This window comes from Cyrtonyx montezumae, unplaced genomic scaffold, assembly GCF_038088225.1.
Source record: "Cyrtonyx montezumae isolate F1298 unplaced genomic scaffold, pur_monq_1.0 scaffold_3, whole genome shotgun sequence".
Classification (NCBI taxonomy): domain Eukaryota; kingdom Metazoa; phylum Chordata; class Aves; order Galliformes; family Odontophoridae; genus Cyrtonyx; species Cyrtonyx montezumae.
In genome coordinates this window covers 3,529,621-3,673,111 of record NW_027072034.1, presented here as the reverse complement: position 1 = coordinate 3,673,111, position 143,491 = coordinate 3,529,621, and the positions used below count along the sequence as shown (strand labels likewise).

The 143,491-nt window shown below is 41.6% G+C and overlaps 4 protein-coding genes across 7 annotated transcripts; 3 read left to right on the top strand and 1 right to left on the bottom strand.

Annotated features, from left to right (window-relative positions):
- Positions 1-19,397: 19,397 nt before the first annotated feature.
- On the top strand, positions 19,398-34,904 carry WBP4 (WW domain binding protein 4). 2 transcript variants are annotated; one of them, XM_065743993.1, is made up of 10 exons: positions 19,398-19,491; positions 23,041-23,113; positions 24,236-24,298; positions 24,386-24,509; positions 25,363-25,566; positions 26,422-26,477; positions 28,531-28,597; positions 30,327-30,484; positions 31,437-31,669; positions 34,233-34,904. In XM_065743993.1, coding segments are annotated over exons 1-10 (1,188 nt in total). In that variant the 5' UTR covers positions 19,398-19,489; the 3' UTR covers positions 34,441-34,904. The 2 variants fall into 2 exon arrangements, with proteins under 2 accessions (XP_065600065.1, XP_065600064.1); XM_065743992.1 differs by having other exon boundaries at positions 19,399-19,491; positions 31,434-31,669.
- Positions 34,905-40,452: 5,548 nt separating this feature from the next.
- On the bottom strand, positions 40,453-50,994 carry MTRF1 (mitochondrial translation release factor 1). The gene is made up of 9 exons (XM_065743991.1): positions 50,511-50,994; positions 47,100-47,191; positions 46,151-46,232; positions 45,798-45,905; positions 45,533-45,705; positions 43,994-44,111; positions 42,321-42,457; positions 41,220-41,318; positions 40,453-40,638 (listed from the first exon to the last, which is right to left on the bottom strand). Exons 1-9 carry the CDS (start codon positions 50,992-50,994, stop codon positions 40,516-40,518), a joined length of 1,416 nt encoding a protein of 471 aa, XP_065600063.1. The 3' UTR covers positions 40,453-40,515.
- Positions 50,995-58,341: 7,347 nt separating this feature from the next.
- On the top strand, positions 58,342-121,088 carry NAA16 (N-alpha-acetyltransferase 16, NatA auxiliary subunit). 3 transcript variants are annotated; one of them, XM_065743984.1, is made up of 21 exons: positions 58,342-58,579; positions 69,483-69,567; positions 71,939-72,043; positions 75,498-75,655; positions 76,988-77,122; positions 84,148-84,301; positions 86,199-86,318; positions 88,399-88,494; positions 90,358-90,396; positions 91,887-91,993; positions 110,609-110,681; positions 110,909-111,078; positions 111,458-111,610; positions 113,445-113,573; positions 114,105-114,318; positions 116,277-116,470; positions 117,188-117,296; positions 117,758-117,856; positions 118,894-119,037; positions 119,714-119,811; positions 120,061-121,088. In XM_065743984.1, exons 1-21 carry the CDS (start codon positions 58,526-58,528, stop codon positions 120,259-120,261), a joined length of 2,637 nt encoding a protein of 878 aa, XP_065600056.1. In that variant the 5' UTR covers positions 58,342-58,525; the 3' UTR covers positions 120,262-121,088. The 3 variants fall into 3 exon arrangements, with proteins under 3 accessions (XP_065600056.1, XP_065600057.1, XP_065600059.1); XM_065743985.1 differs by lacking the exon at positions 90,358-90,396; XM_065743987.1 differs by lacking the exons at positions 88,399-88,494; positions 90,358-90,396.
- An 11,052-nt stretch (positions 121,089-132,140) lies between these two features.
- RGCC (regulator of cell cycle) lies at positions 132,141-143,272 on the top strand. Its single transcript, XM_065742076.1, has 5 exons — positions 132,141-132,215; positions 132,297-132,488; positions 140,586-140,693; positions 141,755-141,817; positions 142,915-143,272. The coding sequence occupies exons 1-5, from the start codon at positions 132,179-132,181 to the stop codon at positions 142,920-142,922; spliced, it is 408 nt and encodes a 135-aa protein (XP_065598148.1). The 5' UTR covers positions 132,141-132,178; the 3' UTR covers positions 142,923-143,272.
- Positions 143,273-143,491: the final 219 nt, after the last annotated feature.

Sequence of the window (143,491 nt, the reverse complement as noted above, 5' to 3'; positions counted from 1 at the left end):
GAGCAAAGACCACTAGAGCCTGAGCTTGCAGCAACACTGAAACATCAGGCTCTACCAGGCCAACAGCATTCTTAAAATCTGTACGTTCAATATTTCTTTTTTCTTGTTTGAATGCCAAGCAATTCCATTGGTCAATAGGTGAAAACAAGAACGCAGCATTTCTACAAATGCACGGGTCTGGAACTAGAGTCCAAAATAATCAGCATCCAATGACACCATTTCCATGGCTCTTCTCTCAACAACCCCAAACTCATTCCAAAGAGGAATAACATTGCCTTAAGGGAGGAGGAAAGAAAGAAAGGAGATTTTTGAAGATCGAAGCTTCAGCTTTTTTTTCTAAACCAACTTATCAGCCTCCTACAAAACCCACAAGCCAGTATCTGTCAGGCTCAGAGGAATTTCAGATCACCTTTCCTACAGCAGCTCCCCAGGCACCTCTGTAGCCCCGGCGTCACCCTCTCACAGCAGGAAAGCAGCACAGCCACAGCAGTTTTGCCTTCAAAGAGGAACTGCTCCTCCACCAAGCCCTGCTCAAGAGAAAGCAGCAGCAGCACTTACCCTTCACTGTTCTGCCCAAGAGAAGGCGGGGTGGCTTGGGAGCTAAGGACAGGAAAACTCGGAATTTCAAGGCTGGATGTCTTGATAGGGTTGGGTACGCGAAAAAGAAGTGAAGAGGTGAGGAAAAGTAGGCTTGCAGCGTTGGCTGCCAGCACGACAGGCAACTGTTAGCTCAGCCCAAAGATCCGAAAATAAAACACAGGACAAAAACGGAAGATGCAAATCCGTTAAAGAGCCCTTCAGAAAGAAACTTCTACCACCTACTCAAAGCAGTTCCTTTCCAAGTGGTTCCTCTGTCGCTTTATTAATTCCTCCGTGGATTGTTCAGGGTGAAACAACATGCCAAGCAAACTCCCACAGCCCATGCAAAAAATGTTGATTTAAAATAGGAAAAAAAGGTAAAACGTAAAATCAAAGACGGGAAAAACACACCGTACCATAAAGTGCAGAAGGAGGACACGAGTGAACGCAGCAAATGCAAGAGGCAGCCTCACCCAAAACATGACCATGTACTTAATGGTTGCCTCCCTCCTTCCTTCCCTCCCTCCCCTGTAACCGATCGCAGCATTAAGCAAGACTCCATTACACTGTCAGACATCGGCTCCAAACAGCAAATGAAACCGCAGAGCAGTCCCCTGTGTGCCATAGCTGGAGTTCCCTGTCACTCTGCTTCCAAGAAGACATTCAGCTCTAGTGAGAGCCTGAAGCACGGCCTCCAAAGATACTTCTTGGGACCACAGCTATGCTCACCTGCCAACAAGGCGCACACACTCCTTTGTTTTTCCTAATGCTGCGCTGGAGTTCCAAGTATACACTTAGGGACATGGAGGTACTCGTATTGAAAGCCGGTTAAGTGATTTGACAGAGCACCATCTGAACGATTTTCCCTCTCCAGCCACCGCTAACCTCACTTTTACCATCGTTTTGACCCCTCGCCACCATCGTTTCTTTCCTCAGGAAAGGAGAGCGCCCATTTCCACGTCCCGACCACTTTAACCTCCTCTCTCAGAAAACCACACGGCGGCAGTTGCAGCCGCTGGGGCAGCAAGCGGAGAGCGGCGGGGCGAGGTGCGAGGCGAGCCCTTCGGCAGCAGGTCCTTCCCCCCATCCCACCCCCCTCCGTCGGAGGAGCCGCCACGCTCCCTCCGCCCGCCGCCCCAGGACAGCACGTACCGCCCCGCACGCCGCTCCCGGGCCGCCCCGCAGCTTCATGCACTTAAAATGGCTCCTGACGAGGGGGAAGTGGTGCCCGGGCCCCGGCCGGTGACTCACCACGGGGCCGGGCGGTGCGCCGGGGCTCGGCTCGGCACGCCCCGGGCGGCGGCACGGCACGGCCCCGCTCCCCGCCTCAGCCCCCACCTGAGGCTTTTTCTCCCCCCGCTTTCGGGGGCTATTTATTCCCTTTTCGCCCCTCTGTTGGCACGGTGTAGCCTTGGCGCCCCGCTTCCTCCGCTCGCGTCCAAACCCGCACCCGTGAGCGGAGGACCCACCTGGTGTACCCTCCCTCGTGCCCGGCCGTGTCAGTGCCCAACGTCCCACCCCAGCCACGTTTGTGACTAATAAACGTACTTCTGCACAACGTCTGCTATCTGCTGCCACTGCCGTATTGCTCGCGCTGCACCGCTCCACTGCCAAAAACAAAACCCAGGAAGGCCCACGTCGTCCAAGGAAACTGAATGCCTTCAATTTTTAGTGAAGTCAGGGAAGGGAGTGGCATGTCACTGAAAAGCACAGCTTTCAAGTTCACCACTGCGTTCCCAATATGTGCCTCACCTTTAAACTCTCAAACGTGGTGCCAAACATGCACCAGACCAATGTGCCCATACTCCAAGCCACCCAACCCACAGAGGAACCCTATCCGCAGGACTTGGATGGACAGACAACAGCAAAAGGCCTGGCAGAAATTCAGCCTCAGAAGTACCATGGGTGGTACCACAGAGGACGGGCACAGACTTCCTTCCCTTGTGTTTCAGTGGGAAGGATATGTGCGCTCCATTTTCTACTGAAGCTAATTTCCAGAAGGACAGAGTGCATCGTAGTGCTGTGGAAAGCACGCTGGCTACGGGCACAGCAAAAGGACCCAAGCCCTGCACACAGGAGCATAACCAACGGAGCGAGAGGCAGGGCAAAACTCACTGTCCTATGGACAACTGCAGATTATTTTCACTAACTGCGAAGAAAATTCTCTTTATACTCAGTCCTCATGACAGCTGCATGGTGCTCCAAAGCCAAATTTGCTCTTGGTTTCTTGTTTAAAGAACAGTTACACAGGTATTACCTTATTGGATGTACTTTATCATGCTATTTTGCGGCCTACTTTAGAGGAAGACCTAAAGAAAACAGCGGCAAGCAGAGCAGCATCAGTTTTTTATTATTTGCTGAGCAGTTATCAGTTAAGTCACTGCTTCAATAGCTTCACTACAGCTTTTACCAAAATACATCTCCATTTGTGTTTCTCAGTTGAGAAAAAAAAGAGACCAGGTGGAGGAAATACATTAATACATTAAAATAACGTGGCATTTTCCACCTCTTGCAACAGATGTCCTTTTGCCCCTCTCCAGCAACTTCATTTTAATACAATCTTACATCTGAAAACATTCGTTTCTTCCATTGTAAAACCCACTGGAGCACTTTGGGGAGAAATCTGACCCAGTAGCCCAGTAGTTTCAAGGAAACTGCAACACAGACATAGGGAGAGCACCATTTTCATTATTAAAGGAAGTCTAATAGTTACGTTTTACAGGAAAAAATAAAGCAGCGGTCTCAGCCAGGCAATCAACCAAATTGAAGTCATTCCGTAGTGACGTATGGTCACAAGCTATGCAAACATTTTGCCACTTCTAGGCTGAATCTGGATGGAACACATTTTTTTAAGCACATATAAAATGTAAAAATATTTAGGGAGAGATAATGCAGATTAACATCTGACCTCGGAACTGGGCCAGGTTTTTTTCTAAGAATTTTGGCTTCAGGAAGTGACTTTGCCCATTGCTCGGATGAGTGTCTCTATGAAATTCAGATCATCGTTTGCTCAAAAGACATAGCTAGACACTGACCAACAGCACGGCTGGAGCCAATTCAAACAACCTTCACTCTCCATCCATCCTGGCTGCATATTCCTTTCACCAAGCAACTCCCCCCACTGTTTTCCCAGTGCAAATATTTGTGCAGCCACACAGCAAAGCAGGCGGTGGAACCGACCAGCAGAAAAAGTTAATGCTGCACAAATAAATAAATAACGTGCAATAAAATGTTCAAGCTTTCATTGGCCCTGGCTCCCGCAGCCATACACACTGAAGGGGAGTGGCACAGCTGAGCAGGCAGCACACTACACAGGCCTGGACACAGCTTCCTCTGCTTCCCCAGGGAAGCCTGGGCTCTCCTCATGCTCCAGCTGGGTGGGGGAGTGCTCCCTTCCTTGTCCATCTTGGAAAGCTGTAGGTCTGCAAGAGGGAGACAGGGTTGTAAAACCTCCACTCTGGCAGCCCCAGTGCTGGGGAAGGCCCACGAGGTGCTCCGGAGGTACGCTGACCCACCTGACATGGAAGACATCTTAGGCTCTTAAGAATGGACCTAATGAGAGGTCTGTGACTGCTCTCAGCCTTCATTTTTAGATGGAGACTGGGTGAGGTGAAAATATTACTTAAGTGAAAAAAGGGACTGAGACTTTAGATTTAAGAATTGCTTTCCATTTTGCTGCTGTTTCACATGCCAGCCCAGGAAGTCCCCAGTGACGCGGGATCCTGCCTTGAGATGCTGCAACTCCACACCAGCACTGTGAGGGGACAGACCACTTCCTTGCCCTCAGCACTGGCCCAGGGCTTCTTTAGGCTGAAGGCAAAACTCTGGCTCAATACTGACTGAAACTGCCATTTGTCCTTCAGTTCTGTAGGACCTGAGTATCTCAAGCTTTGCAGCAGATTTAATCCCAAATGCCCCTGGAGGAAGGAAGTGCCAACAATCCCATTTACACACCTGGCAGGAAAACCTAAGCCATATACCCAAGACCAACTCCATGTGCGTATGCTCAAGGGTGACACTCTAACAAACCTTCACCCAAACCTGAAGCTAACACCGTATCTCCTGCACACTCCCTGCTCCTTGTACACAACACAAAGAACCTGTATTGGTATTCCTACAACGTGGTACATTGGTATTCCTACACCACAACATCCCCGTCCCATAGCTGGAACTCAAGGACTGGCACTTCCCTTTGTGGTAGGTGCCACACAAAACACAGAAACCCCCAACAATTTCACCACATACAGCTTCAACCTCATCCATTTTGTTCCACGTTTGCCTCCAGCATTTCCCAGTGAACACAAATTTGGCAGACCTCTTCCAGCAGCTCAGCAGCGTCCCACACAGCTAGAAACCTCTGACCTCGCACAGCCTTGCAGAGCCTTCTTGGATCACCTCTGAGGTATTCCAAGGTCATGTCCCAGAGACGACAAGCCTCTAGGAAAATCTACTTCTATAGTTACTTTTCCTTACTCTCTTAAGTCCCTTCCTTCCTCCTTTTGTTACGGGCCCGCCTCTGCTGAAAAGCATTACTTATCAGTATTTCTGAGAACGGTTTAAAATGTGGTTATACCCTCCTTTCTACTGATAAACATTTAGGAGGGAAAGAATTGCAAAAATCCAGGCAGTAAATACAACTCTGACAGAAGATAATGTCTGATCCAATCTCAGCCAGAAGTTGCATGCTCCAGCTTCTCTCCACCAACCCCCAACTGCACTTTTCTCTCACCATCCTCTCCCCACTCTGGTTCTGCTCCGAGTGGTACCCATTAACCTTCCACCAACCCAATTTAACTCATTAACGCAGCAGGAAGCTGTCTGGGGTGGGTGGGGAGCATCAGCAGCTCTCTGCGGTTGGTGAGCTGAATCAGCTCAGAAAAGGCTGATGAGCACGGCCAGCAAAAGACAGAGGGCCTCCCTTCTGTGGGTGGTAGCAAAGCACCCAAAAGGTTATTTTCCACCATAAGAATCACACGATTTACGCTAGCTGAAAGAATTAAGTGGGGGCATTTTATCCAGAGGATGATGTGGGCAGAGAGGTTAGTTCCCACTAACCCCAATCAGACAAATAAGACTGCTCTTTTTTGAAACACAACTCACTTGCAGTTCACTACTTCCCAGTCCTTCATTCTGTAACACTAAAAAACATCCCTTTCATCTTTAAACACAATCTCTAGTCTCTGTCCCATGACGAGCCATACAACAAATAAGCCAACCAATGGGAAGACTGAGAACTAGGAGGGTAGAGAAATTATTTTACTCAAACAGGAAATTCTACCTGGGTCATTTATTCATTTATTTTAAATCTAGAAAGGTGAGCTTCTGATCCCCATGACTGCACTCCTTCAGAGAGCTTGCTTGCATGGGATGGTAACGTAAGGAGTCCTTGCAACGATAATTTGCAAGAATACAAACATGATCTACAACTGTTAGAGATGTACCAAACCGTGCTGCAAATGCACACATAGGGAACACAAAAGCGAGGACTGGATGACCTTGGTACCACCAAACAGTGGCCTCTAAACTGCAACGCTCTGTAGTCCGCTGAGGAATCCCCGTATAAAAAGTGATAGCTCTATTTTTCCTCTTCTTGCTGTGAGTCACTTATTACATGTCTGGATGTTGCAACACATTCACGAATAATAAACACATAAGAGGAAAAAAAAAAACAGCATGAGCACTGGATTTTTTTCATGCTTATATTTATCAGGATAAAAATCGAATCAAGAATGAAGCCTGGAGTTGAAAAAAGTTTCCACACTAGGAACGTTGTTATTCACGGACAAAGTATTTGGTGTAGCCTGAGACAAGCACACAGGCACAGAAGTGAGGAGCATGACAGTGTTAGTACTACTATTATTGTTTGGCCTTTATACAGAGAGAGTGAGCACAGGGGGAGGGTTCATGATGTTCCCCATCCAGCTCACTCCTAAGGGAGAGCAGCCAGGCACCGCCCTTAGTCAGACAGTTCTGGACCCAATGCTGTGCTTTTGCAGCTGCCTTTTTCATTCCTATTTTTTTTTTTTTAAGGCTGGAGAGCTAGGCAGTAGAGACCACACAGCCCTACAGAGTCAGCCGTGCTACAGGAAATTACTGTTGATATCTCAAATAAGTACCATGGAACTATTTACCCACATTCGTGGGTCAGACAGTAACAAACAGCATCCAGCATACGCACACAGGAGTGGTTGGGATGTTTTCTGCAGTACCTACAGCTTTAAACTGGAAGAGGGTAGATTTAGACTAGATAACAGGAAGAAATCCTTTACTGTGAGACACAGGAACAGGCTGCCCAGTGAGGCTGTGAATGCCCCCTCCCTGGAAGCATTCAAAGCCAGGCTGGATGGGGCTGTGAGCAACCAGGGAGCTGGAAATTGATGATCTTAAAGCTCCCCTCCAACCCAAACCATTGTGAGGCTCTATGATTTAAAAAGAAATCTGCGTAAGTACTACTTCTTAGAAAAACGCTGATCTCCACAAATACGTTCAGGTGCTTATGAGGATAGAACAGAACATTTCAGCAATGCTCAGGATGTGAACACAAAAAAAAGTAAAGTGAGTTTGTTACCATTCTTCCAGCTACTCTAAATAGTGAATAAAGATAATGCTAACTTGGAGAGGCTGGAGAAAAAAAAAAAACCATGGCGTACAAACAAGTAAGCTCAGTGAAATAAATACGTTTCCCATTGCAACCCGTTCAGATTGAGAACTGGCTATTAAAGAGAAACATGAGCTGACTACTTAGTTGTTCAGGAAATAATCAATACTTCTAGTATTGAGCTCACCTATCCAAATACACGCTACGTTAGTCAATTGACGTATACATAAATCATGGAGAGGAGAGGTAAAGAAATAAAACAGATTACAGGAAAGCAAAAGGAGAGGTGCCAGGGAGCTTGGTGCCCCAGATAAGGGGAACTGACAGCTGGAAGGCCAACGCTGTGATCTCTCAGCTGCATTTGGAGCTGTTTGCACAAACAGAAGCCTTGCATCTATGCTGATCTTTGTCCTGGTGAGCGGTCCTAAAGGAAATCACAGATTAAAGCAAACCTTCATCCCTGTTACCATCATCACAAAGGTGAGGAGCAGGGGCAGACACCTCCTGGAAGATGGTGTTGCATACATGCATACAGGCTCCATTCCAGAGAAAACTGCTGCTACCAGGAAGTCTCTTCCAAAAGCCTCACAGGAATCCTCTGCCTTTACACTGCGGTTTCAGCCATGGAAACATCAAGAACCAGAGGCTAAGAGAATGAGAGGATATTACATCAGGCATTATCTCATACATGTGATTTTTTTCTGCCACTAACAGAGGTCACTTACTTAATGGAGGGAGCTCAGGAGTTTCCTTGAGTAACCCGACATTTCCCCAGGACTTATAGCACTACATAATCACCATGTACACACTAGTGGCTATTATTTTAACTCAATACTATGAATTTAGCATCTCATTACAAACATTCAACCTTAGAATCCATTTTGTCCTTCATTTACTGAGGGGTCATCAACTTTCAAGTGGCAAAAGGGTTAGGGTTGCAAAACTAACTGCCCTAAACAAACTTAGTCCCTTAGTTCCTTTATTACTGATCTTTATAATTGCTTGCAGCAGACCAATGATCCTCGCAGACCCCAAGCAACCTACCTGAGTTATGGGTTGGACTCAGTGATCTCCAGAGGTCCCTCCCAACCCCTACAATTCTGTGATTCCGTGAGTTTGATCTCAGGGTTTGACTCTGCTTTCTGAAAATATTATTTCCGTCCATCTCATTCAAGAGTCATTATCCAGTGAGCGTTTTTAAAGCTACACATGTATGTCATATGTGCACATTTTGGCAGAAGTCACATCTGGAGGAAAAGGAGTTACGAAACAATTTATATAACACACTGGAAAATTCACTTGTACTATTTAATGTCTCAGCTAGCAGCCTGGGCTGCTAACAGGAACCACCAGCCCCTGCACACCCAACAGCAGAGCCACCAGCACCATAGGAGCCACACAGTTCTGTTTCTGCCTGTAAAACAGCAGCTGGATACCTGTGGGTGCTGCGATGGGATACCACTGGGCACAGAGGGGCTGGGGCCCCTACAGCATAGCCCTGTGTGGGGGGAAGCAGGGACGAGACAGACCACACCATGTGCTGGACACAAAGCCAAAGGACACCTGCCTCTTTGCTTCTAATGCCCACAGAGCTTTTGTACAAGGCAGATGGGCAGGCTGAAAGACCTGCAGGCCAAAGATAATACAACAAAGGGCTTTTAATCTAAACAGAAGACACAGAATAGTAGAGTAGGGGCATCAGCATATAATCATGGAGTAGTTATCCTGACTTGGGGACTGTTCCCTTCCACACTTTCATATGCGCGGAAGAAAATGCACGTGTATGTGGCCAAGGTGAGTGAGGAAACAATGTGTGTTAATACATTGCCTTCTCCTCGTTAGTTCCACTGAAGAAAATTATAACCAGGCTCTCACTGTTTCACACATCAGCCTTCCACCTTGTTCAGTATCGTATGATGCTAGCTCATCGACCAGACAAGCCTTAAATAAGGCAATGACATTTACTAATCCAAGGCCATTCTCCTTACCCTTATATCCAAAATAGCACAGTCAGAAAACACAGCCAAGGCAGTTCACACCATGGGGTTTTGGGTGCCAGAATTTGTACATTTGAGTTCACCTCACCTAACATAAACATTCTCATGCACAAATGTGTGTGGGAGGAGAATATAACAGCGTTCTGCTCACCACTACCTCAGATACTGCATTCAAAATACTCCCAAAGTCCAGTCACTGAGTTCCTGTATATTTTATAGGAAAAGTCAAAATACAAGGTGAAATCCTTTCTCTTCTCTCCCAAGTTGAACAAGGAAAAGTAAACTAAGAATTCAAGAGGGATTTGAAAGGATGAAGCCAAAACAAGACCAGTACTGAAGAATAACACATTTAAAAGAATGCAGATGTGCTATTACAAAGCAAACAGAGAAACAAGCAGAACATAGCTATGCTAAAACTAAATATGCCATTGCAAATTGTTTTTAATACACTGTAGGGTGAATACCCCAAAAGAATAGTACCCACACAAAATAATGAAGGTGGACAGTATATTTTTGTATAGCTCATCCAGATGGTATAAAGGCAACCAGTAAATTAGGAAAGGCTCACCTGTCACTGACAGTCAAGGCTCACCTGGAACTGCACAGGAGAAGGATGTCCAACAAGAGATCCTTCCCCAGTGCTGGTCAGCCCTTAAATGGGGTCTGGGAGAGGTGGAGCCAGACTCCACCCCTTTCGGTCACACAGGTGCATTGCCTTCACCTGTGCTCCTGTGGCTGACTCAGTGCTCACCTCAGGTGATCAGTCAGTGCTTCAGGCTGTGATTCAGCAGTTCCCATACACACACTGACCTTCGAGCATAAACTGTTTTCTCAAGATTATTATACAGATCGTCCACGTATACGTAGTGTATATGTACATACAGTATATGGCTATATACATGAGATATTTATGGTGTGCACCAAATCTGGAGTACACACTACCAAACCTGAAAATGAAGGGGCCAGTACAGTAACAGCCCCCTGTATGATTGCACCTTACAGCACTTAGTCACACAGTCACAAAAGCAATAGACTGCAAACGTCCATTTGTGACACTGCTCCTATTCCTGAGGGACGAAACACAGCACCTACAAAAGTCAATGCTTTCTCACAGAAAAAAATATAGGTCGACCTCTTAGGCAAACAACTCCCTGCAAACATGCCATGACAATTCAGCTCTCTGATCCTGTTTTCAGAATGCCCGAAAAGCTCCTGGCAAAAAAGAGCAGCCAGATCAGGCTTTTGATAACACATCTGCAATAACTCACCTAGGATGTGGTACATAATGATGCAATCACACCCTTTCTGAAGAAGTATAATAATGATAGAAGAATATTAGCAAATCTGATCTCAAGGGAATGAAAAACATTTAACATCAATAGATGTCTGCTGGATAATTCTCACAAATGGCCATTTGCCAAGAAAGAAGCAGTACATTTCTGGCTCTCACTATCCTGACTGCAGTGTATTTATGGTCAGGAGCCAGCTCATTCACTCCCTCATTCGAGCTCTACACCTGTAACAGCAGGAAAGTACCTGTTACCCTGCAGCATTAACATGTGAAAGCTGAATCTGATAAAGCCTTAGTCAAAGTTTTATAAATCCTAAAGACTAAATCTGTTCACACACAATTTTCTTGACTACAAAATCCATTCCTAAAGGTTTGTTTTGGTTGGATGCTCAAGGCCTCCAGAGAAAGACAACTGCATGCAGGTGAGCAGGTGCTGGGGACCCTAATTTTTGTATCTTGCACACAATCATACATACATATAATTTCCCTCTCCCAGAATGAAGCAAGAAAGTCAGAAAAAAAAAAAAGGCACAAGTCTGTGAGTTTAAAGCTGGAGGAAGATGTATGGCTGCGTAGGCTGGTGAACACACCTCATCTCCACTACTTACACTAATACACCACTAATTTCCTCCCCCCATCGCGCATCAGCTTCTCAGTGGGTTTACCAGAGCCCACCGCAGCTGCTTTGCCCCTGCAGGAGAATAGCAAGCAGAAGAACTGGCTGACTCTGCACTGGTATTTTTCTGATGTACTGCGTCTGTTTGGAGAAGTCGCTGCTGGAAGTATCCAGGCACTAGACGTGCTTCTGGAGCACAGAAGCTGCTTTATTTCTGTGGCACTCATCTACCAGCCAGGAAACAGAACAGGAGAGAGGGCATAGGCTCAGGATCCAGGCTGAGGAGATGCTGCAGCCCTGTCTCTCACTGCCACTTCACTCAGTCCAGCTGATAAGGAACAGTCTTCCTCAGACTTGATTATTATCACACTATGTCAGCTCAGTGCTCCTACAGTGGTATATAAATGCTAAGTACTGTCTCCATCCATTTTGTGACTAGTTTTGCTGTCCTTTTACACACAGTACCGCTTCCTCTGGCATATATCTTAAAGAACAGCAAATCCTACGCCACAGGGTTGCATAACCTTACCTCACCTCTTCAGTAATTCAAACTGGTGGCAAAGTGGTCTCCTTCAGCTTCCTGCAAAACTGATGCATCTGATGACATTATCTTGATCAACGCTGAGAAACCTGGTCATTTCTCATTGAACTTCCCCATATACACAGCATCTTTTAACAAAAACTGGAAAAAAAAATTACCAAACAGATGCCAGGGTGCTATTCAACCCAGCTTTAACAACCTCTGAAGGTCTGCAGCAAGGTGTGCAATCCTACCACTTTCCCACCATCAGTTCCAACTCTCAAGGCAGAAAACCAAGCACGTGTCCATCTACAAAGATCCCAAGCAAGCCACAAAAGTATGTGATATGTACTTAATGCATGAGCTCCTTAAAATGATAGAGTGGCAGCTTCTCTTCAAGCAGCAACAGATGTTGGAAGAGAAACTGCAGCAGCAGCTGCCGCGTGAGAAACCTTCTACCAGGACTCAGCATACTCAGTTTTCCTATTTGAATACATTAGGCATAAGTGAGTTACAGAACAAGGTCAAGCAGATTGAAACACCTCATTAAATTTCATCAGTGCCAGTATGACCAGGTACATGCGACACCAACATCACTATTATATTGATGGAGAAAAGAGGCAGGGACCTCACACTGCCCAGAGTACACAGGTGAATCCCAAAGACGTCAATAACAAAAATTGCTGTAAATGTACATTAATAAAGAAAGGAAATCAATTCTAGGGAGCAGGCAGAATTAGGTCTTTGCTGCCACGGCTGTGCCACATGACAGACTGAGAGGGCAGTCCTCACATCTGTGACACGGAGTAACACATTTAATTCAAGCACCCAACTCTTGACTACCCTCCTTACTTCAGGACTGGCAAAGGGAGAAAACCTTGCAAAGAACTCAGTCCTACCACTATTTCTCTCCTTTAATTTGATTATCAGGGTGCATCACTACCCCACACAGCAACAGTTTGCTCTGCTAGGTGTACCAGCTGAGCTGTCAGTTAGGCAGCTCAGCTATTTAAACCTTATGTTCAGTTTTGATATGTCCTCCAGACAGACATAAGTCACTTAACAATTCTGTAAAGTTGAGTCTCTGACTAAAATACTTTTTTTTTCATTATTATTTTAGACTAGCACAGGAATAAAACTCACTAAATATTACAAGACACAGTAAGACTAGTTCCAGTTCTGGGCCCCCTGGTACAAAAAAGACAGGGATCTCCTGGAAAGTGTCCAGCGGAGGGCTACAGAGATGATAAAGGGCGTGGAACACCTCTCTTATGAGGAAAGGCTGAGACCTGAGGCTGTTCAGCCTTGAAAAAAGAAGACTCAGAGGGGATCTGATCCATGTTTACAAATACCTAAGGTGCAGGAGGCAAAGGGACGAGGCTGGACCCTGCACAGCAGCGTGTGGTGATAGGACGAGGGGAAATGGCCACAAACTGAGGCATAGGAAGTTGTGCACAAATGTGTGTGGGAACTTCTTCCCAGTGCAGTGACGGAGCAGTGGCACAGCTGCACAGAGAGGTGGTGGAGTCTCCTTCTCTGGAGACGTTCCAGACCCGCCTGGACGCCTACCTGTGCAACCTGGGCTAGGGAGCTGCTGTGGCAGGGGGTTGGACTCCGTGATCTCTGGAGGCCCCTTCCACCCCCTTCAGCTCTGTGATTCTGTAAGACATCAGAAGATGACAAGCTCCAGCCCATGGCTGCACTCTGAGAACAGACATCACGTGGTGAGACTCGTCATCCTAACCATAATGGCACAATTCATATCAAACTACTAGAACATTATAGTAGGATTCAAAATCTACTTTGGATTCTTTGTTTTTCCTTTTTATTTCCAAAAGAAATTTATTAAATAGTGACCAAATTAGAACTCCTAAAAACCAAACACATCCAACGTGGTTTGTACTTTTGTAGTGAGTTAGGTTCTGTGCCTACTGGAGGTCAGCAGGGCATCAGCCTAACCTTCAGTGAACGTAGCAGTAAGCACAGGGGCCAAACCACAGACAAATGGATTTCAGTTCTTTCTGCAAAAACACATCTCAGTCCAGCAGCTGAGGGTGGTGTTTTCTGAAATCACCTTGAGATGACTGCCTTAGAACTCAAGTATTTCCAAGTGGAAATACTTGCATGCACGTTTTTCAGTAGAGATACTGATTTACAAGAACTTAGGCTTCTCGACTTTCAGTTCTTGTCAGTAGGAAACGGTCCAGCAATGACATTCTGTACAGAAAGTTTTGTTACCTAAACATATTCAGAGAAAAAAGTGTAAAGTGTGAGTGAAAATGCCCAAATCAAGACTACTGCGTGAAACACTGAACATCAGAACCTGACATGCTTTTAGGTACCACTTACTCTATAGTAGATCCAACAGTTTTTCTAAGTAAAGAAATACTTCAAGTATGAAAGTATATTTATTCTAGTTGAGATGCCAGAGGAAAAAAAAACAAAAAACCAGCATGTGTCTGTTTGTTATATTAAAAAGAATGAACTACGGAATTATAAAACATCATCTCATAACTATCTAGGCTCAGGTGCAACTCCCAGGCCAAACTGAGCTTGCAGCTTTATCAAAGAATGAGTTGTATTGTGAAGCCATCTGAAACACAGCGGGCAATGCTTTACCTGGTTTGAGCCGTCCATCACAAAATGAATGCAGCACTGTAACTGGCACTGTTTTAGGGACTGCTGGTCCTGCTGCACTGCCTGGCCATACACACGTGCAGCCACGTCCTCACCTCTGCTCTGTCCATCCTTGCAGCAGGAGGGGATGAGCTTGAGGGTGCTGCAGGCCCTCAGCAGGCAGATTGTAAATGGTGCCTTCTCCACGGCAGAGGGAATTTCCCCATCCCCAAACACAGCTATCAGTACTGCCTCCTGAGCAAATAAAGGAGCTTGGCCAACCTGCCGACACAAAGGACTCTCCATGCTGACAGGAAGCAGTGAGGGAGGAAGGCGGTACCCAACTCCTATCTCCAGCTGCAACCAGATGTTAATGCTCAGGAGGGAAGTGAAGAACACAGGTGAACAAAGCACAGTCCTTGCCCCTCTGCGCCCTCCGAATAAGCTCTCCACAAAACCAGGTGAAGCACATCTTCAAGAGGGAAATATTACCTCATTCTGAGCACTCCAGCAAATCCTGAACTCGTTTTGATGCTGAGCTGCCCTCATCGCTATCTGTTCCACATACAGCATGCCCAGCTCCCAGACATCGGATGTCTCAGCAGGCTCAAGGAGCATGGTGTATTTTCCTTACACTAGAGATACACGCAGGCCTCATTTCACCTCCCAGCTTCCTCTGATGAACTGCATTACAAAGCCTCTTTTCTAAAGCCTGGATCACTTTTTGTCGACGTGTTCTTACTAATATTTCACATTCTTCCTCATGTGGACAGCAGCACCGGACACACGCTCAGCATTCCAGCCATCTTACTAAGGCCACATACTCTAACTCTACATGCTATTTTTATTGCTGTTTAGCCAAAGATCACACTTCGCTCACGGCATTGCAACGAAAACTCCTGTTGAGATGATTCTCCAAACGAATTCTTAAACCTCCTTCCAAACTGCCAGCTTGAGGACAGCCTTCTGTCCTGCTGGTGTAACTGCATTCCTGCACCCTTTGCATCTGGCTGCACATCCTGCTGGATGAGAACCACTGAACAACGTGATTTGAACTGTATGGCACCAGTACCTTGTTCCACACACACACAAACCTGCATATAATCATCGGTAACGATGAGATATCATTGCAAAACAGTGAATATAATGATATTAAACAGCACTGCACCAAGATCCAGCCCCTGGAGGACCCCACAAGGAACAGCTGCGCTCAGAAAGACACGCCTAAGTCCCTCTCTAAACGAAGAAAGATTTAAGAAGAAACTTTGCCAATGTTTGTAGTATTTATTCCACAGCGACTCCATGGCACAACTGTTTTAAACTCACACTTCACTGCAGAGTTAATAGATATATCGGGGACACAATACAGGGTGAGTCTGCTGCAACAGAACGGCTGATGAACAGCTTAGGAATTTGGGAGATGTGGGTTTTTTTACAGTTCAAAACTCTGGGAAGCAATTTGCTCTGTTTCTACTGTAATTTGGCCTTTAACAATGTTAAGATTCAGAACGAGGAAACCACAACTTGTTATTTATTTCAGGCACTCCATTTTAAAGCTTGCCATTTTTCAGCCAGGAAAACAGTAATTAATAAGGTTAGTACGTAGCATTCCTAAAACGAACGGCGAAAGTTTTAGGTTTATTTCCCATTAAAAACAATCTTCAGAACCAACTGATGTCAATGAGAAAGTCGGGGAACCCATTAGTATTTCTGTTTTAGTGTTTCAATGTACGTAAGCACGCACGAGTACCAATGGAGCCTGATGCTGAACGCTCCCCAGTGCAGGATGCTGCCTTCAGCCACTTGTAGCTCAGCCAGACTTTATTTGGGTTGAAATTTTCCAAGCTGAACGTCTGCATCAGGCTGAATTTTATTCCATGTGCGTAGAGGTTGCTTCTGAGGGAGGGGTGCAGAAGGAGGTAGACTGAGACTAGAGAACCTCAGCCAAAATAGCTCAGCTGCTTTCAGAACAAGGCCAGGGAAAACGAAATGCTAACACGAAATGCTGGTAAACTTGTTGGAAGGTTAGAACGCCCTTTCAGCTTTGGATAACAGACGTGAAATGTGACACAGGGCTGGAGCTGTTAGGGTTAGTGTAGCACACACACCTTCTGCTGCCCCAATGAAAAATCCACCTCGATTTGGTCCAACTGATTAAAATTAATCGTGCACGGCACATTCTCAGTGGCTATTCCACTAGGCCACTTTTCACAGCTTCTTATGCCAACCAGACTACATAGGTCATCCCCACAGTGAGACAACTTTGCTCCTGGTTCCTGTTCAGAACAGGCCTGCAGCTTGGAAAATTGTCTCCAAAGCAGACCATGGGCTCCAGGCTTTCCGTGTAGCAGCCAGCTGAGGCACTGCAGGGTGCAGGACACAGACCAGGGTTACTGAGTGACTCCATCCCTGCCTGCAAATAGCTGTGGGACAAACTGAGAGCACAGCAGGCCATCTCTGCTGGCCTACTCACAGCCAAGACCTGCCCAGATGGGTGGTGCCCAGTGGAGACCTCAGATGACAGGCCCGTGTGTTGCACCAGCTGAGGAAGGACAGCAATACACACACATTGCCCTGGACTGCCTATCTGCTTATCTTTTCCTAACCGAAAGAAAGCCTAGGAAATGACACACAAAAAGCAGCATGAAAAACTAAAAAAAACCCTATGTGACTAAACATAGAAGAATGTAGGACTTATCAGGACCAAGTAACCTGTGGTAATTAAAGCCATCTCCTAGTGCTCGTATGCATGGAGGTCAATTTACAATTGTCACTGACCTGGTCATGTTTTTTCCCTGGCAGAAGCTCTGTCACAATTAACGCACACATTTTCTTTTTAACCTTGTTCTTTAGAGCACTACTGTTCTATCAGACTAGAGGGTGATTTACTCTCCCTCAGGGTTCTTTTACTGTTCTCGTCACTGCATTAAACAGTAAGATAAAGACACTATTATCCGTGATCCATCTAAGATGGGAGACTAATACAAGAAAAAATGAAAGCAAACAGATGTGGACATCAATGGAGCAATCCCAAAGACCAAGACCTGTATTTCTAACATGCTTATGCCTGCAAAAGATCTTCTGCATGTCGAGAACAAGCAGCTATTGACTTCTGTTCCAGATGAGTGAGCTCAGCCCAACTGCAAGGCTCAGGTTAGGCACTACAAAAGCAGATGAGCGTGCAAACATGAAAACATGGAAAACCTGCAGGAAGGACAGGGGCTGCAGAACCCAATTCTCCTGGTATCTTACTAGCCCAGGTTGCACAGGTAGGCGTCCAGGCGGGTCTGGAACGTCTCCAGAGAAGGAGACTCCACCACCTCTCTGTGCAGCTGTGCCACTGCTCCGTCATTGCACTGGGAAGAAGTTCCCACACACATTTGTGCACAACTTTCTATGCCTCAGTTTGTGGCCATTTCCCCTCGTCCTATCACCACACACTGCTGAGAAGAGTCCAGCCTTGTCCCTTTGCCCCCCACTCCTTAGATATTTATAGACGTGGATCAGATCCCCTCTGAGTTTTCTTTTTTCAAGGCTGAACAGCCCCAGGTCTCTCAGCCTTTCCTCATAAGGGAGGTGTTCCACACCCTTTATCATCTCTGTAGCCCTCTGCTGGGCTCTTTCCAAGAGATCCCTGTCTTTTTTGTACTGGGGAGCCCAGAACTGGACACAGTACTCCAGGTGAGGCCTCACCAGGGCAGAGTAGAGAGGGAGGATCACTTCCCTTGTCCTGCTGGCCACGTTCTTTTTAATACACCCCAGGCTCCCACTGGCCTTCTTGGCCACCAGGGCACACTGCTGGCTCATGGCCAGCCTGTCATCCACCAGGACAGCCAGGTCCCTTTGCTCAGAGCTTCTGTCCAGCAGCTCATGCTTGAGAGTGGTGGTGATGTATAGTGCACAGAGCATACACAGATCCGCTGCATCCACTGGGTGGCAGGCACGTTTCACACGGTCGAAACGTATACGTACAGAGGTATACAAACGAAACCTCTTCAATACTGCGCTTGTGCTCCGTCTCAGAAGCGGCAAGCACAAACACACTCAAAAAAATAATAGTAGTAGTAATATAGGAACAGCAGCTCCAGTGCCTGCAGGGGGCAAGCCTTCAAACCCTTCTCTCATTTAAGGAGCTTAGCAGGGAAAAAAAAAAAAAACTTATGGATTAAGAGCCATAGACACATCCGTGCGCGCGAGGAGTGAAGTTGAGAAGCTCAGTGCGCACACAACGCCAGCACGTCCTTTGCTCAGAACCGCTTCAAAATGTGCCTCAAAAGACGTTTCCGGAGAAGAGGACGCCGACCGAGCGGTATGACCGAGCTGTAAACTACATCAAAACGACGCTGGGAATGGAAATGCTGACAAACGCATAAGTTCCGCAGGCGCTGTGCCAGCCCGGCCGCGTCCCCGCTGCTCACACCGCTGCACTGCAGCCCGGGCCTGGGCTCAGCACCTCGGCGATGAGTTCAGCCTGTCTTGAATTTGGGAGCCCCTCTTATGGAAAACCACCCCCTTCTCGCAGCCGCCAGGCACGGGGTGTCTTCCACCCGTGACTCACCGCACACGCCTCTCCCCACCCTCGGCGTGATGTTCGCAGAGGAGTTCGCGGCTGCAGCCCGCGAATTCACGTCCTTACGTGCATTATTATTATTTTGCAGCTTGTAGCGGCGTTGGGAAACGAATTAGGCGGTATCGGGCTTTAGGACGCGACACCGGTACGACTTTTACTGAAGTCAGCCCGCCCGAAGCGGGCACCCGCCGCACAACAAGTGGGCGCCGAGGAGCCGCGAGCGGGACTCGAACCCGGGTCCCTCCGCCCGGGGGTGCCGCTCCGTCACTCGGAGGCGTCCAGCCGCCCCGTTGTCTCCTCCGCTCCGGCGGCATCCCGGAGCCGGCGGGACGGTGGCGGCAGGAGGGGCGGGCGGCCTTCAGCCCTCAACTCCGAGGGAAGTTGGTAGGGACAGCCGCCGCCGCCTCCCCGCGTCCCGTCTTCCTCAGCCCGGCGCGCTGCGGCTCGAACCCGTCCCCCCCCCCCCCCGAGCGCGGGGCGCGGCGGCACTCACCGGCAGCGGCGGTTCCGTCGGCGCGCCGCTCCCCGCTGAGCGCTCGGCGCTCCCGGGGCGGGGAAGGAGGAGGGGACGGGCGGGGGGAGGAGAGCGCGGACTGAGCCCCGCCGGCCGCCGTCGCCGCGCTGTCCCCACGCCCCGCTCCGTTCCGCTCCGCCCCGCTCCAGCGGCGCCGGTGGCGAGTGGAGGCCGGCGGTGCTGCGGCGATGTGAGTGCCGGGGGTAGCGGGCCGGGCAGAGGGGAGGGGGGGGGATCGCGGGCAGGCGGTAACGGGCCGGGCCGCAGCTCGGCCGGAGATCCCCGGTCGAACGGAGAGGGTCGTTTCGGTCGCTGCTCCCCGCCCGCTCGTTCACCGCCGGCTGTTGATCCGCGCTGCTCATCCCGAGCCTTATCTCGGCCGGACACGCCGGGCGGGTCGGTGTGCTGCTGCTGCTGCTGCTGTTGCTGCTGCTGCTGCTGCTGCTGCTGGGGGGGGGTACGGGCTGCCCCGCTGCCGGCGCTCTGCGAGGGGCACACGTGGAGAGCCGCTTCGCTGCTGCCGATGTTTTGTTTCGAGCCTTTGAAAGAACTGAGGAAGCCGCGTGTGGCCCATCCCTGCAGCCGCTCGAGGCCGCGTTGGGTGGGACGTGGGCAGCCTGAGCTGGGGCCGCACTGCCCGCGGCACCGGGCTGGAGCTGCACGGGCATGGAGGTCCCTTCCGACCCGCTCTGTGACGCTGTGATGAACACCCAGCTGCTGCTGGGAGCGAAGGGCGGGCTCCAGGCTTGACCCAGTCCGACTATCATGTGGATTGCATTTGCTCACCCCTGTTACTTTTCATAATGTCCCAACTTCTCTACTTAAAAGTGTCTGGAGCAGGTGACAAAGTTGAAGTCTTTTCGTGGGCAAGTGTTTGATGGTTAGGCTGTGTGAGCCCGTCTTGCAGACTCATTGCAGTGCTCTTGATTTTGGTGTTGCTAAAATTATACCTCAGCAGCTTCTTGACCCAATTTGTGTTGATGTTGGGTTTTTTTTCCTCTCATTCTTATCATATTCTCCCTGACACAGCCCCTGTCCGTCTCCATCCACAGCAGCAGACTTCTGCTCTCAGTAGATATCCCTGACCTCGGATATTTACCTTCTGAAGGTTTATTTAGGCTGTTTGCTTTAGGCTGTCTGTATTTTCAGGTTGGATATTAGGAAAAATAAGAGCAGTGATGCACAGGCTGCCCAGGGAGGTGGTGGAGTCACCGTTCCTGGAGGTGCTCAGTGTACGTGTGGCACTGAGGGACACGGTCCGTGGGGATGGGCTGATGGTTGGACTTGATGATCTTGGTGTTTTTTCCCAGCCTTAATGATTCCATGATAAAGAAGAAACACACACCCGTGCCATTCACTTTGCATCTGAGGTACCGATTTTGGAATGGGAACGGTGGCCCTTTGGGTGGTGCCCGTCTCCTTCTGTTGGCATGAGAGAACTTGTCTAAAACGTGAGGTACTGAGGTACCCAGCTGCTGTTAGACGAGCTGATTTCCATGGATGCTCTGAGCACGCCGAGGTCTTGCTGCTCTGATACTCCCCTGCATCCTTGTATATTGTTACAGCTGTTCACGGTGTTGCCTTTCAAGTAAGCATAGAAAACAACCTGGAAAAGCACACACGTGCAAATGATCTTCAGCACCAGTACACAGTTGGATCGAGCAGCTCGTGCAGATTCTGCCTAGGCTGCCTTGCAGGCTCGTGAGCTGTGTGTTGTTCAGTAGCAGCTATTACAGCAGTAAAATGAAGCAGCCAGTTGGGTTGTAAATGGGAATTTACTGAGGGATTGCCAGAAGGAGGTTGACTTGAAGGCCAGAAGAGCTGTAGCCTTCTCAGAGCCACCCTGTGTCATGCAGATGAAACTCCCACCCGTTGCCATGTATATGAGTGTATTCTGTAGCGTAGCAGAAGAAAAATGCATCAGAGATCCTTGTTTTTAAATAGATTTTTAAAAACATACACTTTTAATCGAAGGTAAGGATACGTACGTATCAAGGGAATGCTTTAGGGGTAGGATTTGTGCCCCGTGAACAAACAGAATTGCTGTGGGAGTTCCTTAGGGGTACAGGGCTGCACAGGGCCTAGTTCACAGTATAAGAGGGCACTTTGCAGTTTTGGCGTGGTACTGTGATGGTTTTAACGTTGCATTTTTAGAGCTGGCCAATACAGAAACATTGGCTGGGGTGTTTGGATCAGACCTAGCTCTTCTGGGATGGCTTCCCCTGCAGGATGCCTGCTGTGAAATACGTAGCCATTTTTCATTTGTTTTCACTTGGTTCCATTATGCAGTTATTACTTTGCCTTAGAGGTATTCCCTGCTATTTAGAAGTATTCCTCGCCAGTCTTTAGCAGTAACAGCAGGAGATGAAAGACAAAATCCTGCTATTGCCAAGGCCTCAAGTTTTGTATTTAAGCTCCAGGTGTGCCTTCACATTTGGCAGTGTGATTACTGTATGTGTAGCTGCAGTGTTTTGTGACAGGTGTGATGACTGGAGGTGTTCAGGAAAGAAAACAGAGGAAAAATGAGCAATGAAAATGCATCCTGTCAAAACCTCACAGCTTGAGTTTCGGTGAATGCAGCTGCACAGTCAGCATTACTTACACCGGGTTCTTCTGAACACAAAACACGAGTCCCATTACTTTAAAGATGGAAATCCACACATGTTCTTGCACCTCTGAAGCACATGGTGAGGCTGCTTAACTGCCTGTGGGCTTTGGGCCTTAGTACCTTTTGGGATATGAATCTCAAAAGCCTTCTAATGAATTGTGGGGCTAAGTAATCACCGAGCTGTAACACACACCGAGTAGGGATGTGCACATTTCCATTTAAATCAGAGGAAGCCCAGCTGCTTTCAAGCTCTTCAGCAAATCGCTTGAAGAGCTGCATCTTGTGTTGCTTACAGGTTGGTATGTGTTCCTAGTGTGCCTTCACCATGCTTGTAATTTCAAATAAAGAAGCAGCCTTTACCTAATCGTTGGAGGAGCTGTTTGTTTTGCTCTTAAATACTTTTCCATTGTAGCTTTGGAGCTCTGAAGAGTTTTCTGTGTGTTTTCTCACACATGGGTGACTCCTTATCTAACTTGCACGTTCAGAAATACTCAGGCTGTTACACTGGAACACCCACAGCACTTGCTGTTTTGACTGTGGCCGCACAGCTCAGGATCTGTTCTTGGATTCCTCACGTTAGCTCACGTGGTGCAGTACTACATTTCTGTTACTAAGCTCTCTGCTGGCTGTATCCAGAATGCAATTTGACATTAATCCAAGTTTTATCCTTAGAAAGTTTTTATTTTTATATGCCTTTGTAATGAGAAATAACGTGAGCCATACGTTTCTGGCAGTTGTATGTTTAGTAAAGGCACATGGTGCTTGATTTATTTTCGGCCTGTGTTGTCTTGCATTTCTGCTGCTTACTGTTGTGAAAAATAATAATAATGCAGGATCTGTTGGGCACATGTCAACACTGAGCCATGCTTCATGAGGCACCACAGTCATTACAGCAATCCTCGCTTGCCATTTGCAGAACCACAGAGCTGTAGGGGTTGGGAGGGACCTCCAGAGATCATGGAGTCCAACCCCCTGCCAAAGCAGCTCCCTAGCCCAGGTTGCACAGGTAGGCGTCCAGGCGGGTCTGGAACGTCTCCAGAGAAGGAGACTCCACCACCTCTCTGTGCAGCTGTGCCATTGATTACTGTTGCAGGTGATGTGTCATTTCTTTGTTTTTCTCCTCCTCCCCAGGGCGGATTACTGGAAGTCTCAGCCAAAGAAGTTCTGCGACTACTGCAAGTGCTGGATAGCAGACAACAGGCCTGTACGACCACCTGCTGCATATATCGATTCTGAAATGCCAGGGATTTCTACTGCAGGCTGCTGAAATAGCTTTTTATACTCATTTATTGAGGCATGAAAAGAGTTGTCTGAAAACGCCTTTCTAATGCTTGATTGGGATACTCGAGTCATGATATGTGAGGAGCGCATACATGAACACAACTGATGTATCTGATCCTTGTTTTTCTTCAGGTTATGTGATTTAACATCTGGTCTGACTTGAAGCTTTGTCCGTGCCCGTTCTCTAGTACTCACATAGAGGGCAAAACCTGGCATATGTGCTGTTTATATATGTCAGGCCTGGTTCAGCCAGTGCTCAGAGTGCTGAAAGGAAGTTCCTTTCATTTCACACAGCCCACAGAAATGTTACTTGGTTACAGAAAGGTGTTGCTGACTTGCAGACACCTTTTGCACACTATGAGACCAATTGCTTTCTCACTTCAGAAATAAGTTTTGCACTCCTGATTCAATGCCAGAGGTAGTTCTGGAGCTGAGCTTTGTCTGGTTTACAGTTACATACCTGTAATTCAGAAGCACAAATGTGAGCTAATTGGATTCGCTGTCAGCAAAGAGTCATGCATGAAGTGGGGGATTTGGGTATCCTATGAACCCATCTTTAAATGACATTAATTATCACCTGCATGTGCATCCTCCACACATCTTTTTGTGCAGAGAACTGAGGTTCCTAGGTCAGATTTAGGCACCTAACTTTTGAACAATTAAGTATTCAAACCACATGTGAGCTTCAGCTGTCTCACCTTGAAACTCCTTCCAGTTCCTGATGGCTGTTTTTTTGCTGGCAGCTTTGTGGCTTGCAGACTGTCCAGTTGTCCTTAGTTACTCTCCCATGTTGGCTTTTTTTGTTAGCTCTCAGATTTGTGGACTGGGAGACCACAGGATCTTTGTGTGATTCTTAGTAGCTAATATTTGTAATGCAAAATAGACCACACTGTTTTGGAAAGATTGCAGGAAAGCCAACTGAGTGAGTTAAAAAAAAACCCAAGGGATGCTACTCAGAAGGACAGCACAGGGAGGGAACCCAGATTGTCTCTAATGTCTCTAATTATGATGTTTGTTTTTTTTCCCTTGTTCTTGTTTTCTTAAGAGCATAGACTTCCATGAAAGAGGAAAGAATCATAAGGAGAATGTGGCCAAAAGAATTAGCGAGGTAATTCAAACACCTTGTTTTCACAAATGCATGTGTTTCATCAGTTGATTATCCGACCTGTTAAAATTCATTCTCGTTGTGTTTTAGATCAGAAAGAAAAGCATAGAAAAAGCAAAGGAAGAAGAAAACATGTCAAAGGAATTTGCAGCAATGGAGGAGGCTGCAATGAAAGCATATCAAGAGGATTTGAAAAGGCTTGGAATCAAGCCAGGTAGCTCATATAGTTGCCAAAGGATTAAAGACAGAATTGAAAGAATATTGAATAGGAATGCTTTTTTTTTTTCTTAGATTAGGATTTAGCGATATGAAGCTAGGCCTCCAGAACTGGGTTTGTTTATTAAAAAATAAATTAAAAAAAAAAAAGGAAGAAAAGAAAGAAGGCTGCAAATTGCCAGCAGTAGAAGTTGCTGTACAGAATGTTTTTAGCTACGGTGTCCTTGGGTGCACGGAACAGTCTTGGTTTGGGGTAGAACACGTACACAGTGTGATAGAAAAACACAGAGATATTGTGGTTGGCAGTTTGAGCAGAGCTTCCCTTAGTTCATTTCATCTTTCACTTGTGCCAGTTGGAGACAAGTTTGTCTCAAATAGGAACTAGATGATCTTCTGAGGTCCCCTCCAATCCCTGACACTGTGGTTCTGTGAGAGCTTGGACTCCCAGTGCTGTCAGGTAGGGATGAGAATCGCTTTCTCATCTCACAGGTCAGCAAGTAACTTTGTTCAGTCAATGTGAGAGTGTAATAACTTCTTAAAGTCGTACTGTAAAGCTTCTGTAGGAGCTATCTTTTCACAACTCCTTCAGTTTATTTTGCTTTAGTCAGAGCTCATTGGTCCTTGTGGTTCTTCTCTTCATGTCGCTACTCGTCTTTGGATTCCCAGGCTTTCTTGGAACAGCATAGTGTTGCTAAAATGAAAGATTCTTTGCATGTAGTCTTTTCAGTTTAGCTACAATAAGCATAATACTGATGGGTAAAACAAAGTTTCCTATTTGCAGTTGCTGTTAGTGACTAATATTTAAGCTCTGATTATTACTTTTTTTTAAACTGAATATTATTTTCTTGAAGATGATGTAGGTCCCAGTTCAACGCAGAATAAAACACAGAGTAATGCAGCGGAAGGTAAAGGGAAGAAAGAGAAGAAAGAAAAGAAGGAGAAGAAGGAAAAGAAAAAGAAGACATCTGAGGGCACCTCAGGGTCACCAAAAACTGAGTGGGTGCAAGGGCTTTCTCCCGAAGGCTACACATACTACTACAATACAAAAACAGGAGGTAAACAGCAGTGAGGAGCAAAGGCAGATTAACTTATTGCATACAAATGAGTACAGACCACCTGCATTTACCCTTCTGCCACCTCAGTACGAGGTTAAAATCTCAACAATTAGGTGGAGTTTTGTTCCTTAATATCCAAGACGTAGGCATGGAGAACGTCGATTGAACGTGTTTGCTTTTTGTGAAGAAGTTATAATGTTGGAGTCCCACTGTTTCTGGAAACGTTTAGCCTCCCAGAGGTTAAAATATGCATAAGATAACTGCACTCTTTTATACTTTCTTAGCAGGAGTGTGAAATGAATTGGGCGCTTACCTCGGCATCAGTGTTGCCCAAGTAAATGAGGGCAGTTATGAATTGCTGCCTGATTATTTCTTCCTGGCCGACCAACTTCTGTTGAGGAGCAGTGTGTTATGATCTACTTATAAAAGCAATCCCTTTTTTGTGCGTGTGTGATCAATGAGAACATCACAAACTGTTTCTTAACCGTTTAGAAATGTTCTTGTTGTTTGCCTTAGTCTTTCCTTCTACAAGGTAGCTTCCAAAAGGTAAAAAATCTCGTGTGCTTAATTTCTTCTGTCCTGTGCTACCTTGTTTTGTGTTTAACCAAACTCCCAGCATCTGTGTATCAACAGAGTCTGTTCAATCCTGGCAAAGCCAACTGTAATTAAGACACTTCGCTTCATTGATCATACTGTACTTTGCTATGGGATAATGTATCAGGATATATCAATACTGCACTTCTGTACGTGTGCACCTATCAGTGTCATAACTTTCAGATCTGTTTTCTTTCAAAACGTTATGGCCCGTGGTCAGGACTGAGTGATGGGTGAAATATGTTTTTGTTCTTTTTTAAGAATCACAGTGGGAGAAACCGAAAGGATTCCAAGGCAACTCCAAAACTTCACAAACGGTAATCAAACACTGCTATTCATGCTCTCCTTTGCCCTTGCAAGGCTTACCAGAAATGGGTTAAGCAATTTGCAACTGTTCTGGTTCGGAATGACCAGAAAACATTAGACTTAGAAAACATTGAGATTTTGAAGGTTAGTAGTTAAAGAAAATTAAACGCTTTCTTTGTGCTCGCTTTGGAATACAGGTATGTAGTAATTTGTCTCCTCTCTAAGTTTCTTGGAGCTGTGGAACCCATGGAGAAGCTTTTGTCATTTTACTGTCTTCCTTACTTAAGGGACAGGCAAACTTGGGGAATAGTCCAAAACCAGAAAGTCTGTCATCGATGGACTTTCCCCTCATAATTATCATTGCAGGAGTTCAGTGCTTCACAACATTAAAAACACTATTCTTACAACATTCCTATGGGGCTACATTAAGTGTTCCACGTTTTCAGTATAGATGTCATAGGTACAGTATGATATGAAGTCAGTATTGTTTGCTAATCATGTTGGATATTCTGTGGGAGAGCAGAGAAACCCGGCCCTTTTCAGAGTGCTTAACTTTCTGTTCCCATGTCTTGGGTCTCACAAGGCAGCCTTTGCTCGGTGCTGGAGTACTTACAGGCAGAGTAGAAAGTATTCATAGTTGTTGATGTTTTCAGGCAATTGTATCAGTTTACAAAATGTCCACACATTCCCTTGTTTTTATTTCATCTCTTGTTAAAATTGGGTTTTATTTCAGAAATGCAGGCTTTTTTCAGCCAGTGGATGTTCCCAAGAGGCTGCATACTTCATGTTCCCAATGCGTGCTACTCTGGCTTTCCAATTCCTTTCCCCCAAAGCTTTGCACAACTTGTTAAGCAGTTCTTTATCTTTTCTGTCAAGTCATGGCTTTGCAATGTTTTTAAGCCTGTCTTCCTGTAGCCTTGCGCTGACAGAGGTCCTGTGACTGATCTTGTATGGTCCCTGGTGTGTATTTGTCCTGACAGTGAACTCATTTGGGGAGTGAGGACATCAGCATTTCAGTGAGTGTTTCATAGGCTTGTTTCTGTGAATCAGCCCTCTGGGTAGGCAGAGAAATGCCACCTCAGGCAGCCCAGATGGAGGAGAGAAGGAGCTGCCTTCTTGGCAGTAACGTGAGGTTAGCTCATCTCAGCTCTATCATGAATACACAGCCTCACCCTCAGATATCTCTCCTAAACCACATGGCTGTGTTTTGCTGATCCTCCCTCACCCCGACCTGTGACTTTGTGTTGTCTTTGGTTAGCTCAGCTACTGCTAAAAGCAAGCATTGAGCTGCTCCTTTATTTAGTCTGAGCTAAAGATACTGGGAACGTTCCAGGTCTCTAACAAGGGCTCACATTTCCCACAAAATAAAGGGCATGCTCGCAGCATGCTGTGCAAGTGAGATTCACAGTTCCTCCTCATTTTGCAGCAGGTTAACTCGGCCCTCAGGCTTCACAAGAAGGGCAGAGAACTGAGCAGTGGAAAGGCACATTGAAGGCTGTACCAGTTAGAGTGACGTTGTGCTTGACAGCATTTATGTGCTAGAATGCTTAATGTGCCCAGTCTCACATGCTTGCTGAAAACCTCAAAGAAACAAGCTCTAAGATGCTCAGGATCTAAAGAACAAAGAAAACTTAGGATGAAGCTGCATAGACTTTCTACCCAGTGTGCAGTATTAGAATTTAAGGAGCAGTGAAAGTTGTATGCATTACTACCATTCATGAAATCAAGTTCTTACAGAAGATCTTAAGCCACGCATCTTTATGTTCATTACTTAGCCACGAAAACAATACCAGCAGCAGCTTCTGTCACACTCCGTGTGCATTCAGTAATCAGTTGGGAAAATCAGTGCTCTGTTGAAATTGGTGCTTTTCCAAATCACACAAATTCATTGGGATGCATTCCTGCAAAGTTGAATTCTTCCATTGTTTTTGGTGAATTCTTGAACAAAAAAGACTCAGGAGGGGTAAAGTCTTATAAGTGATGCTTTTGTTGATCCTTAAAAGTCGTGGGGTTTTTTTGTTTGGTTTTTTTTTTTACAATTTAACTCCTTTACCTTTTTCTCAGGGAGCAGTGTGGGTAGAAGGTGTCAGTGAAGATGGTCATACCTATTATTACAACACACAGACAGGAGGTAAGGAGAGCTTGGTTTCCAGTTAATCACTGTTTCAGAAGTGTTTTCAGAGCAACATTTAACTTTGCAAATAGTATTTTAAGGCCAGCGCTGTGTTTCACATTATTTAAGCTGTTGCTCAGTTGAAATACACTTGTTGCTTAACTTTGTGTTGGCTTTATACCTCTATTGTTGGTTCATGTGCATTTGTGCTTTGTAGCTGTTTCTTTTTTTTTGACCTTCAACTTACAGCTCCAAAATAGGCTACTTCATTTCTGCACATATGTTGAAGTTTTAGCTTGGAAACCCAGAAGGGAAAGGATTTTATTTTGACAGGCAGAATTAGAATCTCCCGATCTTTTCCTGTCGTTGACATAGGACTCGTATGAGAGACCAAAACCAGACCCCTACCTCTCCTTGTTTTTCCCTGCATAGGGAACTTTGTGGTAGCTACCCCAGAACAGGCACCTGCTTTCTAAATCTGTTCAGATCATATAAGGTCAGTGGTGTCTCTCTGGAGATCACGTCATTTTACACCAGCTGTGAGTTTTCCTTCTGCTGTTGGGTATGAAGCAGAATTCCTAATGATGCCAACAATAAGGAAAAAAACACTTTCCGTTTTTCAGCATGCCACCTCCCTTTTCAAATGGTTTGTGGTTTGCTTTTCTGAAAGGAAGGTGAGTTGCTGGTTGTTTTTAAACGTTGCCTTCTAAGAAAGGGGAGATTTAGGTTAGATGTTAGGAGGAAGCTTTTCACTCAGAGGGTGGTGATGCACTGGAACAGGTGCATAACTTAGCAGTCCAGCATCTTCAGGCTGAGCTCGTACCACATGCTTCAGGAGGCTGCACCTTGATCTGCTGACTTGATGTGACACCTCAGAAAGTGAACTTTATCAGTTATTGCTATAAAGCGAAATGGCAGGAATATCCTTGGGAGACTTTTTTGTTATTCAGAAGCTACTCGTTGTCAGTTTCTTCCACCTTTCCTTCTCAGGGTATGCCTAGGATCATGCCTGTTAAGTGCTGTTTTCAGCTGGTGATTTCTTTGGAAGTAGATAAAATAATTGAAAAACTAGCAGTTCTGTTGCATTTGAGAGCTTATATAAAATTATATATAGAAAGTTGTTATTACTTTTACCTTGCTGTTACTAGAAACAACTTTAAGACCACTGAGTCCACTTTTATTTAAACATTTCTTTTCAATTTATTTACTCCTGTACTTCTAATTCAAAATGAGGTCATATCCTATAGATTCTGTTGTCCCACTTAAGATTCATATTTTTATACATTTGCTTGTCAGCAGTTTTATTACAGACCTAATCTTACTGAGGCAAGATGCAGAGGGGAAGGATTTATCTGCCCTGAAAGCTAGGAGGCTCACAGTTAGTGCTCCTTCCCTTATCTTTTCTTTGTCATCAATGGATAACTCAGATCAAATAGGCACCTCTCGAGGTGGTCTGTCCTGTCTTGGGAGCAGAGTCCTGTAGCAGAGTCCTGTAGGCCGCAGTTTGCTACGTGTGATATTTTTCTTAAGCACTGATTACAATGAGCTTTACTGACAATGAGTTCAGCTGCTACGACAGTATCTTTGCTGGGAAAGAATGAACTGAACAAAGGCACGAGCCTTGCACCAAATTATTTGCTGTATATTTTAAATAAGGCAACAGTGCTTCTGAAAGGTGATGCCATCAAAGCAATAAGAGACAGAACCAGATACGTACATAATGTGATTGTTCAAATATCTTGAGCAGTGTCCACATGGGAGAAACCTGATGGTTTTGTTTCATCTTCAAATGAGAACAGTCAACGTGGCAAGCATTCCAGCGGAGCAGATTCCAGAGTGTCTGAATCAGACTCCGAACAGGAAGACAGTGGAAGTGAGGGGCAAAGTCCGGGAACAAATTCAAAGGTAAATTCTCTCTTTATTTTCTCTTTAGATTTATTTTACATATAATATTCATTTTCTAGCATGAGATGGCTTTTTCTTTGTGATAGGCCATACTCATTGTGATGAGGCTAAACATCATGGCTGAAAGTAGAAGTTCATACTTTTCTGAATAATGAAATGAACATTTATTCAGTTACTTGACACGTTGGCGGCAGCGTGCCAGGATACAGAGCATGAGGTTGGCATCCTTCAGCCAATCTCAAGTAGGATTCTTCAAGAAGTGTGATGTCCTCTGAGAAAGGAAGCTGTCATCTCTCTGAAGTATCCCAAAAATGATATGGATTTCAGTGTCAGGCTGACTTCCAGCCTCCATTGGTAAAGATGACTATGAAGAGGCTTTGAAGGAACGCCTTTGACTGAAAATGAGCTGGTTGTAATTTCTATATTAATTCAGAAAAATATATTTTGCCGAGTATATATATTTTTATCAGTTATATTTCTGTCTTCAGGTCAAAAACTTCAGATAAAGGCTGCGATTAAGGCTCTGATTGGGTCAGATGGTGTTCTGAAACTGGTAGTTCCGAACAAATAAAGAAGATTTAAATATAAAATGTATTAATAGACAGATGTTAATTCTAAGATACACATTTATGTATCACTGTGCATCATTATAAACCACTACCACGTGTTAGCTATAAAGTTTGCACATGCACACACTGAAAGCCTCATATGATTCTCTTGCCTAACGCTAAGCTTTGTTTTTTAGTAGGTTTGTGTTGTCTACTCCTTGTTAATTCCAGCCATGATAGACAGGATTTTGCAGCTTTTTTGTAATATCTAAGGGTTTTTTCAACTGTGTATGAGATGAAAGCTCAAGCAGAAAAATGTAAATAAGTTATTGTTTGAAATTACTCTTGGTTGAAATTGATGAATAGCGGATAATAAATAAGGTGAGTTTTTTCCTCTTTAGAAGAAAGGAGAAAATGATGAAGAATCAGAGAAAGAGAAATCTCCCAAAGCTAAAAAGTTAAGCCCTTATGGGAAATGGCGGGAAGTGAAGTGGCAGGAAGTTAAATGGCAGGAAGAAGCTGTTGATAAAGAGAAGATTGCATTGGCTTCCAAAGAAGCCTCCAGTGATGAGTCTAAGACCGACACTTACGGAAAATGGAAAGCAATTAAAAATGAAGAAGAAGAAGAAGAACCAGGGTAAGTATCTTTTTACCACAGTAATTTTCTTAAGGTTTTGTTTCCAGAATCTTTTCAAGAGCTGAAGCTTTTTCTTCTAATTTCTGGTAGAATTAGCTCAGCAGCAACTGGAAATGTAACCCGAGCACAATTCTTTCCTAGGTGATTACTTTAAATAATAGCTCTCCACAAAGGATAGCTGTGGCATTTCATTTTCACTGTAGAAGTCTTCAACAAGTGCAAAGCAAAGTGAAGTCATTTGGAGGATAATTGTCATCGATCAGTTTTCTCAGAGGCTGAGTGACAACTGTTTACATGTAGTTACTCTGAGCTTGCATTCCTTATCATTGTTTCCTTCATGAGTCTGGTTCAGTTTATGTAACTTTTTTTTTTCAACTGCTTCCATCCTTGGAACCACACAGGCTGCTTTCTCAGGGGCTCCTTCCAGTCTAGATACTGTTTCTTTCTGATGAATGATGAGTTAGTCAGGCTAACTCTGCTTGAAGTTCAATAGCTACCTTGATCTTGCAGGGCCAGCAGCAACCCGATATTGATCATCCTTTGTTAGCACTGCTTTGAATGCCTTCCCTGTGGAATCGCTGGTTGCTGACATGAGTATGATTTTTTTTTTTTTAAAGATTCCAACCAAATTCTGCCTAAGCCAAAATTGGCTGAAGTGCATATACAGGCAGCAAATGATTTCTTAATTCCGGGTGCTCTGCTGATTCTAATCGTTCACTTTTGAAGAACACAGGCCTTTATAAGAGCAGGTTTTTTTGTTTTACTTTCACCCAGCACTGTATTAGAAGACTTCTCTTTGAGCTGATGATTATCTTGCTCTCAAATTTCCCAGCAAAGTTAAGCAAAAAGAAAGACAAAATCCCCTGAGTCTCTTTTCTGCTGTCATTATGGACAAGTGCTCAGTATTCTCAAATGCTTTCTGTAATAAAGTCAGGAGATGAGGTACAAAACATGTAATTTAGTAAAGCCAGCATTAAATCTGGATGATGTCTCTCATGCCCAGCTGATTCACTGCAGATGTTTTCATGACACATACCTGATTAGGGATTTTTGTTTGTGATTTTTCACTGTGTTGCTCTATTGCTTGATGGCTAAAGTTGCTCAGTTTCTTGTTAAACACACTGTCTTTTATGGTGAGTTTCCTGTTACGGTGCTGTATGGTTAACAGAATGAGTAATGCCAAGTAGCACTGCAGCCAAGATATTTTATAGGTGATATAGTTAGAACGATTATCCTGATGGAAAGAGACAATCAGAATAAAGGAAAATGCTCACACATGTCTTAGGCTAACAGTAGGAAACTCCAAAGAAACTCCAAAGAAACAATCTCCAGAAAGAGATCCTTCCCCAGTGTGGTCAGCCCTTAAATGGGGTCTGGGAGAGGTGGAGCCAGACTCCACCCCTTCCGGTCACACAGTGCACTGCCTTCACCTGTGCTTCTGTGGCTGACTCCGTGCTCACCTTGGGTGATCCATCAGTGGTTCAGGCTGTGGTTCAACAGTTCCCATTCAAGTACCCTCTAGGAGTTCAGAAGAATTAGTTCTGGGGGAAGGAAATCAATCTTTCCCTTCATACTCACACCATTCTACAGCATTTTAGCTCTAAATTATTCAGCAAGTACTGTTTTGTCACTGTTTGAATAAGCTGAGCACAAATACAATTCCTAGGGAGATGGTAGTGTTGCTTGATCAGTTCACTTAATGTGTCCTGTAGTGGATCAGCTCACCAATCCTTGACTGCAGAGCTTGTAAACCCTTTCACATCTTCAAATGCACTGTGCAATTAGAACTATTTCCAGCTACTGAACTTTAGATGTATCAGTACGTTTACACACAGGCTTGATATATACATGTGTAAGTGCGATAAACGCAGTTGTCCATTATTTACTTCCAGTTGAGACCAGACACAGTGCTAATCACGTCTGGGAGGTTTACATTTTAAGGATACTGTAGCAGTCCGGGTGGATTGTCCAGGAGTACAAGGTGTCCTGTAAGAGCACCTCTCTAGTGCTGTGCTGCTGTTACCGTGATAGGCCTGTGATCCGGGTCACTGTTTGCAAACCGTTCTGCTGTTCTCCATTTTATGCTCGTGCCTCAGGTTATCCCTTTAGAAGTCAGCGTTTGCCATTGACTCTCTACAACTGATGGGTCATTTTTAGACAACGTCTTTGATTTTTAGCTGCGATCCTGTCCTCTGAGGCTGCTTCTCCCAGCTTCCAACGTTCTGGCATTGAACCATTGCTAATTATTCACTGGCCACTGTCTTTCAACATTCTTAACTTGACACACACGCAAGCCTGCTGTCTTTTACAGGACTGTGTGCGTGGTGAGTACTCAGGGCATGCTATAAGCACTGCAGAACAGAGGTCTTTTGTGCACCAGCTCACACAGAAGAAAGAAAGAATATTTTTCTCGATCCCTGTAACAGTGATCATCTTGGCTAGAAGACTTTGCCTGTAGCTCAAAGCTGCTTTGATTATTAAATATAGATGTTACTGTCTGCAGCACACCATGTTCTCTTCTCCTTGTAGATTAACCCTCTTATGTTTCCTTCTCTCCTCGCAGTGAAAAAGTGGACCTGGAGCTTCCTAGTACAGGGAGCGACAGCGTGCCACCTCCGGTGCTTGAGGTTCCAGAAGATTCCACAGTGATATTTAAGGAGAAGACAGTGACCTCCCTTGGAGACCTGACAGAAGGGGTGCCAACATTTAAAAAGAGGAAATTTGAAAATGGAAAATCCAGAAACTTAAGACAAAGACTAGACGATCAATAATGCTTCCACATTTTAGATTCTGTTTAAGCTGGAGAGAATCAGAAGTTTAATATTTGAAGCAGGCTTTTATAAAGAAAATGTTGGATGGAAATTAAGGATTTATAGGTATTAAAACAGACATGAGTTGTAATATTTTTTTATTTTGATGTGACTGCTTTTGGAATGGAAGTTTGTGTTATGTTAATTATGCAATATTGTAAATAGCTGTGTTTGTTATTTTAACCATGCCATCTAGGTTCAGTTTGCTCCACGTACGCTGTTTTAAATACAGTGTGTCAGGTTTTTTACTCCTTTTCTAAGTACGGGACAATGTAGTAATGCTTAATCTGGGGAAAATAATGCAGACCTTTTATTTTCACACAGGAACTGGATCAGTGGCATGGTCTAGAGAGTAAAGTCATCCCTCAGCGTTATTTATGTGGAGCAGTTTCCCAGTTGATGAATAAAAATACTGTGCTTACTAACTTCTGGCTAATTGCTTGCTGAAGAGTAGGCGGTGAGTTCCAACGTGTCAGGCAGATCAACTGGAAGCTGTTTGTAGGGGAGCTGGTCACCTTGGTGCCACTCATTTCAAATGGCACTCCAAACCAAAGTGTATTTTGCTTTGTTGCCCCTACGTGAATTTTCTTCTTTTGACAGATTAAATTTTCTTTCTTTTTGGCCTTCTTTCCTTTCTGTCCTTTTCTCTATGAAAAAAAATTGCTTGATATTGTCACAAAAAAGCATTTGAAAGCTTTACCCCTGCTGCAGCATACAGCAGCCTTTTTGAGGCTGAAGGTTTTCCTCTTTTGTACGAGGAATGCGCTGAGTGGTTGCACAGTGTTAGCTAAGGTGAGAAGGGGCTAAGCATATTGAAGCTTCATTATTCTGAGTGCTGTAGGAGAGGAAAACAAAAGATTAATACGAAGGGCTGATGGCTGAAATGTCCTAGCTGGCTGCTCAGGTTTTTAGCAGTTGACTGTGCCAGTGCTTGAACACTGTCTTAGGGATTCTAAGTTTGATTTCTTAATCTGGTGGAATAGGTTTTCATTATTGTCAAGATCCATTGGCTGCATGAGAAGACAGCACTACACCCTGCTTCCCTGGGTACCAAGCATTCAAATATAGGTCTCCATTTCTAAAGCTCACAGCATTTTGCTCAGGATACCCTCAGTCAGAAATTGGAGTTAGGGCAGAATACAGATGGAAACTGCTGAACTTGATTTCCTTGAGAAAATGACTTCATCTGTCAGATCAGTTGACATTAGGGAGGGAATCTGATCTACCATATATTGCAAAGGAAGCAGAGGTCCTTTCTTTTAACCTCTTTTCTATTCTGTGATGTTTTCTGTGTGTGTGGAAGAGAATTAAGTATTGAATTTAATCTTGCGTGTTTCTTTGGCTTCTTTGTTGAGGTTTTATTTCTTCTGTTTATTTTGAGAAATCCAAATATTTTCTCTCATGTCCAGCTCTGCATGGTGGTGATGCACTAGAACAAGTTGCCCAGAGAGGTTGTGGATGCCCCATCCCAGGAGGCATTCAAGGCAAGGCTGGATGTGGCTCTGAGCAGCCTGCTCCAGTGGTTGCCAACCCTGCCCATGGCAGTGGGGTTGAAACTAGGTGATCTTTGAGGTCCTTTTCAACCCAGGCCATTCTATGATTCTATGATTTTCACTCAGAGATGCAGGATGACTGCTGGCTGCTCTCACTGTCGTAGATGCAAGAATATGTACTTCTACTCCACATGAAAGGCTAGAGCAGAAATCTCCTTCAGCTACATATTGCTGGCAGGTCAAGGCCACCAGTACTTCCATAGCGTATTGTGGATAATTCCCGATACATCCCCCAACCACATTTGCCTTCCACATGATTGCATCATGCTGTCTGCTGTAGGATCCCTGTGACTGACCACTACAAGCAGCTCTTTCTGCTCCTCTACTGCTTCCAACTGCTGAGGTAGCAGCTGATCAGGCTTTGCCTTCGAGAACTTTTTTCTTATGAAGATTTTTGCCTGCTGTACTCATTCTGTGCTCTTTCTTTTGCCCCGTGGTTCTCGTGTTACTCCAAACCTCACATATGTTAAATGATTTTCTTATTAGTGCTCTTCTGTAGGCTTCAGTCCTCCAAAGAAGAGGCTTCTTTTTTAATGAGGTTCCCAGAAGATTAGCGTCTGTTCTCAGAAATGTTTTGTCGTGTTGAAGTGGTCATAGGCAGCAATTTGCCATAGTAGCTAAATTCCCTTAAGGAGATGAAAAACATCTGGAAAACATCTGGAAATATAAGTGTTCAAAACTTGTTTCCTTGAGCCAGAGGTCTTCATAAAGTACTGTGTTTCATCAATAAGCCAAAGTGAATCTTTGCATGAGGAGAAAGGATGCAGTGTCTTCTTTGTTCATCACCGGTCAAGTCAGGTCGGTCAGCATATCCCTGCCTTTGCTGATACGAGTTCTAATGCTCACAAAGGCATACCTCTGAAATTCAGTTTGAAGAAAGACCATGGTTGGTCCCCACGCGTACTGACAACCTGAGGTGCTGCTTAGAGACCCTGTTTGGCTTTGCACTGTGCTGCTGATAACCTTGTCACATCTCTAAACCAAATGCTTTTGCTTGTGTACAAACACGCTGTCTTGTGTAAGGATCAGGGCAGATGCCGGTGATCGTTCTGCAGTGGTCTCTCTCCCTTCCGTGCTATCTCCCTGTAAAGTCCTCTGCCCTCAGGATTTGCTGTAGGAATCCTATAGGTATCATCTGGTGTGGAATTCAGCAGAGACCACCTGCTCAGTCTTACCCAGGCTGTGGCCAGAGGACACATTTTAGCCCTCCATCCAGGAACGTGTAGATGGAAATGCAGACTTTCCCAATTTGGTAAATGATAGTCGTTGTCTGACCCTCGTAGACAAAATCTGCACTGCAGTACCATCCAGATAGAGAAGACAGGAAGGCTGTTCACAATGTGGGCCTGAAATTCACTACCTGTGCAATTATAAATGGCTCTCTCCCTTTTCCCCCTGAAAAATAACATTATTCCGGTGCATGTTTTGGCACCTCAGAAAAGGAGTAAAAAATGAGTTTAAGCCGCTGGGCGCCCTTGCTTTGCTTTTTTGAGTTGTGCCACTCCTTTGCAGTATTTTTCTAAATTATTGCTATCTTCCTCAAACTGTCTTCCTCCAGTATACCAATATATGCAAATCTACCATCACTGCTGTGCTGGTGAACGCCTCTCCTGTCCCAGCCCTCCTGAGGCCTCGGGCAGTCTCTGTGCTCTTTGATTTTCTCACTGATTTGTTTTCCAGAGACAGAAGTCATTCCACTCCTCATAGGGAGCTTGCAGCCCTTCCATCCCTGTGCTTCTTAGTTCTGAGCTGTCCATATCCCTTCAGTTACTGCTGCAGCCCGTTGCTCCTGGGCTGTCAGGCACCTGTGTGCTGTCTGTGTCATATCCACCTCTCGCATCACGTTCTACATGCTGCTTGTCTCTGATCCCTGTGGGTCAGTGCTGTGAGCCCAACTGAGCTTTGAGTTATAATTTGCAAGTCTGCAAGTCCTCAAAGTGGAGTTCATAAAGAAATACCAAATAAAGCTTTTATTGAAACAATCTGTATTGCTGTTGCTCACGTATTTGAGGCGTTTTAGAACAACCTAACATTCATTGGTCAGTACTGGGGCCTGTCCTGCGTGTTACCAATGGCCTCGATGAGGGACTGAGTGCACCCTCAGTAAGTTTGCAGATGACACCAAGTTGGCTTGAAGTGTCAATCTGCCTGGGGATAGTGAGGCCCTACAGAGGGATTGGGACAAGCACAGTCATTCTACCACCAAGAGGAAACGCCTACATAGATAGCGCAGGTGCCAGGAAGAGGAAAGACCCAAGTGATTAAGTAGAGGTTTTAGCAAGTCACAGCCCATGAGGTCAACCTCTCTTCACAAGAAGCATTTCTGGCTGACCCATTGGGCATCCCAACCCTGGCAGCAGACACACTCTGTATGAGTTCTGATCCGTCTTCTGTTGTGTGAATCAAGCTGGGTTTTGTGGCCACAGCAAAAAGATGACACTATTTGCATAGCCACTGCTAGAGATCTCAGGTGCCTTCTCTGCAGCTAGGTCTTGGAAAACAACATCTGAGAAAGAATTGCAGGGGTCAGGTAGGTGGCAACCACTGTCTTCCTCATTTGAAAACTTCCTCCTCCTTGAAATTTTAACAACCACTACATTAAATGTAAAGAAGTTCTATAGGTGTCCAAATGGAACCTACATTAAAAGTGTCAAGTTCTTTTATCTCAAGAAGAAAACAGTTTGTGTGAATAGGGTTTACCTGTATGCCAAGAAGTAATATATTTATACTATGCTAGCACGCAAAACAAAAAAGGCATACAAATTAAGTCCTTGCCTTAAGAATCTTACCTTGAAAAGCAAGAAAACAACAGCAAAACTAGCACCTAGGCTGCCCAGCAGGAGGATCATCTCAGGAGAGGAATGCTCCTGTGGGACAGAGCCTACTCCGTGACTCACACCACTTCCTTGGAAGTGAGGAGTGGACCAAGGCCAAAAAAAGGTGTGATGAAGGCACGTACACAGAGTTTGCAGCCCCCAGCAGGCTCACTACATGAGTTATTACTGGCTGACAGCACCACAGAACTGAGAGCTGAGGTGTGTATCTACCTGCAGGTAGTCAACGTGCAAACACGCAGACAACTCTAAGTCACACATAATTAGTTTACTCTCAATTTACAGAGCTACAAATGAAAAAAGTTTTTGCAATGAAAAGTGCTGGAAGCACATCAAAAATTTGCAAGCAGAACTCATTAAGTTGAAAAATAATTCTGTAACTGAGAAACCGAGTAGTCATCCTGTTCTCTTACAGGTACAAATACCCTCTGTCTTGAAGTATCGAAAGTTAAAACTATTGCTACATACACAGCATTATAAACTACACAATTTAGATTCGGTATTGAAATATTCCTTTCTTAAGATAACTGCTATTTTCTCAGACCTGTAACTACAGAATGGATGCACAGATATTGTGGTTGACTTGTGTGTAATTTAAGTCACAGCAACAAATGGACTCTTCACATCCAAAAGGCAACACAGAGCCATTGAAAACCACACTCTGGGAAGAGTGGGATACAAATGGGATGCACTGATCCAGCAGTCAGCCTGCTTCAGCACTGCACTTGTGTAAATTTGGGTGACGTTAAAGAAGTGAGCATGTCTGCTTCTGCCTGCCCCTGTGCCAGTGTGTGTAAGCACGTTGCACAATGCATGCTTAGGGGAAAACATCAGTGCAGGCCCTGCTAAAGATGAGTGCTCTACAGATGCCTGGTTTGCCTTCAGAGCCAGGCACACATTCCCAAAGACATCAAGACAGAAGCTGAATCCCAGACACACCTTATTTACTAAAATACATCTATGTGTGAACTCACTTTCTGTCAAGAAGCAGGAAGCTGCCCGTTATCATCACCAAACTGCTTCCAAAGTGTCATCTTCCTTTGACTCTATGAGGAGCAGTTCTGCACCCAGCACAGCACATGGTCCACACCCACCTTCAGCTGACACTGACAGGCACAGGTGCTCCTTGTTAAAGCAGCTCTGACTTTGTACACGCACTGTAACAAAATAAAGCACCATAATATGGAGTGATTTTGGAAAGGACTCCATTTAGGAAGTTCACTCAATTTGGGGATAAAAAAAGACAAGTGCTACTGACAAGGTCAGATTCCAAGCTACATAAGGGGAGCTTAGATTCTTTCACCTGGCCAGGCACATCTCCTGCCTCCAGAGCTAAATGTGCAGTATGTGCTATTTCTTCTTCTCCATCACTGTGATTCCACAGCTGTCCAGCTGTAATACAGACGAGAGAAGAGCTGGCTTCAAAAAGCCCTGCTGCCAACACTGAAGGTACATGCACACAGTAACAAAGCCTGCTCCTTTCTGCTAGGAAGATGTAGTAAATTCAACCCATAAATTTTCATATTTTGGCACAAATGAACGAGTAATAGCACACGTTAAAAAACATAAGCATAGATTTTAATCTGTCATCCAATAAATGTGTCCATTTAGTTACAAACCCAGTTCAGCTTTAGCTCCACACAGGGTCCTCAGCAGCCTCCTCCTCCTACAGACTGCAGGTTTTCTAGATGCTCTGTGAGAGCCTCCATCTCCGCAAACTCCAGCAACCTGTTTATTAGCTTATCCAGTTCTTCTTTGCCACTCAGAATTTCCTAAAAGAAAATAACAGCAGACCAAAGTGTTACAGAGTGTACCTCAGTGCTGCTGTGTAGCGGTGACTACTCAGAAGTCCTTACTGCTCTCCTCCATTACAATCTCTCTATTCCCACTCCCCACCCTATCAAATAGGAGCCATTCCTCACGCAGCACGTGCTGCATTCTCTGATGTAGTACTTCTGTCCTTCATTCACTCTAGTGTTAGAAGGAGGATTAAGCCAAAAGAATGACCGTAACTACGAGAAGCCCATCTTGTCAGGCTTTTCTTTTGGCTGTGGCAAATGTCAAGTACCTCTGATTCCACATGCTCAGCTGGTGGAGGGACTCACAGAGCTCACTAAGGAGGACTATGCACTGAGCATCACTCACTCATATGGCTGGAGAAAAACAGAGACCTAGGTCAGCTCGTTACTTCCTGAAGAAAGGCAGAGAAGTGTATACCTCTTGAATCAGCCATTTTCTATTGGAGTGTAAATAGCCATGCTGCTTTCCCATATGTTTTAAATTACTTTTACAAGGCTACATTTTGCTTTATATGGTGCAGCTAAGTCTTAAAACCCTCACAGGCAATCATTACCTTGATATTGCGTGCATCATATGAGATCCTGTGGTCAGTGACTCTGTCCTGGGTGAAGTTATAAGTACGAATCCTCTCTGACTGCGCTCTTGTTCCCAACTGCAGCGAAGAACCAGAGAAATACAACAAGAGTGACATCAGCCTCAAGGCCACGGAAGGCAGAAGGCACTCCCACAAAAGGCAGTGAGTGGGAACCACTCGAAACAGGAGCAGCACAACCTATGTCTGCTTCACAGAGGGGTGGCAAATAACATCTGGCCGTCAGAAACGAACAGAGTAAATCGAGCGGACACAAAGGAGTCCTCTGGTGGTGACGAGGAGTAGTGCAGTCATTTTAAAAGTCGAGCTGAACTCCAAGCTCAGCTCTCCTGTGCGGTTAAATGCCTTATTAGACTGGAGAATTACACACTGAAAACTACTTCGAGAAATGAGTGTCTTTCTCTTAAACTCCACCTGCACTCACATTTGTATTTCAAAAGAAGGGATTTTATATATTCAGAATTTATATAAATTCAGAATTTATATTCTAGAAGGTAATTTACTATAGCCTGATTTTCTATAGCATTAACATAAATGCAAATCTGAAGTCCTTCACACAGCCTTGAGAAGCCTCAAGCTGAAATTATTAACAGAAGATAAACGACTCACTGATTATGATGACTGAGTTAATAATCTTCAGGAACAACACACTCAAACACACAACCTGAAGTGAGCAATTAAAGAGCTAAGCTGGAAATGGAAACACACTGCAGAACTCTGTTATTATCAAGTATTTTGATTCTTGCTGGTTGCTACTTGCTGTATGTAGTGCAAACAGCAAAACATGTGAAGGATGGGAAAAGAACATTAGTACATCTAAGGGTACAGCCTGCAGCATAACTTGAGGCACCTCTCATTTGGACGTTTCTTTCTTCAGAGCTTACCTAACCCACAGCAAACACACTGGTATGGAACTGAAACGGCAGGCTTCTTTGTATACCTGTTTCTCCCAAAACCTACACCATCTTGTCAAGCACTGAGTTTCAAAAATGGCCTAAAATACAAGCCCATGAACAACACACCTACAACAAAGCTCCAAGTTCATCAATCGTGTTTTCTCACCTGCAGTTTCCTAGCTCTCTGCTCTTGACTCAGTTGTTTTTCAACGACCTGCTGGTACAGCTTAGCTCTCAGCACCCGCAGAGCTATTTCCTTGTTCATCTGCTGAGATCGCTCCTGCTGGCACTCAACCACCACTCCTTCACAGCAGAACATCAGAGACAACACAGCAAAAAGGCCATTCAAACACAGAACAAACAAGTAAAATTAATTCAAACACATCAGGCAAACAACACCTTCTAGGAGCGCTCCATCTTAGGAACCCTCCATCTTCCAGCTGCAAGATAAGAAACCATTTTAACACAATGCCCCAAACCATTAGTATGTTTTTAAACTCCTCACAGCTGCACCAGGAGCCTTGTTTGGTACTACACAAAAGTAAAAGATACCGTGCCATTTCAGAAAGCAAACGGTTCCTATGGAAATTCATCATCATTCTCTGGACACTGCCTACAGAGAACAGGTTTACTCCAGCAGCTGTCACATGAAGATTTGGCAACTTCCCCTTTTTATCAAGGGCACATTTAAAAAAAGTGTAATGCCAGTTTTCATAGGTTCACAGGTACATTAGGTTGGAAAGGACCTACAAGATCATCTAGCCCAACCATCAAATGACATTTTGAACGTCTTCATCTACATTAGTTCTTGGAAACTGGCAAGTTCCTTATTCTAGCAGAAAAGAGCATTGTAAGGTGCGAAACAAAGTGAATAACACCAAATGACATTGTTAGTCATCATTAGAAAGAATATCAAGATGGAAAAGAAAATAAAAAAATAATAAATAAATAAAGATAAATGCTCACCCGTGTCCTAGGCTAACAGTAGAAAACTCCAAAGGAGTGACCTCCAGAAAAAAAAAACTTTCCTCAGTGGTAGTCAGCCCTTAAGTGGGGTCTATGAGAGGTGGAGTCAGACTCCACCCCTTCCAAATCACACAGGTGCATTGCCTTCACCTGTGCTCGCACAGCTGACTCAGTGCTCGCCTCAGGTGATCAATCACTGGGGCTCAACAGCTCCCATACAAGCATCAAAGCCATACTGGAGAGCCTTAAACTGAATTATAAATAGTGAAATAAAATAAAAAGGTCTTCACAAGAAAACTCGTATTTGTTTTTACTTCCCATCTGACTTCCAAAATAAAAAGGCCAAAACAGCCATTTTCAAGCTGGACAGATACAGCCCCATTGAACTTCAGTACACATAAATCCTAAGAAAGACAGAGTGGGTCAGTACCTACATTAACTTCCCATCAGCACATTTTCTTTCCTACTTAACATAGAACAGCATTATCTAGTACTAAATGGAAATCTTCAAGCTCTTCTTTTTCTGTTCGCAGCAGCAAGGCAAAGTGCACCCTTAGCTGCCAATGGCCATTACTCCTGAATCAGTCAGCACAAATTATTTACACCTTCCAGACCGTCCCCATCACCCTTCATTTATTCTTTCATCCTTCAAAGATAGTGTATTCATTAAGCAACCCCAATAGCAGCATGTTGATCATTGTGTCAGTAGTTATGTTCCTCTTCTTACACAACACCTTGCTGGAAGTTGGCAGAACAAGAAGGGCCCACTGCCTTCTTGGCACATGGCACAACCCTGCAGGCTTACAGAGTCACAAACTCATTCCAGAATAGAGATTTAGAGTGATTAGAAGTACCAACCACAGCCAGACTCACCTGTGGGAAGATGTACAATTCTCACAGCACTATCAGTTTTGTTGACGTGTTGCCCTCCTGCTCCTTTGGCCCGGAACGTGTCTACACGCAGATCTTTGGGATCCACTTTAACATCAACCTGTTAGAAGAGAGAAAGAATCAAAGAAAATTAACTATTTTCTGCTCTTCCTAAAAAATATTCTGATTTCCTTTTCAATGATAGAGTACAAGAAATCAATTCTTAAAAACATACTCATTTACAACTGTATCTAAGTAACAGCTATAATTATTATCATAGAATGCTATGGGTTGGTTTAATATCACCTAACTCCAACCCCCTGCTATGGGCAGAGACACCTTACCCTACACCAGGTTGCTCACAGCCCCATCCAGCCTGGTCCTGAATGCTTCCAGGGAGGGGGCATTCACAACCTCTCTGGGCAACCTGTTCCAGTGTTTCACTACTCTAACAGTAAGGAATGTCTTCCTAATATCTAGTCTAAATCTCTCTTCCAGTCTAAAGCCATTTCCCCTCAACCTGTCAATACACATGCTTATAAGAAGTCCCTCCCCAGCTTTCCTGTAGGCCCCCTTTAAGTACTGGAAGGCTGCTATATGGTCTCCCTGGAGCCTTCTCTTCTCCAGGCTAAAAAGCCCCAGCTCTCTCAGTCAGCTCTCTCAGGGGAAGTGCTCCAGCCCTCTGATCATCTCTGTGGCCCTCCTCTGAACCTGCTCTTGCTCCAAATCCCTCAGAAAACAAGGTACGTCTGTATGGGAAGCAAACTAAAATCAGCAGCTAACAGAACAAAAATCCTGTTCAATGAGTAAAGCCTGGGTGATTTTTGAAATAGTGATGAAAACATCTCCCCAGGGAAGCACTACGTGTATCCAGATCCATCTAAGGATAGGAGTCCACAGTGACCTGGACCAAGTTTGAGCTCAGTGGAGAGGAAAGGAACATTCAGATCTGATCAATGTTGCAAAGAAAGCACTATGAGGAAGCAGGAGAATTCACAGGGAAAGCCTACAAGATCTCGGTTTGGTTATTCTTTGCATAAATTGCTAGTTTAAGTGAGAACTGGTGGTATCTGAGAAATCTCAGAAAGACCAACAACACACTCATTCAAATGCAAAGCATACTGTCCTTGATTTAACACCAATAATTTAAATGAACAAAAAAGTAGTAAAGGACTTGCTGAGTCACTTTCCCAGGCAACACTGTATATTTTCTTGGATATATTCCCCATCTTAATATATTGACTTAGTTTAAAACTGGCTTGCTCCAGTTTTGCACTCCCTGAAATGACCACTCATCTACTCGCATTTTCAGAGAGTAGCAAACATTTGTAAAGTTGCTTCTGATGACCCATTTAAAAAATTCAAGGTATGGAGCCAAGGCCTACTGCCTCCCAGAACCAAAGAGCTTGTGGTTTACTTGCTTGGACTTGCTCAAAGCTCTTGGGTTTCAATATAATCCCTTAACAGTACTGTGGTTTTAAATAACACCTACTCCAGTGCCAGCGATGCACTTCCTCGTTGCTCTGATTAACAGATAGTTACCTCCTCTGGCTGAGGGAGGACAATAACTGACATTGTCCCTGTATGAATACGCTGCATTCTCGATGACAGTCCGGTCTCAGGGATTCGCTGGACTCGATGAGTCCCTCCTTCATATTTCAGATGCCTGTAGACATCATCTCCTGAAATATGAGCAGCTGCATGATGCAACCCACCTATAGAGACAAATAATGCGTGGAAAAATGCAGCACAGAAACGCAGCTTTAATTTTAGTTGTCTTGATGGAACGTCTGGAGAACTATTGTACCTATCTCAGCAGGCACGTAGTTCAGAATGTCAAAGGTCCAGCATTTATAGTCTGCATAGTTCTGGTACATCTCAAACATTTCTTTAGTGAACTGTTGGCAGATGTCACCTATAAATATAAAGGCACTACAACATAAATAGCAGTTTGCAAAACGGCAGCCGCGAGTTCTTAAGATTTAACTGCAACAGTATTCGTGCTCATGAAACAGATTAATGGCAATAATAAATAATACAGCTTAAGAAATTATGACTTCATGCCACTGAAGTGTAAAAATGCATTAAGAATAACCCATAAGAGCCTTAAAAAGTTGGATGAAGCTTCAGAGTAATCTTTACTGTGGAGATTTTGCTGACCTCCAGTTGTTCTGCCAGCTGTCACTTCTAATATAACATGACTTTTATCATACTTCTCCTTTGGCACCAGAAGCTGGAAAAGCTGAAAAGAGAGAACAAGGGAAAAGAAAAAAAAAGAAAAAAAAAGAATGTCACTATCTCTTTCATGACTGTATCTCCTTGTAACGAAGCTTACAGCCGGCCTTCGCAAATGCCACGGCTTGAGCACACATGACCACAGATTTCTATTGGCAAATTAATAAGTAGGTCTAAAATCTGACCAAGTCCAAAGGCTGTTGCAGCTCAGTGCAGTTGGTGTGGAAATGGGATACGATGGTGCATTCACAGGAAAGCTAGCTGAAAATTCGATCCCACAGCGTCAGGTGCCAGGTCACCCACTCCAGCCCCAACTACCTTTGAGCACAGTTACTAGCAACAGCCCAGCCACTTTTCACACAAACATGGCCCTGCTGTTTCAGAAGGTTTTGTTTTCCATTTTCTCAATCTCAACATAGAAATGAGTCCAAACATAGAGCTTTCTACAGAACCTTTCCAGCTTCTCTGCTTATAATTACTGTTGCCACTTGCGGGGAGCTGCCAGCTGAAGGGAAAATGAAATATTGAAAGCTCCAATCAGAAACCTTTCCAAGAAGGCATGCTCTGCTGCCACAAGCAGTTACTTGGATGTCACACAAGGTCTCAATAGCACAGACACAGAGCTTCATATCCCCTTCAGCATCTCCAGACGGACAAGCAAGCAAGCAGAAATGCCTAAAATAATAAGCTTCTAAGATGCATTTGTCAGTAAGAAGCTTACTGGTAATTAATGTTGCCATGTCTTTTCAGGGAAAACAGAGAAGCTGGCCTTCTGTTTCATTAAATGCAAGTGTCAGAGTCTATTGGCAAGATCACAAAGGAACATTTTTCTGACATTCATTGATGAAGCTGTGTATTTTTACCTCAGGCTCACCTTTCTGCACAGAGTGTTGATTTTTTTATCAAGTGTTTCCTTCTCTTCTAAGGCAAGCTGTAGAAGTTGCTTCTCATCTCTGCTGTCTAGCTCTAAATTCCAACAACAGGAATAGATGTTAGGCAATCTTACTTAGCTTAAAGCAGATTGCAATACAGCTGTCAAAAGACACACTTCCCAGCATTTAAAGCTTGCAGTGCATGCAGTTCCATTTTGCTAGCATGAAATATCAAAGAAGAGCAGTTCAAGCCAGGATGTGTACTGCTAACGAAACACATTGCATTTTCCAGAGGTGCTGGAAGGAGCCACGGATATATTACCTGTGAATCCCTAGGCTACGACTCCAAGACTGCATCATACAGATGTCAGTCCCACCTGACAGTTACTCGCTGCCAGCTACAGCATACTGACAGTTATGTGACAGAGACTGACAGTGCAAAGGTAAACTCACCAAGAGATTTAACAAAACATGTCAGAAACACACCTGGAGAAAAGAGTGCCTCAGTCTTCTTTGCTACCACTTCTCATGCAACAGTAACTTCTGTTTCTAGACTAGCCTAGAAGCAGCTATCTGTGCAGCAATCTGCAGCCAGCTCATTAGGATGAGCATTAAACATGTAAGTATGATGACAATAATGAGGTTTCTAACCTTCTGTCTCCTGCTAATCAAGCGATCAATGAGACATGAGAATTATGGCTTCAACCACCAGGATATGCACAACCTCACTTCAACTCTGCTTTGCTTGAAGATATTCCCTTCCCATCTGCTCAGCCTAGATAAGTATTGCATCTAGTTTTGAGCTCCCCAGTACAGAAAAGGCATGGAAACACTAAAGGGAGTCTAGCTAAGAGCCACAAAGATAGTCCAAGGTTGAAACAAAGAAAACATGAGGAGAGGTAAAGAAAACTGGGCTTGTTCAGTCTTATAAAGAGCAGACTGACGGGAGGTTTTATTCTTGTATACAGCTAACTCACAGAAAGACACTGAGAAGTTCAAGACAAACTCTTTGCAAAGTATACTGTCATAAAACAAGACAGAAGAAAAACTATTTTGACCCTAAGGGTTGTCAGACACTGAAACAGGCCCACGGAGTTTGTAGGATTGCTGTTCTTGCATCTATTCAAGATCCAACTGAACAAGAGCCCGGTCAAGCTGTTCTAACCAGTCCTGCTTTGAGTAGAACATTGGTCAAAACTACCTCCAGAAGTCTCCTGCATCCCAAACAATCCTATAACTCTTTGATCCAATTGCTCTCTCCTACCTTTTAGAACCGGTAAACACCCTCAAGCAAAGCTAACAGAAGCTCCAAATCTTTCTTGCTGGAATTATAGAAGATGCCGATCACTCAGCATGAGATCACACACTAAGCAGACAGTTAAAAGATGGTTGGAGTCAAAAGAAAAATGCCAGAACACGGAGCACCCCTTCACTTGTTTTCTCCTCAGCAGCAAGTCTCAAGAACTGAGTGGGCTGAGGTGTTGAACCAGCTCTGCATTCCGAACAAGGATAGTGGTGGCTCCTTCAGATTGTAAGTTTCTAATTTACGTTCCATTTTGGTTGGTTGGTTTTGTCTTCCTTTACATAAAATATGACAGATCAACACGTGAGCCTGGCATCCTCTGCACTTAAGGCAAGAACTATATAAATACTCCTACCAGTATGTCACAGCTCCAGTTGAAAGACAGCACTGAACAGAAGGCTTTAGGTGGTCTGAAAAGCAGCCTTATGGATTGGCTGAATAAAAAGTATCAGATGAGGTATTGTCAGCAGAGCCATAAGGATGGGCTGGAGGTGATAAGCTTGAGGTCCAAATGACTGGCGTCCCAGCCCTGACCTTTAAGTTTCATTTAGCCTGCCTCATGATTCACATCACTGGTGATCCCTGGGAAACAGTATTTTCCTGCTTCACTGAGCGTTGAAAAATTACAATCCTATGCAAATTTAAATGAATTTGTGTATTACAGAGAAGAGGATCACTTAGGGAGCTAAAAAGAAAACAAAGAACAGTCAGATGAAGGGGATATCTGCATTTTAACTCAGCCACGTGACACAAGAGCACACACAGTATAATCAGGGTGCATTTAATTAGCTGCTTGGCTGTTATTTTATTTTTCCTTTCTTTCAGCTCTCACTCACTCCATTCATCCATATCACTATTTATGGAATTATCAAAGCCCTTCACTACAACTATTTGATGCAAAAAAAGTCCAAGTTGAAATATGAGTTTTGCACCTTTTTAATACTCTCTAAATCTCCTAAGAGCATTTGTTTCTGTCCCTTCTCGTCTTCACTCCTTTTCCTCTTAATCCACTGAAAAAAGTGGAAGGGGCAAGATTAAAGTATTTTCTATAACCACTGTTTTGAAAGCAGAAACATACCCATTTATTTCTAAAACTGAAGGATACAGGTACTTTCTATCCTTCTTAAGGAGGCAGAAAATGTTACCAGCTCCATTTCTACAAGCTTTGCTCCAATATGGCTTTTACTCATTTGTCAACATCCCTTGGTTCTTTCTCTCAGAATAACCAGGAACTTAAATCCTCCTCCTCTTGAACTGCTACTGATCGTTTCTCCCTTTTTGCTTTTCTCTTCCTTTGCAGTGTCAGCATAAGCCCCATTTTCTCCAGGTCACCATTTCTCTTTCTTACCTTAATGTCTGTGTTGGTGTAGCAGAATGCCCCACGCTTTTCTTTCCTACTGTATACAGTGCCTCACACTTCTGTGTGTTAGTACTTTCCAGCATGTTGAACCACAAGCTCTTTTACTGCCTGCATACTTTTTTTTCTCCTGAACAGTACCAAAACAGGGTCAATTTTTTTTTCTTCTTTTTTTTTCCCCCCAACTTACCCTGCAACATAGTACTGAAAAGCAGCAGCTTTTTGGATCACCATCAATTTTTATTCCTCGAAGGACTTCTCGAATATCCTCCAGGACATTTTAAATTTTGCCACTTATGTTGGAAGCTGTCAATTCAGGGCCTTACTATGAAAGCTCACATCGTTTGCTTATTCAGCACCAAAACTGGATAGCTGGAATCCCATTCTGAGTGATGTGGCTGTAGTCTGATGTTTTCCTTCAGTTAATACTGCTCTTGGCACTACCAAAAAAGAACCCAAAACAAACATTTCCAAACTACTTCTGCTTGATGCACAGCTCTGAGTCCAAATGACACTGCTTTCCCAAGTTGGCTGCATTAAGACTTGTATTAAGAGAGACAATGTAAAATTAAAAGGAAATGTCTGGATCTAGAAAGCCTTAAAAGCATGCAAGCTCCCAGGAACAGGCCAGACAGGGGAGCATTCCAAAGCTGGCTTAACTTATTGAAAAGCTCTCCTTAAAGGCTGAGCAATGAGGTTTATCACAAGCAAAGCCACTCTTTCAAAATGAATAAGTAGATGTGCTCTCCTCACCTCTGCACATAGTCTCTAATTCCTGGAGCTCACTTTCAGCCTCTTTGATTTCTTGAAATGCCGTTGCAATGGGGGATAGATCAGCACATCTTCTCCTCAGGGTTCTTTGTTCAAATTCATTATTTGAATCAGCACTTAGCAGACGATTAACCTGCTGGTATTCCTTGCTTAGAGTTTCCAGATACTTCTGCACGACTTCATGCTTCCACAATGCTTGGGAGTCCTGATGCTTCTTCCTAAGCTGACCGTGAGATGACAGAGTGCATCTAGACACATCCAACAAAGGTTCCGGCCTCCAAACTCCACAGCTGTACAGTCTCATCACATAACTGATCTTCTTTGCAACAGAAGGAAGAGGGGAATTGTGAAGCTGACCGTAACGGTAGCAACTGGAAAGCAGGTTCTTGAAAAGACAGACACTTTGTGGAGGTTTCATATTGTTTGTTATTCTTCCACCACCTGAAATTAGAAGGAGACGACACATGGACCACTTTTACTATCTAGAAAAAAGCATTTTGTTACAATAAATAAATAAATAAAATCCAACCTGTATCAGGCCCAAATTCCGTTCGTCACTACACTAACACAAATTCAACTGTTATAGACAGAACCATTCATTTTCAGTCCCAGTTTAAACTAGTAACTCTTATCAGCAACATTGTATAAGCGGGAGTTGGAAAAATCTTTTCCCTCATCTCCTCAGTGTTGATGCTGTGGAAGATCTACTCTAGACACTGCTTTACTGACAACAGCTTCACGTGCCATGCTTCTCAATGGAAAAATTGAACCATTTCCCACCTTACTGGCAAAACAAAAATGCTGCTGTGAGAAAACACAACTACAGTGCAGGTATCAAATCCTATATAAAGAAGGTACAAAATGTGCAAAAGTATATGCAATATCCTACCCACTACCATGATAGGATACAACTTCAGCAGGTGGACATTAGCAACATCAGGGTGACTTTGCAAAAGGTTAGTCCATGGGACTACAATATATTTGCACGAGATTACTCATCCATGTCAGTATTATGTCAGATATGGCAGCAGTGCTTTACTTCCTTCCCATGATACAGCTGTAGGTAAGGGACACACATATTTTCTATCAAAAGCGTGAGTACAAAGCTGGTACACTGAAATCCAGACCCTTTATTTTTCCATGGTACTTGATACATGGTTTTGCAGGACACAGGCTACCCTTAGCTCACTGTATGTCAAGCAACTTACTTTCATCCACGTGTCCTGTAACAAAGGAACAGCAATATATGGTAAAAACAGAGGTACTGCATCCTACTTGCCCAGACATCTATTTTACTGCCTAGACAAACTGCAAGAGCTAAAAAGAGAGAGAAGGCCTCTATTCTGCTTCTGCGTCTTCCCCAGGTTCCCCAGGGCTGGCAGGCACTACCAAACTCACAGCTGCACCTTTAAGGACCATTCTGATTTACAGAAAGCCAACAGTAATCTTTATGGATTGTTCCAGTGACTAAAAACAACTGTAGTAGAGAGATGACAGCTCTTTCACCAGCAGTAAGTCAGAAGACACAAATCAGACTCATCACCTGCACTCCTGGACTTAGTTCCTCAGAGACATGTGTTGGACTTACTCCAAAAGATTTAATTTTGCTGATGTAATTGTTGGTACCTCTATTTACTTCCAAGTCAGCATGGTTAGTCATCATCCAGTCAAATGATGACCATTATTAACAGAAATACTGCTGGAGATAGAGCTAACAACATGAGCAAACAAGAACTAATTCATTGTAGAGTTCTGCCTGAGCTTTCAGAAGTAAAGTCCTCATTTTCAAATGCGTAAAGACCTAAGCAACTGCATGGCTCCAATCCTCAAGAAAATCAGAGATTTTGAAATCGATTTTTTTGTTGTTACTTTGACAAAACAAAGTTATCTCCTCCTTAGAGTGGTGCTGTCACCCTGCGCTTGTGTAGAAATAAACTCACATAAAACTTTTACAGAGCCACGTATGGCAGACTGCCTATTAAGTGCTTCTCAAACTCGTTCTTAGTGACTTTCTTACATGACAAAATTACCCACTGGGCAGCGTGAACACATCAGGAATCAAAACCAGTCTGTAAGAACGGCAACTGCAATCGTCTCATTAAAATAATAAAAAGATCGGCTCATTTCCAGTTAAGGGACAGCTATCAGTGCTGTAACTGCTTTAAAAGCTTCAAAAAATTACTTGTAATAATCAAAGACACTATTAACTCAGTGAAACGGATTCCGTAGAATGCATCAGAATACATATGCATAAGGGAGGAGTTTCTGTAATGCAGCCAGAGGGAGGTGCCTTCAAGGCCTCACGGGCCCTCAGCCACCTTTCCATATTCCTCTGCCTCCCACCACAGCTACACCAAGCATCCCTCCTGCAAAAGCCAGGCACGGAAACCAGTGCAGCCCTTCCCAGTGCAGGGCTTAGTGGGAGACCTGGAGGGCACCCTGTGAGCCGGAGGCCGGCAGGCAGCTGCCGGTGCTTGCCCTGGCTCGGCTTGGCTCAGCCTGCAACCCACAGTGGGCAGAGAGTGGGCTCCGCGTCGCACACGCAGCCCACAAACTCACCCTCCCCCGATGGAAGCGCCAGACGGGCCCTGCCTCACATCACGAAGCCGTCGCGGGCGGGAAGTAACGCGGAAAGACTCGCGCTCCCAGCATGCCTGCTCACAAGCACAGCTCCCAGCGTGCCGCAGCGCCTGCCTGCCTGCCTGCCTGCCTGCCTGCCTGGCACGGCCCTCTGGCGCACGGCTCTCCTGCAGCCGTAGATTATGAAATACTAGCCCCAAAATAATTACAAAAAGATCTTACAAGTAAATCTACAACCACCTCTTCAATATTTTCTTCACAGCTGTGTAGTTGCACACGCTGGCTTTAGCAAACGCTTTGGCTACAAACACAACAACAAATGGGAATAGCCCTGTTTTCAAGTTCTGTGTTGTTATATAAGCGGACTTTCCTGTGTACGTTCCCAAAACACGGGCTGAAAATACACCGAGTTTCAAATCTGTTTATTCAGAGGTTGTTGTTTTATGTAAACTTTACTAAAATCAAAGTTCCACTTTACGTCAGAGCTGGCTACAGTTATACTTAACGTGAATTACTGCTACACTACACAAGATGAACATCAGTCATAAAATGCTAATAAACATAACTATTGTAATAGTTAAGCGAATGGGCAGTTGTATAATCTGTTTAATATTATCTATACCCCTCATTATATTGATGTTGTTTTAAAAAGACTTTCCTAGAAATATTTATTCCTATCTCCACCCAAAAGGCCAATTTACTCCTATGTATGTCATGGGAGGAAAATGTATTCAAACCTCAGATGAAAAATTCTGCTCCCTGAAACTGATGCTCTCCTTATGTGCACAGCTTGCACTAAGAAGTCCTTCTTTCCTCTCAATTTTGCTCTTTTTACAGTAACTTTCCCTATCTTTTTAAAATAGAACAAATCTAACTCTAAATGCTTCAGAGAACACTGGGTTTGAAGTTTCTTTCTTAGCTGCTGACATTCAAGATGTTGACAGATATATATAAAACATTGTATTTGGCACAAATACAGAGAGGTAAATACACCAAAAAGGCTGAAAATGAGATGATGGGAAGATTTGTACCAAACCTCAAAGGCACACAGACAAAACCAGCCTCTTGTTAGGCTCTCAGGGCTGCTCCTGGCTCTGCTCAGCCCCCTGGGACAGCAGGCAAAGGGAACAGATTAAAAGACAGCCTCAGAAACTAGGAGCCACCCCAGAGCCCATCAGATTTACAAAGAGGCTGCAGCAAACAGCCCCCGCAGTCTCCCAGGGGCCTCCAATCTAACACTTAAAAACCTTGAAAAGGTAATCTATGGGCAATCAACCGAAAAGCTAATAAGAACATGAATATTAAAGGCAGGCCACGCACTCAAAATTACAAAACAGATTGAAAAGGGGTAGGCCAAGAAAAATCACATCAGCTCCTACTGCAGCCAGAAATAGCTATTACATTAAACCCTCTGATTAAAAGCAACCGTGGTTCAGTATTCACTACCCTTGCTGGCCAGTTCTTTAACTTAACTCTTAAGTGTGAAAATGCAGCCTAACAGATTCTCAGCACTCCCCAGCAGCCAGCAGACTGGGCACAGGGAGGACTCAGGGGACCTATCCCTCATATCTCATATTAATAGCGAATATGAAACACTCTTTCCTTCCATTCCCAGTATGATCTTTAAAATGGAATATGGGAGTTGAGTATAAAAGATGGGAAATCCCATTGCTGTCTGTGCTTCCACCTCCCTTACAGTTTGCTTTGGCCTATGGAGCTGGTGAGGCCCATTACAGTTGGTGCCCAGGGGAGGGTGCTTTTGCCCTCAGCCAGCAGGCAGAGTGAAGAGCAAGAGCAGCAGGTCCCCAGGCTTCAAAGACTGGGAAATGGCGCTTGAGATGTGCTTTTAAATTTAAATCTGGCAACTCTAAGTTGCCAACTTGATTTCAAAAGAAGAATGCACAGCGGGGGAGGACTCTCATGAGGCCCCATCTGGATTACTGCATTCAGGTTTGGGGCCCCCAGCACAAGAAAGATGAGGAACTGTTGGATTAGGTCCAGAGAAGGGCCATGAAGATGATCAGAGGGCTGGAGAACCTCTCCTATGAAAACAGGCTGAGGGAGCCAGGCTTGTTTAGCTTGGAGAAGAGAAGGCTCCAGGGAGACCTCACTGAGACCTTCCAATACTTGAGTGGAGCTTATAAGAAGGAGGGGAACTGACTTTTCACATGGCCTGGTAGTGAAAGGACAAGGGAGGGGATGGCTTTAAACTAAAAGAAGGAAGGATTTAGGTTAGATGTCAGGGGGAAGTTTTTCACTGAGAGGGTGGTGAGGTGCTGATACAGGCTGCCTAGAATGGTTGTAGGTGTCCCATCTCTGGAGGTGTTCAAGGCCAGGTTGGATGGGGTCCTGAGCAGCCTGTGCTGGTGAGTGACAGACAAAGAAACAGCTCAATGAACAAAACAAGCTCAAGGCCTCACAATGTGCTCAGCTCTAAGGCATAGGCCCTTTTTTGCTCTGAGGGCCTAACGCAGTTGAGCAAGCTGCCAGTATTGTGCCATGACTTCCACAAACACTGACTGACAGCTGGCAAGCTATGGAGCAGGGAGAGATGCAGCAAAATCACAAGTTCCCTATAACGTATACATCACTTGGATACAATCACAGAAACACCAAGGCTGGAAGAGACCTCCAAGATCATCCCGTCCAACCATCCACCTCCCACTAATATTTCCCCACTTAACCATGTCCCACAGTACAGCATACAAACATTTCTTGAACACCTCCCGGGATGGTGACTCTATCACTACCCTGGGCTGCCTGTTCCAGATCATTCTTTCAGAGATGAAATTTCCCCTAATATTCAACCTTGAATCTCCCCTGGAACAACTTACAGCCATTCCCTCCAGTCCTATTGCTAGTTACACAGGAAAAGAGAACAACCCCCACCTTGCCACAACCTCCTTTCAGGCAGTTGTAAAGAGCGATAAGGTCTCCCATGAGCCTCCTCTTCTCCAGACCAAACAATCTTAGTTCCCTCAACTGCTTCTCGTAAGATTTGTGCTTGGATGTCACTCTCTGCTTTTGACCCAAACAATCTGTTGACAGACTTCTGAATTCTTGCTATTTGCAGGAAAACTGGTGACAGAATCAACTGGTGACTTGAATACAACCCTGTTTATTAACAAAGCCTGTGGAAAGCGCTTTGTTTGGCCGAGCGCAGTGGGATTAAATGACAAGAAGTTTTCTTGACTGGATTCCCAAACCTCACTTCCAACCAGCCCTCTGCCCCCACAATGCTCATTTCTATGTTTAGTCTCTCTCAGCTAGTCTAAAATTATTTCTTTACTGCCAGCTTGCTCTCCTTTTCTTGCTGCTTTCAACACAGATTTGTAATACAGACACATGTTGAAATGCAAATCAAATGCCTGCCTCTCATTTATTTTGCCTGTTTTTAGATGGCATTCATTCCAGTATTTGGACTAGCAGAGAAGTGACACTTTGCTATTAAGGACAGCCTTACTGCCTCAGACCAAAGGTCCTTCAAGCACAGTATTTACCTGACCATCCCGGAGGTACATCTATTTACCACAGAACCCAATCTAAGGCATAACACCTTCTGCAAGGACAGGAAATTTGAGTTCACGAAGCCATGGCTAAACTAAACAACGATGCTAATCTGATGCTGTGGTGCAGGTCTTGGAAATGATGCAGTAGATCTGTCCTTGTCAACAGTATACCTGCCTGGAAAAAACATCAGACACTGAAACCCCGAGTTAAACTTAGTCTTCCAGTTTATTCTCTTTGTAAAACGTGCACACACTTGTTCCCTCCAACACAGAAGGGAGGCAGCCATAATGTCCATGGGCTTCAGCAAGGCTTTTGAGAAGTCAAAGGACATGCTGCTTGGAGTTAGCAGTCACAGCCACACTGTTTTGTGTATCCAAATACAGCTTGTTAAGTGTACGGCTTTCATAACTCTTATCCCCACACACTTGCTTTGTTGTGCACATCTACTGAGCTCATTACCTCGGCAGTAGAAATCATGGTATGGTTTGAGTTGAAAAGGAACTTTAAGATCATCTAGTTCCAACTCCCTACTGTAGACAGGGACACCTCCCTCTATACCAGGTTGCTAACAGCCCCATCCAGCCTGGCCTTGAATGCATTCACAGCCTCCCTGGGCAACCTGTTTCAGTGTCTCACAGTAAAGAATTTCTTCCTAATATCTAGTCTAAATCTACATTCCAGTTTAAAACCATTTTCCCTCCTCCTGTCACCACCTGCCCTTATAAAAGAAAGTAGGTGATAACCATATTATTACAGGTATAATAATCTTTTAAAGCACAACTAATGTACTTAAAAAGTAATTACACAGGGACTTCAACTGAAGCTTCCTAACTCCCCCCTCCCTCTCCTCTCTACCTCAGCATGATCTTTTTAATTGATTGCAACTCTGTCAGCTTAACCATTTTACCTTCCAAAGAAGCACCCTGTGCTATGTGGTTTCAGTGCTGCTGATTTGCTCTTTAGCTCTGCAAAGATGCCTTTAAGAACTATTTCTGGGAGTAACGAGGAAAAACAATATTTTCAGAAGACGTTAAAACCTCCCTTGTCGGAGGAGCCAAGCCGTGACAAAACACTGCTCTAAGCGTGCACGGCAGTGCTGAGAAGCTTTGTATAAGCAACTGAACAAAGAATTGATGCTGTAGATGACATCCCCAGGGCCGGGCTGGCAGCTCACCCAGAGCCCAGCTCTGCGGTCAGCGCTGCCGGGCTCTCCAGACAGCGGCCACTAAAACCGGGTTATGAGGACCTGAGGAGTGGGGTGGGGGAGGCTGTGAGCAGACAAAGAGATTTTCTGCCTTATCTCGGCGCTGTAAAGAAAAAAAAAAATCCAGTTTCGACAGTCCCCAGCTTCGAAATAGCCGTGACTCAGGGCTTCGGCGAGCCCAAGTTATTTTTACACCTCCTGAGGGCCGCAGTCCCCTTCCTCCCCGTCCTCGTCCTCGTCCTCGTCCTCATCCTCCTCCTCCTGCCCTCCTCGGGGCCGTTTCCAGCGCACCCCTCGGGCCAGCCGAAGGGGAAGTGAGCAGCGGGCAAACATCCAGCCCTCCCCTCAAAAAGAAGCGAGAAAAGAAAATAAACCCCGACCCAACCAACCCCACAACACCGCGGGGAGAGGAGGGCGGCAAGGAAGCGGCCGCCCCCAACCCCGCGCCAGGCGGCGGTGCGCATGCGCGGCGGGGGGACCCCCGGCCGCCATTTTGCAGCGTCAGTCGGGCGGCGAGGCCTCCCCGGCAGCTGCGCACAGGGGCCGCGCTCGCGCGGTGCGCCCGAGGGGAACCGGCGGGGCGGGCGGTGCAGGCCAATGAGTTGAAGAGTCGCCCGGAGCCGCGCCGAGTTGGGCGATCGCCTTTTGCTTCTTTCCCTTCCTTGCAGCCTCCGAGCCGTGCTGCCCCGCACCCTCCCGCATCATGCCGTCCGTGCCGCTGCCGCCCAAGGAGAGCAACCTCTTCAAGCGGATCCTGGTGAGCGCCCGGCTCGCCGTGCTGATTGCGGGGCCGCCGCCGCCTGCTCGTCCCCGCTTCCTCCCTTTGTCTGCGGCCGCCGAGCAGGCCGTGCGGCGGCCGGGAGCAGAGGGGAAGGGATGGAGGGAGGCGGGCGGGGACCCGGCGCCGCTCCCCGGCTTCGCGGCTCTCCGCCCGCGCTGTGCTCCGAGCCGCGTTCCGGCTCTCCCCGCTCCTCCCGCCGCGAGCGGGCGGCAGCGGCCCTGGGGCGGGTGGTGGCGGAGGCGGAGAGCTGTCAGCCCCGGGTCGGAGCCGCCCCAGCACGCTCCGCTGGGAAGCGTGGTCTGGGGAGTCCGGCGGGGCGGAGAGCACGGTGGCTCTGAAACGCCATTGATTTCCGTGCAGCGCTCTGGCCGAACCGCAGCCTGCGTCTCTTAGAGACTTGGTGGTGCGAAGGGGTTTGGGGCGGCTTGAAAGAAGCAACGCGTTTGAATTCATACCGAATCGCTTCGTTTTCCGCGCTGTTAACTCCTAATTTAACCCCCCCCCCCCCCCCCCACACACACACACACTGGGAAAAGCCCTTTCCTCGGGTGTGCTTCGGAACTGCGGCCTCGGGGAGCTGATCTCTGAGCAAACACTGTACGCCTCAATGCCCTCCGACTGGGGCTTTTCAGCAAGACTTGGAGTATTTTCTTTTGCCAGTTTTAGGTAGTTTGTGGATTTCTTTTCTTTAAAGAGACTTAGTGGTGCTTAACGGTGATTTGTTGCTTACTGCATGCTGATGGTATGCATCTTAGTAAGTCATTCTAGCACTCCTCTCTGCTAAAAATAAGTCACTAATATTAGAACAGTTAAGTGATTATTCTTACTAGTAGCAAACAAGCTCACAGTAGCAGTCACTTCTGAACTTTTAAGAAAACCGACTGCAGAAGAACTCACAAACCAGCCCAAGGAAACCATCATGCTCTCCATTGTTAGTTTCTCAGTTTGCATCTTAATATTTCTTGATGTTCATTTTCTCGCTGTTCTTTATAGGTAGCTTTAACTTTTTCACGGGGCTCTTTTCCTGGAAGAGTAATAACCTTTGTAGTCTAAACTGAACCTTTTGTTCACTTTGCAGTGTATTTCAGTATAGTAGTGCTACAGATTGCAGTACTGAATGCTCTTCTGTAATGGAAGGAGCTTTCTGCTGCTTCAGCACTGCTAGGAATCTTGAAATTGCTGGTGCCACCATGGGCATGTAGGAAATTAAGTAAAACTGTAGATATGAGAGGCTGTGTAATAAGGTCCTGCAGGCATACAGTGATTGATTTTAACCACTTGGAACAGAGAAAAGGTAACTGCTTGTGTATTAAATAATTTTATAAACATTTGACTGAGAATTAACAGTTATGAAATGAGAAACTTATCTGGAGAGCCTGATAATTACTTTGGGAGTCTATAACTGCGTGCTTGGCAGTGCTCAAACAAGCCCGCTGAAAACTAGGTATGGTGTGATTGCATAATCAAAAGCAGTTGCAGCATAGGTAAAATGTTAGCATCTAGGTAACAGTCATAGCTCCTCAGTACTACTGTACGACGTAGTGCCTGAGCTTAGTTTCTCTCTCGACTTCCAGGGCTGCTTGGTCTCTTAAGCCTTGCTTCCATTCTTGTACAGAGAGGCCTTCTCTCAGAGCAGTGCTCTTCCTCCACTTAGAGGTGAGAGGTTGCCTGGGAGGGAGGGACCGGGCAACTTGAGGCTCTGTGCTGTGCTTCTCAGCCCTGCAGAAGGCACTGAGTAAGTGTTCAAAAGCTTCCTGGCTCTCCCTTTTATGGGAAGAGAGGGAGGCATCCATAAAGAGGAATTAATGCAGGAACTCTGTGTCTCTTAGCACTTAAAATCAGCCTTCAGCTTCTGTGACACTTCAAGTAAATGGGGCAGATGCAATCTAAAATAAACATGTCAGTGTGGTAACTTAAAAACGCTTCTTGTGAAGGTTGGAGTTCAGTAATGTGTGTTTGAAGCTTACTTACAGTGAACTTAGGTGTTTTTTATTTCACATATTTCAAACCAAGTGTCACATTTACCCTCAAAGTATGTTCTAGTTTAAGCAAGTTTGATCCCCTGCCCCAAATTAAAAACTCAGATTATAAACGATGCCTCTTAAAGTGAGGTTTGAGTTTTGGTTTCATGGAATTAAATGAACTTATGAACTTATGGATCAAATCAGCTCTATTGGGATGTGGCAGCGGTGTGTTACGCTTTTTTAAGAACAGTTTATCCACTTTTTGATCTGCAGCAATGAAACACAAAAAGTAGGCAGGTGTATCACTTTGTAGCAGTGGCTTGTTACTGCTTAGGTGATTCAGGAATCCATCTTCCTTTTCTGGGAAGCAATCTCAGAAATTACCTGAAGTGCCTCTGCCTGAGGAGTTGCTCAACTCTGTGTTATCTTTTGCTCCCTGAATTTTATGGCAGTCTTAGGATGCTTCTCCTGTGATAAAATATAAATATGCAAGTATTTGTTAGGAGTTAGATTAATTATTACTCATTAAATGCCATAACTGTATGGTGTGAAATAATTATGGATTATAGGCATGCAACTGCTTTGTTTCCTAGTAATGATGCAGGGGATTGACCACAAACTATTAAACTCAATAATTAAGAAGCTATGATTGTATGCTAATTAATGCCTCCTAAACTGGGTGAATAACATAGCTAAGATAGCCATTGTAATCCACTGCTGGAGCAGGGGGTGTTGAAAGTGTCTCCTAAAGATCATCTCATTCAAAGAGGAGAGAGTGGAGCTGCCAGCAAAGATCTCCTGGTGCAGCTCATAGGACTGAATTGCAATGCAGCTGTTGTTTGTGCTGTGGTGGAGGGCAGTATAGGAAGAATGTAGGCTGTTTCCTCGATACTTCCAGAATAGATGCCAAGGATTCCTGGTCGAACTGCAGGCTTCTGAGGTGGTAGAGCTGTGGAGGATATATCATAGGCTACTGGTAAGAGGTAGTCAAACTTTTGTAAGGTAAGATCGTACTTCTCACTCGTTAGTGACTTGAGCAAGTTGAATCTAGAGGAGCCTGTATCCCAAATACCTATTCCTGGTTTAACTTTCAGGACAGCATTCATAAACTCCTTTTGAAAGTCTCATAAGCTAGGCTTATTTGGAATTATGCTGGTTGTTTATTCAAACAGATTTCTTAGTGTTTATGGATAAATAAATGTTCTGAGTAACATTTTGCTGTGCTTTGTGCTGGAGCTTTTTCTTAACTACTTATGGCTGCATTGAGTAGGGAAAAAAAAAGAGTAGCAAGGTGAGTTCAGTTATACTAAGCTATTCAAGGCAGAAATAAGAAGGCATGCAGGAGTACTTCTGGATTCTTGAGTAAACTGGCTCATAATGGGTGAAATTGATTGTGTAAATAAATGTATGACATTTGGAAACCCTGATGTAATGTAGGCATGTTATCAGCTGTAGACAGGATTACTCTGAGGAGCTGAGATTTTTATGGTTCTGTTAAGATTATTTCCTTCTACCGCAGTTGGAAGCTGATGAATCCTAGGAGCTGCAGTGGCACTGTCCATGTCTGTGTTTTCAATGCAGTGTACGTTGCTGTTGTCTCTGCTCTGAGACCCCTCAGGAGGAGACAGGTGGTAAAGCTCAGCTGCTTTCAAGTTTATCTTCTGATAGAAATGGTAGCTGCAAAGTAGCAGTTGCCAAACACAAAGCAGTAGTTCAGCTGTGGAGCCCTTTGTGTTGAGGTGCATTACCTGCTGGAAGTTATAACTCATGATCTCATGCACGTCTATAAGTCAAGTCAGGAATTTCCTTGTGTGAAGATTTAGCCTTTAGCTCAGAGAACAGGTGATCCACAAATAACTGGAAGCTGAGAATGCTCTGGAGAGGTCTACCACCTGTATCTTGTTTCCAGTGACATGGGCCAGGTGGGTCTTATCTCTCTGGCCTCCGATCTGTTATGTTTTGTGGGGGTTTTTTTGTCTGAAACACTGTGAAATCTTACATGGGTTGTTGAGATGAGGTTTGGGTTTTAGGTTTGCATCCCTAATTGCCTTAAGCTTGTTTTAGAATCTCTAATTAAAAACGTAACTTTCATTTAAAACCTGAGAGCTTTTTTCCTTTTAAAATACTGCTGATGTTGGTGGTTTCACTTGCTTCACTGCTCACAGAAGCAGTCCCACAGAAGCAGCACCTGCTCAGCCTGAGTTCTTGTTGGTCATGCTGCAGTTCTGTCCCAGCAGCAGCAGATTGCTCTCCAGCTCTACATAAAGCACAGATTAAAAACTATTATAAAAATGTGTGATAGGGCTATGATGTCTGATTTCTGGTGTGCTATTATGGCTTTTATGCCTCCACAAAATGCCTGTTCATAAAATGTGGAGTAGCTCTAACAACCCAGTCTGTAGCTTTCACATGGTACTTGTAAGAGCTTTCTACCACGTGCTCTTATTTCTGTTCCTTTGTTTGAAGCAAAGGGTATCCCAACAACTCAAGTTGTGTTGAGTGTTGGTGTATAACATTGAGTTAGACTTCTTTGTAAGACAATTTTTTTTAAGCAGTTTCACACTTGAAAGGGAGTGGTTTATAGGGCTGTTGAAAGATAATTCTTACAAAATACTGAAACATCATTCTCTTATTACATGTATTCTTCCTGATAGTAAATACAGTATCAACTTTACTCTGCCAACCAACAGCATAGAATATAAACAATAGTGATCACAGTAGTTATTGTACAGAATGCAGGTGGAAATATGATTTTTATGACAACTTCAAGTAGAAACAAGTGGTTAAAGGGGAAGAAAAATACTGTTGTTTATGGAGCATTAATGATAGTGAAAGCTTAAAATATAACTGTGACACTAGTTCCATGGTGACCAAGTATTTCCACACTGTCTGATGCTGGCCACTTGTTCTATTGCACGCTGCCATCTGTGGTCTGACTCAGCTACTATGTTTCCAAGCCCTGGGCTATGGGCAGGAATGACCAGTGTGGCCTGTCCAAGCTGAGGCAAGGGGGGGGGGTGTGGGTCATCTTCCTTTCAATTCCTGATGTAAACTCTTACATACAGAAAGCAGAAGTGATCCTACGTGGTCCAGAGGAGGGCCTGCAGATGATCGGAGGGCTGGAGAACCTCCCCTGCCAGGGCAGGCTGAGAGAGCTGGGGCTCTTCAGCCTGGAGAAAAGAAAGGCTCTGAAGAGACCTTATAGAGACCTTCTAGTACTTGAAGGGGGCCTACAGGAAAGCTGTGGAGGGACTTTTTATAAGCACATGTAGTTACAGGATGAGGGGAAATGGCTTTAGACTGGAAGAGGGTAGACTGGATATTAGGAAGAAATTCCTTACCGTGAGACACTGGAACATGTTGCCCAGAGAGGTTGTGAATGTTCTCTCTCTGGCATTCAAAGCCAGGCTGGATGGGGCTTTTTGCAACCTGGTCTAGGGGGAGGTGTCCCTGCCTACAGCAGGGGGGTGGAACTAGATGATCTTAAAGGTTCCTTCCAATCCAAACCATTCCATGATTCTATGTACAGCTTGCTAGTAAGAATTGGAGGAGAGGACAGAAGAAAATGTTGATACTACAGAAAGGTTTTCCTGGGATGAGGAGTGTAGGATGCTGTGAGAACAGGCAAGTAGTAACGAACCTTTCTCTTCGTCTTCGTGAGCTGAAGCCTTTTCTGCACAGCTCCCTTTTCTTGGTTTCATTTTTCTTTTCTCTCAAACATCAGTGAACTGAAGTCAGTGTGGGGAGGGTTGCTGTATGGGGAATCTTAGGCAGAGATTCTTTAGACTGTCCCTGAAATTGAAGAGTGTCGTAATGATCTTTCTTGCTATATCAGTGTTGCCAATTATCCACTTTTTCATGATGCAAGGAGCATTTGCAGAGGAAGCAGTGAACTCTTTAAGAATTTACCCGGTTGTTATTCAGAGAACATGGTGTCAGATCTTACTATCAAACCGATGAATACTCTAGTAATTATTTGTTATCATAGGAACAGTGTATTCTAAGTTTTGCCCCAAATCTAAGTAAGGTATTTAGCTGACTGATCTCATCAACTGCAGTGAGAAGTACTAGTTTCCCTGTTAGAGGTTTGTAGAAGTCCAATAAAGCAGCATGGACTGTGAAAGGTCCAGTTGTTAAGTCAGTCAGGAAGAGTACTGTAGTTGTTATATTCATTGTACTTGGTTCTGGTTAGAAACGTCTGTTAATAATTTGAACAGCCACTGAATGCTCATCCGCTCCCAGGAAAAGATGCCACTCAAAATCTCAGTTGCTGCTGACTTTGTTTTTTTTATTACCTTTGGTCATCACCACCACTGTGGCTTGGACAGGTTTCCAATACTACTTACTTTTAGTATTCTGTCCATAGGACTTAATGCATGACATCTTTACCTAGATCTGGTCGAGGAGCAGCAGAATCGAGTTTTGAATTGCAGTATTGTTATTAAGTGAAATTTCCAGTGTTCACCAGGGCCTGGTCAGTGTGTGTCATTTGCATTGAGCTTGTAGCAACGATTCTTGTTGCTGTTTTTAATGCTGCTGTTTGGTTTGATGTGACAGTTGTCCTGATTCTTTGAATTCAATGCTCTTGTTTATTTGGCCTTCATTTGAAAATGGTTTGTGAGATGATATAGTGTTGCTTTAGTATGTTCGTGGGCCCTTGAGATGGGAAGAAGGGAAAGAAATCAGTATGGCAACTGCAGCATCTTGTTTAGACAGTTCTCAGAAGTGCTAATGCCTGAGGAACAGAATTAGATGATCTTCAGCTATAAAATTGCTGATCTGTGTGTTAAACTTAATCTTCATTATGTTCATAATGTAGCTGTTCCATCAGTACAAGCCCATTTTGACTAGAAGTGGCAAATGCCTTGTCTGGTGGGGTGTAGCATGTGGCAAAGAGTTTAATTTACACATATATATATATATATGCAATTGAGTAATAATACATGAAGTCACTGTTTTCTCAGTACCCTTAGCGAGCCCTTCAGATCCAGGATTCTGTTAATAATGAACAACATAAGGGATTTTGGCTGCTGATGGAGTGAGAAGGTTTTGTCTTTTTGAAAGACTGTGTAATATAAAAACTAAAATGAAATTTGTAAATGTTAATGCCTTGAGAAGAAGAAGCAGAGCTCTGCAATACTAGATCTTCTCTTGCCCTGCGTTGTTGTATCCTTGTTACATTTTTTTTTTAATCTTTAAATTTCCAGTCGTTTCCTGGGTGCTGCAGCACTTGGTGTTTAGCTGCGAGCACACAGTGATGCCTAGTCTAGCTGCATAGCACATTCTGCAAGCGGGTTATATCTGAGTTAGTGCTGACAAAGGGAATAAACCAGGAAGAGAGAGAGTTACCTTCTCTGGCAACTTTCTGCTACCAGATGTTCCTCAAAGAAGTTCTGGATAGCCTTTTGGCCTTGCCAGAATCTCCCTTTGAGGTTTCCAGGCGTGCAAACATTTGTGATTTGGCTTTAGTTTTTAGCAGGAAATTATTGCCATGAATGGGTGATATGAGCCTCACATTAAGCACAGCAGATCAGGCTGTTTTTTTCTTTTTTTAAAGCCAGCATATTAGGTTGAGCTTTTGGTCTTATCAAAGTCTTATCAAAAGACTTAATTCAGTGGGAGAGATTGTGATGAACACACTTCAGATGTATTTGTCCTGGGAAGTATAGAACTTGAATGCGCATAGAGACATCAGATTTCTCATCTATGAAATTCCCATCTGAAGTAGGAAATGAGATAAGACTGGAGTTTGATGCCATATGATACTGTGTCTTGTAAACAAGTTACAGGTGGAGCATGGTGTGCTCATTCACTTCTGAGAAGTGGAAATCTTGAAAGCAGTTCATTCACAAAGCTTGGATACTTCAAAGCCTCAGGCTCGTCAGTGTAACTAAATCTGCTATGCTTTCGGTACATATATATGATGATGACAAGCTTTAAATAACTTGGATTGCTGAATGAGGATATTTCTCATATATTTCTCTTATATTTTACTTATGTGTTTGTAAATAAGTTATATTTATCTGGGGTTGTTGGCACTGGGTGGTGCAGCTGACACACTAGAAGGAATTACACCATCCAACAGGACCTAGACAGGCTTGGAAAATGGGTATGCAAGGATCTAGTGAGTTTTAAGTGCAAGGTGTTGCACCTGGGTCGGGGGAATCCCAGATGTGTACAGACTGGGAGAACTTGAGAGCAGCCCTGTGGAGAAGGATTTGGGAGTCCTGACGGGTGAAAAGCTGGACATGAGGCAGCACTGTGCGCTTGCAGTCTTGGAAGATCAATTGTATCCTGGGCTGCATCAAAAGTGGGGTGGCCAGCAGGGAGAGGGAGGGCACTGTCCCCCTCTACTCTGCCCTCGTGAGACGTAGGCCTTGGGGGCCTTGGGTCCCCAGCACAGGAGAGGGATGTGGAAGTTGTTAGAGTGTGTCCAGAGGAGGGACCGCTCCAACAAGATCATCAAACTTCTGGAGTATCTCTGCCACGAAGAAAGTTTAAGTTTGGCTTGTTTAGCTTGGAGAAGGCTCCAGGGATACCTCACTGTGGTCTTCCAGTACTTGAAGGAAGCTTACAAGCAGGAGGGAAGTGACTTTTTACAGGGTCTCATAGTGGTAGGGCAAGAGCCAACAACTTTACACTAAAAGAGGGGAGATTTAGTTGTGTTGTTAGGAAAAGTTTTGTTATTCAAAGGGCAGTGAGAAGTTGAAACACATTGACCAGAGAGGTTGTGGGTGCCCCATCCCTGGAGGCACTCAAGGCCAGGTTGGATGGGGCCCTGGGCAGCCTGAGCTGCTGGATGGCAGCACTGCCCATGGCAGGGGGTTGGGATCTTTACGGTCTTCTCCAACCTAATCTGTTTATGTTTCTGTAAGCCTAACATCTAGGACAAGCTTCTCCTTCACTGTTGGTGGAGAGCATTAACTTCCATCTATCCATTAGCCTTTGGAAAATAGGATCTTGTTTGTCTTCTAGAAATGTGAAAGTTGGCTCTGGTTATCTAGCTTCAGTTCTTGTTCTACGCCTGAGTTCTGCAGGAGGAAAAAAACGCAAACATCAGAACAAGGATAACAGATATTTATTTCAAGTAGTTAATCTGTTTTAAGTGCACCCTTGGCTCAAATAGCTTCTGTTTGGTATTTGAGCATTACTGTGTATTTGACATTTTGCTCAAATGTAAGAATTGTAGTGTCATGGATGAGTGTTAAGTGTTCGGTTACGTTTTTAGGAATACCTGAATAAATCTAGACAGCATCCTTAAAGCGTTGCTGGAATTCTCTTATGAGTTTTAAAAATGATACTCAGCATTTTACATTGAGAGAAGAAAAAAATGTCCCTTGAGGGGACTTCAAAGTTAGCTGCAGCCTGGGTTATTTCAAAGAATGATGTGGAGACTAGTTCTTAGCTTACCAAAATGTCAATGCTTTTACTGTTGTTTAAATGCTAATTGCCACAGTATAATCATTTGCCTCTGATGGGAACTCCCTGGCCATCCTGCCAGAAGTCAAGCAGGCAGAAAAACCTGATCAAATGTCAAGTGTGCCCATCCTTGCCTTGAGAGGCAGTTTAGGTGACCTCTAAAGGTTCCTAATATCAAAATTATTCTGTGATTTAGTTTCCACTTAATTAAGGTAAACTGAAGGTGTCTTGAATTTCAGACTAAAAACTGCTCGCAGTGAAGCCCTCTCCCACGGACTGGGAGAGGATTTGTGTTTTGGCACCTCAGTGTATTACCCGAAGTGAGCTCAGGCTTGGCTTTTTATTGCTGTACCCTGAGAAGCAGTATATATGGTGGGTTATGACTCCAAAGGAGTTAGTACATATTGGATTTACTTCACATAGATTTCCCCCTGCCCTCTGTGCTGGAAAGCCGATGGAATAGGACGGGTGGGATCTTTTACAGTTAAAAGATCTGAGGTATGTAACTGATATTATGTAACTTCTCCTTGGAGTAGTTGTCTAAATTGGAGCAGGACAACAGACCTTATTAAAAGAATGGTGCCAAGTTGAGCCTGTTGGTTTTTTTTTCTTCCTACTTAAGAAAACATGAATATGATGTAGCTGACCTTAATTCACTTTTGTGCTTACTGATATAAGCATGCCTTTAACCAGCTTACACTGTGATCAGCTGTAGTGATCTAAATGACTAAAATCTGATTGACTCGGTGTGGTGAGATGTCCTTGTGAAGAAGTAAGACAGTTCTCACCTGTGTTTTACAACACAGGACTAAAGTATTTTTTTCTCATTTCCACAGTGCAGCACAGCATTTGTCAGTTTATGTAATCCTTAGGTTACAAAGTACCCTGCAAACAATGTGAAAGCAGCTTTTAGTTATGCTATTCCAACTACTGGTTAAATGTTTTAATCCTCTAAGTTCTCTGTGTATGTTTCTTTTGAGGTGACAGCAGGTCTGTCCTGCTGTGTGGTTTTTTCTCTTCTTCCCAAAAGTCCACATCAGTGACAGCTGAGGGTTTCTTTCTGAGATGTTACTTGGAGGGCTCTGCAGGCTGGGGAAGTAAGGTGTTCAAAGCAATGTTTGAATTCTTTGTGTGCGACTCCTCAAAAGTTCTGTAGAGTGAGGATCTGTAACTTTTTCTGTTTTAATAATTTCTTCGTCAAAGTGCAAGCACTCCTCTTTGCCTTTCCTGTTTCTGTTGAAAAGGAGTGGTTAACACGGTACCAGCAGTTAAGTTTCAGTGAAGGCCGTGAGACAGAGCACTGGCTGCATGTAAATGAAGGCAGATATTGTTCTGAATCCTGGAAAAAAAGGTAGCGTGTTGTGGATGGTAGTGTTCAACTAGAACTTGTTTGTGACCTCATTACCTCACTGAACTTACTGCTGCAATTGTAGCAGTGTGTTAATATGATTTAAATGCCTTTCAGTGTGCAATTCACCTCTTTTCTTTTTCTCCAGAAATGCTATGAACAAAAGCAGTACAAAAATGGACTCAAGTTCTGCAAGATGATCCTTTCTAACCCCAAATTTGCTGAACATGGAGGTAACTGCTCAACTCAAAAGTGTCGGTTTTAGTTGCCGTCGGTTTTAGTTATTCTGTTCTATACTACTGGGAGAGCATGCAGCCTGTTGCAGAGCATGGTTCTGTCCTTACAGCTAAAAAGTACTCTTGATTTTTTTCAGTCATAGCACATTCACACCAAATTTCCACACTAGCTTATAGTCAGAAAAGTTCTGTGGCACGAGGATCAGAATGTTCACTAGAAGCACACTTGAGTGAAGCTTCCACTTAAGTCGCCTTTCTAGATTTCCAGGTTAGAATGTGAGTGTGTTTTGTTAATTTTATTACATCTCTAACTGCATGCCCTGCCTTCTTTTGAACATTGTGTGGAGGTATTTTGCCAAGGAGTTAAACCTTACTTTTTTTTTGTCAACTGGATATTTTGAATTTTTTGAACTGCAGATCAAATTGCTACTAAAGATGAACAGACTTCAGTGTAATACTCTTGATGCTACGACTAGTTCTGATAAATGGTGGCAGGAAACTGGACGAGAAAGTGTTGGTTCTGTTTAAATATCTCAGAACTTAATCCTCAGCAAGATAATGAAATCCTGCTGCATTACAGGATTTGTTGCATGGTTCAAGGAATACTTTCGATACAGGGATTTTTTGTTTGTGTGCTGTTGGAGCAATTTAACATAGTGTGTGTGTACTGAGTCAAAATTATTTTGCTATTTGACCTCATCAAATCTTGACAAAATGTTTGACTGATCGTTACTTCGTCTGTGCCTGGTGTTTCTTGGTTTTCTTTGTTACTTTCCTAGAGATAAATGAACTGGTTTTTAGTTGCCCCAAAGTTATGGAGTGGCCTGTCTGGCGCTGAGACCTAATCACTTATCTCTGCTAGCACTTGTGTTTTTATAACCTCTTAGAACATGTTTCTCTGTCTTTTCTGCTCTTACTGTCTTAAACTTATTCAGAACAGCTAGCTGCCTTGGCAGTCCACATGCTGCATGGGCTCTGAGCCATTAGTGGCTTTGGAGCTTGGAAGCAAAGCCTGAAATGAACAGCTGAAGCAGAACTAAGCCAGTGAAATGATCTGATGGGAAGCTGTGCTTAGCCTCAGAGATGAGTAATTTTAAAACATAGAGTGAGGTGACAAGTGTATGCACTGCTGAGGCTGGACAGGTATGTCCATGGTGTGGACAGGTAGCAGTAGTTTGTCATCATGAGATCCCATGGCTATTGTGTCCAGTTCTGGAACACCCAACACAAGAAGGACATGGAGTTGTTGGAGCAGGTATTCAAGGCCAGGCTGGATGGGGCTGTGAGCAGCCTGGTCTAGAGGGAGGTGTCCCTGCCTATAGCAGGGGGTTGGCACTAAGTAATCTTAAAGGTCCCTACCAACACAAACCAGTCTACATATCTATTATTCACACAGTGGAGATGTGTTTTTTCAGCCTTCCTTGTATTACTGAAAGGTATCGTTCTGTTTCTCTGTGATTAACAGAGTATGGGTGTAGGGTGATCTATGAAAAAAACCTCAGTTTGAATCAGTGTTCACTTTTTTCCTTTCTAAGTACACGTAGAGACAGGTATACCAATTAAAAGTTAAAGCAAATGTTACAGCTGACCTTTATCATGGACCCTTTCCACTAACACAGGGGAAGAGTTTGCAGTTTGAGGGAAAATTGAATACTGGGATGAAAATGGGACTAACAGTCTTCTGGCAGTAATAATGGGCAAAAGTCACTGGTCTCTTATTTAGTAGGGAAGATGGTAAAAAAAAAAAAAAAACAACCCACCCACAAATCTAGACTAGCTTTCAGGCACAGCACGTGTTTACATGCAGCTTGTTTTTAGTGTTACTTGGAGAATGGAGGAAGGAGAGTGATAGTCATATCAACAAATTTGGAATCTTCTGCTTCTCAGAATACTAATAAGAATCCTACTACTTTTAGAGACTTTTATCCCCAAAATACTGTAGCAGGAAGTATGGTCCTCTTAAAATCTGCAGTAAAGGGACAGACTTACAAAGAGTTCTGTTATGGTGTGACACAACCTAATGAATTTTGTGTTCAGCCTACCTGGAACCTTAATATATAATGAAAAGCACTTGAAAACTGCTTTGGCTTATAGTTAACTCGCTTACTTAAATGTGTTCTTTGTTAACAAAGTTTGTTTGTTGTCTGTGTTCATCACATCTGTATGATACTCTGCAAAAGACTTTTAAATTCAATTTCAGGAAAGGAAATGCCTCCATATAACAATCTTCAGCTGTTCTAGGCAGCTATCCTGATCTAAATTTATCATTTAATGGGGGACTTCACTGTGTAACTACTTCAAAGGATATCTCTATTGTGAAACTGGCGTATAGGAAATCAAGAGCATAAGCATATGATATTTCTTACAGAGACGCTGGCTATGAAAGGATTGACTTTGAACTGCTTAGGGAAGAAGGAAGAAGCATATGAATTTGTTCGTAAAGGACTCCGCAACGATGTAAAGAGTCACGTCTGTATCCTTTGTAATATAAAACCTGATCTCTTTTGCTTTCTTCCCACCTCTGTGTGTATGGTGTTGCTGCATCAGCCTTTTGTTTTGAAATATAAAAGGAAGTTGGAAATGAGGTGTGTATGATGAGTATTAATTTGTAATCAAATACTTCACATAAGACTTCAATTTCATTCATACAATCATAGAGAATCTTTAAGAAAAATAAAATGCCTTTTACACCGAAGCTTCTTTCAGAAAGACAGAAAATAGTGTGCAAAATCCAGCTCATTTCTGGGGTTCATCTTTTTCATGGCATTCTCACAGCTTGAATAGGGGAGCAAAAGATTCTAGATGAGTTAGGGAAGTGTTTTTGTTTCAACGGTAAAAGCTCCATGCTGACAAATCCCAGACACCTTAATTCTTAACTGCAAGACTGTCTTTAAACCATCCAGAACCCTCATTTTCAAGTACTGGAGGGCTCACTGGAAGAATTGGGTTTTATTTCAGGGGCTGGGGCCAAAAATACTTCCTGGAAAAGTACTTGTACAAAAACCAAACAACTTCAAAAATAAATCTTCATAAATTTCTTACTGTTTCACTGACTGTTAGAAGTGTTCTTACCATAAGATGAACATAAGATTTTTTTTCTCTTCTGAATTCAAATAGTGTAGATCCATCCAATTAAAAATTCCTACAGACGTAGAAAGCTTGACACAGTATTTCAGCTGTCATCTTTTGACATTCTTAGGAAATGGTGTCCTCTTATGATGTCTTTTAGTACTACTCTTTAAAAGCAGCTGCCACAGTGTCACTGCCCAAGTATATTTCCTCTGATGGCGAGGCTGTGGTGTGTGGGAAGAATCAAGAGTAAGTATTCTGTCCCATGAGAAACTCGGATTGAGGCTTAGTTTTCTAATAATACAGATTAGTTCTGCATAATTTGTAAGGGCTTGTGACCAGCCCTGATGTTGTGATGAAAGCTTGATAACATATTGATGCTCAGTACCACCTAAGCAGAGCTTGGGAAGTTCTCTGAAATAATATTTACATTCCCTCTGAAACGAAGCATTGACGTCTTAATGCCTGTCAGTTGGATTAGGCAGAGAAGCTGGGACTAGCCACTGAAGTCATGTCCTTCTGGTAGCTGGTTTCAAGGAGGGGCACTGTATCTGTTTTATTTTCTTGCAGTAATATTTGGAAGGCCTTTGATGTATTTTGTCCTTCAAGTTTTTCAAACAGCTTATGGCTGATGATGATTAAAGTATAAGTGGTCACCTTAGTGTTCTGATTTGCTTATGGAATAACAGAAGGAAGTTTTAATTCCTCTGCAGTTTCACTACAGTAAAACTGTTTAGAAATGTATGCATTTTCTTGTCAAAGTACAGATGAACTCTGACCCATTCTGAATGTAATTTGAAACATGGTTTCAGCTTACTTTGATATTTAGTGTTTCAGTAAGTGATGCTTTACAGTTTCAATGCGCTATAGGGACACATGCAAGACTGGCCCAAGCTGTCTGCTATGATATATTAGCAGTATTGTGCTTTATTGGCTTGTATCAGCAATTGTGTTTTCTTATGCTTGATTTCTACTATTGTGCAGACCCATTTCCCAAGAAATTTTTTCCTTTTTTCACTTGATTGCTTGGTAAGGAACGTGATTTATGAAGATTTAAAACAGATTGCCACTTGGATCTGGGAATGCATTACTTGAAGCCTTATCTTTCTTAAACTACGAATTCTTTTGTGCTGAATGGTTTTGCTCTGGGCAAGAATCTAAATTATCAATAGCTTGTTCTTATGTGTTGGTGCTGCGTTCAACTTTGATCCACGTCGTCAGTACTTGAACTCAAGTAGACCAGTTAAGATTTATGGACATTAGCTGCAGCATTAGGCCAGCTGCCCTAACTGCATTCAAAATCGTTTGTGTGCTCATCTCTTCCCTTTAGTCTTGTGGCAGCAGCAGCAGCTCTACTGTCAGTCTCAAAGATTAATATTAAGCTCATGTTTCATTCATCAAACTGAAATGGTTGTTGCTGCAGTAGAAACAGAAACCAGGGTCTCTTGCTTGTGCATTATGTGCTTCCTTCAGACTGTTCATTATTGCAGTGTTTTTCTTCTGGTTGGAGGCTTCTCCTTTGATTCATAAGTACAAACTTACTTTCTGTCTTGATGTCCAGAACTTAAGGACTTCAGTCTTTCTGAGTAAGAAAGAACTTACCTTTCTACTTACTTGTGGAAGTTAACACTTGGAATTTTCGTGCTGTTTTCTCAGCTTAGTTTCAAAACAATTGGATCTTTAGAGGGAACAGTTGCTTCATTTTCAGCTCAGTATAATGAGAAATCTTAAATGTTTTTTTTCTCTGTTAGTTCTGTGAGCTATTTTTATGTCATTTTAACAGAAAATGGGTTAAGGATGCCTATAGCTCTTCCCAGCTGGATTTAGCTGGTTCATTGGAGACCCTCTGGAGAAAACTTATGAGCCATTTTTGATTTGAGTACGCTCAAGAGTTACTGCTGCCAGAGATGCTGCATCAATGAGCTTCTAGTAACCTGAAGTAGCAAATAGTATATCAAACAATATCTTTGTTAATATAACTCCAGGGAACTGCTGTAAACACACAATATAACATGTTGCTATAAGCCACTTGTTTCATGTTTTGAATTCACAATCTTTCAGTTGTTACTTTTTTGGAAGAAAAAAAAGAAAAAATTAACTTAAAAGAAAGCTTGGGAAGAGAATTCTATTGGAATGAGAAATGACACACTGATGAAAGTCTGAGATTCTGAGAATCTGGTAAATACTTCAGTGCCCAGAAATATTAAGATTTCTTCTTGACAATAAATAAAGCATAGCTCTGCATTTATCCCTTACTTTAAAATCTAGAGACTAATTGAGGTTGCAGGTTGGCACATATGGAAGGGTGGAACTTGCACACCAATTGTATTAGTAGAATGAGGTAATTATTGGGGAAAAAATCCCTTTTTGGTTACAACGGTATGCTTTTAAGCAATACATCTCTAGGGTGCCTTTAAGACTTTGCATTATTTAGTTTGTATAACAAATTTTGGTGGGGAAGAATGTTACGAGTGGGATTTTTATAGTAAGATTTTGATATGTACGAGTGGGATTTTTATAGTAAGATTTTGATATGTACGAGTGGGATTTTTATAGTAAGATTTTGATATGTACGAGTGGGATTTTTATAGTAAGATTTTGATATGTACGAGTGGGATTTTTATAGTAAGATTTTGATATGTACGAGTGGGATTTTTATAGTAAGATTTTGATATGTATTACATATTTGGAAGTGTTTAATGTTTAAACTCTGTCAATAAAGTCTGATTGCAGTAGTCAAACTTAATTGATGACGGTACTGATCTTCAAGGAAGCTGTGGAATAATTTGTCCTGTAACACAAATGTGCTATAGTTAATTTGTGTGAATTGTGGCTGTGTCTTCCTTAACGTGTATTAGGTTGGCACGTCTACGGTCTTTTGCAGCGTTCTGATAAGAAATATGATGAAGCCATCAAGTGCTACCGGAATGCACTCAAGTTAGATAAGGATAATCTGCAGATCTTGAGAGATCTGTCTTTGTTGCAGATTCAAATGAGGGATTTAGAAGGATATAGAGTAAGTATTCTATTTAAACTCCTATTTCTGTTCGTATTCTCTAGTTATGTTCCTTTATTAATTCTTTTATTGGTTGTAGTTCTATTACTACTTAGTTTTGATATTTCAAAGTAGGTGTTTTAAGTTCTTATTTATACAAGTTTGAAAATGAATTGCAGTAAAGCTCTTTATGATACTGAGAGCACACCCCCAGAAGTACAGTTACTCTTTAAAACTTAACTAGTGAATCACCTTTTAAAATTCAAGTTGTCCAGAATTTTTTTTTTACTAAAGTAAAAAGGATAAGACTTAACACAATAAATACATGTTAAGCTTTATTGGAAGGTACTGCAAGCAATGTTTTGGTTGTATGTACTGAGGGTGTTTTTTGTGAGAGATACACCATTTTAAGAAGTCCTTTGTGGTGAGAATGTAAGAAAAATGTGCAAGGAGATAAAAATACCTCTGATAAGTTCATGAGGAATTTTATTTCATTGTTACCACTTGTAGGTTTTTATTAGGACCTATTAGATTAGAGATCCCTATCCTACAAGAAGGGCTTTTGCGAAAAATAAATCACAGAAGTAATTCTGGGTTCCTCTGAAAGGAATTTGTTCCTTATTGAAAAGAAGAGCAGGGGAAGAAGGATTTTTAAATATTTTGGATAATGGTGTGACTTATGGAATTATGGAATTGCTTTTATTCTGTTTTGAGAGCATTATTAAGTAGCAATTGCTTTCTCTTCACCCCTTCAGAAAAATATACTATATTTTATTGAGTGTATGGGAAACTTGCCCTGTGCTAATTGGCTTCTTGAATTCAAATACAGATTGCATCACAAATAACAGCTTTAAATTTCTGTAAGAAATGAGTCGGTGGTTTCAAAGTGGTTGAATGAATTTGACTGCTAAAGCATTACTTCTATCCACTTTGATATAAAGGTAGAGGACTGGACGGAGGGCTTCAGCATTAGGTGGTCTCCTTCACTGGGCATGTTGAATTTCCAAATACAGGAAAAGTGGATAACTGACATAAGGCTGTGGGGTGGCTCAGTAAGAGAGGTTAGAGAAGCACTGCCACACTGTGTAAGCATCAGGACTTTGTACCTGGGCCTGAGGAGAATGCTACCACTGGAAAAGCTGCCCCAAGCTTGTGTTTCTTAATGAACCCACCTCTGAGATTTCAGTGTTCTGTCTTTGGAAATAAGAATGCTAACCCTAAGAGATGCCTATGAAAATGGCACTTCTTGTGTACTGAGAAATAATTATGTTGTGCCATGACTTCTATGATTAAAACGTAACTTTATATGATATCTCTTTTTGTTTTTTTTTAATGTCTTTCTTTTTACTCAAGGAGACAAGATACCAGTTACTTCAGCTGCGCCCAACACAACGAGCTTCCTGGATTGGATATGCCATTGCATACCACTTACTTAAAGATTATGATATGGCCTTAAAACTACTTGAAGAGTTTAGAAAAACCCAACAGGTAAGACTTGCTATTATGGTCAGAGAACACTTTAGGGATAAGAGAGAGAGTCTGAAGAACTGGGGATTGGAACTAGGTGATCTTTAAGGTCTCTTCTAACCCAAGCCATTCTATGCACTAGTTCTTCATCGTGAGGGAGTTCTAATTATGAACCATTTAAGAATTAGGATGATATTTCTGTTATTTCTGGAGCTTTTTGCTTTGAACATTTAGGTATCTCCAAGAGCTAGCAGCTGATGCAAATTATACAGGGTCACCTGTTCCCTGGCAATACATTGTCAGGGTTGAGAAAGTAAGGGTAAGCTGATGTGATGTAACTTTGTAATTTCATGTCTGTGAGACTTGTAGCCAAAGAAAACCACTACTGATCTTGTTTCATTACAGTAGGTAAAACTTCAGAAAAAACTATTTAATGTTGGATGCGTGCATGCACATTCTCTCTTCTACTATAACCTGAATATCATTGTGCCTCTACAAAGATCATGAAAAGGAACTTCTGTGGTTTTGTATACATCTGTATATTATTAACTTAAAATCAGTTGTTGGTATCAGAGCTGTGTGAAAGCAGAGAAAGCAAGCCTTATGTTTGAGGAGGTCATAGAATCATAGACTCCTCTGAGTTGGAAGGGATCTCTGAAGGCCATGTAGTCCAACTCTCCTGCAATGAACAGAGACACCACAGCTAGATCATGTCACCCAGGGCCTTATCCAGCCTGGCCTTAAAAATCTCCAGGGATGGGGCATCAACCACAGCGTTATGCAGCCTGTTCCTGTGCCTCACCACCCTCACTGTAAAAGATTTTTCCTTATCTGATCTTAATCTGCCCTCTTCATGCTTGAAGCCATTTTTCCTTGTTCTGTCACCAGAGACCCTGCTGGAGAGTCTGTCCTCTTCTTTCCCATCGTTCCCCTTCTGGTGCAGCCTGGAAAATCTGGTGTTGCTGAAACTTGTTTGAATAAATCAAGTGATATGATGCTAAAATTCCTGAGCGTAACATTTTTAAAAGGAGAGTATTTATTTCTGTTACTGGTGATTTGGATTTATAAAGTCTGAGTTTATGGATTAATCATCCACTGTTCTGTTATGTAGAAGTTGAAATGATGTTTTTAGAGATCTTCATGCACAGGTACTAAAATATTAACTTGGTCTATAGATTGTGGTTGTTGTTTTGTTTCAACAAAGATGTCACATCCTGTCTGAGATGAATGTGTTTGAGGTCCTATCATGCTGCCAGAAGTAGACTAACTTAGGAAAAGAAGATCAACAGTTGTTAGGAGAGGGACCAATGTTTGTGTGTTGATCATGTATCATGGTCAAGTAGAAGGCTTCGTAAGCCAGGGATATATAGCTTGATATTACTAAAGAGCTGTCAGTCCAGTGTTGAATAAAAGCTGCAAATAATGTATTTAAATAAAAATTGGGTCATTTTGGGGGTGTTTGCTAGCCAAGAATTTATGGTTCGCTAATCAGTGAAGCTCTGTGTGAGTTCAGTGTTGAAATGAATGTTGTAATTAAGAATAATATATAACAGATGTAAAAACTGAAAATGACAAATTGTAAGAAGTTGAGTCCTCCCTTAAGATCCAGGAGTGCTGAACACTTGTATTCACTCACTGGAGAGAGTGGAAACAATGCTGTGAACGCTGTTGTCTTTTTGAAGAAGTTGTGTGTGAATATGCTTGTCTGAGGGCAGTCATGGTGATACACTACTCTCTTCAGTCTAGTAACCAAGTCAGGTTTGAATACCATCTGCCATAGATTAAAAAAATATATAGTATCAGTTGAATCTGTGGTAGTTAGCAGAATTATTTAAAAAAAATAATAAAAGCAATCCTGACATCTTTAGGTCTGATGCCATTTTTCAGTAAGACTGGAAATATTTGGGAAAGGTCAGGAAATAAGACAGGGCTTCATACTCGAATAACGCAAGCTACATGAGCTGTTTTTACTGTTGCTTAGCATAGTATGTTACAGACAAATAACAGAAAAGATGCTTAAGCATTAGAGGACAGAAATATAAGTTCTGGACAGCATGACTTTATAGAAAATCAGTTGTCAAGTATTTCTTTTTGAGATTGATAGATATGGTTACATGATGTATTTATTCTGTTTTCTCCTCCAAAACATAAAAATAAAGGTGACTTCATTGGTTTCCATGTGTCTTGCAAATAGAGAAAACTTTGTGCTTTATGCTTTTGTGCTTTTCTGTGGGAGCTTTCTGAGAAGTGCATGCTCACATAGAGTGCAGCTGCTAGAAGAGAGTGAATAGTTTCAGCTCCCTGCACTCAGGAGAGCCTGAGCAAAATCACAGTTCAATTTTGCCACAGATTATTGGCTCTTCTGTAGTTCCCAAACGTGCTGTTGGTGCACTCTCCGGGTATTTAAATTGTATGCTTAAAATGATTTAGCTCAGCATACTTGTGGATCTGAGGAAGTATGTTTCTTGTTTGCCTTACTTGCTAAATCTGTCCCCTCACCCTGCACTTTCTGTTTGAACTTCATAGATGCATTTTTGTGACTTACTCAATGGAGTATTGTGTATCGCCTCAATGGAATCGTGGTGGTCAGTGTTTGAAAGGGGCACTGTAAAACTGAAGGGTTTCTAAGTCACAAGTGAATGGGAGCCTTGAGCAAACTGATGTTTTAGAGGAGAGTTATGGCAATTCATGTTAGGCTTGTGTATGGGAACTGCTGAATTGCAGTGTGAACTTCTGATGGATCACCTGAGGTGAGCACTGAGTCAGCTGCAGGAGCGCAGGTGAGGGCAGTGCACTGTGTGACCGGAAGAGGTGGAGTCTGGCTCCACCTCTCCCAGACCCCATTTAAGGGCTGACCACCACTGGGGAAGGATCTCTTCTTGGAGATACCTCCACTATGGAGTTCTAGGTGAGCCTTGACCTTCAGTGACAGGTGAACCCTTCCTAATTTACTGGTTGTCTTGATGTTATCTGGATAAGCTGTACAAAAATATACTGTCCACCTTCATTATTTTGTGTGGGTACTATTCTTTCAGGGTATTCACCCTACAGCTTGATGCTGTTTACAGCTTCTGTTAATGAATAAAAAAAGTAAATGTAAAAAACCATGTGAAATGCTGCTGTCATAATAATTCGTTAATAACAGCAATGTAGGATGATCGTAATTGTTTACTTGGATTATTCAGGCAACTTAGTCCATTGAAATGTGAATTAATACAGCCAAAACAAAGCACTAAAACTATGAAAACTATGAAGGAACAGACGTTTTACTGATTGTAGATGAGTGGTGAGTGTGTGAAGAAGCAGTATTAGGGAATAACAGGTAATTAACTGCAAGCTGTTTCTAAAACCAGCAGTCTGACATCTAGTTTGCTCTCACTGCTTCCTTGTGCAGCACTGTTTGGCTCGTGAGGGTCTGGCTCAGGAGGCAAAGAGACAGAAATATAATTGTTTTTTTTTTTTTTTAAGGACTCATTGGCTGAACTGAACAACTGTGAGGTGAGAGGGAAAAGGGAAGGAGAATAATAGAGGGAAGTGGATTGCCTCTTTTGACCCAAGCTGTGGTTGGATTGGTTTAGCTTATTGTAAAATCGTCTCTCAGTGCACACTTTTGGGTGAAGACAGGAATGACCCTTTTCTGAGAAGAAACAGGGATTTGCTCTATTGAGGGCTGATTACTGGGAGATCAGGAGTTTCTGATGATACTTCTTAAAAAATATTAGAAAATGAATAGCACTGTAATCTTTCCTTATAGCTAGATAAAATGGTGTTTAGTGAAAGGTGGAGTTTCCTGCAAGTAGGGAAAAAAAAAAGGTGATTCTGGTACAGTTTAGATAATTATTTTGGGGGATTTGTGGGGAAAAATGATAACTAAGAAGGTTACTTAGGAAGGAGAAACTCGAAGGCAAGCAGTGGCTGGAGACTGAACAACAAATTATAATGATAAATCACTTTTTATCACTGACAGTTTTATTCCAATAGTTACGTTAACGTTAAGAATGGTGGATTTTCTGTCTCTTAGTCTTTCAAGATCTAGATCAACACCACTTGCCATCTGGAAGCTGTAAATTAGCCAGATGCACAATATTTCAGCCAAAAACAGGTTATGAGGTTGAGTGTAGAAACCACTACAGGAAATACAAGAGCCTGTGCTGTACAAATTAAACAGATGATTTAAGAGTTGCTTTGAAATCTGAACTTTGGGAACCAAGGTGTAAAACAATTATGCAATTTGTTTTACTGTTGTATGTCCCATTTTTCCTTTCTTCTTTTCCAGAGCAAAATTTATATTCTTAATTTTTATTTTATTCCTAATTTCTGCATCAGGCTCACAATTACAGATATGGACAGAAAACCTCTGGATTTTGGGGGTCTGCTCTTTAGGTATGTTTTGGCTACATCTTGTCACGTTCTTTCAGTGGCAGTTGTGGTAGGGCAAATGCAGTTGTAAAATTGGGTTTTTTATCAAGGTGAGGAAGAACTTGGTTCTAAAAGAGCAGAATTGAGTTCAGGAGAAAGTTAGACATATACAATAAGGCTTATAACTTTTCTGGGTGGAATGGGGGAGTAAAGATGTGTTGTGTGGCAGTAACAGTGGAGTGTGTATGAGGAGCTTTATAGAATCAGTTGTTCTCTAGGACAGTGTAGTTAATCAGATTAAGCACTGAGGTCTTAAGCTGTTTGTCTTCTGATGAGTTACGTGTTTAAGCAATTGTTAACCTGATAAGATTTCAGAATTTTTTCTAAAAAGAAACCTTTCTGAAAGTACATCTGAAATCACTCTGAGACAGAAAGCACATTAAATTTCTGGTGGATTTGCCCTATATTCAAGAAGGAAGGAGTTCACTGATTCTTTGGTGTTTCACAGTTTCTTTTCTATTAGTCCTGCTAAGGCTGGACAGCAAAAGGAAGTTAAATTGATAAAGGTTTGAATTGGAAGGAACCTTTAAGATCATCTAGTTCCATGTCCCTGCCTATAGGCAGGGTCACCTCCCCCTAGCCCAGGTTGCTCACAGCCCCATCCAGCCTGGCCTTGAATGCTTCCAGGGAGGGGGCATCCACAACCTCTCTGGGCAGCCTGTTCCTGTGTCTCACCACCCTCACAGTAAACAATTTCTTCCTGATATCTGATCTAAATCTACCCTATATATATGTATTGTTTTTAAGGTTGTTGAAGTCATCTCTTTCTATTTTAAAGGCCAATGAAAGATGATTGATAATGCAGCAATAAGCTGTACTACTTGAGAAACTTAAACATAACTATACTGAATAGGAGGGGGCAGTGTTTTTATAAAGCAAGTGAAGCAAAAAGAATGAATGCTCTGCAGTGTCAGCTCTGTGGTACTGCGGTAATGATAACCAGGAAAGCATGCATGAATGCTTGTTGTGTGAAGCAGCTTTGGAAAGCAGTTAATGCTTTCCAGGTACCAATGTTTTGTTGATGACTGCTGATGTTTAATAGGGATAAAAAAAAAAATGCATGAAGGTAGGAGCAGAAATGAAGATGGAGGAAATGTAAGAAAAGAATTGGATTCTTGCTAACTGCTGACTGTAGTGAGTGCAAGTCCTACTCTTCTTTGTCCCGTTAGCCATCTTTTGCTATATGTCAGCAGTTAAAAAATAAAGAACTGAATGCTGTGTGCTGCTATTTTCAGCCCCAAACCTGATGTCTGTTATCAGATGTGTGCTTCTTTACAACACTGTATTTACTTATGCTGTCCTGCAGAATATTCCTTTCAAAAAGGAATCTTCCTTCTTAAAAATGTATAGTACTGTAAAATCTTTCTCTGAACTGCTTCTTCAAGGCATGTGCGAGATCCTCGAGATTGGACAGTACTTAGAGCTGGAAGCAGTAGTTGAGAACAGTATTAACATGAATCTTAGTTTCAACCAGATAAACCAGTCTTCAGTTGTTGCTTACTAAATTCCTTGGTTTTTTTCAGTGAAGGTGGTGGAGAAGTTTTACTCAGTGTACAGTAATAGCAAACTATTTGGTGACCATTGTGACTTACAAGTCTTGTTTGCTTAGGAATAAACATAGTTTATAGTGTCATGGGAAAGAAAATCACTAACAGTTTTTCAAGCTATGCTGCTGCTCATCTATTTTTATTACAGTGTGAAAAAAAATAAAGTCCCTTAAGTATATAGACTGTGACTGCCTTCTACAACTTTGTAATAATGAACTATTGTAAAGATGTGCTGGGCCTTGTCCATTGCTCCTACATTTGCTCTCTGACATCCTTGTGATTTGCTTCTTCTGTGCATATTATGGAGAGCAAAGGAAATTATGACTCCAAGAAGACTTTTCCATGCCTGAGTACACTTCATGGAGAAGGAAATACTTCTGAATATGTCATCCTTTCTCATTGGCTGATGTATTAGTGGGAAGTGGATGGCTTGCTATTTTCACTTATATGTATCCGGACCTTGAAATAATTACCTGTTGCTTGAAAACGCTGTGTTGTTTCTGCACTATACTTCCAGAGGGATTAAATTGTAGTACAGAGAGTGTTTGGTTAGAAAAAAAGAAGCAGAGCAAAAAGCAGTGGGGAAAAAAAAACGCTAGATTTTCAAGCTATTACCAATGTTTGAGTAGCTCCTTGTTCTTTGGAAATTCATTCCAGAATTTGTGTTCTGTTGAAATGCAGTACTGTGTACTTTTATTCATTAAATGTGAAATCCCAGCAACCTGCTGCAGAGCTTAGGTCAAATTATTGTGGAGTACGTGAGCCCTTCAGAAGGGGTGAGATTACTGAGAGCTTTGCAAGCTTAATTCCATTGTCTGAGGGAAAGCAAGGATTCTGTTTTTAATTACCTGGCCACAGTGGTAGAGAAAAGTTGAGTACAGGAATCTCTGAAACTGCTCTTCAACAATTGATATCCTGAATAAGTTTAATTTGTGAGTATTGGGAGTTCTGCAATTTTGAATGCTTAGGAGGGTGTATAGACTTGATGTATTGCATTGTGTGAATCTTGTGTTCTGTAATTAGTTAGAGATAGAGATGGATGGCATGTGGTAACTAATTGATTTTTTTTTCTTCCCCTAGATTCCTCCAAATAAAATAGATTATGAATACAGTGAACTGATTTTATATCAAAATCAAGTGATGAGAGAGGCAGATCTGTTTCAAGAATCTCTAGAACATATAGAGACATATGAAAAGCAAATATGTGATAAACTAATAGTAGAAGAAATCAAAGGTAAGTTACACTTCTCTCAGCCAGTTCTGCTTTCAACTTTTGCTACCAGCCTTCATATATCACAGAATCACAGAATTGTAGGGGTTGGAAGGGACCTCTAGGGATCATCTACTATAGGGGGAGGATCACCTCCCTTGACCTGCTGGCCATGCTCTTCTTAATGCACCCCAGGGTCCCATTGTCCTTCTTGGCCACCAGGGCACACTGCTGCTCATGGCCAGCCTGTCATCCACCAGGCTGGCCAAAAAGAATAAATGTGAAATCTTTAAATAATTTTGAACAACATATATTGGGATACTGTTAACAAGATTTACAGTTTTGTGCTCAGTAGTTGGCCCTGTAGTAGATGCAAGTGGCTTAATTTGGGTTGACAGAGGAACAGAGAAGATCTCAAAGGTGGTGGTATTAGTATTTGCATAAGAAGATTTCTTTAATCAAAGCTATCATAATCCAGTTTTACTCTAATGAAGAATATTATGTTTTATCCAGTAGTACAACACTGGATTCATTTTTTTTTTTAGAACAGGATTAATAAATTGTTTCCTTCATGAGCTTTCGATTGCATTTTTTTTGTATTGCCTGCCTTCCGTGAGTACTGAAGTTGACTTCTTTAATTAAAACCATCCCTTAGTTATTCTCTAGGTTTGAAGTACTGGGTTCTGAATATGCACAATAATGTAGTGTAGTAGCATGTATTCTCTGTCTGCTTTTTGTTACATATTTGTGCTGAGTTGACCCTGGCCAGCAGTGAAGTACCACAGCTTTTTGCTCCCTCCCATGCCTTGTAATCCCCTTCATCAGGCAATAACAGAAGTGGAAAAGAACCAGTTAGATCAAGTTAACTTAGGTGAAGGAAAGAGGAAGGAAAACTAATGAAAGGGATGTACATAGGCAGTTACTCAGCTCTTCCCAGAAGCAGACTGATTCCCAGCCAGTCTTCAAGCAGTGGCCATCTGCCCAAACAAACTTTATCTGTATTTTTTCTTTATTACTGAGCATGATGTTATGAAGTTCTGGAGACTTCTTTGTTTCTTTGTAATAATCCCAATGTGTTTAAGAATGTAGTTAAAGACATGCAATCTTCTTTTTTTTCTGGTGCTTAATGCTCCAATGTGTTGAACTGTGGAGAAATAACCACACACATTTGTACAGTATTTCCTATGCTTCAGTTTGTGACTGTTACCCCTCGTCTTGTTAGTACATGGCTGAGAAGAGTCCAGCCTCGTCCCTTTGCCTCCTGCACCTTAGGTATTCGTAGAAGTAGATCAGATCCCCTCTGAGTCTCCTTTTCTCAAGGCTGAACAGCCCCAGGTCTCTCAGCCTCTCCTCATACAGGAAGTGTTCCATGCCCTTTCTCATCTTCGTAGCCCTGCACTGGACTCTTTCCAGGATATCCCTGTCTTTTTTGTACTGAGGAGCCCAGAACTGGACACAGTACTCCAGATGAGGCCTCACCAGGACAGAGTAGAGGGTTCACCTCCATCAACCTGCTTTTTGTTTTTTTCCCCCCCAAGAACTTCTTTACAGTGAGGGTGACGGAGCACTGGCACAGCTGCACAGGGGGGTTGTGGAATCTTCTCAGGAGATATTCAAGACCCGCCTGGATGCCTACCTGTGCGACCTGGTGTAGGGAACCTGCTTTGGCAGGGGGGTTGGACTCAATCTCTTGAGGTCCCTTCCAACCCCTATGATTCTGTGATATTTTTTTTAAGCGCTCCAGGAAATGATAACTTCAAGTAGCATGTGTCATTTTTTTAAATGCTTCTGTAAAATGTTTCTTTTTCATTATCTACACATGATAAATCCTGATTTTGTACACCTAGGTTTGTAAATTTAGCGGCCATGCTATCTGTGTCTCTTTATATAATTCACAGCACTTTACTGCTTCATTTTTTAGGAGAAATGCTGTTGAAATTGGGAAGACTAAAAGAAGCTGGTGAAGTATACAAGGAGTTAATTGAGCGCAATGCAGAAAACTGGTATTATTATGAAGGCCTGGAGAAGTCCCTGCAACCTAGTAAGTTAAAATATACTGGTACGTTGAAAGTACCTCCAATCCAGGACATGCTTAAAACCTTCTGCTTTGTATATTGCAAGTTGAGTTCAAGCAGCAGAAAATCACTTACTATCCAATTCAAATATGGTGTAGTTGTGTTTATCCATTTTTAAAATGTTCATTGAGAAACTTGTACGTGTGAAATCAACAACAGCAAGTTGTTGTCTTCTTGGAGCTAAAGCTGTGTTTATTTGAAGGACCTTTCCTTGTCATTCATGAGCTTGGAAACAAGATTGCAATTTGTTCCTATCAGCCTGGTTCTCAAAATACTATTATACTCCAGGAAATAAAATTATTATTCTGGAACTTGTTTGTGTGGTGCCACTTTACACATGAAGAGAAATACTAAGTAAACATATAATCCTTTTAAAGATGAGAAACTTCTGTTAGAAGCTGACTGTTTGGAAAAAGAGGTGATACATGTGATTAAACTTTTTGGTTTTGGCTTTTCTCCCCCCCTCCCAGGGCTATTTCACATTACTGCTGTTCTGTCTTTTCAAGAAAATACCTGAATTGAATTAAAAAAGTAAATCCCACAGTATTGCAATTGTGTATATTATAATAAATGCTTTGCAGTAGGAACTTTGCCAAATGTCTACTTTTACACTAGAATACATTCCTTGTATTTCACAGTTGACTAATTAATGGAAGTTTTATTGGAATAATTCTGATGACATCATAAATCATAAGCCCACCAGCACGTTGTTTGTAGATACGATATCTGCATTATATTTCTCAACCAGTTTCCAGAAAGTTTTACGGTTTGGGTTTAATAATGTCTGGGAATTTAAGATGATTACATTTGTTGCATTCACATAGAACTACTATTCCCTTTGAATGTTTTTCCTAGTGTATCTGTAGAGGTGAAGGTAATAATTGTTAATATATTAAATCATCCAAAATGTTGATTATTCTGCTTGATATAATATGTTGATTTAAATGTCTAGTTTTTAACAAGTAATCAGTACTGTAGATTATTTGACATATGAGAATTCTTTATAGATTAAAACTTTACTAATTTATTAAACTAATAATGCTACTTTATTTTTTAGGTGGTCTTAGGACTATTTCCTCCCCCATGGTAAGTTCTGGAGCTCCAACTTGTGACTTCAATTAGGCTTTTTATATGCTTTAGTTCCAATTCAAACATTACTTTAGTGTTACTATTAGAACTGCACATCTCTTGGAGCCACTGGGTAACATTTTTTTCCCCCCCTTCCCCACTATCAGAGCTCAGAGACAACATAAATTGTTTTTCTTAGAAAAGAAACTGGAATGATTTATTGAATGTATGTTGTGCCATAGTCTTGATGTGTATATTCATTTTTATTTAAATTGCTTGATTGATGAATTTGAAAACACTTAAGCAAAATTGATCCTAGTTACAAGAAAATGGCATTTCAAAGAACAGATTATTTTAAGTTCTAACCACATTGGAGCTCCAAAGCATATTATGGGGGAAAGGGGAGGAGTGGGAAGAAAATCTTTAAGAAAAAAAGATACTTAGTTGTTAAGGTATTGACACTTCGTGTGCCCAGTGTCTGTGCTGGCAGTGTTGTGCTATAATTTTGCTGCCACCAAAGGGCTTTCTGATAAGGGCATGCTTGTATAGTTTCTAATCTCTAGGTGTACAAATGGCATACGCCGTGTATTTCCCTGAATGCTTTAAGTATGTCTGAAAGAAATGCGTAGTGAAAAAAGGTTTTTGACACTATCATTGTCAAAATAGTGTATGAATGGGTCTGCAGAGTGTACAATTGAAAGAAAACAAATATTACTGTTTGACTGAACTTGAGTAGTAATTGATTTCTTTTTGCAGTTTACCCTTACAGTGATTATGCTGGTACTGTTATCTTAGTGATCTCAGTGTACTGTTTCACAGTGATTTTTTTGATTAATTGGAGAAAAAAAGAGCTTGAAATGTTTAAAATGGTTCAAAGTCCAAACTGTATACTGAATCTTAACAGTTCTCAACATTTTAAACCTTTACAAGAATAGATTTTGATCTGTTACTTATATCTATTATATTTACTGATAATAGGCACTTTAGAAGAGAGGCTTCAGATTTATGAAGAAGTTAGTAAAAGGCATCCCAGAGCAGTTTCACCTAGAAGATTGCCTTTAAACTTTGTTTCAGGTAACACGTTGCATATCTGTTCCATAATAATTTTGCTTTTTTCTCTTAATTTTTGATAGGCTCTTAGATGCACATTTAATAGCTACTTTTGCATGTGTACAAATTAGACAAATGCTTTTTTTGTGGAGTAGGTGAAATTATTTATGTTTTAGGATTTAATAGAGTAAGTTCACGCACTCTAATGTGGTGGTACCAACTAGGTGATGCTGCCCTCATTGATTTTACCGTTGTTATGGTATATATGGAATATCAATAATACAACAAAAATCATAAAACCATAACAGCAGTACAGAATGGTGTCCAGATTTTTGTGGATTACTGTACATAGCTTTTCTACATCAAATTAAAGAGCATCAGTTAAAAGGCAGAGTATGCTGTGCTTGAAAGGAGGGCTGTGTGTGTGTATGCACGCACAGACATGTGAGCTGAGCTACATTCTAATTTATAACCCCAGAAAACAGTTCTACAAGATGCATATAGGATGCATATAGCAGTCAGGTAGTGTAGGCCTCATGCATTTTGTAATGGTTGTGTACCAGTAAGCACCAAATCTTTTTTGTGACTCTGACAGCATTTTTGCAGTGGTTTTGTCTAGAGCCAAAATCTATCAACTTGTTGCTGGTTATTTAAGGACAGGAACAAAAAGCAGATGTGCAGTGTTTCATAATGGGTTATGTTTTTAGTTTTATAACTAAGTTCTTTTCAGTGATTATGTTCCTTTACAAGTTGTATTGAAGTAAGGTTCACAAATACCCTCAGCTCTGCAAGGAGTATGCTTTAAAGAAAGAACACAACACAAAAATAAATGTACTGCTCCAAGACAGAAGGAGGGAAACTGAGGTTGGCTTTTGGTTTCATTTGCTTAGGGTACTTTGTACTCTGTACCTTTAAATACTGCCAGACATAACTAGTGCACTTTACTTCTTAGGTAGCCTGAATGTGCATACCCCTTTCTTATGTAAAAGCATGAAGAGTTTTAGCCCTGAAGTTAACACTAAGCCTTAATTAATCCCAGATACTTTACGTTTTTTTGAAGACACAAGGACAAAATGTTAAGGCAGTTTAACTAGATTTAAAAGGCAACTGTTACACAGTGGGTTGCACTAATACATAGCAAACAAGTAGTACTTGGCAAAATGTTTTTCTATATTAGTAGTATGTTTTGTGTGTGTTGACTTCTTCACTGTATGTTTTGCTCTGGGTTACCCTTTCATTGGACAGTGTAGTTTTACAGTTCATCCAACTAGAGATGTGTTTTGTAATATGCATTAGTTCCTGCTGTAGCAATAGTCTAAACAATGCAAAGTGAGTCGCGATTAAATCATTTGAGAGAAATCTCTCAGTAAATTTGATTCTGCAGGTTTCATAGTAAATAAGAATTTTCCTGATTTAAAACTTCTCTGTTGCTCCTTTAAGCTTGCTTTGGTCAGGTTGGCTAAGGCTGGTTTTGAGCCTGCAGACAATCACCCAATAGGTCTGCATTTGTTTTCTGAATGCCTTGTGTTGGCTGTTAATGATGCTAACAGTTAATAGTGATGTAGAAACAAACTTCTGTGGAAACTTATTTGCAAATTTCAAGAGTAGAATATTTGGTTTAATGAAGTTGCTGTCCTGGTGTGGTCAGTGCTTGCTGCCAACACCGGTTCATTCAGGGTTGGTGAAAAAACTCACAGGTACGGGCTTATATTAAAAGGACATTCCTGCCCAGGCCTTACCTTGCATTCCATCTCAAGAACCTTGTAACTGGTACAAATCACATCCTTGATTCTGTTGGAAACTGCCTTGTGGGATATTGGAGGTGATTAAGGATGGAAATGGAGTCTGGCAATCTAGTTTTAGATTTGTTTACTTACTTTGCTATAGATTCACTGTTCCTGTGGTCAAGTCTCTTCTGTGTATCAGGTAAAGAGTGAATGCTGAGCTTTCTGTTTTAGATGGGATGCTTCATTGTGTTTTGTATGTTTCCCAGGCTTTTTCAAAGCTGTTATGTTTTCTATACAAAATTCCCACATACTTAATGGAAACTTGAACCTTGCTTTGCTAAGTTCTAAATTATATATATTCCATCAAGAATATAAATTGGAATATTTTAACAGAAGAAATAAAGGATTAAGGGTTTTTTGTTGTTGTTCAGTTGTTTGCCAATGAGCAATTTCTTGTAAAGTGAGAAAACTTCTGATTAAACCACCTGTCATAAAGCCAGGGTTTATAGTCAAGTTATGGATCACTCATCCATGGGTGGAAGTTCCTATATATAGCAGTTTGTTTTACTAAGGGAGAGAACTTCTGTTACAACTTTGTAGTAGTAACATTGCCAACAAGTTGAGGACAGTATGGAATGGATAGAAGTACATTAGGAATGTTACATACAGAGCAGTAGTATCTTCTTTCTCTGGATGTTTAAAGCAGTGTTACTCAAATTTTGTTAATGCATTCTTAATAAATTGAGTCTTATTTTGACAGTTTTAGGAGCACACGTTAGCATTACGTGTAAAGACTGAGAAGTCCATAGCAGTAATCAGTGGAGTAACAGCCTCATCTAAGTGAAACAAAAACAATAAATTGAAACAATTGGAAACAATCATTGTTCTTCATAGGGTTACAAATGTGAAGAATAGCTGTGTTTTTCTGATTAGATATCTTGAAGTCTTGTTTGTTTTTCCACAAACTCCATTTCTCAGAAACATGGAACTGCAAGTACTGTGACTTTTTTTAACCTGAAAATGTGATTAAATGTTCATTAGCTTTACTAAATGTTATGGATACGGTCCTTATCCTTCTGAATAAGTCTCCTGTTTCTGATTCCAGAAACAATCATATTTGAAGCCATGTCCTACTTAATAAAAAAAAAAAAAAAAAGAAAGACTAGAGAAGAGGAAGAGGACTCATTTTATCCATCCTACTTCCTCAGTGCGGGATAATTCTTACCTGTGCTATTCCTAGCTCACATTTGTGTAATTTAGTCATAACTTACAGAGATGAAGCTTTTAGAAGAGCTCTAAGGTAATTCATTCTAGTGCTTAGTTACTCTTTCCACTATAATTTTTCCAGTGTTTATTTGAATACCCTTATTACAGGCTACATAGACAGTAGTTAATCCTTTCCCTCTTTAGTAGCTTTTACAGGTTTAAAGACTATTACCATGTTTTCCAGTGATCAGTCACTTAAATGCTAGCAAGTCAAGCATTTTACTTTGATCTTTTTTTTTTGGTAATTAATCCTATTTGCATTTTATTCTTAAATATTTGCATTTTATTCTTAAATAATAAATGAAAACCCTTTACTACAGTTTTTTAGTTACTGTATTATCCAGAATTGTACACCAGGTAGAGATTATATTTATATAACACTTGCAATCACTGACATATAACCAAATACACTTTTGTTTCCAGGTGAAAAATTTAGAGAACTAATGGATAAGTTCCTGAGGGTTAACTTCAGTAAAGGCTGCCCACCCTTGTTTACCACTTTGAAATCTTTATATTACAATCCAGAAAAGGTAAAATTTAGTACTTACTTTGTTCTAATAAAGTCATCTGTATTGAATTTCTAAGAGATTATCTAAATGTTTGTTTATAGATTTCACTGTTACTTATAAGTAACCACTGCTGAACAATTTTTCTCCCTAATGTGCTGTTTTGTCATATGTGAATCATCATTTGGTGATCCTTAAACTGTGACAAGATTTTTATTTTCCTTCTGCAGATAGTTGATTTCAAAATACTTGATGTCTGGTTTCAGGATGCACTGGTTTTTATTCATTTTTTAAATCTTTTTAAGGTCAGAGGTAACCAGTAAATATGTATACTCCGAGTGCAAGTGTGTCAGGATTCATTCAGCTTATGGTTTATGATGTCACCAGAAGTAATGATTTTAAAATATCATACAGATGGCTAATATTCTGTATATAACTCTGTGTTGCATCAGTACATTGCTATTACTATTTAGGCTTACATCCCATTTCAGTCTCTGGGTAATCTTAGTCTTGAATTTTTACACTTCTAAATTCTCCTGCTTTTGGCAAGATTGTATTGCACTAGGACTATTATTTCAGATTGAATTATTTACTCCAAGCTTTCAAAAGGTACAGTAAATCTTCAAATTTAAGTTAATAAAATGTGCAGCAAATAAAAGATGTTCAATTTTTGCTACAGGCAATAAGAACACTTGGGATTCTAGCTAACAACAGCTTTCATAGCTGGAAGAAAAACTTCAGTGCATGATTTTCAACCAGCTGTGACTGTTCTTGACTTTAAGAGTCTCCTATCGTTTTCAAAATGCTTCTGTTTGGAAAATATTGATAGAATCATAGAATGCCTTGGGTTGGAAGGAGCCCCAAGGATCATCAAGTTCCAACTGCCACAGGCACGGCCACCAACTTCCAGAACTGGCGCTAGACCAGGGCTCCATCCAACCTGGTCTTGAACACCTCCAGGGAATGAGCATTCATAGCCTCTGTAGGCAGCCTGTTCCAGCACATCACCATTCTCTCTGTGAATAACTTTCCCCTGACATCAAATTCCTTCCCTCCTTGAGCATAAAACCATTCCTCCTTGTCTTATCACTATCTACCCAAGTAAAAATTTGATTCCCCTTCTTTTTCATAGTCTCCTTTTGAAAACTGGGAGGCTGCAATGAGATTTCCTTGCAGCCTTCTCTACTCCAGGCTGAATAAGCCCAGCTCCCTCAGCTTGTCTTTGCGGGGGAGGTGTTGCCAACCTCTGATCTTCTCTGTGGCCCTTCTCTCTGTACGTTTCCCAGCAGCTCCATATTATCTGTATTTTTTTTCCCCCCTAAGTTGACATAATTTTTAAGAAACTGGCATGGAGTACAGTACAAGCCTCTTCTACAATGGGTGTTGTTAATGCATGTTTTTTGATGTAAAGTTTTGAAACTGGATTGAATTTTTAAAAACGTCAACACTGATTATCTAGGCACAAGAATCAGTACTGCAAAAGTTTTACCTGTGATAATAAAGTATGAAAATTTAAAAGATATAGTCTCATTGGGATTGGGAGAATATTCTGACACCTCTTTTTTGACTTGAGTTAGAAGGATGACTAACGTTTGGGGCTGGATTTACCACCATAGATGCCTTTCTGCTAGTTATCTTCAGTAGGTTCACAGATTGAATTACATCAGATTACTGCCTCTTAGAACTTGAAGAGCTTGATTCTTTAAACTAGTTAGTTGTCAACCTTGAGGGCAAAAATTATTTTTTATTTGTGTGTGGTGCTGTTTTCTGTATAGACATTTTCCTTCTTTTTTGGAAGAGAAGCAAAAGGAGTCTATTTTGCATTTCACTTGGTTGAGTATTCAGGTAATACAATAGAAATCTCTGTGAAACTGAGAGCACTTTTCATGTTTAACACTTCTTTCAATTCTGAGGTTTAGGGGTTATATGGGAAGGAAAAGCGCAGCAATTTTCAGAAGCAGTTTTAATCTGCAGTTGTGATCTGAGATCATATAGATAAGATTTTATGAAAGATTTTATATTTAAGCCTAGAAAGTTATTTCTCGAATGCCAGGGGTGTCCAGAATCTTTCATATAACATGGTTTCAGAAAAAGGGGTAAAATAAGCAATGCTTACACTTACATCAAATCTGAAGGTATTGTATGTACTTAGAAAAAATTGTGCCACAACATCATCTGTGGGAAAGGAATTTAAGTGCATGCAATAATATAAATGAATAATGGGGAAAAAATGAAACTTCATTTGATTGGCTGGGAGGAGGATTAGTTTTGTGTCTTTGAGCATCTTGATGATGAACACCTTTTAAACCCATGTGAGGAAACAAAAAGGTAGAGAAGCTGGTTCTAAAGGGAAAGTAGTGTCCCTCTCTCCCCACTTGAAGGGGGTGGGGAAAGAAGAGGTTGTTATGTGGGAAGTAAATGTTTGCTAAGTTATTGAAGAAAATGTTTAGTAGCTGATTGACCAGAGGTGGAACTTCACACTAAATGCTTTACATAAAAATGGTATATCTTGATTTCAAAACAGGTTATATTCTGCTAGCACTTGGTAGTGGTGAAGCAGCTTCTGTTACATTGTGCTGCAAATCTCTCGGATGCTCCAGGATCAAAGTGAGGCTTAATTAGGGAATATTTACAAACTCTTCTTACCAAACTCTTCTTACCCTGCTTAAACTCCAAATAAAGAGGTTACTGGTTGGAAGTTATGCTTCAGTTTCCAGCAGACGTGTTGTGATGAAGATCTAAAACAGAACTGCTGTATTTGTGGCAGTTGTGGAATTAATATCAGAAAACAGGAAACATTCTCATTTTTTTGGGAGTCTGCTTAAGGAGTTTAAGTTCAGCTGGTTTTTTTATAATGCTCAACTGATGATCAGTTTGTGGTATTTTAGTATTGATCAAAGATTCTTTAAGTAATTAAAGGCTTAAAAAGGTAAGTGTTCAACAAGTGAGTAACCAAACCCAAGATTACCGGAGGAACTTTTAATTTACAAATTCACCAAACACTACATTCATATTCTGAGAATTGGTTGAAATAACCCTTTCTAGTACTTTCTGTTACACGGTTTGAGTTGTTCTGGAGAGTTCAGAAATGAGCCTCAAGGATGCTTACTCTGTTAAAAGGGCAGTAAGTATGAATGCTCAAACTCAGTCATGAGTTAGCACTCAGCAGGCTGCTCTAAACACAGGTACTAAATGCTGCTGCTGTCTTTGCAAGCTGTAGCAATATAAGGAACAGCCTGGAGGATGTGGGTTAAGGCATATAGAAAGCCAGACTTCAGAAGTGTAAGATCATAGTGTCCCAGTGTGCAGTACATGCTTTTTGACTTCACCTACCAGTCACTTTATAATTTACAGTAATAATACTGTAAGATACTGAAAATGGAAGAAATTCAGTCAATCTATGTTTTCTTTGTCATAACCATACCTTCATGATTATTGCCCACCATATTTAAGTAATAAAACATCATTTTACAGTTGCTTGCTCAACTACCCCTTTTGTCATGCAATTTTCCTTCTCTTCACATCAGTACACTGCTCACTGAGCTGCTTCAGAGTTAATCCATCTGCAAACAACTCCTTTGCATTAGTGAGATTGCTATTCAGAATGTTATCACTAGATTTGTGAAGGACAGTAAATACTACAAATGAATAGATGAGTAGTGTGCCAAGAGGTGTTGAATCAAGACGGGGATCACAGCAGCACAGGGTTCAAATGGTTTGAATTGACAAAGCCACCATGTCTTTGTACATGTAAACCCAGCTAAGACATCCATGTTACTGCTTAGAGCTCATCTGACCAGGAAGCTTAGGAGACAGCTCAGGTTGCTGTTGATTGCACACTTGTATCTGTAGCCATTGTACTGACTGTAGCTCAGATTTGGTGTAGAAATATGTGAAATCTGTGTTACACTGAGATTTTTTTGTTTATCTCAGGGGATGGTAAGTTGTTGGCTTGGATTTTTCACATCCAACTCTAGGGCTTTGAAACCTGCTTGTTGTGTCACTGGAATCTTTACCACATTTCTCAGTATGAAAAGGAATAATTCACTAGGTTAAGTATGTACAGAATTGAGTGCCCCCTAGGATCGTGCTTCAGGTATTGTAAATTAAGAAGTCACTTCAATTTGCATACTGAAATTTAGAAACGTTTTTTGTACCTAGGCTTGTAACAGGTCCAAAGAGAGCAGTTAGGTGCATAGGTGATTTCAGAGAATGGTATGTAATGGTAATGTAAATGGGGTTAGATGAAAAACCCAAGCTAACTAGTGATTTTAAGTTTTCATTTTTCTCCAATTAGAACTTTCTGAACTTGTTGAGATTGGATCTTCTGTTGTCTTATTATGGTATGGGATTTTGTTCTCTCCTGGAGCATCTGTGACAGAGTACGTTGGGAATTTACCTTTAAGTTCTTTGCTTTGGTGGAGGTTGGAGAGACAATGATATTTCAGTGTAACTAAAAACAGTGTGGATGTTTTCGCACGTAGTTTTTGGCTTCTCACTGGACATCTGTTGGCAGTCTCTGTGGAGATGCTTTTTAATGCATTTGAGTCAATAAATGCAACTACTTTAAAGTGTGCAACCGTGGTGGTAATAAAAAAATGTAGATTTTTCTTTTTTTATTTTGCTACTCAGTTGTCTTTTCAGGAAAGCTGCTGAGGATATAGTGCTTATGTCTTATGTACAACTTGGGCAGCATTATTCTGCCTTGTTCGAATCATTAATTGAATTTTTTGTTTGATCTGTTGTTTCAAATCCTATTAGCTGATGCATCATTGGAGACTAACAAGATATGTCTAAACAAAGGATGTTAAAGGCAGAGTGTTTTTGCTACTCCAACGTTTCTAGGAGTACTAAAACTATACGTAGAATTACGCTTGCATAGATTATAGCAAAGGATATATCCCATTTCTGTACATATCTGCATTCAGTTAATCTTTTCCCAAGTGTTTGGTTTAATCAAAATAGTGTAGCTCTCCTATACTTGTATTTCAGTAAAGATGACTAAAGTAGTTATTCACACTGGAAAGCAGCTTTGCAGAAAAGGACATAGAGGTTCAGATAGACAGCAAACTGAACATAAGGCAGCGGCATGCTGTTGTGGCAAAGAATGCCAGCAGCACCTTGGGCTGCCTGAGGAAAAGCACCATGATGTTGAGGGAGGTCATCCGTCTCAGTCCTCTGGTAAGATGCATCTGGGGTGCTGGCTGTAGTTCTGATCTTGCCAGTACATGACTATTGTCAATGACAGGAACAGGTTGAGAGAGTCCCTTGACCTTGGAGACAGTCAGAATGTGACAGGACCTCGCCCTGATTAACTGACTTCAGCTGGCCCTGTTCTGTAAAGGGAGGGGCTGGACTAGGTGTTCTGCAGAGGTCCTCTCTAGACTTAATGGTTCTGTGTTAGCATTTCCATATGGAGTTTTACCTTCAAGTTTAGGATCAACTTGTAGCTTTTGACTTGCTGGGTGAAAGAAGACAGGAGCACTGAGGTAACTCATAGGCATGTTGTGGAGTCTTTGTGGTTTTGTCTCCATTTGCTGGCAAAGCTTCCAGTCGGTTCCTAATATTTCTTGCTTCTCCTTTCTCAGACCACTCACAGGGATTTAAATAAGCATTTCTCACAGAACCTGCTTTTTTTAGAAACAAATTCACTTCAAGTACAGGTGAATAGCTGCAGATTTGTATTAGTATTATGTGAGTACATGCATGGTTTGCCACGTGTCAAGTGAAGCATCTGCTAACTGCTGCTTCAGGGTGGGCACTTTCCAAAAGAGCAGGTTGCTAATTCAAGTGTGTGATCTGGTTAGGCTGAGGGTGCTATCGATAGATAGAAATGGAACTCATTGTTTCAGTGCAGGCCTCCATTCATCATTCTGGATTTTGGAATCCTCAAAATGGCCTTGATGGCATCCCTCTTTAATTCTGTGGTTTTCCACAGTGCACATTCTGACAGGTAGTGTAATAGTTGTGCATGTGATGTTTTGTCAGTGATTATCTGCTTTTTCTTCTAGGTAAAGAGCTTTGTGAAGATTTACTGCACTGCTTAGAAATCAGTCAATTAGCCAGCTTATTATTGGAGTTGTTCACTGATGCTGAATTTGCTCTCACTATGTTGAAGGAAAAGTGGAGGAGAGATGCCAGTAAAATTCTAGTGAAGTCATTGTAATCATATCATAGAATGGTTTCAGTTGCAGGAGATGTTAAAGATCATCTAGCTCCAGCCCCCTGGTGGGTCACCACCGCCCACAGCAGGCTGCTCAGGGCCACGTCCAACCTGGCCTTGAACACTTTCACAGCTTCTCTGGACAACCTGATCCAGTGCCTCACCACCCTCTGAGTGAAACATTTCTTCCTCACATCTAACCAGAATCTCTTCTCTTTTAGTTTGAAGCCATCCTCCCTCTTTTCCTGTCACTAAGAAACTGTAAAAAGTTGTTGGTCCCTCCTGCTCATAAGTGCCCTTCAAGTACTGGAGGACAGCAGTGAAGTCTGCTTGTAGATTTCTCCAACCTAAACGAGCCTAAGTCCCTCAACCTTTCTTCTTAGGAAACATACTCCAGGTCTTTGATCATCTTTGTGGCCCTAAGTCATAATTATCTGGGTGATTTACCGGGTCAATTAGCTCATTCTTATCATGAGTTGCCTGTAGATGGAGACAGTTTGGTCAGGTGAGCCTGCTGATGCTTGTAATGCATACAGCAGGAATGATTGATACAATACTGCAATGGGATTGTTGTATAGTGTGTTAATAAACAACTGTTGGGATGCTTAGCGGAGCAGTTCTCTGCAATGTTTGACAAATACAATATCCTAACCTTTCAGTAGTTAAAACAGTGAAATTAGATGCTGTATTATGGGAATGAGTGGACTTCAGTCCTTAGTGCCTTTGAACTTCAACCTCTAACTCATGCTCACTATGCTAAGTAAATTTTCCCTTCTGTAGTCTACAGTGGCAATGGCATAAACATTACAAAAGTAATGCAATATTTTGTAGAACGGTATGCAGTGACATACAGTTAAAGAGAAAATGGTCTTTTACCCTAAACCAACCCATTCTTTGACAGGGTAGGGAAGCAAGTCCCATGCTTTATTGTGTTCATCATGGATTTTTAATTTATGCAAGCTCTACCCTGGAAAAGATCATGATCTCTGTACCCTCTGTATGCTGAAAGGATGAGTAACAAATACAATTTTTTTGACTTCAGCAGGTGCTGCTGAAGGATTTGATTCATGAGTGTGTGTCATGCAGTTCAAAATGGATTATGTAAGGACCCAGACTCAGGAACAGAGTAGTTCCTGTTCCATTCTACCCAGGTCCTTCAGTTGCCTTTTTTTAGCTGAAGGTGTTCAGGTGTTTTTTAGAAGCAGAAATTGATTTCAATTTGTTCTCATTTGTTGTACTCATTTGTTTTTCTTATTACTTTGTACTATTTAGCTTTATGTTTCTAAGCAATTGAACCATCAGTCTCTGGTTGATGGATGGTTGGATCAAAGATGTGAAAATAAGCACTAACTATTCCTATTTGAAAAATCCTATTGCACAATTAAACTAAGTTCACGTGCTTTGAGGGAGATGCTTCTGTGTAGCAGGGCTGTTGATAGCAAGTTTTGAGGAACTGTAGTTATTTCTAAAAAAAAGTTCATTTTACTTTAGAAGACTATCATTTAAAACTTACTGTGCTGCTTCTGGAGATTTATTCACTTTTTCTTGATCTTGCCACGAAATGCTGAATTTCTGCATTGTTAATTCATAAGTACACTGTAGAGGTAACTTGCATATCAAAGTGAATGTGTTGTCTTTACTACTTTAGTCAATAGTTAAAAGTGATAGGAATTGTAGATAACTAACTAAAAAGTTAGTTATGGGCATGGCAGACAGAAGGCTGTAATGATGAAAAGGCAGCTCCATCCTACCTAAAGAAACTTATGCCTTTCTGGGTTTTTCTTTTCCTCCTCTAACCAAGGGACTCTGTTTTTCCACTAGAACTTTGAAATAAATAAACTGTGTGGCTTTAAACATGTGAATCACATGGACTTCTTGTGCTTTTATTTTTGAAGTAGTGTTGAGTTTCATTTCCAGGATTTTGGGATAACCTTTTAAAATGCTGCTATGTGGGTTGAGAAATTTTGAAGTTAATGCTTTATATGTATGTGCCAAGAACAATGAAGCATTTACAAGGATAATGTTTCAGTATGGATACCTGAGTGAAACCTATACAGTTGTGCTGTGTCAATGAAGCTGTAATTTGTTGGTTTATTCAAGAAACAAAAATTTGTGTCTAGGTGTGCCACGGCATGATTATAAGTTGTGTTTTTCATGCCAACCTACTGTTCGTGGCAGTTATAGCTGTGGTTCTTGACGGAATCGTTCTGCTGCAAGCTGACAACCTTAAGTGTGTGCAAACACGTGAGGTGCAGCAACTTTCACATTCTCTAAACAGCAGTCTGTATTGCAAATAAGTATGAACAGCCTTATTTTTACTGTTCCTCACAAGAGATTTTGAAATGCTAACGTTCTGCTTCCCCACAACAATCACTGTCTTCGTACTTGCAATACTCAGAAATGCTCTTTGGTTCTCCATGCTCAATGATTTCTTCATCCACGAGATAAAAATACAGTGAAGATCTTCCAATTAGTCATCATCAAGGTTCACACTGATTGTTACAGACGTGCTGATTCCATTGAAGTTCAATGCTAGAGGTAACTTAAAACATGGAGTCTGAGGAAATACTGGGTGAGAGAATAATGTCTGGCTGTAAGAAACATCAGAAACAACAGTCTCAAAAAAAAAAAAAAAGGTTAAGACTGTCTACACAGGAAGGTAGGCTGTCTCCAGTGAAGATTTTTCTTTACCTCTTACAAGAAAGACAGCAATTTTCCTCCTTGATACAGCAAGCTAAAGGAGTTTAAAGCAAGTTGCAACCATTTCTGTAGTTAGGTGCCCTCTGAACTATTGATGGTTTGTGTAAGAAAGTGGAAAATGTTAGTTCAGCTCTGAATCTCTGTGCATTTTAAGATGCAGAAACTCTTAAGATGAAGGTCAAGTCAGCCAAAGAATACTTTTATGTTTCTCCTGACTGCCAGTTTAGCTATATACAGAAAAGTAAGATGTCAAATTCTAGGAGTGGAAATCTAGTATGTGGTCTTGCTCAGAATCTGCTTAATATTTGGTACGTTCATAGCAGTAACACAGTATTTCTGCAGTATCAATATATGTTAAATAAGGAAAATTTTAAAATAAGTGGAGGAAAGAAACTCTTTCAGATAGTGCCAGAATAGGATTAGTTGATACATTAGCAATTGTTCATAAGTTCTTAGCTTATGTATCAGCTTCTTCATCACTGGTCTTGTGTGACCAGTGACATTTTAAAGCATGTGTTTAACTCAAGTTTATATTTTGAGTGTCTTAAAACCTTCAGTACAGCCTTGTAATGCTGTTAACTTACTCCTTCATGCCAACAGCTTTCTGACCATCATTCGAAGAATACTGGTATAATTGGGCATTGCTCTTACACTAAGAATATTTCCTGAATGTATTCATATACAGTGATATCATCCAAATCTTTTGTTTGCTGTTTTTCTCATATGCTGTGATTTGTGTCACATTTCCCAAGTTATTCATCTTCATGTAGTCCAATAAAGAAGATAGGTATTATTCCCACTTTGTACGTTTAAAACAGTCAGATGTAAGGCCCAGTTGTGGGGGAACAACTCCGGAATTACAGTCTCAGAGACGCTTATCTTTACAATCATTTGTTGACCTCAGTTCATGTGGAATGCTCAGCATACAAAATCTGATTCAAGACATTTTAGGGTAATATGGAAATAAGTACAGTTATCTGTTCTGTGAGTGTCAGTACCTCCATACAACATTGTCCCACCTCTTTCTCAGCTCCATTCAGTTCCTGGTCTACATTGTAGACTACAGTGTGCAACTAATTTCATAATGTTGTTTGATATGACTGTTTCTGTCACTTTAGATCATCTCCTTTGTTTTCTACCTTACAACCTTCTTCCTTGAGTGCAATTCAGACAAGTGGCTGCTATTAGAGTAATAACTCAGAGTCAGCCAGTCATCTTTGGCTTAGTGTGTTGTTTTTTCTTCCTTGCTACCTGCCTTATATCAAGAAGATATACCAGTCATTTTAACTGTGTATTTGTTGTTCATTATCAAGCGTAGGTTGATTTGTACTGGGGTGGTATGAATTATAAACTTCATATCTTCATTCTTCCAAATGAAGTGCTTTTGCAGTGCAGCTTTTCAATCAATCATTGTATAGCTAAGTCCATTTCATAAGGTTGTTTTACATCTGTAACAGTTATGTCTAGGGAAAAATAATACTCACTTTATAATACCCTTTTGGACTAATTCCTAGCTAATACATGTAACCAATGTTATTTTTTTTTAAGAACTTTCTTTTTCAGTACTTGAAAATACTAGATGAATGGACAAGCCCCTCTTTCATGTATCTGGCATGTTAAATCACAAAATGGAAGGAATTACTGGGAATCATCTAGTCCAGCCCCCTTGCTTCAAGCAGGGTCACTTAGAGGCATTGATCAGAATCACAGCCAGGCAGGTTCTGAACATCTCCAGAGAAAGAGACTCCTTGAATTTGTGCATCTTTTGGAATTGCAATGAAAGATCAGTATTTGGAAGCATAAAGTCAGAAAATAAACTTTAAGTCCAACATTTTATTGACTTTTTTTTTCAACCGTCCCTGGGCTTCTATTTTAATGTGTACATACATGCTGTATGTTTTACAGCTTGAGCAGTGTCTTGAGTTCCTGCACTGAAGTCTTCTAAATTGTATCACCTCTTATTGACAGTTTTATAAATTACTGAATGTCTTCGCTTTCACTGCCAGAAAAGTGATAGCTTGTTTGGAAAGCTGACACTAAAATCAGTCAGATTATTTAATATTCAAGATGGTACCACAGATCATGTAAGCTCATACTTTGTATATGTAGAATTAGTATAGGCAGTAAATTTGTTGCAACCATTGCCAATCTTTATTTTCTTTGAAGATACTATGAGGTTTTTGTGGCAAGTTAAACTGCTTGTTATACTGGTAGTAATAGCAAGATGTACAATTGAATTTGAAAGAATTTAATAAAGCTATCCGTAATTGATTTTGTTAACAGAAAAAAAAAAGTTTTAATCAATAAGATTCAGTTGTTAGAGGATTTTCACAGCACTGTGGAATTTGAGTTCATTTCCAAGTCTGGCTGAGTCCTGCATTTTGCCATCTCAACTAGAACCTGAACAGCGGAGCTGTTATTCAGGTGCCATAGCAGTTTATGAAATAGATACAAAGAGTGTTGCTTTAAAACAAATCCTTATGTTTAATTTTAGTTTCTTTGTTTTGAAGCACTTGAAATTCATGGCTTACTCTGTATTTCTAGTCACCTTCAAGTTTCTGTTTAACATGAGACTGATCTTATACCAGTAATTGTTCCTCAGCTCCAAAGGAGCTTGTCAATTGCATTATACATAACAAAGTGTGAACAGAAACTTTTCAAGTCAGTCAAAGGAGGCTCGTTTCAAGTAGTGTTGTCATTGTGTAGTTGCCTTGAATATAATTGGAGATGTTTGATAATCTGCATACCCTATGCCTTTCCATTTTGCACTGATAAATGTGGAGTGTCATTATCTTACTGTTTAAAAGAAAGCATTAAAAAAAATCAAGCACTGTGAACCTTGCTGAACATGTTTTTTGGTTCTTTCATGGACTTATAAATGCTGTCATCTTGGATATTCCCTTAGATGAATTTAAAATAGTAAGCCCCAGGAAATGGAACTTCTTGTTCAAGTAGCTGCCTGTGGACACCTCCACAGAATCACAGAGCTGTAGAGGTTGGAAGGGACCTCCAGAGATCACGGAGTCCAACCCCCTGCCAAAGCAGCTCCCTAGCCCAGGTTGCGCAGGTAGGCGTCCAGGCGGGTCTGGAACGTCTCCAGAGAAGGAGACTCCACCACCTCTCTGTGCAGCATCCTGAGAGGATACACCATAAGAACCTGAACTCGGAGCTTTTGTACAGTGCCTGTGTGCCAGCTGGCTCATGTTTGGCATGCTCTGTTCTTTGCTGCCTCGATGAAAAGCACATCTCAGTTCATGCCAACCACTTCTTGGCTGTAGATGAAGATGCCTCTCATCTTTGTTAGCTTTAGCAAAGCTTTTTTTTTTTTTTTTTTTTTTATTCAGTTTCATTAATTGAATGTATGAACTTTTTATTTTAGTTGCCTGGTAGCTGCTTTATCTGAAAATTCCTTTATCTGTGTACCTCACCAGTAAGGTATATTCAGAATTCTCTGGACTGAAATACTATTACTCACATGATGCATCTGTGCTGGATATAGTAGATAATCTGCTACTTTGAAATACTTCCATTCTTAAATATTTTTGAGGCCTGAATGTTCATATCTAAGCATATATATTTGCAGAGGTGAGTCTCCAGGTAGAAGATTTACTTTTTGGATGCAGTCCAGCTGGCTTCAAACTCAGGATCCCCCTGTAAATTGCCTTCAAGAACTTAGAGGAGAGAGTGCAAGTTGCTTCCAAGTGTATGTTTTGTCCACCACAAATAATCAAGTAACAGTTTTCAGTGAGGCTGTAAATATGTTTCTGTGAACACAGAAATAGATTTTCAAGAAATCTCACTTTAGAAGATGTTCTTTGTTGTATCAGAGTTGTTTTTTTTTAGTGCGAAGTTTTATCTAAAGAAAGATGTTTATAATGGTATGCAGGACTTAGCATAAAAATAAAATCTAGAAAACATACTTCACTGTATTCTACTTCATTATTTTGTGGGTTTAGCTGCTCAATTTTCATTTCTATGGCTTTGACTGTTTTTTTTGTGTAAATGTATAAATGATTACCACTATCTCAAAGATGGGCTGATAGTGTAGACAACACGATGATTTTCATTTGGGCATTTGAAGTTTTGCACTACAGTGGTTTCAGCCTTTGAAGTATTCTTTAGGTAAGTTGCAGATGGTTTTTAGATACTTTGAAAAATGCTACTATTTTCCAGTTTCTCACATAAATGTCAGTATTTTTAGCAAGTCTGGTGGATACCTCTTCAGCTGCACTGGAAAAGTAGAAATAAACCCAGCTATGCTCAGAAGTATTTTAACTCAGTACCTGAGCACTTTTTTCAAGTGTTAACCACTCCCAGTGCTGGTAATGGGAAATACCTTGAAAATTCAACGTCACTTTGAAGAGAAAACAAGGAGCTTACTTTATTCAGCTTTGGGTCATACTTCTGCTATTAAGATGGAATTTCCATATCTCTAGGAGTTGTTTTTTTCATATAAGTAGTTCTGTGATTTAAGAGAAGTTCTCTTTTTAGATGGCAAGGTCCTGTAGCTGTTCAAGATCTCTTTCTATTGCCAGCAAAAAACAGAGTAACAAAGGTTGTTTTGGGTTTTTTTGTTTGTTTTAGGAAATAGGAACTCCTGTGGAGACCTTTGTATTTAAAAAGAAAGGTTGATTAATTCCACGTTTACAGAACTTGATTACAGGGATTCCAAGTTTACAGATAACAGTCATTGGATATGACACACAAACTTCTCTTTCTTATATGCATCTTTTCACGTTAAAAGAAAATGCAATATACAGAAATATGGCTTTTGTAAGTTGATTATGCAGTCCTCCCACTGCAGATTTTCAGAATGAGCTGACAAAAACAACCTTTCTGGTGGTGAAAACCACTCATATTGACATCTTATGTCAAACTGTGGCATCTCATTATGACTTACAAGCCAAATTGTGAGGTTCTATCTTGGGAAACATCCTATTTCATGTCAAGCACAGAAGTCTGTCTTCATCCTATGATGGTGATCAATTCCACAACTGGTTGTTCTATCCATTTCCACCTGCCCTTTTCCCTCTTTCACGGGTCCTTCTGCAGTAGAGATCTTTTTGATAAAGCAGAGTGCTTTATCAGTATTGGGGAAGATGATTCTTTGCAATTACTTGCTTGTTTTGAGTGGGGAAAAAAAATCTTGGCAGCAGCCTCTCCCTTTCCTATATTGCCTGTATTACCAGTGTTCAGAAATGGTCTGTGTAACAACTGCCTCTGGATGTGTAAGGAATTTTCACTTGGAAATACCATACATAGGCCAGAGTACGGTTAGTGTTTGACCTTTAAGGCCTGCTAACTGTTTGAAATATGCCTAGTAATGCTAAGACAATTCTGATTCCTGCATATTGCTCATGTTTTTCTTGCTACCTAAGGTTTCATGCAGTTCTGAATTGACTACCTTAAAGGCAGTGGGCACGTTTGTTTTTTTGTAGATAGGGAATGAGAAGTGCCCAGACTTCTGGCTCTTTTTCCATTCTAAGTACCACTTGAAGGAGAAGAAAAAGTTAATCTCTTCAAAATCACTGGATGATTCAAGCTGAGGTCTAAGCATGCAGAAAGCATTTCCTAGTTCTTCCTCTTGTAGTACTGGAGAGTATGTTCTTCAGGAAGCTCCTATGTAAATATACTTGCAAATAAGTTGGTATGTGGACAGTTTAAGCAGGCTTAGGAGAACTGCAGATGCTTTATTTCTGACACTGCTTTTCCAAAACATTTAACAAATAACAAAACCTTGGCAGAAGCGAAAAAGATGTATAATTCTAGAACTACAAAAGGAGAAATGTTTTTGAGAACAGTAGAGAGAAAAACTAAAGAAGTTCCAAGGAATTCAGATGACAGGGAGACAGTGCCAAATGCTAAATGAGTGGATTGCTTCTGAAGAAACTGCCTAAAGTGGCTGTTAATCTGTTTGTGCACTAGAAGTGCTGATAATTTTGTACTAATTTACAGTCGCAGTAACTGAAAACATGTTACTGGTAGTGGTAATTATATTCAGTTCCTTTTCTTTCACTTTATTGAAGAGTGAAAGTGTTTATTTTTTGAAGGTTGTCATTGAAACAGAAGTCTATTAAAATATTCTTCCTCACTGATGCAATAAGAGGATATGCAGTTAATTTAGTAACCTGATTTGTTAGTAATGAACTGTAGAGTTTGATACTTTTGTTTGAAACACTGATGTTTTGTGTTGAAGTATTTGCTATGAGTTGTTTCATCATCTTCTGTTGCAGATTACAGCTCACCTTCTATTCACCTCTTAAAAATATTTCCTTATCCCGTTCCTCTTTACTTCTCTTTGTCATTTCATTCAAGTTTATGTGAAGAAGAATAAGGAAATAGAATTTAAGCTACTGTAGCCCTAACATGACATTTTTCATCTCTATATCATTGTTCTTGTGTGTGATAGTCCTCTTTTGCTCTGCCTAAAGGAAGATTATAGTGTGTAGCACAGATTTCCACTTAATGGTTGCCCAGAGGTTCTACCATAACAGTAGCAATTGACAATAAAAGAATTCTAGCCATCAGCCATTTATTTGGAAAACAGTTTTCCTTTAGGCCCTGTAGTCTGTTGTAAAAGTGGGCACAAAATACTTCTGAATATAGTCCAGTAAGTAAGCTAGTGCTGACAGATAATTCAGAATCAGGATTAGAGTAAATTGTGTTATTGTAGCTCACATTTTAACATTTACCTTAAAATGTTGTTAAGTAGGTATTCATTGCAGTATCACTCTATTCCTTAAATGCTTATTTGAAGAAATTGACTCCAGTTTTACTAGTGAAGCTGTGCATGTAATGGAAATAAATTGCACAAAGCTGAACTAAAAGGCCACTGACCTTTCTGGAATTTGTGCTTCAAGTAGGTGTGTGAAGCTGCCAGGATTACTGCAGGATCTATACTGGTTTGTGAACACATACAGATTTAATACGGACATAAGCTGGAGAAAGGGAAACGAGCATTTTTTCCCTCTGTTTTTGGATTCATGCTTCTTAGCTCATTGTTCCTTTGCAGTGATACTGAAGTAGTAGGTAGCAGCCTATGGAAAAGTGTGAGGTTTGAATTTTGGTTGTGTCCAGGGTGTTCTTTGGTAGGTTAAGATGCATTTTCACCAGTAGTATGCATGTGTAGTCTCTCTGGTATTTGGGCCCAGTTGTGGAATTAGATCCTTTCTTGACATAGCAAAACAGATTTGTTGAGGACTTAAGATACTTTTTGCAGTACCTTATACTTTCTCAAATGCATGGCAAGGATAAAGTTTGTTTTTTTGTTTTTTTTTTCCCTGGAAAAGTGCTACTTGAAATTAATCAGGATGAGTACTGTGCTATTTCCAGATATTTCAGTTTGTCTTCTGTTTTTTCAGAAATTCTAACATGATCTTTATGAAGAATGTGTTGCTTTGAAATAATGGAATACTTTAAGATGACAGTGATGATTCTAGCCTACAGACTAGCTCTGTGAAGCAGCCCGTGGACCAGAAATTATCTTCCTAAGTTGCTAGAAAGAGACTGAGGCAAAACAACATCAGCATAAAAAAAGAAAACAAGTTTTGTGAGTCATGAGAAACATGAAATTATTTTCATCAGGAATATCTTAAAATACTTGAATCACCTGTTTTGCAGTTTGGTAGTTGTTGCTTTAACTGAATCCTTGCAGTATTTTCTAAATGCATTGCTCAGACTAGCTTTCCTAATACAATATCCACCACTGGAGTGTAGAAACTGAAAAAGATTTATGAATTTGGAAGAATTTGACATTTGTTAAGACATGGTATCACGTAGTATTGTCAGCCACCTCAGGATTAGAGTGTTTCCTTTCACTTCTGCTGTACACTGACTTAAGACCCTTCTGCCTTTCCTTTGCCTGCTGCAGGTGGGGCTGGCAGTGGGGTATCCCTACACTGGGGCAAGGAGTAAAATCACTTGTAAGCCTGGAAACAGCCACCAACCCTGACCCAAAGCAGAGACTGGCTATGTGTGTGCCTTGGAGCTAGTGGAAATGTTCTTTTTGGTGGTGGCATGGTCTGTATCCAGTTGTACTCTCAATCTGCCTGCAGTAGAGGAAAAACTGGTACTTAGAGTTTGGCAGTATGGTATGAAGAAATCTTTTTCTCCCTTTGCAAAGTTCACTTGAAATCTAGCAAAACTGGCTGATCTCAGAGGTATTTAAGTTTATTAACAATCAGATGAAGATAAGTGTGGGAATCCTCTGAAGTTGTGGTGAAAAGCAGCAAGGATAACACTTACTCTACTGTGTCTATACTAGAGCCCCACTGTGAAGTAGATGCTTACTTCATCATTTAAATTCATTTTACAGAATAGTCTTCAAAGATTTTCTGAGAGTGCTGGAGGTTTGTTTTAGCAAACAAATGTCTGAGGCCAGGGAGCAGATTAATGTGGTTATTTGCCTCTGTCCATTTACTTATGATTTCTTACTGTTTCTTTACAATTTTGTAATTATTTGAAGTCTAGTAATGTTTTATTGTGTTTTATGAGATTTCTGTTACCAGAAACTCTCGTGAGATTTGCCCAGAGCTTTCTAGAATGTGTATACCTGTTTATACATTTTATTACATTTTTTGAGACATTTACACTGGCTGCATGTGACTTGAGCCTGTCACCTCTACTCTTTCAAACAAACACCATTTCTTGCCTACTGTGCTGCTTTGATCTTCTGGAAACTTTGGTCTTCTGGAACAAAGTTCATTTCCCTCCCCTTCCGGCTCTTCCCCAAGTGCATCTTGAAGTGATTGCATGCTTTGACAAATCCTACTTCTTTAATTTGTTCCCTCCACAGTGATTACTATTTTACTAATGTAACTGCATATTCTTAATGTAGGATTGTCTTTTTTTTTTTTTCTTGCAGATTTAGGTTTTTATGACCTGTAAGTGTGACTTGATGGGTTAATGTAGCTATTATCTTGTCGTGTTTACAGTCAGATCTCACTTTTCAAGTCTCTTCAGTGCTTTGGGTACATATACATGGGTTGTAGTTCTTTCTTTGTTGGTATTCTTGTTTTATTAAGAGGCTTTGTCTACTTGCGAAGTATAGCAGGCTCGTCTCTAATGTTGCAACAAAACAGGCTGAATGATTAATAAAATGCTTAAAAATCCTTTGTGACACTTGGAAGCCATGGATCTGCTTCTGGAACAGTTCTTTGTCATGAAAAGCATAGATACTAACACTTGTAAATTTCAAACTTTAATAGTGTGAGTCCAAAACTAAGAGTGAACTTTGAGTCTTTAGCCTTGCAGTGAGAAATTATGCTATTGACAAGTTATGATGTCAGAAAGTGTTAGCCTTAATCAATGTATAGAGGGTATGTAAAAGGGATGCGCTCAGTATTCTGGGCAGCAATGCCTCTTAACAATAAAATAATAATACATCTTTAGTAGTACTTATTGTCCTGCTAGAAAACCAAAAAGACGTGGCCTGTGTCTTCATTATTATGGGAAATTTATGCCCAGCCTTTTCCAAAGCAACTTGTTTCAGTTAGGACATTTGAGGATTAATATCCTAATAAATAAAATGTGAAGGATACCGATCAAATATGCTTTCTTCTGTAAGTATGCTGCTAAAGATTACGCCTGCAATATTGCCAGTTAAAACATGTGATCACATTTTCTGAAAGTCAGTTATCTGAGAATACCTACAGTATGTTTTAAAATTAAATAATTACTTTAGAATAGCTTCTCAAAGTTTGCCCAAGTGTTTTTTCAGTGTGTTAATGTACATATACACAACAGTAAAGCTGAAGTTGGTATTTTTTTATATGCAGGTCTCTACAATCCAAGAACTCGTTACTGGTTATGAAGCCTCTTTGAGAGCATGTGACCTTTTTGGTCCATGTGGTAAGTTTCAATGTATTGATTCTTGTATTAAATATGATGTAATGACTGCTTATGGCAGTTAGGGAGAATTGTTGAAGTGCTGAAACTTTTTTGCAGAATAAGATTTAGTAAATGAAAGCATTGTAGGAAATACTTAATGAATTTGCTGCACTTTGTTTTTTCTGTTTACTTTCCAAGTGCAGTGTTCAGTCTTTCTGGTTAATGTAACCTTTTCCATTTTGTTCCAGAAAACGGGGAGAGAGAGCCCCCAACGACGCTGCTCTGGGTTCGGTATTTCCTGGCACAGCACTTTGACAAACTTGGCCAGTGTTCTTTGGCCTTGGATTACATTAATGCTGCAATTGCAAGCACTCCAACGTTAATAGAACTATTCTACTTAAAAGCAAAAATTTACAAGGTAAAAAGTGAATTTGGACACGTGGAATATATAGTTAAAAACAACAAAAAAGCCCCATGAAACTGGTGTGAATGTGTGGATAGCACTATGAGCACTGACTTCCATGCAGGTTTCTTTCTGTGCGCTGTTCTTTCATTAAGAAAATTAAGACCTTTATATCTTGATTAGATTTTACAGAGTGAGTCATAGCTTAAAGCAAATTGTTGTTAAAAGAAGATTTGTACATACAAATACGGTGTGAGAGAAAGGAACAAGCAGGAATGGTCTTTCTGTTATTTTTGAAAGAGAAATACCAGTAATTATAGATGTCAGGAGCTGGTTGGTAGAGAGTTTATCTTGAAAGTTAATTATTTCTCCTTAACTATTTTCTTACCAACAGCATGTAGGTAACCTGAAGGAAGCTGCCAAATGGATGGATGAAGCACAATCTTTGGATACTGCAGACAGATTTATCAATTCTAAATGTGCTAAATACATGCTGCGAGCAAATATGGTGAAGGATGCAGAAGAGATGTGTTCTAAATTCACTAGGGTAAGTACACCACTGTAAAGAAGGGGGAGGTTTTGTTTGCCTTTTGGAAGTTCATTTTTAACTTTGCTAATATAAGACTTAATTTTTTACTAAAATCAGAAAATTATCTTTTTTCAATTGTCCGTTTTTCAGATAATGCATTTCATACCTCGCACTGAGTGATAAATATCTATGTGAAGAGCAGAATGGTTATTCTGAGATACTTGTCCAGACGTACTTATGTAGTGACATACTTCTAAAGTACCTCTCTGAAAATGCCTCCAAAGGATATCTTGTTTGCAGAATCTGCCATTTGCCAATAATATAATCTGAGCTAACTGCACAGGAATATGCAAGCTACTACATTCATTATACCTTAATTAAATTACATAGGTGTAGTTTGGACTTGAACACTTCATTCACTAAAACTAGCACTACAGACTAAAATTTTATAAAGCAGTTCCATTTATAATAAGCAGGGCAAAAAGTTTAAATGTGATACTGTTTTTTATATTTGTATAAAATTTAGGTTCATCAAGTCTGGGTTTCCATATTATTTGTGTAACTAGCTATGAAAGACAGCTACCTGGGTGGGGTTTCCTAAAGCACATATGCAAGTTAGGCTCTTTAGTTCTTAAGTGTGACAAAAGTTGAACGTGAATCCAAGCTTCCTGAGTATTTCTGGGAGCTGTTTGAAGCTTGACTGCTAAAGCTCAATAGGCTTGAGTATGTTCTCTGCAAGTTTGACAACACTAAGCTGAGTGATGCACTTGATATAACAGAAGGAAGGGATGGCATCCAAGCTTGAAAAGTGAGCCTGCATGAACCTAATGAGGTTCAACAAGGCCAAGTGCAAGGTATTGCACTTGAGTAATCTCAGATATGTGTACAGACTGAGAGAAGAACACCTGCAGGGGTGTAGTCAAGGAGTTGGGAGTTCTGATGGATGAAGAAGTTGATACGAGCAAACACTGTGCAATTGCAGCCCAAAGAGACAACTCTATCCTGGACTGCACCAAAAGAGGGGGTGGTCAGCAGAATGATGGAAGTAGTTGTCTCTATCCACTCTGCCCCTGTGAGGATCCACCTTGAGCACTGCATCCAGGCCTGGGGTCCCCAGCACAAAAAAGACATGGAGATGTTGGAGCATGTCCAGAGGAGGGCTACAAAGGTGATGGAGAGGATTGAAGTACCTCTCCTATGAGGACTGGCTGAGGGAGCTGGACTTGTTCAGCTTGGAGAAGGGAAGGCTTGAGGAAGACCTTATTGCAGCCTCCTAGAACTTAAAGGAAGCTTATGGGCAGGAGGGAGACCAGCTTCTTATGTGGTCCAATAACAATAGGAGAATGGGGAATAGTTCTAAACTTAAAAAGGAGGAGATATAGATTAAGTGTTTCATAAGGATGAAACTTTTCACTGAGAGTGATGAGGAACTGGGTTGAGTTGCCTAGAGAAGTTGTGGATCCCTCAATCTTGGATGCATTTAAAACTAGATTGGATGAGGCCCTGGGTAGACTGTTCTAGTTCTAAAATACTAAAATTATTCATACTATGTGATAAAGCAGTAGCTTTACAGCTGGATTTTTGTAGGACCTTGTATGTAAGCATGAGTTAATTTTAATAGTATGTTGAAACACCTGCTTCAGACAATTATTTTTTAAAGTCATTTGAATTTATCCCTCTGAGAGAAGCGTTATGCATTAAGATATCACAAGTAGAGTCCTCTACTCTGAGATGTTGTACCCATTTTACATGGCATTGCAAGTAGTTTCCTACTGACAAGCTGGAACTAGTCATATTTGAAAAAAAGGTGGTAAACTATAATGGCAAAAAGTGATGATAATGCTTATTTCAGGAAGGGACTTCTGCTATGGAAAACCTAAATGAGATGCAGTGTATGTGGTTCCAGACTGAATGTGCTGCAGCTTATCAAAGGCTAGGGAAATATGGTGATGCCTTGAAAAAATGTCACGAAGTAGAAAGGGTAAGTAGGTAAAAACACTTTTTTTTTTTCTGTTAATGAAGATATTTGCAGCTGTGAACAGCACAGTTTTCTTGCATAGGCACTTTCTAAAATGGGTTAACTCTTGGTGATTTACTGTAATAGCTAAGGGTGACACCTGTTATCTGTTTTGTGCAAAACTATTTTGAAATAGTGAAAGGGATCCAGTATAAAATGTTATGTCCATTACCTACTACTTTAACACTAACTTCATGCTGTCTTTTTGCTTATTGTTTTTTAATGAGACGAATCATATTTCACTTGGCTTTTAAAGAGTGCCTAAGCCTTTGATCAATATCATTATAGTTTTTGCAAACAAAATGAGATTTTCCTGGGTTTGTTCTTCCTACTGACAGGTTCGTTCTCTTGGATGACCAATATTGTAAGAATAGTTCTGTGCTTGTTAAATAATGCCTATAGTATCAGTTATAACTTTATCACCATTTATTTAAAAAACAGAGTAAGCCAGGGAAATGCCTTAGACTTGGTTTCCTTTTTTTCCCCTCCTTGAAGCATTTTTTTGAGATAACGGATGATCAATTTGACTTCCACACATACTGCATGAGAAAGATGACTCTTCGTGCCTATGTAGACCTTTTGAGATTAGAAGATGTGCTCAGGAAACATGCCTTCTACTTCAAAGCTGCTCGATCAGCAATTGAAATCTACTTGAAGCTTCATGATAATCCTCTAACCAATGAAAGCAAAGAACAAGAAGTGAATTCAGGTATCTAGATTATAATGGAGGCTCATGTGTATGGAAAGTAAAAGGTTTTTAAGCAATATAAGTTATGTGCTATAGAATCAGTGAGTTGTAACATAAATGCCTTGTTCCATTTCTGTTGCTTATTTGATCAGTAACTGGAAAGAAATCATAGATAACGTAGTACAGCTTTTTTCCTCTGTTCTCCCCTCATATTGTAAAACCAGTGTGTGAATGAACCTAGCTGTAGTTGGAATATTTCAGTGAGTGGTATTTCAGAACCTTAAGAGGAAAAAATTAAATTGATTTCCACTATTTATCCATTTAAAACAGAAGATAAATGTCATTAACAGGTGAATTATGAAACATAATGGATAGATTTGGTGGGAAAGCAGTCTGACTTGCTGTAAGGATCGTATTTTAACATATATTTAATCTTCATAGATTTTGTAGTATTGCTTTTAGTAATACTAGTTAGTTATTACTAGTTATTTGATTTTTTTCACATAATGTTGGGGCCAAGAAATCAATGAATAAGTGTGTATTAGCACAAGTAATGCACTTGTGAATTCATTTGAAACTAGTGTTGAAAGAGAAAGCAAATTAACTTTGGAAACCACTTGTGTGTGATATGGATGTCAGAGTATATTCAATGACAAGTGATTAATGAGGATTTTTTTTATCTTAAGAAAATAGTTGCTTGTTCTTTTGTGGAATCATAGTGGCCGTCAACTCTGCAGTAATAGTTGACAAAAGGGATTAAATTAATGCTTAGCTTTTTGCAAAGGGAAGGATGTTTGACATGGAGATAAAAAATAAAATATAAAGAGAAGTTGAACTAAACTAAAAATGCCACTTTATGTTGCTAATACAATCTTACCTTTTATTAAGGGGAATGAGTTCTTCCCCTCTTTATTTATATGTATGAAGCACATATAAAAAGTCACATTTCACAGCACAGTTCAACTTGCATTATTTTTCTCTCAGATTTTAATTTTGTTTCTCTATGTAACATAGCAGTATATAATAAAAATTAAAGTGAGGAAGGCTGTGAAACCATATAGTTCATATGCCTGCTGAACTGAAACTTAAGTAGGCTTATCCACCAGGGAAGAATGTATGGGTGACAATGTTTTTCTCCTTGCTCCACCTTCTTAATGTGGTAGCTGGTCCCAGTATGAGCCCAGTAGATGTTGTGATTTGGTAGTCACAAAAAACATACATGTCCCTCAGTAGCTTGTTCTTCTGTTCCTTGCCATGTTATTTGTGCAGATCCTGTTATCTGTGAAATGTGATGGAAGACCAGGTGGACATTACAGTGTAATTCCAGCTAAAGTGGGGATGGGGAAAGGTGAAGGCTTCTCACTTCCGTATGAACCTGTAGGAAGTCATGTTTTTTGTGCATTCTTCATCTATAAATCTGAACCCATTAATCAATATGAAGCCTCCTATAATGGTACTATTTAACATATACCAGAATATTTTACCTCTCTGCACTCCAAACTATTGCTTGCATCAATTTATCTGTAGTGATGACGTAGAAAATGAAGATTATTATCAAGGCTGTGTATGGATCAGAGATGTTAATGAAAGGTAGCAGGCTTGTTTTAAGTGAAATGCAAATCAGTCAGGATGCTTTAGATAGAAAGTAGGGAAGAAGCTGAGCCACAATCAACACATTAGCTCAGTATTACCTTTCAAAGTTATTATTCATCTTCTGTGCCAAAATCTGTCATGTGGATTTAACAGCTTCCTGTACTTAATCTTTCAAGTAGCTGAGGCTTTTTTTTAACAACAGTTGTAGAGGAAATAAGCAAGATCAAGTGTTGTGTGGTAACCCAGTATTAAAGTTGGATGATATGGTGGTACAGTACTCTGGAAAGTATACTGAAATGGATGGAAGAGCATAGTGATATTCCTGAGTGGGGTTTGAGATACACATCTTAATGAAACAATTAATGTATTTGTTACTTAATCTGTAGAAAATCTCTCAGCCAAAGAACTGAAGAAAATGCTTAGCAAGCAAAGAAGAGCACAGAAGAAAGCAAAACTTGAAGAGGAAAGAAAGCATGCAGAAAGAGAGAGACAACAAAAGAATCAAAAGAAAAAGCGAGATGAAGAGGAAGAGGAAACTAGTGGACCTAGGGAAGAACTAGTTCCTGAAAAACTGGAAAGGGTTAGCATGGTGCCTTTGTTACCTTTTTGTCATTATCTTAGAAAAACCTATAGTGCAGATTTGTTATCAGGTCTTTCTAAAATAACCCATCAGTTTATATAAAATCATTTCTGCATGCGAAGATGCCTTTTATTTGTAATCTACTTATGTTGAAGAAAAGCAGTTTTTTTCTCTGATAAATAGAAATTCTAGGTTTATATTACTGCTTTAAATAGTATATCCTGTATATGTATATATGTAATACTACTTCTACCAATAGTAAGCCATCTTTCACTAAGATACTGAACAAAAAGATTATTCTTGCCATAAGTACTGGGTTTTTTTCTCTTTTTGCTGTATGATAACTAACAGAAATTTGATTGCAGTCCACAAAGTATGAAGACAGAGCCAGTATTTCCCTGAGCACAGAGGATTTTTCTGCATCAAAATAACTTAAGAAGTTTAAACTTTTGGTCTGAGGTGGTGATATTTTCTTTTTAGCTGCTAGCTGAGAACATAACCAGTTACACTGCATGAGCAGTGCCAGAGTTAGCACTGCTGTTGCCTTTGTCAATATGAAAGCGTGAGTACACACCTGGAAGTCTTAGCTTTCTGAATTTTGAGTAGTTCTTGAGCACTTCACCTTTGAGCTCTGATTGTTTCAATGCTCTGAATAACAAGCTGTTATTGTTAGGTTGTGTTGGACATTTGTTTGAATTCTTGTGTGTTTGTTAACAGGCAGAAAATCCATTAGAAGAAGCCATTAAATTCCTTATTCCACTTAAGAATCTTATCGGAGATAACATAGACACACATTTATTAGCATTTGAAATATACTTTAGAAAAGGTAAAGTATTGCTTATTTTTCCTTTACAAATTTAATTCTTCACTCTGACTGTTGTCTAAAATTGCCTGAAACAGATAATTCCTTACCTGACTGAAGCAGCAGCGTATATGATCCAGAAATAATGGGCTATACGCAACACAGTGCTAAGGGGAGGATGAAGTTTTAGCATACACTGATGAATGCTGTAAAAATATATTTGTAGTGTGATCTTTAACTTGGGGAGCACAGAGCCAAACGGATAGTAACATCATCTGTGCCGTTTTGTCAGTTTGATCTATAGGAATTTCTGTATTCTTAGGACGTTTAGATGCAAGAAGAAAATTTCTTCTTGAATTTTCTGTGGGCCTTGATATTTCTAATGTGTATTTGATTTACTAAACAAAACAATAGCTGATTCAGAGAGCTAGAAGAAGTTGCATATTCTTAATCTTAGTATGCTTCTGTTTTTTCCCTTCCCACAGGAAAGTTTCTGTTAATGTTACAGTCTGTCAAAAGAGCTTTTGCTATCAACAGTAATAATCCGTGGCTACATGAGTGCTTGATTAAATTCTCTAAAGCTGGTATGTGTATAGGAAGTACGTACGTATGTATGTGTAAGGATATAGGAGGTAATGTGAATGAGTACATAAATGGTTTTTGTCATGTGTAAATGTACTCTTGAAACACAAACTGAAGTCAAGACAAAAACGAATGGCTTGTTTTTCTAGGCAGTACCTGAGAAAGCACAGGTTGTGCTATGCAAGGTACTACAGAAATGAATTTTGCATACTCCTTCCTGCATTAATCCACCAGGTGGACCCTGTAAGTCACTGGCTGGGTTTCACAGAGAAGTAGGTGTTGCAGAGTCCCTTGAAATTCCTAGAAGTGGCAAGTATGGGGGAGAGATTCTGACTGAAGTAAAGTATGTGCTGTGAGCTTCTTGTGTTAGGTAGCAGAAAGCATATGTAGCAGAGGGCTTATATGAAAGATTCATCTATTAATGCATCTGTAATGCTTTTGGAGAGCTACAGAGAAACTGTGTAAATGCTTGTTCCTCCTTTTAAGTGCAACTAGGTTGAACTGAACAAGCACCATAGAGTTGATACATTTCTTAAATGTTTTATCTGGTTTGGTCTGAAGCACCACTAACAAACCAAGTGTTTTCTTCTGTCATATGAATCAGCTATCAGCCTAAACATCAAGTCTTAATTTTTTGATTCATAAACATTACATAAGACAGTATTAAGAGGAACTGTTTGAGTATTTCTTGCTGACATCATTCTCAATTAGGTGGTATAAACTCACTCTTAACTAGTAGCATATGTTGTCTATATTGCACTTCTATTCTACAGTTCTGATCCAGAAACATATGTTTACATCAGATTGCTTATGTGTTTGCAGCAAACATTTTTCAAAATGTAATCAATCTGACAGCTTTGTTTTCTGAATACTGAAGTTTGTGCTAACTTGTAACACTGCTGAACGGAAATTTGTTTCTGGGCACAAATTTGTGAATTAGAAAGACGTTTTACAGGGATAGTTGTTTCACATTGTTTTCTACAGTTGTCTAAAAGTATTTTTTTCCCTCATCTCTCCCTCTTACCCTCCCCCTTTCCAGTATCTGACCATAGTAACCTCCCAGACATTGTGAGCAAAGTCCTAAGCCAAGAAATGCAGAAAATCTTTGTCAATAAAAATTTGGAAAGTTTTAATGAAGAGTTCCTCAAACACAACGCTACCTCCATTCAGCACCAACTTTCAGGTTTGTTTAGCTTTCTGATGCTTTTGAAAATGAATTTCAGTGATTCAAGTCACTAGTCAATATCTTTATTTCTTCATTATATGTAGTTTGGAATGAGGCAGAAATTTGCCTGTTCACTTTTTTCTCTGCCTTCTTGTACTGCTTAAGGCAAATAAAAACCAAACCAAAAAAAGAAAACTTATTCACTTGGTGTATTAGATGCGTAAAGAACCTGCTTTAAAGTGTATTACAATATCACAGGATCACAGAGCTGTAGGGGTTGTAAGGGACCTCCAGAGATCATGGAGTCCAACCCCCTGCCACAGCAGCTCCCTAGCCCAGGTTGCACAGGTAGGCGTCCAGGCGGGTCTTGAATATACCTATAGTGAACTATACCTGTAATGGCTTTGGTAGCTTACGTATGGAAGCAGTATGGAAGTCACGTGCAGGTATCTCAGCAGATCTTTCTCCTGATTCTTTCAGCTGTGGTGTTGTACTCTTGTCATCATGTTACACGTCTGGCCGGATGTTTTCCAGGTTCTACTTTCTCTTCCCATGTTATTATGGAGTGTGTTTACTTTCTCTTGGTAGCTGTATGGGATTTGTTGTGTCTATATATGCAGTATTGCATTTAGTGATAATTGAACTGTGACATGCTGTTATCTCAGTGCTGTGTTTTCGTTTTTCTTGTGATAAGGTGCAAAAATGATGTATTTTCTGGACAAATCGAGGCAAGAAAAAGCAATTGCTGTGGCTACCAGATTGGATAAAAACATGAGAGACAAAAATGTGAAGGTAAAAAAAACAATATGGTATTGAGAGACAAATATATGGGGCCTTAGGTTACTTAACTGTATGATAACATATATGCTTTATATTTCATGATAAATTAATATTCAGAGAACTTATGAAACTTTTAGAAAGGTAATTATTTCTGAATACCAACTTAGTGTTTGTTCAGATTAGTAGAGTTGAACAGCACGTCTTTTTGGTATTAAAACAACTGTAAATCACATTCATTAACTGCTGCTTTCCTTTCTGTAGACATTAACCAAGGTTTTCGAGGCACTGCTCGACGGCAGTTTCGGAAGTTGCCACACTCAATGTGAAGAATATCAAGCAGCATGTCATAAACTGTTTCCTTTTACATCTGCCTTTATGCCTGCCACAAACGAGGATGATAGCAGCATTGCATCTGTGAATCATACAGCCATTAACCATGACTTACTGTCTAATGAAATATGAAGTAGCATATGCAAGCCCGTGTGTGTGTGCCTCCATACCTACACACACGTACCAAACTCTGACTGTCATTACACGCTGGCTGGACACGGATCAGGGTTACTTTTCCAGGTTGTATTTTAATATCTTTAACAGGTCTAAAATGAAATATTTGGATAGCTAAATGAAACGGAGTATACTGTTAGTTATTTTTTTCCCCTCCCAACAAAAACTGCCAATATTTATGTAAGCATTATCTCTAATCGGCGTTTTTCATGTTTATACTTGTACAGTTGGAAGTCTTTTAATAATCCATCGGCCCTCCCTCACCAAAAGAAAAACTATGGATGTTAAACTGCTTTCACAAGTGTCACTACATATGCGTATAGATGTGATCATATCTTGTTAATAAATGATCTTTTGAGCATTTTTAGCAGATAAAGACAGAAGTGCTGCTTGAATTGCCCTCTTCATCTTTTACTGTTATTCTTGGTTTTTTTTTTTTAATTTTACTTTTGTTAATCTTTGCTCAGTTTGGTTTCTTTTGAAGCACAGTGAACGTTGGCAGTTTGCATGTTTTTGTAAGGTGTGTGTCTTACGGAACCAGTGTTGATGGACATGAAGATTAGGTTTGTGTAAAAACTAAGGTTTTTTGAAAGCTGCATTCTATCTGCCTTGTGTTCCATAATTATTATTTCTGAAGTTGATGATCAGTTTAACATTTTCTGTTTGAGTATTCTCAAGCAATTCCCTGAAAATGCAATGAATTTGATACTGTTCTGTTCTGTTTTGTTGTTGTTATTGTTCCATCTTACCCTTCTTTCTCTCGCTTCTGATTTCTCCCCATCTGTTCACTTACTGACACTTAAGTTAAAAAAGCTGCTCCGCTGTTGGGTAGATGTGTAAGGTACAGCAATGGGGGATACAGTTCCTCTCTACGTCCTAAAAATTCACTACTAAGTTTACTGTATTACCTCCATTAGAAGTCTTAGTTGTGGATTTACGGCCGATACGCCAGTACTTCTCATGCCTAAGTACTATTGCTTTAGGTGCTGCAAAGCAAGTAGTATGTGGGGAGTGTGTTTTATATTTAAAAACTGTTCAAGGGAGCACAAAGAGGATGACTACAAATCACAGCAAACCTTTTTCTTACTCTGCATTCTGGTGCATTAACTGTTAAATATACAACACGTGAAAATGGAAGTTTGAATCTAATATACCTATTTAAAAGCATAATGCTGGACAAAGTGGCTACATATGACAGCTTTACATTCTATAAGAACTGCTATCAAAATATAACTATACTGTGGCTTGTACAGGAAATCCATTTTCTGGAAACTGTAATGGAATCATTCAGTCAGTTTTGTTTTTATTTCACAGCAGTGTAAATAATTTCAGTAATATTAACTAGCCCCTCTAAGGCAAATATGAATTAATGAAGAGGGGATTTTATTAAGACAAATAAACTGTTCTAATGAAAATTCTCCTTTGTGTGTCATCTATTTAGATTGAAAATTGTTGAATGGAAAACTCACTGTAAAATATTGCCAACATATGTTATGCTGTAATAAATTATTTTGTACACACTTGCCTTTGCTTTGGAATTCTTGTGTATTTATGGACATCAAACTAAAGCCCATTACACGTCTTAGTTGTTTTCAATTCAATTGCATGTTCACTGGTTTAACCCAGGCATTCTGAGTAGTTGAAAAGTAATGACTGTATTTATCGTGTAGATGTATATTAGCCTTGGAATGATGGCAGGACATTTTTATGTTGTAAATTCACCATGCCATTTGCTGTTGGACAACGTGCTCGAAGATGTCTCAGGCAGGGAATGATACCTGCCTGTGATGGAATTGTTTTGGCTCAGCTGACCCCTGCAAGTACTTCATCAGCCTGCATTTGGTGAAGACTCAATAAGTTCAATAAGAGGAAACATGCCATAATATGCAAATGCCAACAGTGCTTGCATGTCAAATCAGTACTCTGCATTTCCTCTTATTGAACTTTATGTTCAGCTGGCCTAGTTCAGCTCTTTGCTCAACTCTTTCATTCTTGTCTTACGTTCTTCATCGCTTTCTCCTTCCTCCTCTAGCAAACGTGAGGTACATCACAGGAGGTAGCTAGTCTTTTCTTATCAGTCCACTGCCATCAAAGTGCTTGGATGCACAAAGAATCTGTGGACAACTCAGATCCAGTCAGTGTGTGGAGGTAACCTGCAAGCTGAAGAGCCTCGGATCTCTTTCATCACAGCGGTCTTTCCCTGTGGTCTGATCTCAGATCTGAGCCCGGTTATCTGTTCTGAAAGGAGGCAAGCCTGGAGAATAGGTAAGGGCTGAGACTCAGGGTATTGCTTAATTTCACCACCACCTATTCCCTTAACCCACAGGGAGGTGGCAGGAGTGTCAAACACAGCATGGGAACTTTTACGCTGACTTTAATTGGAGGCACTGTAGTGAGGACTGGTAAAGCAGTGCTTCTGACAAGGAGAAGAGACAAGTGCAGACAGGGAGCAAAGCACTCATCCTCTGTAAGCAGTGCTGTGACTAAGTCTGAAATTTATTCCTGATTCAAACCTGGACAGTCTGGAAGAATTGATAAAGGCCAAAATATACTCCAGGTGTAGTAAGAGGTAAAAATACTCAGATTTCTTTCTATTTTTATTAAGCCTTTGACTAATCAAATAAATTGAATTGGGAATCTATATCCAAATTGAGATTTGGATTTGCTCGTGCTTTGTGATCTTTGAAAATCACTTGGTTTGAGCTGGTTTGTTTTTGTTTCCTTCTCTGCATCCTTACAATTTATTCCTAGTACAAGCCAAATTGTTAAGAGCCGTGGTGTCATGGAGGCAGCACCCAGGCTCCTGTGGGGTCCTGCTGCAAGAACCCTGTAGTTTGGTCACAAGTAATCCGGGATAAAGCTGACAAGGGAACAGATAAAATGGAAATGAGTGCACATGGAAGCTTGAAAAGTGGTCAGCTCGTGGCACTTCCACTAGAGGGAAGTCTTGCATCGAGAATGTTTTCATAGTAACGAAAACCTGCAGCCATCTGTTTTCAGGTGTTTTCTGACACTGTAGGACAAACATAGGGAAATGTCCAGTGTCTTTAGTTTCTTCAGGTGGCAGAGGGAGGTTGTTTGCTTCAGTAGCTGAATCAGCCTTGCATTCACATAGCCCAGGCATCTGTAGGCCATGACTTGTTCTGAAGCTGTGAGCTTGACCAAATTTGCGAAGTGATGGAAAGCAGAGGGCACTGTAAAGGACACCTGGTGCTTCCAGGATGGCTTGCATATGATAAACGGTCCAATCTAAAGCAGCCAAGAGGTGAGGAGCTGCCTGACTGTTCTCTGCACAGAGTGCCCAGCACAAGCCAGGCCATAGGTTTGCCTTAAAGCCTGCCCACGGTCAGCCAACTAACTGCGTGAGACCTGGCTCTTTGAATTGTAGAGCCAAAGATATCAAAGCAGCCTGTTGTCACTGGAGGTGTCTAATCAAATTTTACCTAATGCAAATGTGATTGTATTTCATGCAAGCTCAGAGTACCTCATCATAGAGTTCTAGGATGGCTCAGGTTGGAAGGGACCTCGAAGATCATCTATTTCCAACCCGCTGCCATGGGCAGGGCTGCCACCCGCTGAACCAGGCACTAGATTGAGTTGCCTGGGATGTGCTGGAAAGCTTCATTTCTATTGATACTGTTCTCGGCGTGTCTAAGTGTCTTTGCAAGGACGTTAAAACCAACAAACTGAGGCAGATTTGCCACGGATAGGTTTATGATTTAGTTGGGCACAGAAGAGACCGGTATTCACAGGGGTTAGAGTATGAGTCAGGGTGGTGAGGCCATGTGCTGGTGGTTAGCTCAGGCATGGTGCTGCACGTGTGTGTGAACTGGCTTAGGCCATAGGCAGCCTATGTGTAGCCCTTGTTGTTGTGATACCAAGATGTGTAAGGCTGAAATCCTTTTTGCTTGTGCTGTGCAGGCTCCCCTGTAACACGCAGTACAGCTTCTCTGAGGATTTCTTCGTTTCTAAAAGTGGAGCAGCAGGTTGCCTTCTCCCTGCTGCATTCCTCAGCCTCTTCCCCTGCTATAGGCCCTTGGCACTTGTTCAGTGCTGTGAGTGGGATCAAATCAACAGCTTGTCAGGGACCTAACCCAGCAAACGTGGCTTGGTTGTCTATCAGTAACTGACAGACAGACAGTGATGTCTGATGGACAATATCACACCTTTCCCATCTCCGAGGGACAGAAGGTCCTGGGGAAATGGCAGCAACAAATAACTGACTGAAGGTAAGTTTGGGGTAGTTCTGGGGCTCCCAACAAATCCTAGTCCCATCAGACAGGGACACATGACACACATGCCTGCAGTTTGGGGCTACTTTAGGGTACCCAACGCATCTCTGTGTATATCTGTTTATTATCAGCCAACCTCTCCTCAGCGTTGTGCATCCTGAGAGCAGCCCTGGTCTTCCTTAGGACTGAGGGCTGTGGTGGCTGGTGGCCATGCCAGCCTGACTGGGTACATAACCCTCTGCTGCACAAGTTGGCTGAGGAGATGTGGCTTTTTTCTCCTTCTCTTTTCCTCTGTTGTCTCACCCTTTGTGCTGAAGGCTTATAAGCCTGCTCATCGTAACAAGAAAGCTCCCTTTGCATCAAGTGCTAGGCCAAATACAACCCTATCTAAGTGGCAGTTTGTGAGCTTTGGAGTTTGCTTTAAGGAATGCTTGTGACCACAGTAATTCGGGTTCCAATATTTTTCAATATAGTAGCAGGATAAATCTGGATGCACGGGGCTACATTTTTGGGCGTCTACAGTGGCAAAGCCTGTATTTTCCAGTGGTATTTTATTTCTATTATTTCTTAATACTCTTTCTTATGAATGCCCTGAATAGTTTGATGTGCAAATCCTCTACTGCAGAAATAAAACTAATAAATGGGTGGCAATTTTGGTATCCCATTATTTATGGAATAATAGTAGAAAACAGAAAATGAGCATACGGAAGAAGCTTCTGTAACAGATCATCCCCCTGGCTGGGAGAATCAGATCATGGTTTACTTAACTTTCATTTGTGAGGAAGATGGGATGCTGCCGGAGGTTGTCACGAAAATTATTCAAGGCTGAGAAAAAGGGAAAGAACCCAGTGCCTTCAAGAATTATTCTTAAACTGAAATGCAATTGTCTCAGAGGAAAGAGCTGGATGTGGTGGTACGTGGTCTCCGCCTGTAACACTGATCCTTTTCTTCCCAACTACACAACTCCTTGTGCACTCCTAACAAGAGAGGCTCCAACCTACTACAGCGCGGTTATTTCCCAACCATAAATATGCAAATCCCTGTCCCTGAAAGGAGGGTGATTTACTGGCTAACTGAAGCACAAGGCTTACCGCTTTTGTTCCACATTTGTATGGTGACAGGCTCAATGGGGTCCTGGCCCTCGACTGGCACTACAGCAACACAAATACATGAAGCGCTGTGCTTCTGTTCTAACAAACGCAGCCGCATGCCTTCGGCAAACAAGTGCTCCTGCGTGTCCTCTGTCTCCTTCTGCCTCAGTGCCAGCCGAGGAGAGAGGGGGAGTAAAACTCAATTCTTCTGAGCTTACTGCAGTAGGATGGATGGGAATGGCATCCAGCATCCCCTGTAATTCCTCAATACCTCTATTGTGACCATGCTGCTCTGAGTTAACTTGAGATTGGTTCAGCACAGGAGAAAGATGCTTCTGGACCATGGAAAAGACAAAGCTTCTGTGTAGTCACACAAGAGCAAAGTAAGGCAGACCAAATGGAGCCTCAAGTAAAGCTTAGAAAGGAAAAAAGAAACCAACAAACCCAAGGTTCAGATGATATTCATTGTCTCCAGGGAAATCTGAGAAATATTTTCTTCCTTTTTGTGCGCTTAGTATCGTTTTGGCCAAGTATTTTGGCCACAAGTGTGTGTGTGTGTGTGTATATATATATATATATATGTATATATACACGTTTTTACCATAGTACTTATTAATCAATTCAATTTATAATCTTTATTTCTTTTATTTTACTTAGAGAAAGGATGAATTAGGGGAGATGCTGTCTTATTTTAATACTGAGAGCTGCCTTATATGTTTCAGTTCACAAGACTTACAATTTGTTTCCAGAGTGGTTTGTGTGTTAGATATTTTTCATGTAATACAAGCCTCTCGCAGCATAAATTCCCATTTCTTTCCTGTATGTAATTATCTGCTGTTGAGTCAACATTCCTTCTGGACAAAACTACAGCTTTGTTGGTTGTTTTTAAGTAACGCCGTACTCAGCAATTCTAGCTCCTCAATTTCTCAATAATCCAGAGCAAAATCATGTGGAAAACAGTTTCTCATTCATATTTGAAACGCCTCAGAGTGATATTCATGAATGGTTTTGAAGCAAAACTGGCAGAAAGGTATTGATTCAGCTTCTGCAGTTTGTGGTACAGCATGAACACTATCAGCATCCCATTGCTTACATTTCTCTCGTTGTCTTTCTGGCTTTTTGACCTTTCTTCTCTGCTTGGTCACTGCTTATGTCCTTGTACTGACAGAGGAAAGTCTATGAAATAGCATCCTTCCTCCTGCACTGAGGTTTAGAAACACTAGGACAGCTTTCAAGCAGTGTTTTGGTTGGTTGGTTTCTCCTACATCTGAAGCCATCTCACTCATAAAGGAACTTCTGATGCCTCTACGCTGTCACCATAGCACAATGCTCAGCATGGATACTTAGCAGACTGTTCTTAGGATACTGTCAGTTGTTTGTACTGATGAAACTTAACATAAGCATCGTTAGAAAAAACTGCTGACTGAAGAAGATTTGAAGAAACAGAGGCAGTGGAGGTTCCTCCAGAAGTTCTGTGACAAGCATGTGCAGAGGCAACTTTCCTGAGCACGGAAGAATCAAACAAGCAAAGGCCATCTCCCAGTTTCCAGGCCCAAGCTTTTAGCTGTGATCCATACGTCTCCCCTAGGGTACATTTGGGCCAGTTTTCTGGGTAAGCTTCTTCTGGAAGAGAAATCAGTTTATAAGCAAAATGCATAGGAACTGAAACCCACAGGAAGGAAATTGGAGGCAATAGCGTCTCTGCTTCTAAATTACTATTTCCAAGTCAGATTGATAATACAAGCTGAGCTTTCATGAAGTGTCATTATTCCTTTCTCTCAAGAAGGCACAAAACTGAGTCTGGTCACACAATTATGAAAGTTTCTTATCTTTGCTCACTGCCACCCCCCTCCTTACTTGATCTCTACTCCCATCCCATGCAGTATTCAAGGTCCCTTGACCCAGAAATTCCAAATACTCCACCAGTTTTGAATATCTCTTGGCTGTGGACAGAAGTTTACACTGAACTGTCCCTTCCAGTGATTTTGATACAGACTACAATTACACCCTTCAGTTTCAGTGACTTTTAACCCAATTGAAGCAATTGTGGTTCCATTTGAACCACCATAAGCACATTTCAGAGTAGATAACTTAAATATATCCATTCAAAACTCCTAGAGCTACTGTCTCAAGTTACTAAAAGGCAGAGGAAAATTGATCATATTATATTCCCATTTAAGAGGTTAACTTCACAAGCAGGAAGTTTATAAGAGTAATGGGCTGGAGAAGGAAAGTTCAGGTTTTGGCAGATTTTAGCATCAAGACATTTGCTTTGGTCATGGCCATGGGTGTCAGTAAGCTGGTCTGTGAGTCTGCAGCCATTTTCAATCAGAGCAAGAGAAGAAAGTGTAAGGAACTGTGTTGGTTTGCAGGCCAAGTTCAGGTCTAAGGAAAACCAGGAAAGGCTGGGACGAGAGGAAGCCTTTTGAGAGATCTCTGGCAGATTTTTTGTGTGGTTTCTCAAAATTATTTATATTGCTGTGAGTCACGCTCGCTTCCCTCTGTGGTCATGGATGGAGCTACAAGTCACTGGTGTTATTTAGCCCAGCCATTAGCTATGGTAGGTTGTTGTGCCTCTGATGGCAGCTAGGTACCCTATGTAAAATGCGTGGGTGATCTCCACCAAGTTTTAATGAGGCAGCTGCCCTCATTACAGAACAAGTTTAGCAATTTCCCAGCAGCTGCAGCATGAAGGATAAGATAGACTGCAGCATTCATATAGACGGCTGTGTTAATGACCGGCTCTCTCCACAGAGCAGTACCCCGAGGGCAGGGCCATGGTGCTCAGAGCTGGGGGACAAGTCGTACCTGTGGTGCTCGGGCTACTCCTGCTTTGTGGCTCAAGGACTTAGGTTTCCCTAGCTGTCAGTCTGGCTGTGCAATTTCATGCTGTGATACTTTTCACTTTTCTCCTCCGCGATTGCCTAAATTTTTCATTCCCTGACTTCCCTTCAGCTATAATTTTGACAACGACGGGTTTCTCCTTGTCCTTCCCAGGTTTTAAATGCAGTATCTGCTTCAACCATCTAGTAATGCTGCTTTTTAAAGTAATTATTATTATAACAAGCTAAAATTTATTAGAAGACTCCCAGATATTATATGTGAAAAGCTGCAGCCCGCTTCTATGGGCAGGGATCTGACACGTAGCTTTTGTCTGAGGTGAATACCAGTGAGAACATGGGATGAAATTTCACAAAACATCTGCTTTTAATTGTGAGCACATGGTACTTACTCAGCGGGGTCGATACCTTGGGGTAATTCTGATCTTTGAGGTGGGGGAAAGGAAGTGATAGATTAGACCAGAAGTTTTCAACCACCTCTGACATGCAACCCATCCCCCCACCCCCCTTCTACAGCTCTGGTTTCCAATACTTCAGAAGTTATCTATGAGCCTGTAGGCATCCCTGGGTTTGAAAACCACCAAATTACTCAAGCAGCAGCATCCACATCTGTGTAAACCAGCCCTAGGATTCCCTTCTGCACATCAAGACAAGGTTTTGTGCCCCGTATTGGTGTTTGGCTTAGAAGACCAGCACCTTGTAATCCTGGCAGCCTAGCACTGTCAGAGTACCTGTTGGTGTTGTAGAAGCATTTCCATGAAGAGTATTTACAGAACAGAATTATTGGTTTAAACAGCTCTGTGGCTCGCAAGTTTGTCAGGTCAAGAACGCAATAGGAAACCACTGTCAACATTGCAGCACCAGCTGAGGAAGGGCTGGAGACACTGTGTCGAATGGTCAAGAAGAAATTCACTTTAAATACACCTTGGACTGCTGCCTAGAAGAAGGGAGGGATTCAGTAGCCGAGGTTTACATTACAGGCTGTGCTGGAGGTTTCCACCAATAAACAAGAGCAGTCAGACGTGTCCGTCTGCAGCATTTGAGGGCACTGTGTATAGAAGAGACAGAGATCTCTTTTGCCAGATGTGGGCTGCTCCTCTTGGCACCAACAGGAAAAATGCATCTAATTCAGCTGGAGCATGCTGGGGCCCTGAAATGATACTTACGGTGACCTGTGGATACATACACTCTATTACACGGAACAAAACAGACATAAAAGACAGTCTTTATTCCTCATGCATAAGCTAAGTGCTTATGCAGAAAATTAAAATTCACCAGCTGAATATCTGCTGCCATCAGTGGAATCCCAGGCTGCTTAGGAGACAGAAGGAGCTGCGGTAGGAGACATGAATATCTAGTGGAAGAAATGCTTTGACACTTGGTATGGAGTGACAAGCATGACCAAGGATTTCTTAGGGGAAGAAGGTTCACAAGTGCCAAAACAGAAAAGAAAGGAAGTTCAGGGAAATATTTCTTCAGCATGCCTGTAAATGATTACAAAAATAGTAAATTTGTGTGTGAAGCAGCAATTAAAGAGAAGGCCAAGGAAAAACTCTTTGTCGCTACTGGGAAGCAGTTCTCCCCTGCCCCCATCCCTGTGCATGCTGCTTTTATCAGCTCTGGAGCTCATCTGGCTTGGCTGACACAGTTCAACCCAATCTAATAGAAGGATGCTTCATTTCTCCCTTGATAAGCCTTCTGCTGTTCCAGTGTGATGAACTGGCACAGCATAAGGTGAGACAAACCCACTACAAATGGCACGCAGAGAATTTAGGATATGGGAAGAAAGGAGGAGAGGCCGTTCCCTGTTCTGTGGCAGAGGATCAGTTGAACCTCCCTTGCCCTGATGTACTGCCTCAGCCTTCATTCTTTGCGATGATGTGGCCAAAGACCCTGCAGGTTCTTGGGCAAGAGACAATTGCTATGGGGCCAAGTCCTTGTATTCTGGGGCTGTGAGTTCTTCCTAGTCATACAGTTCTCCTTTCTCCATTGTTCCTGTTGTCTTTCATCCTTCTCATGCTCTTGACGTCATATTCTTCTCTCTTCTTGTTCTCTGCTTTTTAACCTCACTTTCCATCTGTCACTATGGTCTTCAAAAAAGATTGTTTGTAACCACTTTTATTAGCAGAAAGGAAAACAAAGGAAGACCACAAGAAAGGAGGAAACCACAGAATAAATAGGAATTGAACAGCACCATAAGAACCTCTTTTGATCCACAGCAAAAATAAATAAGTGCTTCCATGCCAGCTGTAAGGAAGGGTGAACAAATCTGCTAAATACAGATTATTTGTTGTCTGGAACATTGTTTTTCTCGTTACATGTCTTTGAGGAGCAATGACAATATGTCTCAAAATGTCGTTACAACTCAACATTCGAGAAGATTCAACTTTTCTTCCCTCGCCCTGTTCCCAAGACTTCTATTTTAATTCCAGATATCCTCATCAACACACAAATATAATCACAGCTCCTGACGCATATGCATGGAATAGCACCTGATGTCTGTTTTCAGTACTACTGCTTGTAACAAAATGTGACAGCATCTTGCCCAATGGGCATTTTACAGAACAGATATTTTAGCTGCTCAGCCAGCTTTTATTTTAAAAGTCTGAGAGGCAACATGAGATCAGTGGCAGCTGTGGCATGTATAAGCTTCATGTTAACCCAACTTCAGGACAAACTAATATCGTTCAGCTCTGGTTAAGGAAACCTCTCCACTGTAGAGCACCCTGGCTGACGCAGCACAGACTATAGCTCTACATGTTTGAGCAGCTCACTGCATCCCACCTTCCACCTGCTACTGTCCTCACATCACCCCACTGCTGCTCTGGTCCAGCTGCCCCATGGCTGTATTCAGAGCTCAACGATGGGCTGTGCCAAGAAACAACCATAGGAGAGCACGGGCAGATTCTAGCACAGCATGGGTCGTGAGCTGAAGTGTAGTGATGTGCCACTGCCACATGTGAAAACACAGGATGTTTCCTCTTTGTACAATCATAGAACCGTAAGGTGACTTGGGATGGAAAAAGCCTTAAAACCCATCCAGTTCCAACCCCCCGGTATGGTCAGTGCCACCCAGCAGCTCAGGCTGCTCTAGAATACATCCAACCCGGTACTGAGTGCCTCCAGGGATGGGGCATCCACAGCATCTCTGGGCAGCCTGTGCCAGCGTCTCACTGTCCACCAAGGAAAAACCTTCTTCCTAGTCTGTAACCTAAATCTCCCCTCTTTTAGTTCAAAGCCATTCCACCTTGTCTTTTCACTATCAGACTGTAAAAAGTCAGTCTCCCTCCTGTTTATAAGCTCCCTTTAAACACTGCAAGGCTGCAGTGAGGTCTCCCCGGAGCCTTCCCTTCTCCAGGCTCAACAAGCCCAGCTCCCTCAGCCTGTCTTCATAGGAGAGCTGCTCCAGCTCTCTGGCCATCCCCATGTCCTCCTTTGGACCCTCTCCAACGCTTCCACATCCATCCCGCGCTGGTGGCCCCAGGTCTGGATGGATCCTCGTCAGCGTGTCCCCGCTGCCACCTCTCTTTCGCAGCGTTTGGCTTTCAGGCTGCAAAGCGGCGGTGACGCAACCCCAACGCGGGGACCCCACCCGTCGACACCTGCACCGCCCGCCCGATCCCGGCAGCGCCGCCTCCCGCTCCCGCCCCTCAGCCCCCAGCCCGGGCGGGCTATAAGAGGCGGCAGCGGCGGGGCCGACCCGGCAGCGGCCATGAAACCGCCTGCAGCGCAGCGCCCGGCGGGACAAGGTGGGTCTGGCCGATGGGCGAGGGCTCGGGTCTCCCGCGGTCAGCGTTTCGCTTAACCGCCGCTTTCTTCTCCTCCCTCAGGCCGGCGTCCCGCGGCTCCGCCGGAGGAGGCGGGCGGGCTGGCGGAGGCGCTGGGGGAGTTCGAGGCGGTGCTGGAGGACTTGGCCTGCCCCGCCGGACGGAGCCGCTTCCACTACGGAGAGCACCTGCAGCGCATGAAGCGGCGGAGCAGCGCCAGCGTCAGCGACGGCAGCGGCCTCAGCGACTCCGACAGTGAGTGACGCTGTGCGTCTGTGGTCGGTGACTTAGGGAAAGCAAGAGGTGCTGACGCTGATAGCTCCGAAATTCTCCCTCCAGGGAAATACTCTACTATTGGGAAAGAGATGAAATGCAAACAGATGACAGTAAGAAAACCCCAAGAAAACAGCGTCAGGAACCTGCTTCAGCACAGGGGTTGGGCTTGATGATCTCTAGAGGTCCCTTCCAACCCCTACGATTCTGTGATTCTAGGTTATCACTCTGGAAGAAGGCTGTCTGTAGTTACTTAGTTTCCTTCTGTGACTCAAAGGACTTGCGTCTTGAGCAGTGCTTAAAACTGCTCAGTTTGGGCTGAAATGAAAGGCATCTGGGGGGAAAATGAAGGTGTTCTTCCATCAGGTTCTTCAGACCTGATGAGAGACTGCATGCTCTTGTAAATCAGCAGATAGGATCTTCAGGAAGGTCTGGAGAATAAGAACTTATCACAGGGTTGAGCTGATAGAGACTGACTACATCAATGGGAGATAGCACAGAACGAAGGATTTGGCTCTGTATGGAATCCCCAAGGGCCTTCAGTTATGAACTTGTCAATGCCCAGTCCTGATGTGTGTAGAGTTTCTCCCTTACTGGTGTCTAATGGCAATGGCTATGGAGGAATCAAAGTTTTCTGGACGCTGACTTAGAGACCTGTTATGATCCAGCTGATTCAACCATACAAGTGTTTATTTACAGCAAAAGGAAACAGAAAGTCAGTCTGCTTTCCTCCTTTCTCAGAAAGTTCCCAGTAGAACGCTTGCAGAAGGCTTCATTCAGGGCAGACAACTTAGTTTGGAGCAAGAGTAGGATTGGAGAGGGACTGCAGGTTTATGAAGAGCTCCTTGTATAAAACAGGCTCTGGTGTCTGATGTAACCTAGCTATGCTCCCTGTGGCTATTTTAAGAATAGGTGTAGGGAGTTTACCCAGGCTCTTTCTGTTCAGACTGAAGTTTTTTTCCCTAGAGCCACCTTTCATTTGGTCTCTGTCCTGTAGCATAAGTGCAGTGCTGAATCCACCACCTCACTATTCCTGTGGTAACACATGGGTTAAACATCCCTGCAGAAGCTGGGCTGAAAGAGCAACTTATTGCAATGCATCTGTAACAAGGCAAAATAAATGCTAACAAGGTTATCTGCAGATAATTTGGGTTATGGCCTTACTTGTGAAAGCTGTGTCTTTGTAGAGTCTTGTTCTTTGGTGCTGCAGTCTGTTCCAAGGATATCTTGTCATATATTTACAGAACAGTTGTGACTGTTACATTTTAGTCTCCCAGCAAGAAGATATAGTGCTAATCTCATCTCTGCTGATGTGGAGTGGCTGAAGGTTAGGCCTTACATCTTTGTGCTGCTCCTGTGGTGGTATCTTCAAGTGGAGGCTGAGTGAGGGAGGTGACGTTTTAAGTTGTTGTAACTCAGTTTCAGGGCACTTGAACTGATCTCAAATCTTACCTTTCTAGAAGTTAGCAACTGATAGCAAGTGGTCCTAACAATACCCTTTTACAGTAAGGTAAGGAAAGGACTCTCCTGGGGTTTCTGCTGTGGGTATGATTCCATTTAATTTAAACAGAAGGATTTACAAAAGATTGTTTTTAGTGCAGTTAAGCCTGCGAATAGTGCTGTGTGGGGGTTGTGTGTTTGTTGTTTTTTTCTTTATTTTAAAAATCTCTTCTTGAGGAATCTAGTACCAAAAGCACTAATGGAAAAGGTTCTGTTGCATATTCTGACCACTTAAAGAGGAGATAAAAAAGATTGAACGTGCTCTTTTGGAAAGTGGATGTGAGAGTGCTTGGCTCTCCCACATCTTGTCCTGTTGTTTGGTTAGATGATCTTTGGACGAGGTCTGTCTTGGCTGTGATTAAGTATGACATGTAGCACACTAGACTCTAGATCTTACAGTGATGAAAGTGCTAGCATGTGCAGATGTTCACAGTGATGTTAACGCTTGGCATGCAAGTGTTACATTAACCACAACAGCTGATTGAGTCAGTGCTGGAAACCATGATGCAACTGGGGGTTCAGTGCAGCAGACGTTCTTGGATGAATACCAATTCTGTTTCAACTCGATGCATTCAACTGAAAGAATTACAGCTTCATGCTCTAGGTTATTGATTGTGCAGAAGCTTCTGAGTTGAGGGATGTCTTTTTTTTTTTACCATGTATTTTTGTTGCTATAAAATAGCACTCCCTAATCCAAATCCTATCTAGTTAGAATATGCTAGTGTAAATGCAGCAGAATTGTCCTGCTTGACAGGTATCACTTGCTGCTTCTGTGTTGGAATAAGCTTAAGACCTGGGAAAAGGGCATGGAGCTGTGTTGGGGAGGGTCAGGTTGGGCTTTAACTAAATTAACTAAAGGTTCTTCACTAGAGAGTGTTTGTTGTGGAACAGGCTGCCCTGGGCAGTGGGCACGATCCTGTGCTGCTGGAGTTCAAGGAGTGTTTGGACACTGCTTTCAGACATAGGGTTTGATGTTTGGGTGGTCCTGTGTGGAGCCAGGAGTTGGAGTTAATGGTCCTTGGGAGTTCCTTCTGACTCAGATGATCCTGTGGAAGAGTAGAGGCTTTGTGTCCACCTGATGTATTTTGCTTTAGAGTATGTATATTAATGTCAGGACACTGAAGTTCAGGCTCACAGTAATGAATGGAAACTGAGATACTGTAAGAGGTCAAGAAGAAAAATGTTTCAGCATTTCTTCTTCCGAATCTTGGATAACTTCTAGAAGCCAAACCAAGATTTGATGGTATACTCTCAAGTGTTTAGACTTCACCTATAGATGTACTTTCTCTGAAACAGGCTTGCCTATTAAAAAGTGCTGCAAAATAAAATGTGTTATTTCACTTCTTGCACTGACACAGCCTGCAGTGCATCATCCTAACTATTTTTAGGGGCATGTAGATGCTTTCTGACAAATACCTCTCATATTTTAAACAAGAGTGCATCTGGTGCTCTTAATTCCTTAATTCAAACAGGAGCAGGTGTAAGTTTCAGGGGCTGAGTTGCATTGGTTAATGTTCAATGCTTGGCATAGTGCAGGTGGTCATGGTTACATGCATGGAAGTCTGTGGGCTTGGGTTGATGCCTCCCCCCAGAGCTGAAGCTTCAGCCACTGTTAGTACTGCAGCACTCATCCCGAAGAACCAGTTTATGTATGTGATCTATTGCAGTATGTAGGGAAGGTACAGAGGGACGGCAGAAATGAGCGAAGAGATGGAATAGTTTCCATATGACTGTCCGGACTGAGCTGCCAGCCTAGAGATGAGATGGCTTGGGTGGGGACAAGCAGTCTTCCAGAATGTCCCAAATGACATCAGGGAAGCAACTGTGACCTCGCCCAGTATGAGAAAATAAGATTAAACCAGCAAGGCTATGTCACCACACATTGCAGAGTGAAACTAAACTATATTGCCTTAAGGTGTTGTGAATGTTAAAAGCTTATGGACTCAAAAAGTAGCTAGATAAAATCATGGGGCTGTGAGAGGGTGAGACATTCTCAAGGGACTCCTACATGCTAAGAAACTACAGCTGTCTTAGAAAATGCATTGATCTGAGCGTTGCTAGGGCCTGGTAGAGTTTCTTTATGTATGCACCTGTACCACTACTGAACTTTGTAGGCATCTACTGTGAGCTGCTCTGAGAGGCAGGACAAAGGTGAGTTTTTGATTTGAGTGATGAGCCCCAGTTTTGCAGGAGGAAGAGAATTTTAAGGAAGTAGGTTGTTTCTGCAAGTTTCTAATGACCTGTCTCTGAGAAGAATGTAATAAATATTTAGAATGGAAAACAAAATGAAGACTTGTTTAATAAAGAAATTCTCAAAACTGTCAGTTAAGTTACTGATAGGCTTAAGGGGAAGAAAATCAAGGGGTGTTAGGTACACATGCTTTACCAGGTATTGCAATTTAATGAGAACTATGCTTTTTCATAACAGTTCCTGTTCTTGCCTCTCGAGCATACCTGTTTCTCTCCAACCCTTCAGAAAAGAAACCTCAGGGAAGGGGATGACTGGGGCTGGCAATGCTGCCTCACCAGCAGTAAGCATGATGGAGTAATAGCTTTGTCTGTAATGAGGAGTTTGCACATCTGAATTTCAGTCTTCCTTGTGACTGTTAGCTGTGAGATCTCAAATCTTTCACATCGTTCAGCCTACACGTGCTGATGATGAGAGGTGTGAGATTCCAGTGGCTATGCTAGAGCAGATGGTTGCTGGCTAGGCAAAAGGCAGCAGAATGATGTGATGAAATGTGTGTCTGTGATCAAACAAGGCCTCTCCTTGAGGGCTGCAGTGTGCATGTTGTGAAGCAAGCTCTGTGTGGTGAATGTTTCTCACTTTTGTGGGTTGCGTTCACAGCCAGGTTTCTTATTTGTAGCAGGTGGCTGTGTTCTGACTCACAATTAACTGTGCAGTCTAATCATTAAGTGCTGAATATCATTACATAATGAACTCCCCATTCACAAAGACTTATGTGGCATTGCAGACCATTTTCTCCAAAGACTTTGGGAATGAGGTATTTTCTTCAACTTCACTCATTGCAAATTATAGTAAAATTTTTACTGATTCTGGTGCTTCTTCATTCCGTGTGCTGAACTATGGTTCTATAAATAACATAATATTAAAGAAATCAGACAATGGATCTCTTCTGTTGTCTGTTTTAAAATGTTTGAGGCTTTCCTCCTTCAGTTAATTACTCTCCAGAACCTTTCAGTTCTTCACATCATGAAAACACGCTATACTTGCATGGTATTGCACTGTTGCTCTTTTTGGAATGCCAAAGGTCAATACTAACTACAGATTACATTGCCAAAGTAAAATACACCCATATCTGTTGCAACCCCCTAATTTTGCCTCTGTTGGCTTAGTTTAGCTCATGTAAATCAACTCAGTTTCTTAACTTATCAGATTTTAAGGTCTTTTTCTTTAAGACAGTTCACAGAGATCTAGTTTGTATGCACACACAGGCAATAGGATCCAATTGCAAAGCCAAAACCAAGAAGGAATGAATGCAAGATGAACTTGCATTGAGTAGGGAGGGAAGGGGCTGGATGTGGAAGGGCAGCAGCAGTGAGATCCCTGGCATCAGCCTCTAGCTATTAAGTTGCTGGGTATGTTGTATTTGTGCAGCAGTGGAAATCTTCTGAGGCCCCTTTTATTGAAGGTGAGTGAGTCTGGGCTGTGGCAGAACTAAAGTGTCCTTCTTTCCAGAGCTGCCTGCTTACACCACTTAAAAAGCTGGTGCTTTTGCACTGCAGGTTTTTCAGTTTTTATTGTTAAAGGTGGTATTCCCATCACTGAATTGCTGCTGCTTGGTGGCAAGTGTAAGCCAAAGGCACTACCTAAAATATCATTTCACTTTTTGAGAAAGGTGAATAGATATTTAGATATTTGCTTGTAGCAGTTTAATATTACAGCCCATCAGAACATAGCTGTTCTCTGAAAGCTTTTCACCTTTTCCTGGTGTTAATACATGGTGAGGTAAGTGATCAGTAGCTTCAAGTGCTTATAGAAGGACCATGGAGAAAAACACAAGAGGAATTGAGGTGATGAAGGATTCAGGTGCACGTGTGTGGATGTAAATAAAAATGTGTGAATGGTTTGAGGTCATTTTAAATGGCATGCTGCTCTTCTGAAATCTGAGTTGCCTTCACAAGAATTCACAAAAAGAAGCCTTTAATTCAGCCATAGGTAAGAGCAACTGGAGCTTGGAATATAATGCATGAGAAGCACTGGTTTTATAATATAGATTCCCAGCATCATGACATCTGGTGCCTGGATACTAGGAGCATGGACTTTGCAGTATAAGTATACTCAGCTTTATAGCTGTTGTTCTCTGGATTATCTCTTATTTACTTAACTGTAACACATTCAGAATAAATCCCTTGAAAAAAATCCCTTGAAAATTCACAGTCTGTTCCTCCCAAATGTTACCTCAGACACGTGTTTCATCCTCAGCCTGTCCTGTTGGCGTTTCATTGGGTTGTACTCTTGGCTATTGCCCTGTTTGTGTGAGGTGTTATTTGGCTTTTTCATAATGGCAGGGCTTTTATCCCAGTTAAAACTTTCCATTCTAAGTTCCTTGTTCAATAGGGTTTGTATCTTGGCTAAAAAGTGATGTGGTTTTAGCTGGAAGCTGCTCCGTTTCAGGAAGAGATTTGTCATATCTTTAACTATTACTTAAAATACTTAAAACCCTCTCATGCTAGGATTCATTTCACTATACAATGCTGGTAAGATGATGATGATGCAGAGCAGTGTCAGATAACATCTCTTGCTTCTTATGCTGGTTAATTAATCTTTCTAGAAGGTACTTAAAAATATATACATATTGCTTTTTTCAATGCTTTTCTTTCTAAAGCTGTTCCCAGTGCAGTGACGGAGCAGTGGCACAGCTGCACAGAGAGGTGGTGGAGTCTCCTTCTCTGGAGACGTTCCAGACCCGCCTGGACGCCTACCTGTGCAACCTGGGCTAGGGAGCTGCTGTGGCAGGGGGTTGGACTCCGTGATCTCTGGAGGTCCCTTCCAACCCCTACAGTTCCGTGATAATTCTGCTTTGTATTCCTCAAATCTGCCACAAGTTTCAAGTGGCTGGTTCTGATCCTCTCAGATTTAGGGAGAATGGACATTTAAGAGTGAAGTTGTGAAAATAGTGATGAAAAGCTAGTATGAAGCACCATCCCACTTCTGCACAAGGAATGCCATCTGAAAGCTGACTTGGCCAGGCCATAATCCCAGATAACAGATGTCATTTTGTTTGTACAGTGCTGTGAGTAGCACGTGCACTTGTAGCAGGAGCTGAGCTGGTACCAAAGGGAACTGTTGAAGGTATACTGCAATGAGCCAATGTATATAAAAGAGAGGAAAACCTTCCAGGGTGAAACTCTTCATGTAAGCATTTGCAATGTTATGTTGCAGTAGAGACAGGATTGGAAGCTGATGCAGGAGGAAAAAACCTGTAGGAGATTGGATAAACATGATACAACTCAGCTGGCAGGCTTGGCACTTCCAGATGCAGTTGCCCTTTCTGGTCTGATTTGTGGGTTTACTGGTCTGGACTATGGACTAGGTGAGGTGGGATGTGGACACGCTTCTCTTCCCAAAGGTGAAGGCAATTTATGGGAGAGAAGTCCTCCACTGGAGGATGGTCTCATCTTGATGTCTGTGGGCACCATGGAGGCGTTCAGTGGAAGTGTAGACGTGCAGTTTCTGGCAAGGAGATCTGATACTCTTAATTTTAACCAGGGAAGTCATCTACTTGGACATATGTCCAAGAAAACATGAGAGTTGTGACTTGGTACTGCAGTATACCAAGCTCAAAACTGCAGGAGCTACCAGTTCTGGCATCTAACACAGTGCCTATTCCTCTTTCTGCTGGAGCCATGCCTAGTATCTTGTACATTGCCTGTGCAAAGAAGGAAAATAGCAATAAGTGTTTGAATCTTACCGCCTCCTCTAAAATCCAGGAACATCAAAATGGTATTGGAACCTTTGCCATTGCTTTCCATGGCACATAAAGCTTTGTTTAAAAGACTATCTAAAATGAGATTGCAGTGCAACTTGTGTGCAGATTTACTGCTTCATGAACTCCAGAGTTGGGCAGGTAAGCATTTCTGTTCTTAATGAGGCGCTGCAATTTTCTGTGTTATTGCCACGGTGAGTGATGTAATTATACTTTCTATAATAACTGCTTCTGAGGAACTGTTTCTCTCCTAAAGCTCTTAATTAACTTTTAAAATAACTTTTGAAAAGTTCCCATAACTGAGATGTCCCAGAATACTGTGAGATTTAACATTTAACATATGCAGGATAATGGCTGTAATACTCCCTGTACGATGCTAAAGTGCAGGGGAAGCTGGTGCTTTCTAGGAGATGAGGAAAGGGCCCAGGTCTGCTTCCTTAATTAACAGTAGGTGTGGGAACAAGAATATTCAAACAATAGGTAACTTAGTCATCCCTCTGGTTTTAAAGTCTGTAAACTTCAGTTCTGCAGACTTTGAAGCCCATGTAAGAAACCTCATGTTTTTCCCTTTAATCCTATTGTGAAATCTGAGGTGGTGCTATTTTTAACTTGACTTTTTTTTAAACAGGTGCAGATTCACTCTACAGGAGTAGTTTCAGCCTCAGTGATGAAAAACTGAACTCTCCAACTGCATCTACTCCAAGCTTGCCATCCCCATCAGTAACTCCTTGTAAAGGTAAACTTAAATCCTCAGTGTTTCTTCTGAATGCTCATCTATATAAGCACGCTGCGAGTGCAAGTATTATTGCTGATCAGTACAGTGGCATAAGGCATCCATGCTTCTTCACTTCAGGTTATTCAGCAACTTTTGGTTTTGAACTACCTGGCTACAGAAAGGTTGTTCAGTTGATCGGAATCGTGGTACTACTTACAGAATATTCACTTCAGAGTTAACAAGTCTAACTTAAGCAACTAGGTAGCTTAAGTGTCCCATCTCTGTACAGAAATGCTGAGCTTGGGTGTGAGGCTGCAATATGTGACTGGCTGCAAGTAACAAATAAAAGGTTCTTTTAATAATTACCATGATGGTAGTGAGAACTGTGTTGTAGTTAAGAAGTAGGGAGTTAAGTGTTTCAGTTAAACTAGTACTGCTCAGTTAATACTCAACCAGGAGCTGCACATGAGGTCAAGACTTTCTTCCTGATGAGAATGTAGAAATGGTTAAGACCACTCTGGAATAGATCATGGAAGTGAGATACGGAAGTCATTTGAAATAAAACTAGATTGAATGGAACCAGTGATGTTCTCAGTGGTGGAAATTTGAATAAATGCTTGGATTTAAATATAACCTTTGTGGACCTTGATCAAAGGATGTAACATTTAGCAAACCACAGATACTGAGGTGAGGTTTGGATTGGGGTATGTCTAGGAGCTATCTGAGTAGGGTAGGGCCATGAATGCTGTGTCTGAATACAGTAATAAGAATTCCATAGTAGCAATGTTGACCTTGCTCTTCCAAGCAAAGTTGACTTACAGCTTTTTTTCCCCCTCAGTTCTTCAGCATCTTTTAAAGGAAGCTAAACAGGCTTGACTTGCCTTAGTTGAAAAGATTGAAAACTTTACTTTTCAATTATATATCTTCTCTAAGAATGCATATGGACACTGCAGCAACCCTGAACTTCACCATAAGTAATCCAGAGCAGATTTGATACCTCTAAAAATGATCTGAGGGATTGTGTGGTTCCAGTGGTTCCTTTTATCGTACCTGGATACTGACTCTCTCTTCCTAATTTGCAGCAAAGCTTGGAGACACAAAAGAGCTGGAAGAATTCATAGCTGATCTTGACAGGACACTAGCAAGTAAGTAGGTTTTTAGAAGACTGAATATTGCTTTGTCTGTCGCTAGTCACACTTTCATCACCCCATGACTGTGTTTTGGTGGATGGGGATACTGTCTGGAAGTTGTATATTCCAGCTGTTCTACTGAGCAATTCATTATGATTTGAGAGGAGCGAGGACAAACAGAACAACCCAGTACCTTGTTCCCTGCCATCTATTCTGCCTATTCTTTTTCTTCCCATGCTGTTTGAGGTGCGATGCTGGGCTTCTTTTTTTCCCATGGACAAGAGTGTAGAACCCAAAACAAAAAATCAGCACTAGAACTGCAGAGACACGTTCAAAAGCTGTGAACTGGGTTTCTTGTATTCATTGAGGTGTTTTCCCTTCCCTATAATTCTTGAAGCCACAACCATCTGCCCTGGTTTTAACTTGAGCTGCCCACTTCCCTGTCTCAGAAGTGAAACCAGGATTTAGATATTTCTAGCTTTCTGATTTATTTCATTTTGTTATTTTTTCTTACATCTATGCTTGAGCTAACTGTCCTAACCACTTGTCTAAGAAGAGAAATCTGTCAGTTACTTCTGAGTTTGTAGGTTTGGGGATTTTTGTTCTGTATAAATCTCCAAATTTCACTTTGCTGTATCTTGCACAGCTGTGTTGCAGCTAACTCTGAAGGGGCTGATTATGGTACATTGGCTTTGTTGCCTCCTTGCAGGGCACATCTGAAGTGAGGCCAGGGATTGCTGCTTGCTATGCTAGTTCTTACCAACAAAGAAACCTCGAGCTATCTCAACAGATTCTCATTTACTGTAAAACAAGTGACCCAGTATTGTGCATCTTATTCATACATTGAAGTTCTTGGAAATTTCCATCTGATTTATAACTTTTTTCTTTGAGAAGTCACTATTTACATGTGTTGAGGTTACACAGACTTTTGCAGATGCTTTTTGAAGCACAATGCAACTATTAATATAACAGTAGACTTGAATTCTTATGTTAACCTTCAGCTTTCTAATTATTATAAAAAATAAATGTGCCAAAATATAGCTGTGGCCTGTCAGGCAGCTAACAATCTTACTAAATATGGACTTTATAGTTGTTCTTTTTTGTATTTCCAGGTATGTGAAGTGAATCTTTGGCAGTGTTTGCATGTGGATGTCATCTAAGGGATAAGTGACATCAGTCATGGAGGACTGCTGCCCTTGTCTGATAACTTCATTACACAAGATATTCACCTTCTGAACACAACCTTTGTAAACTCCCACAAGTATTTAACTGGCAAACATCAGAGGTGTTACTTTGCAGCAGCTGGAATTGGATAACTTAAATTTTCTGGCTATATTTTACTTTAAAATATAGCTTGAATTTTAATTTAAAGTTGCTTTTATGAAAATATATTTGTAATTTTATATAGCTGAGAACTTAATGCTTTTTCCATTATAATATATTTTTATACAAATAAACCCTGAACTGGAATCTGGAGCTCTGCAACTTTCATATGAACTGTGAAGCATCAGCACAGATTATGCACTTACTGAAAACATGGAGCTTAAAAATATCTGATAAGACTGTATCCTTTGTTAGGCAAAATGTGTTACAGTGTCCTCAAACAGAACTTCATATGGTTGCTATCAAATTGTTTAAGTGTTTTTTACTGTGTAGAATTTAATACAGTCAGGAAAATAAAGTTAGTCA

Bases quoted from the DNA above. Each gene is read 5' to 3' on its own strand.
- RGCC (XM_065742076.1), top strand. From the start codon at position 132,179: ATGAAACCGCCTGCAGCGCAGCGCCCGGCGGGACAAG. The intron at 132,489-140,585 runs GTGAGTGACGCT...TTTTTTAAACAG, and splicing joins CGGCCTCAGCGACTCCGACA to GTGCAGATTCACTCTACAGG. The intron at 140,694-141,754 runs GTAAACTTAAAT...CCTAATTTGCAG, and splicing joins ATCAGTAACTCCTTGTAAAG to CAAAGCTTGGAGACACAAAA.
- WBP4 (XM_065743992.1), top strand. The intron at 24,510-25,362 runs GTAGCTCATATA...ATTTTCTTGAAG, and splicing joins AAGGCTTGGAATCAAGCCAG to ATGATGTAGGTCCCAGTTCA. The intron at 30,485-31,433 runs GTAAATTCTCTC...TTTCCTCTTTAG, and splicing joins GTCCGGGAACAAATTCAAAG to AAGAAAGGAGAAAATGATGA.
- NAA16 (XM_065743984.1), top strand. From the start codon at position 58,526: ATGCCGTCCGTGCCGCTGCCGCCCAAGGAGAGCAACCTCTTCAAGCGG. The intron at 88,495-90,357 runs GTAACACGTTGC...ACTTTGCTATAG, and splicing joins GCCTTTAAACTTTGTTTCAG to ATTCACTGTTCCTGTGGTCA. The intron at 113,574-114,104 runs GTAAGTAGGTAA...CCCTCCTTGAAG, and splicing joins AATGTCACGAAGTAGAAAGG to CATTTTTTTGAGATAACGGA.
- MTRF1 (XM_065743991.1), bottom strand. From the start codon at position 50,994: ATGTGTCGTCTCCTTCTAATTTCAGGTGGTGGAAGAATAACAAACAAT. The intron at 45,706-45,797 runs GTACAATAGTTC...TTGTCTCTATAG, and splicing joins CTACGTGCCTGCTGAGATAG to GTGGGTTGCATCATGCAGCT. The intron at 41,319-42,320 runs GTGAGAAAACAC...TCTTCGCTGCAG, and splicing joins AGAGAGCTAGGAAACTGCAG to TTGGGAACAAGAGCGCAGTC.